General features: G+C 37.4%; 7 protein-coding genes and 1 pseudogene across 13 annotated transcripts in view; 3 read left to right on the forward strand and 5 right to left on the reverse strand.

Annotated features, from left to right (window-relative positions):
• LOC116146868 (histidine kinase CKI1) overlaps positions 1-2,267 on the forward strand; it is a 4,291-nt gene extending 2,024 nt beyond the window's left edge. The window contains exons 5-7 of the mRNA XM_031432315.1: positions 1-513; positions 627-1,847; positions 2,049-2,267. The exon at positions 1-513 is cut by the window's left edge and continues 53 nt beyond it. Coding sequence (XP_031288175.1) covers positions 1-513; positions 627-1,847; positions 2,049-2,267 — 1,953 coding nt within the window. The remainder of the gene's footprint in view (positions 514-626; positions 1,848-2,048) is intronic.
• Positions 2,268-4,314: 2,047 nt separating this feature from the next.
• On the reverse strand, positions 4,315-5,803 carry LOC116146879 (annotated as a pseudogene).
• A 50,255-nt stretch (positions 5,804-56,058) lies between these two features.
• LOC116146869 (myosin-17-like) lies at positions 56,059-72,535 on the forward strand. Its single transcript, XM_031432316.1, is given in 52 exon segments — positions 56,059-56,193; positions 56,548-56,691; positions 56,825-56,970; positions 57,043-57,199; positions 57,328-57,386; positions 57,481-57,578; positions 57,581-57,639; positions 57,762-57,911; positions 57,993-58,129; positions 58,229-58,375; positions 58,589-58,690; positions 58,767-58,824; positions 58,911-59,012; positions 59,156-59,193; positions 59,416-59,542; positions 59,640-59,810; positions 60,441-60,572; positions 60,699-60,808; positions 61,016-61,076; positions 61,937-62,114; positions 62,388-62,593; positions 62,717-62,836; positions 62,953-63,051; positions 63,164-63,385; positions 64,074-64,213; positions 64,408-64,525; positions 64,607-64,657; positions 64,765-64,845; positions 65,001-65,171; positions 65,312-65,467; positions 65,568-65,774; positions 66,743-66,880; positions 66,971-67,041; positions 67,148-67,247; positions 67,327-67,383; positions 67,483-67,539; positions 67,649-67,729; positions 67,882-68,036; positions 68,242-68,359; positions 68,441-68,491; positions 68,599-68,679; positions 68,835-69,005; positions 69,146-69,301; positions 69,401-69,607; positions 70,576-70,713; positions 70,804-70,874; positions 70,981-71,080; positions 71,160-71,216; positions 71,316-71,372; positions 71,482-71,562; positions 71,715-71,797; positions 71,900-72,535. Coding segments are annotated over 51 exon segments (5,835 nt in total). The 5' UTR covers positions 56,059-56,193; positions 56,548-56,613; the 3' UTR covers positions 72,024-72,535.
• A 1,737-nt stretch (positions 72,536-74,272) lies between these two features.
• Positions 74,273-78,085, reverse strand: LOC116146773 (uncharacterized membrane protein C776.05). Its single transcript, XM_031432214.1, has 8 exons — positions 77,632-78,085; positions 77,419-77,538; positions 77,276-77,333; positions 77,079-77,179; positions 76,126-76,221; positions 75,925-76,018; positions 74,995-75,232; positions 74,273-74,863 (listed from the first exon to the last, which is right to left on the reverse strand). Exons 1-8 carry the CDS (start codon positions 77,719-77,721, stop codon positions 74,434-74,436), a joined length of 1,227 nt encoding a protein of 408 aa, XP_031288074.1. The 5' UTR covers positions 77,722-78,085; the 3' UTR covers positions 74,273-74,433.
• A 7,245-nt stretch (positions 78,086-85,330) lies between these two features.
• LOC116146741 (protein PLASTID MOVEMENT IMPAIRED 1-RELATED 1) lies at positions 85,331-89,827 on the forward strand. 3 transcript variants are annotated; one of them, XM_031432170.1, is made up of 3 exons: positions 85,331-85,409; positions 85,769-88,079; positions 88,202-89,360. In XM_031432170.1, exons 2-3 carry the CDS (start codon positions 85,795-85,797, stop codon positions 89,358-89,360), a joined length of 3,444 nt encoding a protein of 1,147 aa, XP_031288030.1. In that variant the 5' UTR covers positions 85,331-85,409; positions 85,769-85,794. The 3 variants fall into 3 exon arrangements, with proteins under 3 accessions (XP_031288030.1, XP_031288029.1, XP_031288031.1); XM_031432169.1 differs by having other exon boundaries at positions 85,347-85,621; XM_031432171.1 differs by lacking the exon at positions 85,331-85,409 and having other exon boundaries at positions 85,795-88,079; positions 88,202-89,827.
• A 426-nt stretch (positions 89,828-90,253) lies between these two features.
• LOC116146747 (phenylalanine ammonia-lyase-like) lies at positions 90,254-92,611 on the reverse strand. Its single transcript, XM_031432177.1, has one exon. It carries the CDS (start codon positions 92,509-92,511, stop codon positions 90,364-90,366), a length of 2,148 nt encoding a protein of 715 aa, XP_031288037.1. The 5' UTR covers positions 92,512-92,611; the 3' UTR covers positions 90,254-90,363.
• Positions 92,612-94,805: 2,194 nt separating this feature from the next.
• On the reverse strand, positions 94,806-99,643 carry LOC116146748 (PHD finger protein ALFIN-LIKE 4-like). Of its 5 annotated transcripts, none has more exons than XM_031432182.1 (6): positions 99,466-99,643; positions 98,904-99,004; positions 98,732-98,764; positions 97,537-97,765; positions 96,577-96,712; positions 94,806-95,378 (listed from the first exon to the last, which is right to left on the reverse strand). In XM_031432182.1, the coding sequence occupies exons 2-6, from the start codon at positions 98,998-99,000 to the stop codon at positions 95,109-95,111; spliced, it is 765 nt and encodes a 254-aa protein (XP_031288042.1). In that variant the 5' UTR covers positions 99,001-99,004; positions 99,466-99,643; the 3' UTR covers positions 94,806-95,108. The 5 variants fall into 5 exon arrangements, with proteins under 5 accessions (XP_031288042.1, XP_031288039.1, XP_031288041.1 ...); XM_031432179.1 differs by having other exon boundaries at positions 98,904-99,015; positions 99,466-99,575; XM_031432181.1 differs by lacking the exon at positions 99,466-99,643 and adding an exon at positions 99,247-99,262 and having other exon boundaries at positions 98,904-99,015.
• Positions 99,644-101,725: 2,082 nt separating this feature from the next.
• LOC116146834 (alpha/beta hydrolase domain-containing protein WAV2) lies at positions 101,726-106,515 on the reverse strand. The gene is made up of 8 exons (XM_031432289.1): positions 106,208-106,515; positions 105,335-105,370; positions 105,113-105,191; positions 104,938-104,992; positions 104,729-104,845; positions 103,268-103,432; positions 102,668-102,911; positions 101,726-102,112 (listed from the first exon to the last, which is right to left on the reverse strand). Exons 1-8 carry the CDS (start codon positions 106,443-106,445, stop codon positions 102,096-102,098), a joined length of 951 nt encoding a protein of 316 aa, XP_031288149.1. The 5' UTR covers positions 106,446-106,515; the 3' UTR covers positions 101,726-102,095.
• Between the last annotated feature and the right edge of the window lie 485 nt (positions 106,516-107,000).

The raw sequence follows: 107,000 nt of genomic DNA on the forward strand, positions 1-107,000 counted from the left end.
CTCGTCGATGAAGATTTTAATCTGAGCGAGTTTCTTGAGGATGTAGTGGACTTGTATCATCCTGTTGGCATGAAAAAAGGGGTCGATGTGATTTTAGATCCTTATGACGGCTCGGTGATCAAGTTTGCTTATGTTAAAGGAGATAGGGGAAAGCTCAAGCAAGTATTAAGCAATTTACTTAGCAATGCTGTTAAATTTACTTCTGAGGGGCATATATCAGTTCGAGCTTGGGTTCGGAAGCCTAGTTTAGAAACTTCAATGCTAGCTTCTAATCGGAATGGCTTGTTACAACGCTTATCCAGATTGTTTTACAAGAGCAATGAAGCAAACGATGACTTACAAGTTGTGAATGCAGCGCGTAACAATCCAAATGCTATGGAATTTGTTTTTGAAGTGAGTGATACAGGTAAAGGAATTCCCAAAGACAAGCAAAAGTTGGTGTTTGAGAATTATGTACAAGTCAAAGATGGACAAGGAGGCACTGGCTTAGGACTTGGAATTGTTCAATCTCTGGTACGTTCATAGTTTTGCATAACTTCATTCTTTTAAACTCAACTTTAGTTTAATCCAACATTAATTTCCTACTGAAATAACGCCTTAGTTACGATACATTTAATTTCCAACAGGTTCGTCTGATGGGTGGAGATATAGGAATTGTGGATAAAGCGCCTGGAGAACGTGGAACTTGCTTCAGGTTCAATGTTTTCCTGAGCGTAAGTGATCAGACTTCCTCCGGTGATAATATCAAAGGAGATACTGAGCTGAGAGATGACTTCGCCTCAAGTAGCACACAATACCATCAGCATCAACATCATATGGGGTTGACCATTTCTGCTCCTACTCCTGGCTTGACCATTCGCACCCCAAGTCCCAGACTGACTATTCTTAGCTCTAGTCCCAAGCTTGGGGGATCCCAAGTTGTTCTGTTGATCTCAAATGAGGAACGCCTAAGAATTTCACAAACATTCATGGAAAGTCTTGGGATAAATGTTTCGGTTGTGAATCAATGGGAGCGTCTTCAATCTTTGCTCAAGAAGATGAAATCAAAGCTCAACCATTCCCCTCATGGCTCATTTCGAAAATCAGATATTAGTTTCAGGAGTGATATTTCTAGCTCCAGCTCAAAAGATGTACCCCTAAGTGCCATGGAAGGAACCGATCATAAGCTACCTGCATACAAAAGAAGAGGTGCAGCCTTCGTACTTCTTGTGATTGATGCTAATTCTGGACCATTCGAAGAACTTTACAACGCTGTGACTGAATTTAGAAGAGGCCTTCAATGTTATTGCAAGGTCGTTTGGCTGGGTAAACCAACTTCACGTAGCAGTCATTTCGATGAAGGGGAGATGCTTGATCCAAACGACGAAATAATAACAAAACCTTTTCATGGGTCTCGTTTGTGTAAGATAATAAAGTTTCTACCAGAATTTGGGGGTACCTTATCACAAGGAAATTCGGCTAGATCAATGAGAAAAAGCAGATTTCAAGTTGGGGAGACTTCTAGAGATCCCAGTCAGTCATATGCAAAGAGCTCTTATGTAAGGTCAAAAATAGAGACACCAGAAGAGGGGATCTCAAACAGTGAAAAATCGAAGGATAGAAACCTACCTACACAGACAGAAATAGAAGAAGAATATGGTGAAGCAAGTGATGGGAAACCCTTGAGTGGGAAGAGAATCTTGGTCGCTGATGACAGTCCACTATTACGCAGACTCGCCGTGCAAAGTCTTGAGAATCTTGGTGCAACTGTTGAATCATGTGAAAATGGCGAAGAAGCTCTACAAAAAGTCCTTGTTGGTCTAGCTCCTGACATTCTTCCTTACTATTTTATATTAATGGACTGCGAGGTGAAGATTATGTTTCCACTTATACTCTCTCTTCAAAATAAAATGCATATTTGATATTCATAGTAGCTTACAGTTAGATATCATAAATCCGAAACACAAATATTCAAGTACATATGCAGATGATTACTTTGCAGCATTTCTGGATAAAAACACTGGAACCATTGTCCTTTAAAGTTGAGTTAGAATTTTTGTGTTTTGCAGATGCCAAAAATGGATGGCAAAGAAGCAACGAAACAGATTCGCAAGGAAGAGAAGCGATATGGAGTTCATATACCAATCATTGCATTAACTGCTCATGGTTCAGGAGATGTAGCGGATGAAACAATTCTGGCTGGAATGGACGTTCATTTAGTCAAGCCATTGAATAAGGAACATCTCATGGAAGCCATCAGATACATCCACAACAAAGGATATGTTTGAGCATATGCTGTATCTCCTATGCAGCATTGTTGTTTTGTTTATTAAAATGTGAAATAGATAGCTGGGTAGAAATGTAAGCGATAGCAAAAATTCAGACCTGTTTTCAGTTCGTGGTAGATGCAGAACTGTAGCCAAAAACATTGAGCTAAGTCATGAAGTTGATTCAAGTCAAACCAAAAAGAGGATTTAGCATCACCTTGTATTTTGGCAACTTTGTGCATTCTTTTCATTGTTCTTAAGAGAGATTGGTCCTGTTTTAACAAGATCTATGATTAAAAAAAAAAAATCTGTTTTACAAACGCATCCAAGGAGAATAAAGCTAAAAATCAGTAAGCATCAGCCTAATAGAATTTTGCAAGTATTTAAACAGGAAGTGCAATACGAAAAGCTAGTACGACAGTATTAGCTACAGAAAGTTTTACAGACATTAATAAAGACTTTCCCATAGAAATTTTGGGGTTTAAACCCAGAATAAGAGAAGTATTAAGTTAACTTTGTTTTCTTTGACTTGACATGAGGTTTCTCAGGGACATCAGCATCATCTTCAGAAGAGATTTCAACTAATTCATCAGGAACATCATTTGGGACATTGTGTTTGGTGATGAAGTCTTTCAATATGTTCATGCTTTCCTCTTTCATTGAAGCTAACTGCTCTGAAAGAGTACCCTTGTTAGCCGCATTCACTGAATATATTTCAGACCCAAGGCGAAGTGTAGCCCCAACCCGAGGCTTAGAAGGAATCGCATCGTGTAATTGAGCCTCCATCTACTGCAACATTACCAGTTTAACAACAGGAGGAAAATGACAATTTAAATTAAGAACCAGACAACAAAATTAAAAGAGGATAATAATGAGAAGCTCGAATGTATTATTATGTTAATCAGTGCATTAGGTACATAAGATCGACAATATACCAAATAACCCATTTAATTTGAATGCATAAATATAGCTTCCAAAGAGCCAAAAATTAAATATGCAAAAATCTTATTACTGGGCACGCAGAGGAAACTTGCAAAAACTGTATAAATACAGATTAATTAGGAAATCCGAAATAGCATGTATATGTATATGAATTCTATTATTTTATATTTCTCAGTTGATAGACAATTTCATTGCCGGCCCTCTCAACCAAGAGAAATGCTTTAATTTTAAGCTCTCTTCTTTAATTTTCAGTAAAAAAGAAAAGCCAAGGGGTAGGAGAACTTACCTCCTCGTCGCTGGGAAGTGGGAAGAAGGGCGGCGGAGCGGATTGGAATGGCAGGCTTTTCGTTTCTCAAACCGATACTTATGAAAATCTCTTTCGTGGTCACGTGTTTTTTAAATTAACAAATACTACCCATCACTATATTTGCAAATTGCTTTATTTTCACTGTTGTATTCTAATTGTTAATTGATGGCGTATTCAGTCAAAGTCTCATATATTCCCCAACCGAAGAGTCGTAATTTTTTTTTAGATTTTTAATGATTAATTCATTATTGTTGCACGTTCATAGACAGTAAACTTTTGCGAATAGTGAATATCCATCCAATTTCATCATACATCTAAATGAAGATCTAACGATCACCATTGTCAATTAAATAACAAGAGAAGACTAATTAAGTATATAAACCCTGTTTTACTTAGAGCGCCATACTGAGTAAGATAATTGCAGATAATAGACAAGGATTTCTCAGAAAAATAGTAAAACACAGTACGTCAGCGTCACGGCTACGATCGCTTATGAACAGGTTTGTGAACATTAATCAATATGAATAGAATTGATTCGCGCTCGTCAAGCTTAGTTTTTGATTTCATTCATCATGTGCTTAATTAGCTGACATGAAAACCCAGTCCGAGTATACAGACATAATATTCGATTAGAAGATCCTGTACAAAAAGGATAAAGTCACATCTTCTGAAGATTTTCTGAAACCAATGGGGAGCTATAAACCTTTCTAAAGTTACTATATGGAAAATAAATGTCAAACCATGAAGAGGTATCCGATGATTAACAGCCCCTTCCACATGACTAATTCTCATCATAATTGATTTGTTGCACAGGTCCAAACTCAATCACAACTGCCGCAAGAAATTAAGAACAAAACAAACCTATACTCGAAGGACTACTTGCTATACGACACAAAATTGGGTATTCTTCAGATACGTATGAAATCTTTATGACTCTGCATCAAGAGAAGTGTATGCCAGCCTTGTTGAATAATGAAAGTAGATATAAAAACTCCTGTTGTGTGAGCTTAGATGCTCTCTTCTCTTCGAATTGTCCCTCCTTCAACACACCCAAAACCTTATCTTTGAACTCAGAAACCTCACTTTCTGCATCGCCTTCATCATCACCATTCTCCACTCCATTTCATCATCACTTCCCCTCCATCTCCATACTTTGATCCTCATTAGAATTTCCCAATTTCGATATATCCATTCCATATCAATATTCTCTATGGAAGTACTCTGTGAGCACCCTAGTGCCTGTAGGGTCTTGTAGTTTTTCTCAAGCAGAGAAAGGGCATTTTTCAGCCTGAAAATTGAGCCAAGGGTTTTATTCTTTCGTATGAAACACATCCTTATAAATCCATCCCACTCCTTCGGATTCATTTGGCGGGGTTTTTCTAGGCTCAATTTGAACTACTGAAGAATCAACCTTAGGTGGTGGACGGAAATTACTCTTTCCGACTTTGAGGAGGTGAGACTCGAGCATAGAGTTTTTATTCACAGAAAACGACAGTAGAGCTTGTCGCCAGGCTGAGCACACCAGTCTCATTGCAAATTCTTTCTGAAACTAATGACGGCACATCTGAAGGCAGGTTGGTAAATAGCAACTTGAACGTGAGGGAGAGGAGATATGGTAAGGAATGTTTGCCACACTATGTCAAAATAGGGAAGATCAGTCTTCAGCACATCACCTAACGACCTGAGAACGTTATGGGCAGAACAAAGAAATGAATTTTAGTTAAGCTTAAACACACAGACAGTATTGAGATCACCTTCTCTTTCGATAATTACAAAGCACATAAGCATAATTAAACAAAAAAACTTATGACTTCTACACCTAAAAAACAGATCAAGGAAACATATTAGCAAGGTTGAATGAAGATACTGAAACAAAAGAAAGCTTCTTTTAACATCTACCTTAAAGAAAAAAAACAATGCAAGTAGAAAATATAGAGAATCTTAATGGCTTTTAATTCAATTTTAATTTCTTCAGGAACCTTGGCAATAATTAGTAACAATTTTGAAAATAAAACTTGGTCTAAATAGGTGCCCTGAAAGCGACGTTGGAGCTCAAGAACCATGCAGGATCGAGCTCGACGGCGATGACCATTTTGTCAGCTTCTAGGAGCTTCTTGGTGAGGTTTCCAGTACCGGGACTAATCTCAAGATTACATCGGTGCTCTTGATGCCCGCTTTTTGGACTATGGTGTCAACCATAAGGGTTCTTGAGGATGTGCGGCCTTTTGATTTGTGAATGATATGCCTCCTTGATAAGGGCGCTTGTGCGCTTGGCTCTCTCTTTTCTTCTCAATTTCCCTCCTGCCATTGCCCGCCGATCATCCATTTCCGATTTAAGCTTAAACGGTTTATGTTTTTTTTTTTTTTTTTTGGAGAAATTTTAGCTGCCCGGTCCCCCCAGTATGTATTTAGAAAATGGCCTTGAAACTGTTCATCAAATTTTTTATAATTTAGAGAGATAACGTGGCATAGTTAGTTAATTAAACACGTAAAAGGGTTAAATAAAGATTAAAACATATGTGGGCCGAATCAGAAATAATGAAAGTTTCCAAAATTTGAAATTTCGCAAAACAAGCCCCACTAACTATTCCACCTCCTATATCGAATTCATCAGTTGAAAACGCGATTTCTTGAACGAAAGGGGACGCGATTTTTTCCGATCGAACACCAATTGATTTGCCCCTAAATCAATTTTCTTGAACCCTAAACCGAATACAGTCGCGATTTTCGGCGATATAGTCGCGTTTTCGATCCATTGTTGAACCCTAAAATCGATTTCCTTAACCGTAAACGAAAACTGTGCCATTTCCGGTGATACAGTCCAGATTTCGCTCGAAACTGCAAACTTTGACAACAAATTCAATCCAAAACCATGAGTGACACTGACAATGAGGAGGAAGCCCAACGCCACTTCGAATCCTAGATTTCGGTGGCGCACGTTCAATGGCTGCTCCGGTGGATCATCTGACCATTGAAGGTGGTCCACACGTAGAGGAACCGGCGCGCACAAACAGAGGGAGAACCACAAAGGGGTCTGAAGACGAGGAGTCAGGCGAGAATTCAGGCCGAAGGAGGATTCCGGAGAGAATTCAGGCCAGGAGTGGATTCCGGCGAGAATTCAGCCAGAGAGTCCGCCGGAGGATCCGGCGACGAGGAAAGGCCGCGACGATAGGTACGTAGTTTGGAATGTTGCTTGTAATTTCGCTTAAGCGACATTTGTTTAAGCGATTATTCTGTTTTACTCGTGTCGCAGCAATGATCGCTTAAGCGATTATTCTGTTTTACTTGTGATCGCAGCAATGACGCTTAAGCGTCTGAGATCTGGGCAGATGATCTGCCCAGACCAAAGATCGCTTAAGAGATCATGAGTGTTTACTCTTGGTCTGCTAAGCGTCTTAGGTCTGGGCAGAATCACAGATTAAGAGATTCTCAGTTAACTTTAGTCGCTTAAGGCATTTAAAATCGCTTAAGCGATCTTGCATGAGACAGTAAAGATCTCTAAGCGATCCGAGATCGCTTAAGCGACTACGTGGTTTTGGTTTTTTTTGTTGATACATTGTATTTAAATCGATTGTGCAGATTGGTGCGACCGTAACTGTAGGAGTACGAGTTGGAGCCTATAAGTGAGAAGGTACCCTACATCCCTGCAAGGGTGACGGTGAGGTCGAGCTGGGAGGTTTTTGACAGAATAAGGGCCATTTTAGCTAGAATGAGGCACAGTGAAAGAGATTTTGGTGGCACTTTTTCGGTCAGTTTTTAAGAATCGGAAAAAAGTGGAAAAAGTCATTTGGGGGCAGGGATGCATTACATGTTGATGCACTCAGTAAAATGCAACAAAAAAATGAAATGTGTTCGTGTGGAGGGAAAGCCACTACGGTTTGGTATGATGGAGTATGCGTTGTGTGACGGCTTAGGATGCGGGAAAGTGCCAACTAAGGCGGAGGCAGACGCAGTAAGGACGAGTGCGGGAGCCATAAACTTTGTAAAAAGGTTTTGAAAGGGCAAAGTCTATTACAGGAAAAGTTTTAGGAAGAGGCTAATACGTTCGGTTTTATGTGCAGAGAAGAAAAGTGTACTTGATATTGTTTTTACATTCTATCTTATTGGCTGGTGCACTCAACAAAAGCTGTTGAGAAGATTGGTTGCTGTTTGTAAGCGACTTGGAGTTCTTTAATTCTTATCCGTGGGGACGGATATCTTTTGAGCGAACCATCAAGCCTGAAAAAACCAGACATGGCGTTAAAGCATGCCGAATGGGGCGGAAGGCTAAACCAAGCACGTATAATTTGTTTGGCTTCCCATGGGCAATGCAGATAAATATTAATAGCTCTATGTTATATTTTTTATAATATGTGTGTTTGAATAATGACATGGACTGTTTTTTACAATGTAGGCTTGGATTGTACGAGGCCATCCCGTCTTCGCTAAGGCGGGGGGGAGGAGCAACAATGTGAATGTGCCGCAATTTCCTAGGATGTTGTGCGTGGCATGTCGAGAGCTGTAACCATTGGGATTATGGCCATTAGAGATTGAGTTTCAAGCACTCTGGGGTAAGATTGAAGGATTAGCTTTTGAATATGCAGTTGCTTTTTTATTTTGCTTCAATCTGATCGATTTTTATTTCTTATTGCAGGGAGTCATCCGTCCCTTTTTGACCGCTATTGGGATGAAGCGAAGAGGATTATGTCAATCTTTCAGAGCAATGGAGGATGAAGGGATGAACAGATGACCGCCTGATCGGGACCTAAAAGGGGTCACGCATGTGATGGCATTGCAGGGCCATGTGCTTGACAATGTCGTTGATGCTGAGGATAATGAAGCTCGGGGGCCGAGGATGAGGAGGAGAAGAGGAGGAAGATGTTCGTAGGCCTCAGCAAACTGGTACAACAAGTACCGCTTTGCCGAGACATCGCGTAGGGAGAATGAGGTTGTTACCTCATAAACGGCTTGTTTGAGAGTTTTACAACGCCGTTTATACAAAGCTTGAGAAGATGGAAGAAACATGAAAAGGGTGGAGAAAGTGGATAGGTGGGAGGAAGTAGGTACAATGGAGGGCGAAGTTGGACATGAGAGGAAGTGGTGGAGAATTAAAGGCGGTTGAAGTGCAAACTGGCTTGAAAAGAGAAGCCGAAAGAGTAAGTTTGTGAAATCGCCTTACATGGTAGTGACACAGGTAAAGAAAAGAAAATGAAGAAACAAATGGAACAACCAGAAATGGAGGAGGTTGAGAGGTGGTTGTGGAAGTGGGGCGGTGATAATGAGGAGGGGGAGTTGGGAGGCGAAGGAGCGGGGATGTAAAAATGGAGGAAGGGGGAGGAGTGGGAAGGAAATTGGACCAAATGTCGATTTGTATAGCCAATAGAGGAAAGGAAAAAACTCTTTTATGCCTATTACAATGGATCGGGAATTGATGGCCATAAAGTGTAAGACAGGGATATCCCCGGGAATGGTTTCAGAAGTTTGACGATGGGGACGTGGCTTGAGGACTCGGTGAGTTATTTTCACTTAATTTTCCTTATTTTTGCCTGTGTTTTCCATACTATCTTGTTTTTTATTTGATGTAGCACATCGATGAGATATTGGCACTGATGAGGCTACGACAGACTAGTGTGGTGATCTGTTGTATCCCGACTGTGCTATCACCGATGTTGGCGTTGGGGCAAACGCTTGTTTCGGCATATCGGTCTTTAATTAAAATGCCGTTGTTAGTGGTGGCAAAAGCGACAGCGAAAACGATTGGCCGCACAACAGTCGATTGCATCCCTGATGATTTTCGTTTGATGATAGGATTATGCAGTACGTAAGGGGGATCGGCCCAAATATGGCCACGGTTGGGCCTTTGTTAAAAGTTGTACTGCATCATCCTCGTCAAACAGATGCACTGGATAAAAGTCGTGCGCATCTAGAGGAGGGTGTCTGAAGATCCTTGACTGCAACCCAACCATTTGTCAAGACAACAGTTGGAGTCGAGTTGGAGCCACTGTCCAGGTTGTTCCCGCGGCTGCTGCGTGACAGCGGGATTTTTGGGCAGTTGGGTGATCAGGTACTAACCGAAAGTGGCGAATTCGACGCTCTACCTGCCCAATAATAGTCGGTAAATTTTGTTTAAACTAACTTACATATACAATTGTTCTATAAGTTTATTAAATGCAATGTCTTCTTCCATTGTAGCGCTGAATGTGGGGCATTGCCCTGAAATTTATTCAGTTCGACATGACCAACAACTCGATGGACAGCTTGAATGACGAAACATGAGAGACTGTCGGGAGCGCTGGGCTGTCGACTGCTTCCATGGGCAGATGGTCCTTTTGAGTGACCAGAACCCAATCAAAGGGTATGAAAGTTGGACGCTGAATTGTGTAGTTTTATGTGATGTTGATGTTCATACTTGGGTTTTTGAGTGAGTTTATGTGATACCTGTATAATTATCAATAAGGTGTGATATACATGTTCTTTTTCAATGGTGTTTTGATGTGTACTTTGTGTCAGAACTGCTTATTTAATTTGTTCTCATTGGCTTGGCTATTTTCTATTCATGCCTTTCTCATATTATGGTGTTTTACACTGCAGGTCACTAAGATATGGTCAATCTCCACAAAATCAACCGAGGCACCATATTAGCCCCCTTGTAGATATCATCTTGAATTGTTGATGCTAGTGCAGGCCAGAAAGCATCGGGAAGAAGGATGTCGTGGGCATCTTTTCAAGCATGGACTGCCCTGATACCATTTACTGTGGATTCTAACCTCTTGGCATCAAAAACTAAATTAAGGCATGTGTATGAAATTGTAAATAATTTACTATGTATGGTGGATCATTGTAAAGAATTGGATCTGATATTTGGGATATATTTTGTTTGTCCATATAATCATTCATGCGTTTCAATTTACTATGTATGGTGTCCATATAAGATTTTTTGTTTGTCCACATATCTCTCTAAAACGACCAAGAGTTTTTCAGAAACGATCGCTTAAGCGATCTTAAATCGCTTAAGTGACCAAGGTCTGGGCAGAGGTCATTTTAGAAAGAATCGCTTAAGCGATACGAAGGTCCTTAAACATCATAGTCTGGGCAGATGTCATTCTGCCTCGAAAAGATCGCTTAAGCGATCATAAATCGCTTAACGATCATGTGTCTTGTAGTAATCGCTTAAGCGATACGAAAGGTCGCTTAAGCGATCATAGTCTGGGCAGATGTCATCTTGCCTCGGAAAAGATCGCTTAAGCGATCATAAATCGCTTAAGCGATCATGTTCTTTAAGTAATAATCGCTTAAACAATACGAAAGGTCGCTTAAGCGATCATAGTCTGGGCAGATGTCATTCTGCCTCGGAAAGATCGCTTAAGCGATTCGTTCAGAGCACCTGTTCTGTTATTACATTTATATAAACTATAGTTCCTTTACACGTCAGTATGAAACCAATAGGGTTTACGATTCCATTCAGAGCAACTGTTCCGTTATTACTTTAATAAAACATATAGTTCCTTTACACGTCAGTTATGAACCTATAGGGTTTACGATTCGTTCAGAGTACCTGTTCCGTTATTACATTTATATAAACATATAGTTCCTTTACACGTCAGTAATAACCTATAGGGTTTACGATTCGTTCAGAGCACCTGTTCCGTTATTACATTTATATAAACATATAGTTCCTTTACACCGCATATGAAACCTATAGGGTTTACGATTCGTTCAGAGCACCTGTTCTGTTATTACATTTATATAAAATATATAGTTCCTTAACACGTCAGTATGAAACCTATAGGTTTACGATTCGTTCAGAGCAACTGTTTCTTTATTACATTTAATAAAACATATAGTTCCTTTACACGTCAGTATGAACCTATAGGGTTTACGATTCGTTCAGAGCAACTGTTCCGTTATTACATTTATAAAACTATAGGTTTTCGATTCGTTCAGTATATTTTTATATTTGTTTGCTTAATATTAGGAAATATTAATATTTTTAATTAATTTTCGACCCATTAAGTGAATTAATTTCATTATACCAAGAAAAAGTTTAAAATTAACAAAACAACCCCCACCCACCCAACTTCCCAGATTCGGCTACAGCCGACAGTAACGAACAACCGGAAATGGCCGGTAATGGCCAGTTGTGACCTTTTCCGGCCATATCCATCGTCGATGTGGCCGGAAAAGGCCACATCTTCCCGTCATGGACTTTCAATGAAATGTCCGACTTTGACGGTCAACGACGGCCATATATTTGGCTGTCACAGACGGCAAGCTCTGGAATTTTCATTCGTCTACGGCCAGTTCTGGCGGATCGTGGGCCTTTTCCGGCCACATCCGTGTTGATCTGGCCTGAAAAGGCCATATAGGCCCTATCGGCCAGATCCACCACTATGCATCGAAACGCCCTTTCCCATCAGATTCCGGTTCCGGTGGCAAGATCTGTCACCGTGGGTAGGTGGGGTTGTATTGTTAAATTTTAAAACCATTTGCAGAAGAATCGTTTAAGCGATACATGGATCGCTTAAACGATCATGTGATTGGCAGAAGCAAATCTGCCCAGGTCCATGATCGCTTAAGCGTCATATGATATCGCTTAAGCGAATATTGCCTTTTTCCCATGTCGATTAGCGATCGTGGATCGCTTAAGCGATCATGGCACCTGGGCAGAATCAATCAGTCCAAGTGCACAATCGCTTAACGATCTCTGTATCGCTTAACATCCTTCTGCGAAAACACTTTGTCGCTTAAGCGATACACTTTCGTGTGCTTAAGCGATCGTGCATATATACATTTGCATCTTTTCTCCTGAATTTTGACAAACTAAAATTACCAACACGTATTAATTCCATACTTTTTCCTCAATTTGACAGCCTAATTCCAAACTAAAATCACCACCAAATATTTAGACCATGTAATAGAATACACAATAAAGGATAATTTATTAAAGGTAACAATAAAATTTAAAACATCAATAATTTCATCCTTCTTCAATCGACCCTAATTACTTCTGGCAACTGCTTCTCTTGTGACCAGGTTGCTTGCAAATTGAGCACTATTCATCTTCCAGGGAACCTCAAAGGCTGATGGAATACGCTTAACCCTTTTTCTCCCCTTTGGTGTCTTCTTCAATGGCGGTTGGAGGATAATGTCAGCCACCTCTGCGGCACTACCCATACTCTTCTGGAGGCACCGGATATATCGTTTTGCTGTATGCTGCTGTAGTGATCTGTCATATAGAAAGGGGAGCAAAGTTCCATGTAAATTCTTGAACCAAAATCCGGCTTCCGTTGGTGTTTCAGTGCTGCTAGTGCATGAGGACAAGGTAAATGTTAATGTCAAGCACTTTACAGCTGCAAGTTTTTGTAACAAGGTTAACTAGGGCATCCGGACCATAGCCGCGCACAGTAAACTCTTGAGCATTAAGAGGATAGGCAAACAGTGCATTTGACAGTTCCATATATTCTCGCAATATTTTTTCAGCTAACGAACAAGGGTTGTAGTAAAATTATCTGACTCCATACAACGCTCATGGAACCACCGCGATAGTGTCCTTTGGATTGTATCAAAAAGTGCAACTATTGGAAACTCTCTTTCTATTAACAACTTCGAATTTATGGACTCAGCTATGTTCGTGGTCATGATATCAAACCTTCTTCTAGGAAAGTAAGCTCTACTCCATCTCTCGACCCAACATCTTGTCAAGATACTTAGCAACTCTAACATCCTTGATTCGGATTTGCGGAGTGCTCCTCGAACTCATCACCCGATAGCTTTTGCTGCCATGTAGTATGTCTGAAGGAGGCCAGCACACTTAAACTTTTGTTTTATGTTCTCACCAAGGGTGCCTCTATAGAATCCGTGTGTGCTTGACGGTAAATAGTGGCAATCCCCTTCTTATAAGTTGTGCCTATCGGATTTATGCACAACTCGTCACTGTCAGGCACTATCGACGTAACTGCTGAAAAAACCAAGTCCACGACTCGTCATTCTCAGAGTCAACCACACACATGCAACAGGATATGTGTGATTCTCTCTGTCCTGTGCAGTGGCCACCAACAATGTACCTCTCCTTTCCCGTCGAAAGCAACCATCAACAGCCACACCTTTCCTGTTTACAAAACCCCTTATACACAGCACCATAAGCAATAAAAATATTTAAACATCATATTCCTGTCCCACTTCAAGCCGTCTTGCTACCTTGGTTTGTCACTCAAGCATATAACGGTACGCTTCTAATCCTGCGTACCCGTGCTCCGGCGTGCCCCTCACAAAATCTTGTACTTGTTGTCTACCTTTCCAGCATTTCAGTAACTAACAGCACATCCCACTCTGTGCGCACAAGTCTCTGAATGTCTTTAGGAGATGGACCTTTCACTTCGACGAACCGACTTTTGACAAATTGTCCAATAACATCAGCGGACGCTTGTCGATGCTCACCGAAATATGTCCCAAACCACATGTGCTCAGGTATATGTCTAAGAAAAACTTTTCCGACTCCGCCAACCTTCTACAATAACCCCGCCACTTGCACTTTCGGTCACGACATGCAACCGTCACAGCCAATGAATTTGACTTTTTGGTGATGAACTCAAAATTCCTTTCACAGCAACAAGTTTTAGCTTCCTCCCACCACTTCCTCTTTGTTGTCAAATAAATCCCTATGCGCAAGTCCGATCCATCCGTAAAGACATGAGCTGATCCACTACTACCTCCAATTGCCCCCTTTGAACCTGCATAAACGACCATAGTGTTCTCTTCCTCACAATCTATGCCTTCTGCATAATCTGTATTTAAAGGAATCTCTACTCTGTGGGAACATCTACGGGGTCCTCCTCCTCACATTTTCATTCTGCCCCCTATCACCAACCTCTTCTATAGTGTCCTCCTCACCACCCCAATTCACCGTCTACTCTTGATTTTTCAGCTAACAAATCAATGGCCTCGTAGTTCAAATTACACCAGGCAATCTCCCGCCTACATCCTCGTTACCCCTTCCTAGAACCAACTTCCAACGGTTTTTCTACAAAGAACCCTTAAATCGGCCTCGAACTACTATCGGCCATGTCAATCATAAATAGTTCACACTTTCATCCGACTTTAATACACAGAGGTACCTTATAATTTTCAGGAGCTCTGCTTAAAACATACTTCACAACTATTCACTCACGCGAGCAACTCAAATTCCTCTTCTAATATTTTCATCAAAACTAACCTCTGTGCTCACAACATTGGTATAACTTCTTTGCTCTTTCCCAATCCACCCACCTACTTTCTTCCTCCACCCACTCACCCAAAATATTCAACACCCAAAACAACTTTTCCCTGTATATTAGCCAACTACCTGTGGCAAGAAAAACAATATTCTTAAATGCTGTACTAAGGTTCAAATAGTTTAAAAAGAATCTGCACATTCGCATATTTGGTCGGATGTATCGCTTGAACGATCATGGTTATTTATACTGGATCGCTTAAGCGATCTGCTCCCATACAACAGACTTTAACCAGATCGCTTAAGCGATCTTATGCCACATACCTGATCGCTTAAGCGATCTTCGCTGCATTACCAACCTACCAGATCGCTTAAGCGATCCATCGTGCCCAGAACACATTTTCAGTCATCTCCACTTACAATCGATCCATCATACCCAATAAATACCCAGAACAAATTTTCAACAATTTCACTCATTTCAACCTACATTACATCAAACACAACCCAACAACCTAAACAACTAAATCAAAATCATAACCCAAACCTCCATTATTAAATCTTTGTAAATCTAAATATAAAATGTAAAAAGGAGATACACATACTTAGGCAAAATGTCGGAGGAGGAGAGGGGATCTTTGCCGGAGAAGATGTTAATGGTGGAGGAAGAAGAAAGTTTTAATGGCGGAGGAACAAGAAGATATAGAGGTATGAGGAAGAAGAAGATTACAAAAGGAGGAAAAGAAGAAGATGCAGAGGAAGAAGAAATGTTGACGAAGCCAAGAAGAAGAGAAAGATGCAGGAGAGATGCTTTAATGGCGAGGAAGAAAGGTTTTTTGGTTTATTTGCAACAATTTCGGGTTTGTGGAAATATAGATATTTTGAAAAGATTCATTAATCCTAATTAAGCACTAATTACCCTTAATCATAATATGGCTATTAGTTAACATTTCAAACTTGATAGCCTTTTATTAAATGTAAACTTCAAATGTCTTTTTAATAAACTCCCCCTTTTTTTTTTAGTAAACCTGTTCCCACCCAAGATTAGTGACATACCCATTTTCCACCTCTTTTCATTATTTCAGATTCAACCCTAAATAAACAGACAATTATTTAATATGGCAATAAAAGGGTAAATGGTCATTGAACCCAACAACCGTCCCACCCCACTTTTCTTCTTCTTCTTCTTCTATTTTCCTCCTCTCTTTCTCTTTCCTCTTCCTCCAACCACGGCTCCTCTTCTTATTTTAAAGGTTTCAAATTTTAAAAATCCAGTAGTACTTCATTTTTAATATAAAATTGGAGAGACAAATTGGTAATTTAATTTAGCTATATAGTTGAGGGCATATCAGTAATTTCATATTTAAAAGTGGATATATTGGTAATTGAATTGTTGACATATATAAATAATAAAAATTTATTAAGTTAAACAGTAAAGGGTATTTTTGTCTTTACAGTTAAAATAGTAACGGATTTTTCTAACGGAACATAACGGTGGGGAAAGTGTCATTTTGAAATTTGACGGTGGAAAGTGTTGTTTTGCCAAACCTTGGGTGGGAAAAAGTCGTTCCCCCTATTGTAATGATATAGAGGTAAAATATTCAAAAATGCTATATCACGAAAGAGGTACCGAACATTTGCATCGAAATATGTGGCAACTGACTCGGACGTTGCCACATAGGACGATAGAACACTTTTGTAAATGGATGACTGTCCAACGGTTTGTCGACAGCCGTCCATACTTCTTAGACGACCGTTCATATTCTTAACACCGTTCATGGTGGAATGGACGAGGGTCCATAAAAAGTATTTAAAAAAAAAAAAACAATGGACTCCCATCCAAATCCTAGGATTTGCGTCCCGTTAATATGGACAACTGTCGAAATGATATGGACGTCTCCAAAAAAGCACACTAGATGGACGGTTGTCCATCGACCGTGGACGGTCGTCCATCTTAGAGGGACGGTCGTCCGCATGAGATGGGACTGGTGGGCGTCCATCGTTTATGAAATTTAAAAAAAAAAATTAAAATATAATGCACACAATATGGACACCAGTCCATCTAGTATGGATGACCGTTCCTTGTATATGGACGGTCGTCAGCATTACATGGACTGGCATCCATACTTTGTTAAAAAACAATTTTTGTTATAAAAATCAATAGCTTGTCTAATACACTTTACAAATAAGCGCCAAAATTTTATGTGAAATAATAAGGGGAAAAAAAACTTTCATTTTTATTTGTTTTTCTTCTCTTCTCCTTCTCCTTTTCCTTCGTATGTGTTATTTGTTTTTTTCTCTTCTCATTCGTCTGCGTGTTGTGTTCTCCTTACTTCGACGCCGGTTTCTTCCTCACCAGCCAAGCAGTAGCAGCAAGACCTCTTTTTATAGAGATAACCGAGAAACGAAAATAAGGATATCAAACATTTTAAAGCTCCGAAATTTTTGTTAAGGTAAAGAATTTTTGAATTATTTTATATATTCATTTAGTTTCATATTCTATTTTGGATTGAATATATGTTACAATACAAAATAATTGATAGATAATATTTGTTGGCGACTGTTGTGAATTAGATTCGTGAATGCGAAAACTAGTATTAGTTGTGCATGAAATTACGGAATATGGAAGAGTCCAGTTTGCCTCGTTTCAATGATGTTGAGGTAAATTGTGTTCAAAACTTTTTTAAATATGCTGTATTGTATTGTTTATTATGATGTGTTGTATTAGTACATTCTAATTTTGTTTATTATAAAACCATTGAAATAGGAAAATGAATATGATGAATTAGAAGATACGGAATTTGCAAAGGAAGAAGTGGAGCCTCATATTGGAATGGTGTTTGATTCAGTTGATAGTTTAGTGAAGTATTACAAAAGGTATGGGAATAAAATGGGTTTTGAAGCAATGATACGTACGTCAAAGAAAAGAGATGACAGGGAGATGAGATACGTGATAGTGGCGTGTTCTTGTTCTGGGAATGAGAGAAGTAAATACAAAAATACCTTGAAAAAACAACCTGTTGCAAAAATAGATTGTAAGAGTCGGATTAGTGCAGCTTTGAATGGTGAATACAAATGGAAAATTAAATCAGTTGTGCTTGAACATAACCATGATCTTACAAGTCCAACGAAAAGAAGATATTTCAAGGTAAACCGAATGATACAACCTTTTGTGAAAAGGAGGCTTGAAGTTAATGATCAGGCTGGGATTAGATTGTGTAAAAATTTTCAGTCATGTTTAGTTGAGGTAGGAGGTGTAGAGAATTTGATGTTTCTACAAAAAGATTGTAGGAACTACATTAAAAAAGTTAGAAGGCTAAGACTTGGAGTTGGAGATGCTTCGGCAGTACTAGATTATTTTATGAAAATGCAAAAGGATAATTCAAATTTCTAGTACATGATTGAAGTAGATGAAGAGTCGATTAAAGAATGTGCTATAGGTTGATGCTAGATGTAGGGCCGCATATAAAGATTTCGGTGACGTTGTGACCTTCGACACAACGTATCTGACGAATAAGTATGATATGCCATTTGCTTCTTTTGTGGGGGTTGATCATCATGGATATTCGACATTGTTAGGTTGTGGGCTAATTTCACATGAGGACCCATAGACATTTGTATGACTATTTCGTTCTTGGCTTGATTGCATGGATTTTGCTCCTAATGTAATTATCATTGATCAAGATAAGGTCATACAAAATGCAATTGAGATTGTTTTCCCCGATACAAGACATAAGTGGTGTTTGTGGTATATAATGAAGAAACTACCTGAGAAGTTAAGAGGGTATAAGGAATATGAAACTATAAAGTTTACGTTAAAAAATATTGTGTATGATTCGTTGACACGTGAAGAGTTCAAAGAACGGTGGAACAAATTCATTGATGTGTATAACCTTCACAAGAATGAATGGTTATGTGGATTGTATAAAGAAAGAGTACGTTGGGTATGTGTACTACCCAACGTAATGAAAGAACGCATGCATTTTTCGATGGATATGTAAATTCCAAAACAACATTGAAACAATTTGTGGAATAATATGATAATGCATTGCGAGATAAAGTGGGAAAGGAAAGGGAGGTTGATTTTAGATCTTTCAAGTCTTGGATACCATGCATAACTAATTACCCTATTGAGAAACAATTTCAAAATGCATAGACAACTGCAAAATTTAAAGAGTTTCAAAAAGAGATTGTGGGGAAGATTTATTATGAATTATTTTTTCTGAAAAAGAGCGATTCGTATGAGGAGTATCAAGTTTTAGAAGATGTTTAGTTTGGAGATAGTAATAGGCATGTTCTCTTTCTAGTATACTTTGAAGAAAGTTCATGCGATATTCGTTGTAATTGTCATTTGTTTGAGTTCAGAGGGATTTTATGCAGAAATGTCATTATTGTGTTGATTCATAAAAGGGTTTCACATATTCCAGATAAATACATTCTATTGCGTTGGAGGAAAAAAATAAAAAGATGTCATACAAAAATCAACGTAAGTTATAATAGGTGGAGCACCAACGTTGAAGGACAAAGTTTTGAGAAGTTGTCTAATATAATGCTGACAGTAGCCGATATGACATCAAACAATAAGGAAGACTGTAACATGTTAATGGAATTGATGACTGGCATGAGAAATAAGTTGGAGTAGAAGGAAAGTGAGGGAGGGCTTGGTAGTAAAGAGGGGGACAACCCTCTCAAAGAGGGGAATAGTCTAATTATTAGTCCACGAGTAGTTCGTAGCAAAGGTCGTCCTTCATGCAAAAGAAAGCAATCGAAGGTTGACGAAATTGTACGTAGGGCTAAAAATAAAAAAATTGCAAAAACAAAGAATTGGTATGAGTTATACACCTATTCTTACATGATATTTGTTTTTTAAACATTATTTACTTATTTGAAGTTTATAATAATATTTACTCGATTATTAATGTGTTATGTTACTTTATAGGGAAAGAATCATCAACACAGCGAGACAATATTGTTGAAAGTGTACTGGGAACTTAAGTATTGTCAAATGATGTTGTTGCTACTCAGGTATGTGTTATGTATATTGTATAATTGTAAAAACCTTAAGTTTTCTATAACATGTGTTAAATTGTGCTTATTAAACATTGACAGTTGTCCACTGGTCCGGTTCAGAATCTCGCAAGAAATAGTAATTTATGTATTGGGCAGGAGGATGTAAATGATGAACATATTTCGTTGAGAGAAATTTGATATCGTTAACCGATTGAAGCATATACATTTGTATTCGATAGAAATTATTCGCGTTGTGGTTAATTTCTGATGAATGCAGTTGAGTTGTATGTTGATTCAATTATTTTGTTTTTATTATTTTTGTTGTTGGTTGGGTAAGAGTTGGTTGTTGGTTGCAGGGTTCTGAATTCATAATAATAACGTAAATGTATCTTATTCTTATTCTAAATGTTTTCAGTATATATTATCGTCACATTTCAGTATATATTATTCTACATTTCATTTGAGATTTTAATTTTGATATGTCTTTTGGTATGTCTAGTATTACATATACATGAGCATTCAAATATGTATTGAACAATAATTAATGATATGATACTGTGACAAATATAATCTTCATACATAACATTCATACTGAGAATTAACATTCATATGATATTGCAGAAGTTTAGCTAATTAAGAACATCTTGTGAAATCAAACTTTATTAATTAACATATTTGCATACATACAGTTTAGTATTTGAACTACACATAGTGACAATTAACATTTATAGTGCGTTCCCTAAGGATGTTGAGAAGGTGGAGGTTGTTGAGAAGTTCTTCATCATAGTGTAGGAGGTGGAGGCTGACTGGAGGAGGAGGAGGTTGTTGACAATTTCTTCATCATGTTGGATATTTCTATCATGCGTTCCCCAAGGATGTCAACCGTTTCTTCTATTCTTGATGCGAACAAGTTGAAATCACTTTACAACTGATCACGTGTTTCTGCATTTTCCTCTCAATACGTGAAAAACTCTCCTCTTGAAACATTTCGATCTGCTCAAATCTACTTACTATTTCGTCTAAGGTATAAGAAGACACTTCTTCTACATTCTGAGAAGATCCAGGTTCAACACTCGTTCTTCTTCTTTTGCGCACATAGACTCTTCTTTGATTTTCCCCTTCTGGAACAAAGACACCTTCCTGAACTGTTGCCTCTTCCTCCATTTCATCCCTGATTAGAAACCATTCTCCTGACACATTCTTTTCAATCAAACCCATTTCACACAATGTGACATCCCCTAACAAATTATTTGCAGAAAATGTTATCTTATTGGCTTCATTTGAAGGGGTGATCTCTAAAGCCAACTTCTCACATATTAGCGTAACAAACATCCCCCAATAAATTTCTCCCTTTTCTACTTTAATCTCTCCCAACTTCTTAATCAATAACTTTGCTGAATTTACTTGCTTCCCTGTTATTGTTGTTTCCATCAATAATAAATCCTTGACTGTCACATTTCCATTTGTCTCTTTCCTGCCATTAAATGTGAAAGTCAGAAATCTGTGAAAAACTCTTATGGCAAGATTTTTTAACTTTGTAGATTTACACCTATGTGGATGATAAACCCTTATTCTAGAAACATCAATCTAAGCTTGTTTGGAATCCCACGTTCTGGATATGTTATCCAAACCTTCAAAATCAATCCCTATCCAAATTGCTAAGTCCTATGGCCTCACTACACAATTCTGATTCTTTAATCTAAAAAACATTGTATACGTTAGAAAATCATCAGTACCTATCTCCATAACTTTCAAACTACTAAAAAACCCATAAATCAAATGCTTATATCCGTCATATCTAATACTCACCAACTGGTCCCATTTCAAATTACGGATCCAACCATTAATCTCATCAGCTAAACCCAAACTTGTTATAAATCCTAAATCAAAACTTCTTCCAAGACAAATATCTCTTTTTGCCATCTCTTTGTATTGCCTTTTATGTTGCAAGTCTCAAAATTGGACTCCAGATGACGATGTACCTCCATGAGGAATGGTTGTGTTTTTTGCTCTTACCATTTTCTGCTTTCTTCTAAAACCAGCAACTTCCTGGAAAAAAAACATATCCATATGTAACTCTGTAGATATTAAAAAAAGACAAGTATAATGAAAAATCATGTTTGAAATTTATATTTGTTTGCTTCCTCAGAGTCTACAATTTCAAGTGTTTGTGCTATGTCTTTGAATATAATGACAACAGACACAAACAACTTGCTGTTAAAGTCCAATTACCAAGGAGGTAGTGTTTGTCAAGGAAGGAATGACAGATTGAGGCACATTGGTAAGTTGATGAAAAGAGTTATGATGCTGTTGTGAAATCCTAGGATAAGGTGTGGTCTGAGCAGAGTTATGACGCTGCTGTGAAACTCCAGGATAGGGTGTGGTATGAGCAGGTTCATTTGGCTAAGCTTGAAATGAATTTCGAGCCTCCCTCGTAATTGGACTTTAATAGCAATAATGATGCCTTTCTAGATAAAAAACAATAACACACTATGTTTGTCCACATACATCAGTTTTAATGGCAACGGAGCATCTTCAAATGACATCTAACATGTCAAGTAATCATCGCCATAACCAAACTTACACCCTTCGTCAAACTCATACTCAAACTCAAGTCAAAGTTTCCTTTTTAATGACATCAGAACCAACTAAATTAACTTAAACTATGCAGGTACTAACACTTTCTTAAGGTAAAAACATGAATTTCCATGTACAAAAATTACCACTGTATAGTTACCTGCAGCACAACAACCCACAATAAGCCCCCACAAATGTGAGCTTAGCAACAAAGAACACAATTCTCAAATTCCTAACTCTGCCAAACTCAACTTATTGCAATCATCACCAACTCTGCCAAACATAAATCTGCCTACTACTTTGAACCAACATGCATCAACAAAATTTAAACAAAACATGCATCAACAAAATTTAAATCAATTTGCCTACAACATGCATCAACAAAATTTAAACCAAACATAAATCTACCTACTACTTTGAAGCATGATTTCCCAAATAATTTTTCAACACATCCATTACGGCCCCGAAATCTGCCTTCACTTGCATAGGTGGATTATCAAACATGCAAGCCATATCCTTGATCTCCTTTGAATGATACTCAACCTTACTTTGGGTAAACTTCAACCCATGAGTTGTACTAACCACCACCGTCCGATTAGTGGGGCTGATAACTCCACTATTCCTAAGCTTAACCAAAGCTATCAAAGCCACTCCAGTATTGGGACATATAAACATCCCAGTGGAATCAACTTAAGCCATTGCATCCATCAACCCCTCTTCAGTGGCTTCCTCAACAATCCCATTACAATTTTTCAATGCATAAACCGCTCCATCTATGGACACTGGATCACCTATCTGAATAACTTATGCAAATGTGATATTAGCCTTCACAAATTTAAAAAGTAACTGGCTCCCTTAACTTCTACTACCAATTTTCAGCAAAGTAACATAAAAACCATTAAGGAACAAACAATTACATATTTTGTAAATCTAGTTCAATATGCTATTCAGTGTAAAGTGTCCTGTTTGTCTGAGTTTAGAGGGATTTTATGCAGAAATGCCATTTTGTGTTGATTCATAAAAGGGTTTCACATTCCAGATAAGTACATTCTATGGTGTTGAGGAAAAATAAAAAGATGTCATACAAAATCAAGGTAAGTTTAATAGGTGGAGCACCACGTTGAAGGACAAAGTTTTGAGAAGTTGTCTAATATAATGCTGACAGTAGCCGATATGACATCAAACAATGAGAAGATTGTAACATGTTAATGGAATTGATGACTGGCATGAGAAATAAGTTGGAGCAGAAGGAAAGTGAGGGAGGGCTGGTAGTAAAGAGGAGACACCCTCCCAAAGAGGGGAATAGTCTAATTATTAGTCCACGGTAGTTCGCAGCAAAGGTCGTCCTTCATCAAAAGAAAGCAATCGAAGGTTGACGAAATTGTACATAGGGCTAAAAATAAAAAATTGCAAACAAAGATTGGTATGAGTTATACACCTATTCTACATGATATTTGTTTTTTAAACATTATTTACTTATTTGAAGTTTAATAATATTTACTGATTATTAATGTGTTATGTTACTTATAGGGAAAGAATCATCACACAGCGAGACAATTGTTGAAAGTGTACGGAACTAAGTATTGTCAAATGATGTTGTTGCTACTCAGGTATGTGTTATGTATTGTATAATTGTAAAAACCTTAAGTTTTCTATAACATGTGCATTTGTGGTTATTAAACATTGACAGTTGTCCACTGGTCCGGTTCAAAATCTCGCAAGAAATAGTAATTTATGTATTGGGCAGGAGGATGTAAATGATGAACATTTCGTGAGAGAAATTTGATATCGTTAACCGGTTGAAGCATATACATTTGTATTCGTAAAATTATTCTGTGTTTGGGTTAATTTCTGAGAATGCATTGAGTTGTATGTGATTCAATTATTTTGTTTTTATTATTTTGTTGTTGGTTGGGTAAGAGTTGGTTGTTGGTGTAGGGTTCTGAATTCATAATAATAACGTAAATGTATCTTATTCTATTCTAAATGTTTTCAGTTATATTATCGTCACATTTCAGTATAATATTATTCTATATTCATTTGAGATTTTAATTTTGATATGTCTTTTGTATGTCTAGTATTACATAACATGATCATTCAAATATTATTGAACAATAATTAATGTATGATACTGTGACAAATATCTTCTACAAAACATTCATACTGAGAATTAACATTCATATGATATTGAAGAGTTGCACTAATTGAGAACATCTTTGAAATCAAACTTTATTAATTAACATATTTGCATACATACATTTAGTTTTGAACTACACATAGAAAATTACATTCATAGTGCGTTTCCCAAGGATGTTGAGAAGGTGGAGGTTGTTGAGAAGTTCTTCATCATAGTGTAGGAGGGAGGCTGACTAGAGGAGGAGGGGTTGTTGACAATTTCTTCATCATGTTGGATATTTCTATCATGCGTTCCCCAGGATGTCAACCGTTTTTCTATTCTTGATGCGAAACGAGTTGAAATCACTTTCAACTGATCATGTGTTCCGCATTTTCTCTCAATACTGAAAAACTCTCCTCTTGAAACCTTTCGATCCACTCAATCTGCTTACTCTTATGGACGGTCGTCCAAAAAGCACACTAGATGGACGGTTGTCCATCTACCGTGGACGGTCGTCCGCATGATATGGACTAGCGTCCATCGTTTGTGAAATTTAAAAAAAAAAAATTAAAATATAATGCACACAATATGGACGCCTGTCCATCTAGTGTGGATGACTGTTCCTTGTATATGGACGATCGTCAGCATTACATGGACTGGCGTCCATATTTTGTTAAAAAACATTTGTTGTCATAAAAATCAATAGCTTGTCTAATACACTTTACAAATAAGCGCCAAAATTTTATGTGAAATAATAAGGGGAGAAAAAACTTTCATTTTTATTTGTTTTTCTTCTCTTCTCCTTCTCCTTCGTCTGCGTTATTTGTTTTTCTTCTCTTCTCATTCGTCTACGTGTTGTGTTCTCCTTACTTCGACGCCGGTTTCTTCCTCACCAGCCAAGCAGTAGCAGCAAGACCTCTTTTTATAGAGATAACCGAGAAACGAAAATAAGGATATCAAACATTTTAAAGCTCCGAAATTTTTGTTAAGGTAAAGAATTTTTGAATTATTTTATATATTCATTTAGTTTCATATTCTATTTTGGATTGAGAATATGTTACAATACAAAATAATTGATAGATAATATTTGTTGGCTACTGTTGTGAACTAGATTCATGAATGCGAAAACTAGTATTAGTTGTGCATGAAATTACGGAATATGGAAGAGTCAAGTTTGCCTCGTTTCAATGATGTTGAGGTAAATTGTGTTCAAAACTTTTTAAAATATGCTGTCTTGTATTGTTTATTATGATGTGTTGTATTAGTACATTCTAATTTTGTTTATTATAAAACCATTGAATTAGGAAAATGAATATGATGAATTAGAAGATACGAGATGTGTAGAGGAAGAAGTGGAGCCTCATATTGGAATGGTGTTTGATTCAGTTGATAGTTTGGTGAAGTATTACAGAAGGTATGGGAATAAAATGGGTTTTGAAGCAATGATACGTACGTCAAAGAAACGAGATGACGGGGAGATGAGATACGTGATAGTGGCGTGTTCTTGTTCTGGGAAGGAGACAAGTAAATGCAAAAATGCTTTGAAAAAACAACCTGTTGCAAAAATAGATTGTAAGAGTCGGATTAGTGCAGCTTTGAATGGTGAATACAAATGGAAAATTAAATCAGTTGTACTTGAACATAACCATGATCTTACAAGTCCGACGAAAAGAAGATATTTCAAGGTAAACCGAACGATACAACATTTTGTGAAAATGAGGCTTGAAGTTAATGATCACGCTGGGATTAGATCGTGTAAACATTTTTAGTCATGTTCAGTTGAGGTAGGAGGTGTAGAGAATTTGATGTTTCTACAAAAAGATTTTAGGAACTACATTGAAAAAGTTAGAAGGCTAAGACTTGGAGTTGGAGATGTTTCGGCAGTACTAGAGTATTTTATGAAAATGCAAAAGGAGAATTCAAATTTCTAGTACATGATTGATGTAGATGAAGAGTCGATTAAAGAATGTGCAATGGGTTGATGATTGATGTAGATGAAGAGTCGATTAAAGAATGTGCTATGGGTTGATGCTAGATGTAGGGCTGTATATAAAGATTTCGGTGACGTTGTGACCTTCGACACAACGTATCTGACGAACAAGTATGATATGCCATTTGCTGCTTTTGTGGGGGTTGATCATCATGGATATTCGACATTGTTAGGTTGTGGGCTAATTTCACATGAGGACACATAGACATTTGTATGACTATTTCGTTCTTGGCTTGATTGCATGGATTTTGCTCCTAATGGAATTATCACTGATCAAGATAAGGTCATACAAAATGCAATTGAGATTATTTTCCCCGATACAAGACATATGTGGTGTTTGTGGCATATAATGAAGAAACTGCCTGAGAAGTTAAGAGGGTATAAGGAATATGAAACTATAAAGTTTACGTTAAAAAATATTGTGTATGATTCGTTGACACGTGAAGAGTTCGAAGAATGGTGGAACAAATTCATTGATATGTATAACCTTCACGAGAATGAATGGTTATGTGGATTGTATAAAGAAAGAGTACGTTGGGTGCTTGCATTTCTTAAAAATACTTTTTGGGTAGGTATGTCTACTACCCAACGTAGTGAAAGAATGCACGCATTTTTCTATGGATATGTAAATTCCAAAACAATATTGAAACAATTTGTGGAACAATATGATAATGCATTGTGAGATAAAGTGGGAAAGGAAAGGGAGTCTGATTTTAGATCTTTCAAGTCTTGGATACCATGCATAACTAATTACCCTATTGAGAAACAATTTCAAAATGCATACACAACTGCAAAATTTAAAGAGTTTCAAAAAGAGATTGCGGGGAAGATTTATTGTGAATTATCTTTTCTGAAAAAGTCCAATTCGTATGAGGAGTATCAAGTTTTAGAAGATGTTTAGTTTGGAGATAGTAATAGGCATGTTCCCTTTCTAGTATACTTTGAAGAAAGTTCATATGATATTCATTGTAATTGTCATTTGTCTGAGTTTAGAGGGATTTTATGCAGACATGCCATTATTGTGTTGATTCATAAAAAGGGTTTCACACATTCCAGATAAGTACATTCTATGGTGTTGGAGGAAAAACATAAAAAGATGTCATACGAAAATCAAGGTAAGTTATAATAGGTGGAGCACCAACGTTGAAGGACAAAGTTTTGAGAAGTTGTCTAATATAATGCTGACAGTAGCCGATATGACATCAAACAATGAGGAAGATTGTAACATGTTAATGGAATTGATGACTGGCATGAGAAATAAGTTGGAGCAGAAGGAAAGTGAGGGAGGGCTTGGTAGTAAAGAGGGAGACAACCCTCCCAAAGAGGGGAATAGTCTAATTATTAGTCCACGGGTAGTTCGCAGCAAAGGTCGTCCTTCATACAAAAGAAAGCAATCGAAGGTTGACGAAATTGTACATAGGGCTAAAAATAAAAAATTGCGAAAACAAAGAATTGGTATGAGTTATACACTTATTCTTACATGATATTTGTTTTTTAAACATTATTTACTTATTTGAAGTTTATAATAATATTTACTTGATTATTAATGTGTTATGTTACTTTATAGGGAAAGAATCATCAGCAGAGCGAGACAACATTGTTGAAAGTGTACCGGGAACTCAAGTATTGTCAAATGATATTATTGCTACTCAAGTATGTGCTATGTATGTTGTATAATTGTAAAAACCTTAAGTTTTCTATAACATGTGCTAAATTGTGGTTATTAAACATTGACAGTTGTCCACTGGTCAGGTTCAAAATCTAGAAAAAAATAGTAATTTATGTATTGGGCAGGAGGATGTAAATGATGAACATGTTTCGTTGAGAGAAATTTGATATCGTTAACCGGTTGAAGCATATACATTTGTATTCGGTAGAAATTATTCGTGTTGTGGTTAATTTCTGACGAATGCAATTGAGTTGTATGCTGATTCAATTATTTTGTTTTTATTATTTTTGTTGTTGGTTGGGTAAGAGTTGGTTGTTGGTTGTAGGGTTCTGAATTCATAATAATAACGTAAATGTATCTTATTCTTATTCTAAATGTTTTCAGTATATATTATCGTCACATTTCAGTAAATATTATTCTATATTTCATTTGAGATTTTAATTTTGATATGTCTTTTGGTATGTCTAGTATTACATATACATGATCATTCAGATATGTATTGAACAATAATTAATGATATGATACTGTGACAAATATAATCTTCGTACAAAACATTCATACTGAGAATTAACATTCATATGATATTGAAGAAGTTCAGCTAATTGAGAACATCTTCTGAAATCAAACTTTATTAATTAACATATTTGCATACATACAATTTAGTATTTGAACTACACATAATGAAAATTAACATTCATAGTGCGTTCCCCAAGGATGTTGAGAAGGTGGAGGTTGTTGAGAAGTTCTTCATCATAGTGTAGGAGGAGGAGGCTGACTAGAGGAGGAGGAGGTTGTTGACAATTTCTTCATCATGTTGGATATTTCTATCATGCGTTCCCCAAGGATGTCAACCGTTTTTTCTATTCTTGATGCGAACGAGTTGAAATCACTTTGCAACTGATCATGTGTTCCTGCATTTTTCTCTCAATACATGAAAAACTCTCCTCTTGAAACCTTTCGATCCACTCAAATCTGCTTACTATTTCGTCTAAGGTATGAGAAGACATTTCTTCTACATTCTGAGAAGATCCAAGTCCAATACTCGTTCTTCTTCTTTTGTGCACATGGACTCGTCTTTGATTTTCCCCTTCTAGAACAGGGACACCTTCCTAAACCGTTGTCTTTTCCTCCATTTCATCCCTAATTAGAAACCATTCTTCTGACACATTCTTTTTAATCAAACCCATTTTACACAATGTGACATCCCCTAACAAATTATTTGCAGAAAATGTTATCTTATTGGCTTCATTTGAAAGAGTGATCTCTAAACCTAACTTTTCACATATTAGCGTAACAAGCATCCCCCAATAAATTTCTCCTTTTTCTGCTTTAATCTCTCCCAACTTCTTAATCAATAACTTTGCTAAATTTACTTGCTTCCCTGTTATTGCTGTTTCCATCAACAATAAATCATTGACTATCACATTTCCATTTGTCTTTTTCCTGCCATTAAATGTGAAAGTCGGAAATCTGTGAAAAACTCTTATGGCAAGATTTTTTAACTTTGTAGATTTACACCTATGTGGATGATAAACCCCTATTCCAGAAACATCCATCCAAACTTGTTTGGAATCCCACGTTCTGGATACGTGATCCAAACCTTCAAAATCAATCCCTATCCAAATTGCTAAGTCCTATGGCCTCACTACACAATTCTGATTTTTTAATCTAAAAAACATTGTATATGTCAGAAAATCATCAGTACCTGTCTCCACAACTTTCAAACTACTAAAAAACTCATAAATCAAATGCTTATATCCGTCATATCTAATACTTACCAACTGGTCCCATTTCAAATTACGGATCCAACCATTAATCTCATCACCTAAATCCAAACTTGTTATAAATCCTAAATCCAAACTTCTTCCAAGACAAATATCTCTTTTTGCCATCTCTTTGTATTGCTTTTTATGTTGCACGTCTCGAAATTGGACTCCAGATGACGATGTGCCTCCATGAGGAATGGTTGTGTTTTTTGCTCTTACCATTTTCTGCTTTCTTCTAAAACCAGCAACTTCCTGGAAAAAAACATATCCATATGTAATTCTGCAGATATTAAAAAAAGACAAGTATAATGAAAAATCATGTTTGAAGTTTATATTTGTTTGCTTCCTCAGAGTCTACAATTTCAAGTGTTTGTGCTGTATCTTTCACTATAAGGACAACAGACACAAACAACTTGCTGTTAAAGTCCAATTACCAAGGAGGTAGTGTTTGTCAAGGAAGGAATGGCAGATTGAGGCACATTGGTAAGCTGATGAAAAGAGTTATGATGCTATTGTGAAACCCCAGGATAAGGTGTGGTCTGAGCAGAGTTATGATGCTGCTGTGAAACTCCAGGATAAGGTGTGGTCTGAGCAGGTTCATTTGGCTGAGCTTGAAATGACTTTCGAGCCTCCCTGGTAATTGGACTTTAACAGCAATAATGATGCCTTTCTAGATAAAAACAATAAACTAAGTAATAGTGCCCAACACACTATGTTTGTCCACATACATCAGTTTTAATGGCAACGGAGCATCTTCAAATGACATCTAACATGTCAAGTAATCATCGCCATAACCAAACTTACACCCTTCGTCAAACTCATACTCAAACTCAAGTCAAAGTTTCCTTTTTAGTGACATCAGAACCAACTAAATTAACTTAAACTATGCAGGTACTAACACTTTCTTATGGTAAAAAAATGAATTTCCATGTACAAAAATTAACACTGTATAGTTACCTGCAGCACAACAACCCACAATAAGCCCCCGCAAATGTGAGCTTAGCAACAAAGAACACAATTCTCAAATTCCTAACTTTGCCAAACTCAACTTATTGCAATCATCACCAACTCTGCCAAACATAAATCTGCCAACTACTTTGAACCAACATGTTTCAACAAAATTTAAACAAAACATGCATCAACAAAATTTAAACCAATTTGCCTACAACATGCATCAACAAAATTTAAACCAAACATAAATCTACCTACTACTTTGAAGCATGATTTCCCAAATAATTTTTCAACACATCCATTACGGCCCCGAAATCTGCCTTCACTTGCATAGGTGGATTATCAAACATGCAAGCCATATCCTTGATCTCCTTTGAATGATACTCAACCTTACTTTGGGTAAACTTCAACCCATGAGTTGTACTAACCACCACCGTCCGATTAGTGGGGCTGATAACTCCACTATTCCTAAGCTTAACCAAAGCTATCAAAGCCACTCCAGTATTGGGACATATAAACATCCCAGTGGAATCAACTTAAGCCATTGCATCCATCAACCCCTCTTCAGTGGCTTCCTCAACAATCCCATTACAATTTTTCAATGCATAAACCGCTCCATCTATGGACACTGGATCACCTATCTGAATAACTTATGCAAATGTGATATTAGCCTTCACAAATTTAAAAAGTAACTGGCTCCCTTAACTTCTACTACCAATTTTCAGCAAAGTAACATAAAAACCATTAAGGAACAAACAATTACATATTTTGTAAATCTCTAAATTGCGCACAACAAATGAAAGTTATCACAGTTTTCAACTTTGTTCAATAAAAAAAAAAAAAAAAAAATACTCACAACCGGAGTCCAGACGATGACAATGAAGAAGTGAATAACGGCAGCAGATAATGTGGCTTCAAAGGCGGCAGATATGGTGTTTCTGCTGTTCGACATTTCTTATGCAAGTTTTCAAATCCCTAAATGTCTTCAAAAAAAATGTTTAGATTTTTTTTGAAATTTTTAACATAATATGGATGCCAGTCCATCTCAAGTGGACGGCACACTAGANAAATGAAAGTTATCACAGTTTTCAACTTTGTTTAATAAAAAAACAAAAAAAATACTCACAGCCGGAGTCCAGACGATGACAATGAAGAAGTGAATAATGGCGGCAGATAATGTGGCTTCAACGGCGACAGATATGGTGTTTCTGCTGTTCGACATTTCTTATGCAAGTTTTCAAATCCCTAAATGTCTTCAAAAAAAATGTTTAGATTTTTTTTTGAAATTTTTAACATAATATGGATGCCAGTCCATCTCACGTGGACGGCACACCAGATGGACTAGCGTCCATCTAATTTTTTGTTTTTATTTTTTTTTTAAAAAAACAATTGTATTGCTTATGGACGCCAGTCCATCTATTGTGGACGGCGGTCCCTTTTATTTTTTATAAAAAATATTTTAACACTAAATGGATGCCAGTCCATCTATTGTGGATGACTATCCCTTTTATAAGGACGGTCGTCCACACTAGATAGACTGAAGTCCATCTAATGTTTTGTTTTTTATTTTTATTTTTTTTAAAATAAAATTTAACACTAAATGGACGCTAGTCCATCTAGTGTGCTTATTTGGACGGTCGTCCATATAATTTGGCCATTTATATTAAAGGGACGTCCATCCCTAGTATTTGGACAGTGGTCCATTGATTTTTAGTTTATTTTTAAATATTTGTTATGGACCGTTGTCCATTCCTGAATGAATGGCCGACCACGAAGTATGGACGGCCGTCCATTTACGAAAGTCTTCTATCGTGGCGATGTCCGAGTCAGGGGTCACGTATTTCGGTGCAAATTTTCGGTACCCATTTCCAGTGTTTGTAGCATCGCTGAAAGTATATACTATGTTAATAATCAATTAATAAAGTATGCCAAATCTAAAGTATAGACATTGATAAAAGAGATAGATATAGTTTCAAATAACTAGTACATATATCCATGAGACACACTACATTAGACTAATCGAATGGATATTAATGTTTTCTTTAATCATTTAAATGAACAAGTCGTATATACTTTAACTAAAGAAGAAACCATTGCTGCAATAGGTAAGAAGATGAAGGAGATAATCCTAATAATGATAGTCTAAAAATACAAAAAATTTCATGCCAAGAAGTTCTAAACATGTTTGAGAACCTAAAAGTATTTTGGCTTTAATAAGAAGGTGTCCATATTGGCGAGTTATTACATACTCACAAGTTCAAAGATATGGTAACAACTGTAAAGCACAAATTATTATCCAAAACAATTTTAAATAAATATTTTAGTTCATCTCAAACCTTTAATGTAACATAATATATATATATTTGCAATATACTGATAATTATTACTATATGGAGGCAACTTTCTTAAAATGGGAATCAGAAAAATTATAACTTATTACAATGCGGAGTTTATTCTTATTTATAACTATCCAAAGTTGAGACTAAAATTTGTTATAACTAGATAAAAGTTATTCCTATATAGAGGTTATGTGTGTGTGTGTGTGTGTCTATATATATATATATATATCCAATGCATTGGCTATTGTTATTTCGTACTCCCTTTTTCTTTTTGTATGATTTTGCTTACTATACCCGCTACTATAGCATTATAAACTGTATTATTACTTTTGGTCTTGTTGGGATAAATTTAACCTCTTCCCTTGTTACCACCTACGTATATTGGATATTTGAAGAAGTGAGTATCTTTGTTGGGAAAGAATAGGAAAAATGATTTTACTATATTTCTGCACAAATAGTGGCCCTATCACAAGAATATTTATTTCTGCACAAATAGTGGCCCTATCACAAGAATATTTATTTCTGCACAGGCAGTGGCCCTATCACAAGAATATTTTTTTTGGTCGGACAATAGTTCTGAAAAGACAGATGACCTATCTTTTCTTTTATCTCANATCATCGGAAGGTTTAACCAGTCCGGGCTGAGGGCCTTACTGGGCTATACTCCCTGTCGATCAGATTGTCGGGGAAGTATAGTTTTACTTTTACTTCCTCTCCTTTAATCCTCTTTGTAGTTTGTAATACACTCCCAAGAAGTTTTTCTTATTAAAACAATTAAGAAATAGGAAGAGAGTGAAATACACATCAACATATTACAAACTATTTTTTTTTTTTTTTTTAGAGAAATAAGAATCTTAGATATAATTAAAAGGTACATTTTATTGATGAAAGACTTGTCATATTTATTCTTGTCTTTAAATAATAATAAATTATTTAAAAAACTATTGTGGCTACATTTTGCCCTGTTTGTGATAAATATGAGATGCAGTGATTGGTTTTAAAAAAAAATTGACCCTTCAAGTTTAGTAAAATCAATTTGGCCCCCAAATTCTAAAAAGTGACGTTTTCTTCCTAAATATTCAACATAGTAATTCACTAATTCACCCAAAGCCAAGTGGCCAACAAACGTCACATAAAAAGCTAAAAGATGGAAGGCGAAATTGTTAAATCACATTTGAAGGTCAAAGATACCTCACCCTCACCATCATTTATGGCTTCCGTTTGGGGTTGAATTTGCGGTGATAAATGGGTTATATGTAATTTTGTTTGTTTGCTTATTTTGCCATATAAAGGAGGGTTGAGTGATTTCATCTAGTTTTGGGTCGAATCAGGGCATTTTAGTCTTTTACATTGTTTCGTTTAATTTTAGTAATTAATGGAAGGTGCAATTGTCATTATTTTGAAATGTTTTGGTAAAAAAAGGTCGCTTTTTAAAACATGAGCACCAAGTTATACCACATCAAACTTGTAGGATAAATATGTTACTAACTCAATACTATTTTGACAAAGGTATTTACCTATGCCGGCCTAACAATTTTCTTTTGACAATGTTACAAATTCAAGATTTAAATCATTAGCATTAAAATTACAAATGAATAAAATCATATATAAATAATGGTTTTCATTATCAAATTAAAAATAAATTAAATAATATTAATATGATTTTCTAACTCATGTATGCGTTTTTTTTTTTTATATTCTTTGTAGGTTTAACTAATGAAGTTGTCCCATATGTGAATTATGATGGTGGTTGTACGTTTATAATAATTGAAATTGTGGTCAGATTAATGGTAATAGTTATAAAAGACAATAACATCATGCTATGTGTGGTTTTTCCGTCAAGCTCGGGCCAAGTCGAGGATATAACTCGATCCAGAATGAGCTTGACAACTACGATTGATTGACCCAACATAAGCTCGTCGAGCTATAGCTCGACCCAACATAAGCTAATCGTGAACAATTCAAGAAATCATTCAATCAATCCCCAAATTACTTCAGATCCTAGATATTGCGGGAATGACTAGATCAACGGTGATCACTGCGCAATTACAACGCCCAATTGCGAGAATATTGGAATTATGATTCAAATTAGTTGTAATCTCCTGAATTGCGTTGCTTCTTTTGTACAGACTTGTATATAAACCCCCCTCAGACAATAAGGAGGGGGTCACAAATTTCATATAAGAATTGCATTGTAAGCTCTCACAGCAAATACAAAAATACAGTGGACATAGGTTGTTAACTTGGCCGAACCACTTTAAAAATCTCTTTGTCTTTAGTTCATTTCATTCATATTCATCACTGATTATCACTAATCACGCACACATTGGTTCCGATCTTGGCAAAGTTGATTGGATCTCGCTGGTTGATGCAAAATTCTGTACAAACATTTTGGCGCTAGAAGGAGGGCCCCCGCCAAAATATCAAAGATTCCGGCAAACGTTCACCGCGATTTACTTGTTCCAGGGCCAAAATGGTGTACACCAGATCGAAAACTACCACCTAGGTTGCAAACGAACCGAACAGTTCGCAAACAACTCGATGTTCGTTCGATAATTGTTCGCGAACAGTTCGATGTTCGTTCGATAATATGTTCGATCGAGTTCGAACATGGGTTGTTCGTTCGATTATGATCGCGAACATTATACGTTCGATTGATCTATCCGTTCGCGAACAATCTTTTCGATTGTTCGTTCGTTTATGTTAGAAAAACATGGTATGCATTATTGTAATTTATATATATTTTTTTTCATTTTTATATTATGTTTGGTTTTGTTTGGATGAATTTTTTTTAATTTTTTTAATAGTAATCAATAATAAAATATTATGATTTTTTTGTTTTTCTTATATATATGATATGTTTGGATTTTTTTTTTTCAAATGTCATCAATAATTAAATATATAAGTATATAGCATTTTAATTAAAAAGTAATAAATTATTATGATACATAGCATGACAAATTTAATAACATAATAGATTGTATAATCAAGTGATATATAATATAGTAAATCCAATAACATAATAACTTCATACTTTTCCAAATGTAATCAATAGTTAAATATTATAAGATAACATTTCAATTAATAGATAATAAATATAGTATGGTAAATTGATGAACATAACATATTGTATAATCAAGTGATGTATAGCATAACAAATTTAATAATATAATAGCTTAGTTAAATATAGTATGGTAAATTGATGAACATAACATATTGTATAATCAAGTAATGTAGAGCATAACAAATTTAATAATATAATATAGCTTAGTTAAATATAGTATGATAAATTGATGAACATAACATATTGTATAATTAAGTGATATATAGCATGACAAATTTAATAATATAATAGCTTAATTAAATATAATATGACAAATTTATGAACATAACATATTGTGTAATCAAGTGATATATAGCATGACAAATTTAATAAAATAATAGCTTAATTAAATCTAAATTAATCACACATTTGTATTGATCATTTATTACAATAAACCCTCATACCACTATGAATTTATAGGTGTTGAAACAAAATATATATGTAAACATTTAAAATATTTATGATAATTTATGTAATGATAATAAATATATGATAACTTATAATTTTGGTAATTTCATAACATATTTAACCTATGATTAATATATGTATGATAATAATTTTGTATATACACAATTACACATTATATATATATATATATATATATATATATATAACAAATTAATCACACATATGTATTGATCATATATTACAATAGATCCTCATTTCACTATGAATTTATGGGTGTTGATACAAATATATATGAAAACATTTAAAATATTTATGATAATTTATGTAATGATAATAAATATATGATAACCTATAATTTTGGTAATTTTATAACATATTTAACATATTTAACTTATGATTAATATATGTGTGATAATGATTTTGTATATACACAATTACACATAATATATATATAACAAATTAATCACACATATGTATTGATCATATATTACAATAGACCCTCATTCCACTATGAATTTATGGATGGTGATACAAAATATATATGTAAACATTTAAAATATTTATGATAATTTATGTAATGATAATAAATATACGATAACCTATAATTTTGGTAATTTCATAACATATTAAACATATTTAATCTATGATAATAATTTTGTACAATTACACATTTTATACACACACACACACACACATATATATATAAACCCAATTTCACATTTTCCCTTACCACGCCCAGCCCAACTTTTAAAACAAAAATCCAAAGTCCAAACCTGATTCCACATTTTCCCTTACCCGGCCCAAAATCCAAATCCGTATTTACGAGTTCGTCGAACGATCACGAACTGGTCGTTTGTTAATCGAACGAACACGAACAATCATCCTGTGTTTGTTTGAGTTCGAACACGAAATCGAATACTCTTTCTTGCCTATCGAACGGGTTTCAAACGGGGCTGTTCGTTCGTGTTCGGTTCGATTGCAGGCCTACAGTACCAACAGAAATCATGAGAATGTGGAAGCCACCCACCAAGAGGTGCAACAAGAGAACGCTAGACGCTGATTGTAGACGTAAAAATCTACCTGTACGGAAGGGGGGTCTGATCCCATGAGGTTGAGGCCACTAGCGATCTGTTGCACCTGCACACGTAGAGAAACAAATACGTGAAGCGAACGGAAAACACCGAGGTGGTGTTTGCAGTAGGCACTCCGATGCTCAAGTCAGCAAGACTGAAAGAGGGTAATTTAGTGAGGGCTAGGGAGTAGAAAGGTTACCAGAAGTCTAGTCGGGGACTGTGACTACAGCAGTGATGTGTAGCTCTCAAGTAGGAGCTTCGGGTGAGAAGGTGTAATGTAATGTGTCTTGTGAGAGGGTTGACCTCTTTATATATAGTGAACGTTTGGTCTCCCAATCCTGGTGGGAGTAGGAGTCATAGTGTGACTCTGATACAAACCTTAGAGGAGTTAGGGTGCTGGTGAGCTGTCTTACCAGTGTTCGGATAGGAAGGTGATCCTGAATAGGAAAGTAACTTCGAGTAGGAAAGTGATCTGAACAGGAAGGTGACCTCGAATAGGAGATTGATCAGGAACAGGAAAGTGATCTGTGGGGGCCGTGGGCTCTGAACTTGCGTACAGGTCCAGGAAGTGAGCTGGGATTGGGAGGCCCGTGCCCAGATGGTTTGGGCCTGCTATACCTCGTATCGAATGGGCCTAATCCAGCTTGGGCCGCACCGGGATTGGGCTTGATCTCTTCCTCACTGTTAGTCATGTTTTCCTATTTGGGCCAAGGACGATTTTTGGCCCTAACAGTTTGCCCCACACTCTCTAAGTTAAGAATTTCTTAAGTCAGAGAGTAGGAAGTGATCAAGGTGTGCTTGGTCTTCCTTCCTAGACGACCGACTGTCGGTGTAGCTAAACAGTTTGATGTAGGTGATTCGTAGTCGAAGTTCGCTGGGTACCCAAGCCGATCCGGAATATGCAGTCACCTCAAGAGGGTATGCCCGATCAGTGTAAAGGGCCGAAGGGACAGATAGTGATGCTTCTGGGGCTCATGTGCTCGTTCGGTATGTCCAGTCGATTGGAGATGTGAGATATCATTCTATAGCCGGGGTGTTCGCTCGGCATGCCGGGTCGAATGAGGTAAGGACTAAATTAAACTGGAGATTCACTCGGTCGGAGTACTCGAGTGATCGAGTGGATGAAATGTACGAGCTTTGACCAGGGGTTGTCCACTCGTTTGCTACAGAAGAACGAATGGGCGAGGCCTCCTGCCTTGTTCATCTGGAGGGGGCTCAAGCTGAGCCGTTCCAAGTTGATCGACCAGTCGGCAGGATCTCCTGGACCTGCGAAGAATGGGGGGCATGTTGGATCCATTTCGGAAGACATACGCTGAGTCGGTCGGGAGGATAGGACGGCTGAATCGTAGCTTTCGTATTGTGCTACGGTTTCCTAAGTGCCCTGGATCGCTGCCACGTGTACAGTGGCGATCAGCCCGTCATTTTTAAGGCGAAAAAACGAAGAGACGCCTTGACCATTGACCAATTGCAAGCTGCCACGTGTTCGCTTCTGTCAGATTTTTCTTATAAAAACTGAGGAACGAACTGTTCGTCTTCCATTTGCTTTTTTCCTCTATTTTTCTGCAAACTTGTTTTTCTTTCCTTTTCCTTCCTTCTTTTTCGTTCTAGTTTCTTGAGCGACGGTGGTTTCTCTTTCTGCAGTCTTTCGAGGTAAATATCCTTTTCTTTGGGCTGATTTTCTGGTTTGTTTTGGTTGTTTGCTGAATTTTTGGAAGATAGGATGAAGTTTTTGAAGTTTTGAGTAGGTTTCGATTAGGTTTTGAAGTGTTTAGAATACGGATTCTTAGAATAGGCGCAGATTTGGATTTTCGATAGATTTCCGACGAGTAGCTAAAATTTTTGGTGTTTTTCAGGTTTTTTGGATGGCACAAAGGAAACACCGGGTTACGTAGCACTTTGGCTCAGTCGGTCTACCTGACCGAATCGAGTGACGTGCTGAAAGTTGTACTATAAGTGGCCTAGGTCGATTGTCCGTCCCATCCGACCGAGTAAGGAGGATATCGTGTGAGTGGTTAAGTTGAACAGGGGCTCGATCGGTCTGACTGACCGAATAGTGCAATAGCTTGAGGGTTTAATAGGATGGGTAGGTCGTTCGGTCCATCCGACCGGGTGGTGAGTTGATTGTGGGAAGGGTTGACTTGAACGAGGGATCGGTAATCCAGGCTGAGTAGGTGGTTCAGTAAGTGCTTGGATTGGCGATTCGGTGACCAAGGACGAGTTGATTCAAGGGTGAGCTTGAAGATAGGTCGGTTGCTTGGGGCGAGCGAGAAAAACCTTTGTTGAATCTGGGACATGATCGGTCAGTAGCGAAGGTCGATCAGAGTTTGGGTTGAAGGTTGACAAGTAGCTACTGGGTAGGTCGACCGGTGCTAAAGATGGAATCGAGGCTGGGTGAGTTATTCTGGTCAGTTGTTCAGGGCGAGTGGTTGCTTGACACTTAGGTTTTTGGGAGTTTGGAAGCTAGAGTCGAGTTGGTCTGTCGGGTTAGGCGATCAGGTTAACATGTCAGAGTCAGAGTCAGAGTCAGCTAGCTCGAGCGGGGTTATGGCCGATGCTGGGGATGAGTACGAACGTGCCCCCCACCATAATGATGATGCCCGAGGGGGGCGTTCCGATGGGTGTACTGACCGGTGTTAGTGTAGCTACTCGAAGGACGAGTGCTACCGGTCTGAGTGGTTCGGGCAGGCATGGGGGAAGTAGGAAAGACTTTGAAGGGGCTGATAGTCCGTCTCCATCTAGTAGTAGCTCTGAGGAAGAGCCGAGCCAACAGGGCAGTGGGATCTTGACCAAGGATTATCCGCCCGTGCTTAAGGACAGCGATGTGTGGCGCATCCGGACTTTGTATCACATTTCGAGTTCGATTGAGATCCGGGCGCCACGGTCGTATGAGCGGGTTGACTGGAAGGCACAAGGCTGGGTTAGTGTTTACGAGAAGTGGTTTCACGATGGGTTGAGGTTGCCTGTTCCTCGCCTCGTCTGGGAGGTGTTGAACCACTTCATGATTGCCCCGTCTCAGCTCATGCAGAACAGTTGGAGGTTGCTTATGGCTCTGGAGGACCTCTGTATCCGGAACCAGGTGATGTTTGGGCTGCACGAGTTATTGTACTCGTACTTTCTGAAAGAGAATGACAAAGAGAATGGCAGATATCTGATTAATTTGAGGCATGATCGGTCTCACCTGGTAACTGACCTACGGTCCAGCGACAAGAACTGGAAGGATCGATAATTCTTTATGAAGGGTCAGGTTGTCTTTGGAGAGAGAGGACATGGCGACATCCCGAGCAGTTAGCGAGCTACTGGTGAGAACTTTGTTATTTTTTGTATTTTGATTATTAATCTTGATTGTGTTTTTTGCTTGCAGAGCTCTTGAGTACAATCGGGTTGGGCAGAGCGGAGACGGCTTGGACGCGGTGACCCAAAGGGTGCTAGCCATTCTGAAGGCACAGAGGGACTAGTGGGTAGTATTGGCAGAGTCCAACCTCAGGACCAGCCATATTTGGGCCGGGGTAGAGGCGATTCAGCGAGGTATTCTTTTTCTTTCGTTGAAGCAGACTTGGGATGTGCTTCTCGCTCGGTACTGCAATCATATCATTTTTGGTGAGTCAAGGCTGAACCCACTAACCGTTGGAGAGTTTGCGCTTGCAGAGACACTGATGAAGAAGTTGACCATCCCCAGCGCGAGCGAGTCCATTGCCCGACGTCGAGAGAAGATGAGGAGAGAATCCTTGGCCAGGGAGGATAGGAGAGTGGAGGATAGGAGAGTGGAGGACGTGTTGGCGACGCTGCCGAGTCAGCAGCCCGCAGCCGGAGCTGGGTTATCTCAGACCATGGTTATGGATGAGGAGGCCGAGACGATTACATTCAAGATTCCGGCTACCTTGTCGACCTACTCTGACGCGACTTCCATGAGCAAGCTGGCCGACTCATTCTTGTTCCTGGCGGACGAGGCGCGTTTGAACCAGATGGGCGCAATTGCTGCAGCTAATTGGGGGGTAGCCCGCGCCTTTCAGGTATGACAGTAGTTTCATTTTGTTTTGTTCCTGAATTTCGTACTGATGGCAATATTTTGTTGTGCAGGTATTCACAAGCAGTCTTCATCTGAGGAAGTCTGTGGTGGCACAGGAGAAACAGATACAAGATGTGTCCAAGGCGAACACCAGCTTGCGCCAAAGAGAGGCGGCCGCCCAGAAGGCCAAGCAAGAGAGTCAGCAGCGTATGAGGGATAGCGAGCAACGTCTGAGGGATTCCGAGCATGAGCTGGAGATATTGAGGGGTGAGTTGGCCGAGAAGACCGCAGAGGTCGAGTCTTTCAAGAAGCAGTGGCTTTCCATTATAGATGACGCTATTATCAAGGCCCGGGGAAAACTCATGCTTGAATTCAAAGAAGGGAAGACCTCTCACTAGGATCCGGATGAAGACATCCAGCTCATGCGGGAGTTGTTGGAAAAGGGAGACGGTCATCCGGGGGGTAGGTCGAGGAGCAGAGGCCTGACCTTGTTGGTCTGCCAAGGCCGTCGGGTGCCGGGGATGCAAGCGACCAGGCTGTAGGGACGGGTGCTAGCGGTGCAGACAGGGCAGCCGAGTCGAAGATGGAGGAGACGACTCGTACTAAGGATACTTAGCTTAGCTTTCTTTTGTTTATGTATTTTGGGGCCTGCGATGCCCTTTTCCTTGGCGTGTGTGCCTTTTTTTTTGTACTCTGAACTGAACCGTTTGAGGCTATATGTATTATACTTGGTTGTTCTAACTTTTGATCCTTTCTTCATGGATGAGTGAGTTGTTGATTGCTTCTCTACTTGTTGATGCTCTATGTAGTGTTTGTGGCTTTGGTGCGGCCTAGTGACTAAGGCATGTAGGCCTTTTGTTGGGCTCTGTTGGTTATATTTCTTGATCGAAGGTATAAGAACCTTTTGCTCGGTCTGGTCGACTGAGTATGTGGCTTCGTGGATTGAGCGGGGTCGACCCGACTGTGTGGATTTTTAGATCAGGTAGGACCGATCCGAAGGTGTAACTTCGCGGATCAAGGTCGATCCGAGCGTGTGATTTCGTGAATCAAGCAGGGTCGATCCGAAGGTGTAAGTTCATAGATCGGTAGGACCAATCTGGAAGTGTTATTCTGCGGATCAAGCAAGGTCGATCCGAAAGTGTGATTTCGTGAATCAGGTAGGGCCGATACGAAGTTGTTATCGTGAATCGAGCAAGGTCGATTAAAAGGTGTTATCGTGAATCGCGCAGGGTCGATTCGAAAGTGATTCCATGAACCGAGAAGGGCCAATTCGAAGGTGTTATCATGAACCGAGTAGGGTCGATTCGAAGGTGTTATCGTGAATCGAGCAGGGTCGATTCAAAAGTGATTTCGTGAACCGAGCAGGGTCGATTCGAAGGTGTTTGTTGTGAATCGAGCAGGGTCGATTTGAAGGTGTAACGAACAATTGATCGAACAAAGTCAATCTGAAGATGGAAAATTTTTCTGAACAATACTTCATTAATACTTGGCCATGAGGCCGACTGTCTATGAGGAGGTGGATAGGCCCACTCATCCTTTTTAAATGAAAACAGAAAAAATAAACAAGTTCACCTAGAAGTAGTAACGTTTGAGGTGAACGGCATTCCAGCTGTTGCTGATGTCTTTGCCCTCGGGGGTCTGGAGTTTGGAAGCGCCCTTCCCTGCTTCTTTGGTAATCTTGTAGGGACCTTCCCAGGTGGGGCCGAGTTTGCCAGAGTTGATCTCCTTGGTGTTTTGGAAGACCTTGCGGAGGACCCAGTCGCCTATCTTAAAAGTTCAGATCCTCACGTTGCGATTATAGTGTCGAGCGGCCTGTTGCTGATAGACTGGTTGCGGATGCTCGCCCATTCACGTAGCTCATCGATGGTGTTCAAGTTCTGGCAAAGGTTCTAGTTGTTTGTTTCCTCGTCCGACCATTGGAGCCTGGTGGACGGGACTGATACTTCAGCTGGAATAACTGCTTCGGAACTGTATGTGAGGGAGAATGGGGTATTGCCCGTTGACGAGCGAGCCGTGGTTCGATATGACCAAAGGACTCCGAGTAGCTCATCTGCCCATGCACCCTTCGCTTTCTGTAATCGCTTCTTTAAGGTCTGAATGATGGTCTTGTTAGACGACTCGGCCTGACCGTTAGACTGGGTGTCGGGGAGTTGAGAAGCTCAGTTTTATTCCCTACATGTCACAGAAATCCCTAAAGCCTGAACTGATGAACTGGGATCCATTGTCAGTGACGATTTCCTTCGGTATCCCAAACCTGTAGAAGACATTCTTCCAGATGAAAGCTTTAACCTTTCGGTCTCTGACTTGTGCGAAGGCTTCGGCTTCAATCCACTTGGTAAAGTAGTCTGTCACAGCTAACATGAAGACTCGTTGCCCAGGTACGGTCGGTAGTTTTCCTATTATGTCCATTCCCCACTTCATAAAGGGTCAGGGTGTGAGGATGGAATGGAGTCGCTCTGTTGGGAAGTGTGAGACATGAGTAAACCTCTGATAGCTGTTGCACTTCTTCACATAAGCTACCAAATCGGTGCGTATGGTCGGCAAGTAATACCCAACAGTGATCACTCGGTGTGCAAGGCTGCGTCCCTCAGCATGGTTTCCACATTCGCCTTCATGTAGTTCGGCGAGGACACGTTGGGCCTCTTCTAGGCTTGTACACTTGAGATAAGGACCCGAGAATGATTTTCTAAGGAGTTGGCTCTCATGTATGGTGAATCTGGTAGCTCTTGCTTTCAGTCGGCGTGCTTCGTTCTTGTCAGCTGGGAGTTCATCGTGCTCCAAGTATCTCACTATCAGAGTCATCCAGCAGTCGGCTAGTTCAACACCCATGGCTTCCTCGGGCGGCTTGTTTAGTGGTTGCTCCTTCTAGTTGGCTGGCCACCGCATGAATAATAGAGGGATGGATGACTGAGAAGAACATTAGAGCGTTGAGCCAAGGTTGGCAAGGGCATCAACGTGAGAGTTCTTCGCTCTGGGGCCTTGGACGATAGAGAACTCCTCGAATTGGGCATGCAGCTCTTTGACCATGTTCAAGTACGATGTCATCTTCGAGTCGCCTGCTTAATACGTGCCTTGCAGTTGATTGACTACGAGTTGGGAATCGGACTTTACGTCTAGTCTCTTTGCTCCAATTTCTTTGGCTAAGGAAAGTCCAGCGATGAGGGCCTCATATTCAGCTTCGTTGTTCATGCACTTGAACTCGCATCGTATTGTTTGCTGGATGATGTCTCCCTCTGGTGCAATCAGTACTAAACCGAGTCCGCTTCCATTCACGTTACTCGATCCATCCACTAAGAGAGTCCATTTGGAGGGTGGTCCGCCGTTCATGCATAACAACTCTTTTTCTGCATGGTTGGTGGTACTTGGGGTGAAGTCAGCAATGAAGTCTGCTAGTGTTTGGGACTTGACGGCGGTGTGAGGCTGGTATGATATGTCGAACTCACTAAGCTCTACTGTCCATTGCATGAGTTGGCCTGATAGCTCTGGTTTGTGCAGTATCTTCTTAAGTGGGAAGGAGGTGAGTACAACTATGGAGTGGCAATGAAAGTACGGCCTGAGCTTCTTGGATGCATGGATGAGGGCGAGAGCCAGTTTCTCCAACTGACTGTACCGTGTTTTGGTGTCGAGGAGTGACTTGCTGACATAATAGACCAGTAGCTGCTTCGTCTCTTCTTCCCGAACTAGCACTGCTGAGATTGCTATCTCTAAGACCGCCAGATAAGAGTAAAGCTTCTCTCCGTCCACAGGCTTGGAAAGGAGCGAAGGGGAGGTCAGATATCTTTTCAGCTGTTGCAGGGCTTCCTCGCAGGAGGTGGTCCACTCGAACTTCTTGGATTTCTTGAGGGCATGAAAGAAGAGATGACACTTGTCGATAGATCTAGAGATGAAGCGGCTCAAGGCGGCTACTTGTCCGGCTAGGCGCTGGACGTCTTTGATACAAGCTGGAGATGGTATACTGAGGATTGCTTTGATCTGGTCGGGGTTGGCTTCTATCCCTCGCTAAGTCACCATGTATCCCAAGAACTTACCTGACGAGACACCGAATGAGCATTTGGCTGGGTTCAACTTCATATTATACTTTCTGAGGACAGCGAACGCCTGGCTGAGGTGGTCAAGGTGTTGTTCGGCCATCAAGGATTTGACGAGCATGTCGTTGATGTAAACTTTCATGGTGTCCCCGAGGTGCTCGGCAAACATCTTGTTGACTAGCCATTGGTAAGTGGCCCCAGCGTTCTTGAGATCGAATGTCATCACCTTGTAGCAATAGGTTCCCCTCTCTGTGATGAAGGCTGTCTTCTCTTGGTCGTCCGGGTGCATCAAGATCTGGTTATACCCTGAGAAGGTGTCCATGAAACTAAGGAGCTCGTGGCCTGCGGTCGTATCAACCATCATGTCAATATGTGGGAGCGGGAAGGAGTCTTTGGGGCAGGCTTTGTTCAAGTCCATGAAGTCGATACAGACTCTCCACTTTCCGTTCTTCTTCTTTACGACCACGAAGTTTGCCAGCCATTCAGGGTAGTGGACCTCTCTGATCATACCATTGCTTAGGAGCTTTTCTATCTCTTCATTGATGATCCGATTACGCTCTGGTGCAAATTTCCTTCTCCTCTGCTTCACTGGTGGGTGATCCAGATCTACCTTGAGTTGGTGGACCATTGCCTCTAGACTGACTCCGGTCATGTCGGCGTAGGACCAGGCGAAACAGTCTTGGTTCTGCCTGAGAAATTCTATCAGCTTTTCTCTTGTCTTGGGCTTGAGGCGAGAACCTATGTGGGTCTTTCTCTCGGGGTCGTCCGGATGTATCTGTACTTCATCCAACTCCTCCATAGAGGTTGGATGGGACTGTAATTGCTATGAAGTGTTACCTTTACCCTTGAAGGCATTCTTGTAGCAGTCTCTGGAAGCTTTAGAGTCGCCCTTGATCTCTCGTACTCCCCACTTGGTAGGAAACCTAATCGTCTGATAAAAAGTTGATGAGACTGCTCGCATGTCATGGATCTAGGGTCGGCCCAAGATGACGTTGTACGGTGAAGGGCAGTCGATCACTAGGAAGACGATCTGTTTGTTCACTCTGCTAGCGTAAATAGGGAGGATGATCTCTCTGATGGTGTACTTCTACTCTGAACTGAAACCAACCAGTAATGTCGGCCGCCTGTTGATGTTTGCTTCTTCTAGATCCATAGCCTTCACTACTTCAAGGAATAGGATGTTTGCTGATGAGCCTTCATCTATGAATACCCTCTTCACTAGGATGTTGGCGATCTGCAAGGAGACGACTAGAGCATCGTGATGAGAAGCAGCCAAGGTGACCGGCTCGTCATCTTCAAACTGAATTACCTGATGGGTATGGGACCTTGAAACCGGATGGATGGACTAGACTTCATGGTGGCGGTTGGCTCTGGCATATCGCTTGGCTGACGAGTAACTGACCCTACTGATCTCTGATCCCCCGGAGATGAGCGAACAGAGTCCTTTCGGTGTGGGTTCCCGCGGGGGTGGTGATGTTTCTTTAAAGCTTCGCTGGCTAATGATGTTCTTCCCCTTATCTGTCAGCAGATCTCGGAGATGTCCCCTCTTCAAAAGTGCAGCGACCTATAGCCGCAAGGCGATGCAGTCTATGGTATTGTGCCCATGGTCACCGTGAAACTCGCACCACTTGGTTGTATCTCTCCTTGCCTCGGGGATGAGCTTTCCTGGCCACTTAACGGTGGATCCCATTCCTTTCATTATTACGGCGACCTGGATCGGTTCGACGTTGAGGTTGTACTCTGGTATTTTGTACCGGTTTGATCTGAACTATTTGTTGTCCATTCTCGTTGGCTGGGAATCATACGGCTTCCTGACTCTGCTCGTATTATGCGCTGGGGGTTGGTAGCGGTGTTCCACCGATCTGTACTTTGGCTTCTTGTCATTCCGTCTCGGGTCATATCTGGCGTGAGTTGCTCAGTTTATCTTATCTTCCTCCCATCTTATCTAGATCACTGCTCGGGCCAGAGTGTCTTCCATCGTGGTGCAACTCAGCTTTGTAAGTTCTCCGTCGGGGAGGAGGCCCTTCCTAAAGGTGTCCATAGCTGTCTCAAGGTTGCATGAAGGGATGGAGATCTTTTCTTTGTTGAACCTGCTGACATACTCTCTCAATGGCTCTCCCTTTCTTTGGTATACTCTGTATAGGTCGGCCGACAACTTCTCGAGCTTCTTGCTGCTAGTGAACTGCTCTACAAAGGTGTCGGTGAGTTGGGCGAATGAGTCGATGGATCCGTTCGGGAGATTCGTGTACCATTGGAGTGCTGGACCAAACAAGCTTGAACCAAAACTCTTGCACATGCAGGCTTCCCTTAGCAGTCGGGGTATTGAGATGGTGAACATCCACTGCTTGTACGAGGCTATGTGATCACCTGGGTCGGTCGTGCCGTCGTAGGGTTTCATGCTAGGGATATTAAACTTCTGGGGCATGTCGGCTAGGGCGATCTCCTCCACAAATGGTGAATCCACGTAACAGTGAGGCCTGCTCTTCTTGGTCGGGACCGGCATTCTCGAGATGCGCCTCATCACTGCCTCTACATCAGCCAATCTCTTTGCCAGTACCTGTTCCATAGGGGAGGGGGATACCATTAGGTCATCCTATGTGGCTGGATCAGCCATCACATTCGTCCTTAGCATATTTCGTTGGCTCATGCTGCGCGATGTAGTCTGGTGGATCATTCCTTCGTGTATACCCTGGTAGCCTGGTTCTCCGTTCATTCCCTCCGGTCAGATGACTCCCATGGTAACTGATTTGGTGTTTCGCCCTACATGGATAGTTAGGGGAGTTGATTGATAGTCATTCAGTCCGTCAGGATGGGTGGGCTTGATTGCTGCGGTCTGGTTAGGTTGGCCGTTCAACCCGTAAGGGTAAGCCGAGCCGAATGGCGTTTGTGTGGGGATGGTTGACTAGAGGTAAGGCTGGATGGTAAGAAGGGACTGGTCTTACGGGTGCGGGCTTTCTGTCACTAGGGCACCTTGATCTCAAGACTGAGATGGATCGGTTGAATGGGGTTCTATTGACATATCCTTTTCCCCATGAGTCAGGACCGAATCGTCGATCGCCGACGAACTTAATAGACGTGGCCTTTTACCAAAGGCTAAGGGTCTGTGTTCTGGGGTTTGGAGAGGCTGCATGGATGGAATTGGGGCGTGGAAACGATTGAGAGGTACCTGGCTAGGAAAAAACTCCAGATCTTAAAACTGACTCACCTTCTCTTTTAGAGACTGATTCTAGGCCCTGATGGAGGTGTTTTCGATCTGGATTGCATTGTTCTCGGCTTCCAGTGCGGCCACCTTGTCTGAATTCTGTTGTATGAGAGCGGTCAGAACCTCCGGTCTGGCCTCAAGGTCGGAGTTAGCGCTGTCCGAATTGTCAGCCATGGAATGTTCCTCTACGTAGCAAGGTTCGTCAAGCCGAATGATTGCTAGAGGCCCCACGATAAACGTCAAACTGTAGACGTAAAAATCTACCTGTACAGAAGGGGGGTCTGATCCCGTGAGGTTGAGGCCACTAGCGATCCACTGCACCTGCACATGTAGAGAAACAAATGCGTGAAGCGAACGGAAAACACCGGAGTGGTGTTTGTCGTAGGCACTCCGATGCTCAAGTCAGCAAGGCTGAAAGAGGCTAATTTAGTGAGGGCTAGGGAGTAGAAAGGTTACCGGAAGTCTAGTCGAGGACTGTGACTATGGCAGTGATGTGTAGCTCTCAAGTAGGAGCTTCGGGTGAGAAGGTGTAATGTAATGTGTCTTGTGAGTGGGCTGGCCTCTGTTTATATAGTGAACGTCTGGTCTCCCAATCCTGGTAGGAGTAGGAGTCCTAGTGTGACTTTGATACAAACCCTAGAGAAGTTAGGGCGGTGGTGAGCTATCTTACCAGTGTTCGGATAAGAAGGTGATCCCGAATAGGAAAGTAACTTCGAGTAGGAAAGTTATCTGAACAGGAAGGTGACCTCGAATAGGAGATTGATTAGGAACAAGAAAGTGATCTGTGGGGGCCGTGGGCTCTGAACTTGCGTACAGGTCCAGGAAGTGAGCTGGGATTGGGAGGCCCGTGCCCAGATGGTTTGGGCCGGCTATACCTCGTATCGAATGGGCCTAATCCGGCATAGGTCGCACCGGGATTGGCCTGGTCTCTTCCTCACTGTTAGTCCTGTTTTCCTATTTGGGCCAAGGATGATTTTTGGCCCTAACACTGACCACCTGTGCTGCCAACTCAGCACACCGCAAACAACCAAGGGCAGGGACGTTAGCCCTCGAGAACAGTTAGCTGATGGAGATGATCAGGACAATGGTTGCACAGGTAGTGCAACAGAACGTGGCTAAGCTGAGGAACCAGCAACTAGTTGCTTAGAACCATGACCAGCCGCGTTTCGCCAACGTAATCCCAACAGGTATGAATTTTGCAGGTGGACAGTCTGTTTCGCCACCGCTAAGGGGCGATCAACACCTCTAACCTCGTAGGCAGCACTCCACGCACGAGCGTGAGTCCTGCAGGCAAACAAACCCCAAGAGGCAGCCGAGGAAGCAACCGCTAAGGGAAATCGAAGGCGACAAACACCACCAAGAAGCTCGACAGTATCCCTAACGTCAGCGTGCCGATTTTAACCCATGCCCAAGGCAAGATCGATCTTTACAGGCTTACGAAGCGAGTCATGTGCATCAATCTGGCAATGACCGACGCTCCGGTTATGAACAACGTCGCGAGCAACGTACTGATGAGCATGATAGTACATATCAACCCAACCATCATGACTCGACCTCACGTATCAACGCGCACGCCGGAGGAGCTTCATAAGCAATAGACTTGCAGACTCATTTGCTTGAGGTAAGACTTAATAGAGCTAGCCAGGGCAACCAAAATGAAGACCTAAATCGCATGTAGAGGATGTTTGATGATCTAAGAACTCGCCAGAACAACCTGGCGAAAGACGTAATAAGTTCCCCCTTTATGAAGGAAGTTCGTTAGGCCCCGCTCCCACAAGGGTTTAGGGCACCGAAAAGCAAGTTCGATTGGAGAGGGGAACCCAGAGACCACCTCAACAACTTCAATGACCTAATGGAACTACATCAGGTCAGTGACTTAGTGAAATGCCGGTGCTTTGTAGTCACATTAGTCAGAGATGCCAAGAGGTGGTACAAAAGGCTCAAGGCGAACTCCATCAACTCCTGGCAACAATTCTCCTTGCTGTATTTACAGCAATTTCAGGCGAGGAGGCAGTTTGCAATGCCGCTTAGCTACTTGAGCAACATTTGTCAAGAGCGAGACAAATCACTGACCTCGTATTTAACAAGGTTCTAGAACGAGCAGGCAAAAGTCGCTGACGGCCCCGAAGAATCCATTCGAACTTTGCTGATCGCAAGGATCAAACATAACACAGAGCTGTGGAAAAAGCTCTAGAGTGAAGATCATGTGAGCTTGGCCAAATTCTACCAGATGGTCACGAAATACCAGTGAGTAGAGAGCTCGCTGGCAGCACTAGCCAGAAGTTCAATGCGGGGGGCCCCAGACAAGAGATAAGATTGCCGTTCAGATAAGCATAGGGGTCAAGATCGCAACGATAGGGATCATAACAAGTCCTAGAAGAAACAGAGGATATATAACCGTGGTGACATGCAACCTTTCCCATGGTATGTAGAATACACCCCCCCTCACTCAAGACATCGCCCACATCTACGAAGTGTCTTGAGAGGCGAAAAGACTGTTCGCTCCAAAAAGGATGAAGGGGGCTCCAGGTAGAAGAGATCTACAGAAAAATTGTTGGTACCACAGAGATGTCAGGCACAACATGAATGATTGCCGAGCCCTAAAAGATGCCATTGAAGACCTGATAAGAAGAGGCCACCTGAAAGAATTTGTTAAGGAAAAACCGGCTTGCGAAAACCTTGGTGAGCAAAGTAGTCAAGCCCCAGGACAGGTTCAGGTTCCAGCTTAACAGGCTCAACCAAATCCCAAAGAAGTCTTCGTGAACATGATCTACTGAGGGCTCGACATAGCGGGGAGCTCAAGACAGGCTCGCGAGTAGTATGCTAGGGAAACAAGGACGAACTCAGTTGCCCGAATAATAAGCTACGAAAGAAAGCCACCTAAGCAGCCCAAACAGGAAAGCGAGGTAGTAGGGTACACAGTTGATGAGTGCGAAACATCCTCATGTCATAATCATGACGCTATTGTAATCGTGGCTAGGATCGACAATGCAAGAGTGTTAAGGGTCATGGTCAACAACAGGAGCGCGACAAACATCATATTTTTGGGAGCTTTCCAAGGAATGAGATTCACAAAAAATGAACCTGCGAGCGTTCCCCTCGTCGCTCTATGGATTCACCAGGGACAACCTGGTTCCCAAAGGTACTATCAACCTTCTCGTAACTCTGGGGGCAGAATCAAAGGTCAGAACAGTGATGGCCAAATTCTTAGTGGTGGACTGCTCGACCACATACAATGTCATCCTTGAAAGGCCAATCCTAGATGATTTAAGCGCAGTCACATCAGTGCGCTGCCAAGCGATGAGATTTTCGACTTCCGGGGGAGTCGTGATGATCAGGAGTTGCACCAAAGAATCTTGAGAATGCTATAATCGGGCTATAAACACCGCACAAAAATGGCCGCACCCAAAGACAATGATCATCGCAAAATCCAAGCCGAACCCCGTGCCGCTAGAGGATACTATAGATCCTTGTATCCACAAAGAAGAGCCTGCAGTGGGATCGACCGAAATTTTGTGTTACAATCATTTGACTCTCATTTAAATGGACGAGTCTAATTATATGGTCATAGGAAAAGTGAAATTAATTTAAGTTAATATAAATCTTTGATTTAGGAAGATGAATCATACGTAGGGGTGAAAATTGAGTCAAGCCGCTCACGAGCTACTCGAACTCGACTCGATGTTGGCTCAAACTCGACTCGGCATTAGTCGAGTTCGAGTAATTAATCGAGTCGAGTTCGATCACAGTAGAACTCGACTCAATATGTTCGCGAGTATTTCTAAGCTTAATAATTAAGTTGATAGTTTTTAAAACTCGATTTCCAATTTTAAAGTTCGAACGTCATTTCTTAGGCTCGATCAAACTCAAACTCGGTACTATAACAATCAAGTCGAGTTCGATTTACCAGATACTAAACTCAATTTCATCCCTAATCATACGTGAATTATGATGATGGTTGTACAGTGATAATAAAAAAAATTATGGTCACATTGATGATAATAGTAATGAAAGACAATAATGTTGTATCATAATAATACAGGTAAATAATAATTGTTATATATCAGATAAAGATGGTAACAATTTCGTTGTCAAATATAAACATCACTCAAAAGAATAAAACAAAAAACAAAAAAATTAAAAAAAAAAATAAAATTTAAAAAAGAAAATAAATTTTAAAAAAAAAAAAAAATAAAAAATAAAAAAAAAAATTAAAAAAATTTATTAAAAAAATCAAAAAAAAAAATTAAAAAAAAAAAATAAAAAATTAAAAAAAGAATAAAATAACCAAATAAAAAATAAAAAAAAAAAAATAAAAAAAAAAAATTATAAAATTGAATTGTAAATCAATCTTTATTATTAAATTTTAGCCATGTATGAAATCAAATCTCTAATAAATTAATAAATCTTTAGAAATTAGATATTGAGTTGCGTGTATCTAGTCAAAGGATTAATGGCTGCAGTATTTCCACCAATTTATAATTTAGTTTTCTATGCTTTTTCTCTAATTAATTGCTCAAAGAACAGCAAAAAGTGCAACCCCAAAAATCCGACCTATGTATTAATGACACTTGTCAATCTCCTGTTGTTCGTCCTTGGTGACGGAAGAAATTAGAATACGGTCGGTGGCTTGGCGGCCGCCGGCCAGGGATGATTTGGTCATTCAAGGTCTGCGCCTACCCTTGCCCACATGCGCGGAGCCTCTCACATTCCCGTCTGTCGTCGATGTTACAACATTTCCATGTTAAACTTTCTTAAATACATTCAATCCCACTCAATCCAAACCGTCGTTGATAGCATCATGGACATGTGTCATATTCCAAAATGGTAATCAAGTCTTTAAATGAATCATGATTCTTATTAACTCTGATGTTGACATGGGAGCACGGACTGATGCAGTGAAATAGATGTAAGTGGCTGTACGGTAACATCTCTATCCGCAAATACTTTGGCTAAAATATTTACGGGCCAGCAAATGGTGGGCGGATTTCAGATTGTGTTGTCATGAAAGAATTTAATATTTTTTTGGTCGGAAAGTATGTTACATCCTAAGTAATATACAGTTCCATATTTACCCCTACGTGAAACTCAATTTGTATTGAATACGGTTCCTTTCATTGTGCGATGGTAGGGTGTTATTGTGAAAAACATTTTAAAAGAATTTTTTAATTTGTTTTATTTTTATTTTCAATGATAAAAGAATTTGACAATATCTTTTAAAGATAAAAAGAGATTCAAATATCTTTTAGAAAAAGAAAAATATTTTTATAAAAAATGATCTTTAAACAAACGCTATATAATTTCTCAATTATTCATTGATTAGGTTTTTTTATTTATATAAAAAAAAAATTAAACACCTATCATTGGTTTTTAATTTAATTATAATTGATTACATGATCTGATGATTTTGAACAAAAAGATTAACACAATTTAATCACAATTCATTACATGTTGATCAATATAAAATTAACTTAATTAAGTTGCTTTTGAAATGGGTAAAGTAGTTTTAATACGCACTTAATGACATGAACTTTGATTAAAGAGAATACATACTCATTTATTTTCTTTAATAATTCTATATATATATATAACAATTGTCTAATTCCGTAAATAACAGAAAAACTCTGTCGAAATGCAAAACAAAAAACACGAAATGACATAATTTGTCCCTTAAATCTCTGTCTGATGTCGGTTTTAGTGCAAAAGCGCACTGTTTGTGGCAACCACGAATGTCCAACCAGTCCTCTCTCTTCTTTGGACCCCAGCTGACCAGTAAGAACTTAGAGAGAGAAAGCTTGTACGTTATTTTTGTATATATAAACTTCACATCTCATTTTTTAGAGAGAGAAGATCAAAACCAGAAACTGAAAAGCTTTTTCCAAATTGCAAATCCTCAAACTCATTAACTCTTTGTTTTCTTCTCAGTATCGTTTTCTTGTCAGCTTAAGTACTTTATCCCGCTTTTTCTTCTCATTATTTTGGTCTGGAAATTGCCGTTGGAACTCCTAAAGCTACCGGTCTTGGTCTCGCCGATCTGACTCACTGAGTTCGTCTTTTCGGAACTCCGTCATTTCGTCGATGAGTTAGAGAAGAAGATCGATACAACGCAATTGTCATGGTAATTTTGAACAAAGTTGTTAGTTATTGTGTTTGATTGATTTGTTTAGTTTGATCAGTTTGTAATTGATGTTTGTATTGTAAAGTTGTTTTTGAGTTGGAGAATGATATTGAACTTTGACGATCATTAAGGTATTCTATTGTTGATGGTTTAGTAATTGAATTTTGAATATAGAGGATCGCATAAATGAAAGCTTGTAAAGATTTTGTCATTGTGGATATCAGCTATTAAGAATATAATTAAATGTTTAACAGATGATAAAACTAAAACACTCGGAACGATTTTTCATTGGTGTTTATTGTGGAGTGCCATGTTCTTGCGAATTTAATTTTTGTTCCATGATATTGTTCATTGATGGTGAGAGTATTTCCCGTTAATTTATATTTTATAGCTGTAGATGTCGACATTAGGGGAGTGGGGGATCTGTTTTACTGTAATTTTGGCTAGTTGACTCGAAAGTCAATGGTTGAGACGCGGGCAGAGGATGTAATGGTAATGTCTGCTCAAGTGTAGCTAGACTCCTCCATCACTGTTGCTGGCTATTCATTTTTCAGTATAAATCTTTATAGGTCAGAAGTATAGTTAATTGCTACAACTTACCGTCTTGAATTACATTAGATGCAAGGCATTTTACTAAACTGGTTATGAGTAATGATTTGTGTTCTCATCAACAAGCTCCAGCTATAGATCATTGTTATTGTATTATTCCTATAGAATATCTCCAACAGTTCGTTTTCTGCTGAAGTATTGTTAAGTTATTTTATCATACCCTTGGTTTTAATTTTCATATCTTCATGATATTTTTGAGATATCTAAATATTATACTTAAATTGTGTCAATCATAGTAAATTTCACCCCACTATGCATTCGGGGTGTAGTATTTTTATCACATTTTGATTGAATTTTTGATGCCGTTCTTGATGCTTTCATTGACTGCTTTTTGTGCATACATTTTGTTGAATAATTGTTAATTATTATAGTATTCTTAAGCTACTTTCATTGACGATTATGCATTAATCTTTTTGCAGGCTGCACCAGTTAACATTATTGTGGGCTCTCATGTATGGGTTGAAGATCCGGTGGAGGCATGGATTGATGGAGAGGTTTTTAAAATCAATGGTGAAGAAGTTCATGTTCAAGCAACAAATGGAAAAACAGTAAGTTGACCCTAGCTTAACTTTTTCTGTATGTTTTTGTTTCTTATGTACTTATGAAACGCATCAGCATGTTAGTATATACGTTAGTAGCAAAGGGTGAAAAAGTACGTGCCTTTGTCTGCATGTGTATAAATTTACCGGCTTTAGCGTAGATTATATTAACCAAATTCTAATGCAGGCAATTTTTAGTACTCAGTAACTTTGGAAATTATCTATTTTAAAGTTTGTCTCTGAAGCTTTATTAGTCATTCCAAAGGAAACGTTGATGTTTACACTAAATATAGTTTTGACTTCCTATCTTAATCATCTTATCATAATAATTCTATGTCCCTCTGACTGGAAAAATCATGGCAGGTTGTCGCAGATATCTCAAAAGTATTTCCAAAAGATACTGAAGCATCACCTGGAGGTGTAGATGACATGACAAAGCTATCGTATTTGCATGAACCAGGGGTTCTGCATAACTTGGCTACGAGATATGAACTTAACGAGATCTATGTAAGATTGATTTTCAGTTTTCCGTTTCATGATCTAACATGGTCAAACCCAGTTTGATTCAAGAAAATTGCAGATATAACTGAAGTGTTATTTTTATTTTTTCGGCTGAAGTACTATTTGATATTTTTCTCAGACTTACACTGGCAATATCCTGATTGCCATAAACCCATTTCAAAGATTGCCACATTTGTATGATACTCACATGATGGAACAATATAAAGGAGCCCAATTCGGAGAGCTTAGTCCTCATGTTTTTGCTGTAGCCGATGTTGCATATAGGTAAATTTCCATCTCCATTTGACATCACAGTTTTCCAGTCATACTTTCTCTAATTGTTCCCTATATTAATAGGGCAATGATTAATGAGGGAAGGAGCAACTCGATTTTGGTTAGTGGAGAAAGTGGTGCCGGTAAGACCGAGACAACAAAGATGCTCATGAGATATCTTGCTTACCTGGGTGGCCGATCTGGAGTAGAGGGACGAACAGTTGAACAACAAGTTCTGGAAGTAAGTTGAAGATATCTTTCTTCTTAGCTTTTTATATATTTTCTGCAACATTTGTTCTATAGCTTCCTAACATTACAAGGTTGGGAATATTTTGTCTAAGTCGATGCTCTTGGTTATTGATCTAACAGTCAAATCCAGTTCTTGAAGCTTTTGGCAATGCCAAAACTGTTAGGAACAACAACTCAAGGTGAGTGTGTGATAACTGAAGGTTTGTTATTTTAAGGTGTCCGTTCTGTTATTTTTTGCTTATCTCAGTATTCTTTTTGTTACCTTGGTTGTAGTCGATTTGGTAAATTTGTTGAGCTTCAATTTGACAAAAATGGGAGGATATCTGGGGCAGCTGTACGGACTTACTTACTTGAAAGGTCTCGTGTCTGCCAAGTTCAGATCCTGAAAGAAACTATCATTGCTTTTACCTTCTCTGTGCAGCGCCACCTGAGGTATTGATGGTGTACCAATATGTGCTCTTCTTGTTTATATGCCAATCCTCATGCAAATTTAGGACTGCCTGTGCTTGTTAGTTATAATTTATAATTGATTATTGTCTCTCTAAATTTTGCAGGTTAGAGAAAAGTATAAGTTGGATCACCCTAAAACATTCCATTACTTGAATCAATCCAACTGTTACAAGCTGGATGGAGTGGATGATACCGAGGAATATCTTGCAACTAGAAGGGCTATGGATGTAGTTGGAATCAGTGAGGAAGAACAGGTTTGTACTTCTGTTGAATTTCGGGAAATAGTGTTCTTGCCACTATATTCAAATTTTTTGATGAGGAATAATTCTTTTCAGGAGGGAATTTTTAGGGTTGTAGCTGCAATTCTGCATCTTGGAAATATTGACTTTGCAAAGGGAGAGGAGGTTGACTCTTCTGTCATCAAGGATGAAAAATCTAGGTTCCATCTTAATACGACAGCTGAACTGCTAAGGTATGATCAATATGTTCTTAATATGCAGGATGGATCTTCTGATCTCATGTTCTTTTGTTTTTTAGTTATATGCCTGTTTTACTTTATGTGGTACCATAGGTGTGATGCCAAGAGCTTGGAGGATGCACTGATAAAACGTGTAATGGTAACACCGGAAGAGGTTATCACAAGAACCCTTGATCGTGGTTCTGCCGCGGGTAGCAGGGATGCCTTAGCTAAAACCATTTATTCTCGCTTGTTTGATTGGTATGGGAACTTCCTTAGCTCTGGGCACTTGTTTGTGTCTTGTGTCCACTTTTAGATTTTTATCAGAAATGGATTAATCATAAATACTTATCAAGAGGAGTAGAACTGTTATTTAATCCAATTAATTTGTACCTTATATCATGTTTCTTAAGTATTTGATGTTGTTAACAAGGTGTTTTTTGTTTTTAACTTTTTATGTATATGTATTGATAGGCTTGTAGATAAGATTAACTCTTCGATTGGGCAAGATCCAAACTCAAAATCATTAATTGGAGTTCTTGATATTTACGGGTTTGAAAGTTTCAAGTTTAATAGGTAAGAAAATTGACTTTAAATTTTACTCTCTTATAAAATATTTGCCATTGCAGCTAACAGATTTCTGTATTAATAGTTTTGAGCAGTTCTGTATCAATTTTACCAATGAAAAACTACAGCAACATTTCAATCAGGTTTAGTGCCTTTTGACATAGTTCTTGCCGTGTATTCTGGATACTATTTCTAGCCTTTCTTAATTTGGATGTATGGTAATTTGCAGCACGTCTTTAAGATGGAACAAGAAGAATATACAAAAGAAGAAATCAATTGGAGCTACATAGAATTTGTTGATAACCAAGATGTGTTGGATCTGATTGAGAAGGTGAGTTTTTTCTGCTTGCTGAGCTGTTTGAAATTTGTATCATTTATATATTATCTGATGGATAATATGTGCTTGAAAAACGATTTTCTCAAACTCTTATGCATCATTTCAGATAATCATGAATTACTGTTCTACTTTTGCAGAAACCTGGAGGGATTATAGCACTTCTAGATGAAGCCTGGTATGCAGCTGTTGTTTGACTCAGCTTGATATATCATTCCTTTCTAAGTTTTATGTAGTCTGAGTACCTATAGATTTTTTTTTTTTTTTTAAAAAAAGTGTGTGGGTGTAAGAGATATATTCTGCTTAATAATGAATATACGAAACCTTACACTGCTGGTTATTCTTCTGTAATTCAATTTATTTATTTTTGTTTCCTTATGTGTTTATTTGCTTCACACAGTATGTTTCCTAAATCTACACATGAAACATTTGCTCAGAAGTTGTACCAGACATTCAAAAACAACAAGCGGTTTATTAAACCTAAGCTATCTCGTACTAGTTTCACCATATCTCACTATGCGGGGGAGGTAAATATGTATACCTCTATTATATTTTATTTTGTTTTTAATTTTTTTTCTCTATGTAGTGGAGCATTTGCTAATTTGTTTGCTAATAATTTTTCAGGTTACTTATCTGGCTGATTTATTCCTTGACAAAAATAAAGATTATGTAGTGGCAGAACATCAGGTTCTGTTGACAGCCTCAAAGTGCCCTTTTGCAGCAGGTCTATTTCCTCCACTTCCAGAGGAGTCATCTAAATCATCCAAATTTTCTTCCATTGGGTCACGCTTTAAGGTATGTATTGTTTATTTGTTTCCTAAGTTTCTTTTGCTGGAAGAAATGCAATTTCTTCTTTTGCTGAAGGGTTGAGATACAAATAGTTGCTCCAATTTCCTCTGTAGATTTATGGTGAACGGTATCATTAATGTGACTATAAATCTTGAACAATGATATTGTCAAAAATGGACTTGTTTTCCCGGCATTATTCATTTTTGCTGGAGTAAAGTGACTTAGCTCACATGGTTCATTTTCAAATTGTTGAGCCAGATAAATCAAATTAATTTTTGATTCTCTATAATACTTATAGATAATGCAGTACACTCTTCGTGCATAGGCAGTTACAAGTTTAGTTGATTAACTAATATTCAGCAATTGGCTCTTCAGGCATAGGCAATTACAAAATTTAGTTGATTTACTAATATTCAGCAATTGGCTCTTCTTGCCTAGGCAATTACAATTTTAGTTGATTAACTAATATGGAGCCATTGACTCTTCTTGTTTTGGCAATTATGAGTTTAGTTGATTAACTAATATGCGCCTTTGGCATTATTCAATCAAGACTTCTGGAGGTTTTTTGTTTTAAACTTAGTTCTGTTTTGATAACTTTTTTGTTCTAACATGTGAGATGTGTTTGCAAAACTGCAGCTACAACTTCAATCTTTGATGGAAACCTTGAATTCAACAGAACCTCACTATATCAGATGTGTGAAGCCTAACAATGTCCTCAAGCCTACAATTTTTGAGAATGCCAACATAATTCAGCAATTACGATGTGGAGTGAGTACAGTGTCCCTGCAGTGTATTAAATATTTGTCGCTTTATAATTTGTCAGACTACAAAACTTGACTTTCATACTTATGGTTCCAGAAGTTTTATTAAGTTTTCTGTCTTTTCTTTATTTAGGGTGTCCTTGAGGCAATTAGGATCAGTTGTGCTGGTTATCCTACAAGACGAACATTTTATGAGTTTCTACACCGTTTTGGTGTTCTTGCTCCAGAAGTTCTAGAAGGAAAGTAAGTTGTACCTTCTTTTCTTTTCTAGTTGTTAGAACTTCAGGATTAAGATAGATTTATATTTTCAGTTGCTTAGCTGCTTAGCATATAAATAACGTGACATTGCTTGTGCATTCTTCTTTCTGCTTCCCTCCTACATTTTTTTTTTTTTTTTATGTATTCTGTTATTGTTATTTTATGAAAAATTGCTCAATTTTCCCTGTACAGCTATGATGAGAAGGTCGCGTGCCAAAAGATTCTGGACAAAATGGGATTGCAAGGTTATCAGGTAACATAAATATCTCTTTGTTACTTGTCATACTGATCATGCAAATAGGAATTTACTATTTTGTTGAAGAAGGGTGGTGGTGTTGGTGTTTGATAAGGTAAGGCCTGTGCTATTTTAATAAGAATCTCATTCCTGTTATGGTTGCGCCATGGGAGGCTGTGGTGAGATAAATGTGGAAAGGTGTAAAGGCTAAAATGCGTCTGGTTGAGTTAAGTTTTCTTGTTAACCTGAGTGACTGTATGCTGATTTGTTCATTTAACTGATACTTGTGGCTGATTTGCTGTGCTACACTTCAATGGTGGTGCCAAACACGAACAGCAGGCATTCTTGAATGGCAGCAATCATTTGTAACTGATTTCCCTACTTAATAGCTTCTCGAGTTTAAAGTAATACTGAGGTTTTTCAAGTTAGGTTGTTGAAGGAAAGTCTTTTCTTTGGTCTGTGCAAAATTTGGATTAAATGCAAAAGCATAAACTTTATACTTGTGGCAGAGTGTTCCAAGGTGGGATGACTCGGTCTCAAGCTCTTCCTGAATCTATGAATGACTGCTATTGTCTTCTCCAGTGATGGAACTCTAGCCCCCTCTGAAAAAGGGCTGGTTGGGATGGGAATCCTGACTGAATTTTATCTGCTTTCAGTAACGCTACTTGCTTTGGAGCTTGACTGGAATTTTTAACTTTGATGTTAATTAGTTGTCTAGTCTTCAGAAATTGTGGAACTTGTAGCTAAAAGTTTCTGATAATTTATATATTTATTTTTTAGAATAAACTTCCTTATGAAAACGGTGATTATCTAATGCAGTTAACTGTTCAGGTCTATGATTTCTAATGACACACTGTTTAATATGATTGTCCTTCCAGATAGGCAAGGCAAAAGTGTTCCTAAGAGCTGGTCAGATGGCGGAGCTGGATGCAAGAAGAGCTGAGGTTTTGGGGAATGCGGCTCGAACCATCCAAAGGCAGATTCGTACTTACATTGCGAGGAAGGAGTTTATTGAGATTCGCAAAGCTGCTATTGTGTTGCAATCGCATTGGCGGGGTATTCTCTCATCTATTAAACTGTCTGTGTTTAATTTTTTATTTGAGTTGTATTATCAAAAGCTCATCTTTGTTTAGAAAAAAGCCATACCATTATTAGTGAAATAATAAATTGTAAGACTTCTGATGCTTTTAACATTAAATAATAAAAAGAACATAAATATATTAATGTTTGTGTAAACTACATCTGTTCCTTTATGGATGAATTGTCTTTTAGCTCATTAAAATTCGGATACAGATAATAACCCCTTCTTTTATTTCCAACCGTGGTTAGGCATATTGGCTTGCCAACTGTATGAGCAGTTGCGAAGGGAGGCTGCAGCCATGAAGATTCAGAAGAATTTCCGCAAATACACTGCCAGGAAATCTTACTTAACAGTAAGGTTGTCTGCAATCACATTGCAGACAGGATTAAGAGCAATGGTTGCTCGCAATGAATTTAGATTCAGAAAGCAAACAAAGGCTGCAATTATCATCGAGGTTCATCTTCTGAGTATTGTCTTTTAGTTTAGAAAAAGAAGTCATTTAACCTTTGTATGGACTTGCAAATTGGTTGCTTTGACTAACTGGAGAAAACTAATGATGTTTGTTGGTCACTTTCAGGCTTATCTGCGTCGCCACTTAGCATATTCTTATTATAAGAGTCTTAAGAAGGCTGCATTGGTTTCCCAATGTGGTTGGAGGCAAAGGGTTGCTCGTAGAGAGCTTAGAAAGCTCAAAATGGTTGGATCACATTTCTTGTCCTTGATTGATCTTGTTTTTGTGAAAATTTGTAATGCATCTTGCATTATGTAATCAGAATATGTTCAGGAGCTAACCATTTGTTTTAACTCATTTAGGCTGCAAGAGAAACAGGGGCCCTTAAAGAAGCAAAAGACAAACTAGAAAAGCGTGTGGAAGAACTTACATGGCGATTGCAGTTTGAGAAACAATTGAGGGTAATTACATAATTATTTTGTGAAATGCATTAAAGTCTAGTTGATCTATGACGGACACCATTACAGTATTACTTTTACATAATTTTTTATTTAGTTTTCATTTGTATTACAGACTAATTTAGAAGAGGAAAAAGCCCAAGAAATTGTTAAGTTACAGGATGCTTTGCATGCAATGCAACTACAAGTAGAAGAAGCAAATTCCAGGGTTCTGAAAGAACGAGAGGCTGCTCGAAAAGCTATTGAAGAGGCACCTCCTGTTATTAAGGAAACTCCTGTTATGATTCAAGACACAGAAAAGATCGAGTCATTAACGGCTGAGGTAGAGAGTTTGAAGGTATGCACTCAAACTTGGATGACCATGATAAAATCATATGCTCATGTGTATATTCTCCATTCATGATTTCAATCAATAGAAATAATGTTTTTTTTCTGCTACAACAACTAAACCTCATAGATGCTTCATTGAGTGGTTATGTTTCCATGCTGCGGCAGCAACTACAACTTTCATTCCACAAATTGGCACTATTAAATGTTGCATGTATATGGGAACACATGGAGTGCATAACAACTTTCAAAAACCAGAGTTATTTTTGCAGAAGTGTCTTTTTTAAATTAATTAATGTTTATTACTTTGTCTGCCTAGAATTCCATGCCAAAATATGACCATGCATCTTTTGGTGGTTTCTTTGTCTTCATGCATCCTATTTCAGAACATCTTGACTTTTGTAAATAGCATGCCTTGTGATATATTTGATCCCTGACTCTTAATGTGTGGTGGCTTTCTTATACACTTGTGTTTTGACTGTATTTTGGTTTATCGAGCTAATTAGCGTATCCATTATTTTATTTGGGTAGAATCTTTAAAAGAAATGTTGATAACAGCATTTTTTCGCTTATCATTCCTTAGTTTACTGGATATTAAATATAGGAGGTTTGGTGCATTTATTACTTATTCTTGATAGGAGGCCAAGACATTGAATTTGTGGAGTTAATTGCTTTTATGAACATTCATAATTTTGCAGGCTTTGCTTCTATCAGAAAGACAGGCAGCTGAAGAGGCCAGGAAGGCTTCCGCTGATGCTGAGGTCAGAAATGGGGAACTGGTTAAAAAACTTGTAGATGCAGAGCGAAAAGTGGATCACCTTCAAGAATCTGTCCAGAGGTTTGTAAATGCTTTATAAGATGAATGTTTGGATAGTATCATGTGATTTGAGCATATACACCATTCACTTATTGTTTAGCACCGTCCATTTGCTTCTATCGTGCTTAGAAGACAAGTGTGCTTCCCTCTCTCTTCTCTACATCATGTAGGCTTTTGAGTCATTGAAATTCACACTTGTGTGTTCATATATTCAGGCACGAAGAGAAACTTTCCAATTCAGAATCTGAGATTCAAGTGCTTCGTCAGCAGGCACTGACTATGTCACCAACAGGAAAATCTTTGTCTGCACGGTCCAAGACAATGATTATTCAGGTATAAATGCGATAAGGTTACTGCTGATCTTGCACTATATAATATACTAACTTATATAAATACACACTTATGAATTTGCAGAGGACTCCTGAGAATGGAAATGTTCAAAATGGAGAATTGAAAGTTGTGCCGGTAGGGGGACATTATTGTTTCTGAACATTCAATAAATTTATTATCAAATATTTTAGGAATCGAATTTGTTGTTACTTGTATTGCTTATTGTTTGCAACGTGTATTAGGAGATGACCGTTGCCTTGTCCCATTCACGCGAGCCTGAATCAGAGGAAAAGCCTCAAAAATCTCTAAATGAAAAGCAGCAGGTAAGTGGCCTATGACATGCATTTAAGAATATTCACTGATGATGCATTTGAAAAATTCTTATTTGACATTCCTTTCAGAGTGTCTATTTCTCATCATCTGACCATTCATATTCTAGTTCTAATTTTTTCTTGTAATCCTACTTTTTATGGATCAGGAAAACCAGGACTTGCTGATCAAGTGTGTGTCACAGAACCTGGGATTCTCTGGGGGCAAACCAGTAGCTGCTTGTGTCATATACAAATGTCTTCTTCACTGGAGGTCATTTGAAGTTGAAAGGACTACCGTTTTTGACCGTATCATTCAAACTATAGCTTCAGCCATAGAGGTAAGTCTTTTTTGTGGTCTCTAAATCCTCTTCTATTCAGTTATATTTTTTAGACTCCATATTCTGCTGTATTTGGTGTCAGCACAAGTGCTGGCATTACTATATATATAACTAATAATAGCATATCTACCTTATTGAAGGTCCAGGATAATAATGATGTCTTAGCATATTGGCTGTCTAATTCATCAACGTTATTGCTACTGCTCCAACACACTCTCAAAGCTACTGGTGCTGCTAGCTTGACTCCACAACGGCGAAGAACAACATCAGCTTCTCTTTTTGGGAGAATGTCTCAAGTAAGAGGAAACTTTTTTCCCTATACAAAGCACCTTTCCTGGTTTTTTTTTTACATTTGCCCCAATTTTCCTATACTCTTCTCATTTGTGTCAATTATAGGGGTTACGGGCATCTCCTCAAAGTGCTGGACTCTCATTTCTTAATGGTCGAGGACTTAGTAGATTGGATGACTTACGACAGGTTGAGGCCAAGTATCCTGCACTACTGTTTAAGCAGCAGCTCACTGCCTTCCTCGAAAAAATATATGGAATGATGAGGGACAATCTAAAGAAAGAGATCTCCCCACTACTAGGGTTATGTATTCAGGTCTGACTGAAGCTGACTCCCCCTTCTTTTTTTTCTTTTTCTTGAAAGGATAAAAATAGTGCATTGTATGTGTTGTTTCACCAATTGCAGAAAACCTATTCCCTTAGAGAGAAAAAAGAAATAATGCCTCTTAATTGTTGAATGATCACCAAGGAATTATAATTAACGCTTGTCTAGGATGTCCAAAACTGGACTTCTTTGTTGAAGCACCAAAACAGCAGAAAAAAATAGAAAATGAGGTATAATTTGAACGACATAAAACTAAACTGATATACAAAAGTTATAAAATAGGAGTAAATTTAGACTTAGTGAGTCAGTGCTATGCCACATGTTTTACCATGTGCAGAATTTATTTCTTTAGTGAAAGAAGAAAGAAAGAAGACCTTTAATTTGTTGAATCAGTAACAGCTTGTTTAGGACAACCCAAAACTGGACTTCTTTTTAGAAGCTGCAAATGCAGCAGAATGAGCACGATGCATAAACTTAAAAGAAGTAGAATAGACTTGTTATAGAAGATCCAAAAATAGCAATAAAATTAAACCTGTTGAGTCAGTACCAAGGAATTTAATGACAGCTTGTTTAGGATAAAGCAAAGCTAGACATTTGTGGGATCAGACAGCAAAGAAAGTAGACAATGAGGTATAATGAAGAAACCTCAAAACAGTTTTTTGTAGAACTCCAAACATGGCAGTAAAATAAGAAAATGAGGTAACAACAAAAACTAATTGGTTTATCGCTTCCTTGAAGCACCATACTGTTGATAAAGAAGAACAAAAACCAGCCTTTTTCTTTTTTCCTGGGTAGGAAACCTGAAGAACTCTCACGAGTTCCACTGAATACTTTAAAAAATTTTGATACCAGTGAATTTGTTAATTTTGTGTTCATTCTGCTCTGATCATGGCTTGAATATAATTGAAGGGGATAACAAGAAAAACCCTTTCATCGTTTTTAATATTTTATAAATGCAGGCACCCAGGACTTCACGGGCAAGTTTAGTTAAAGGACGTTCACAAGCTAATGCAGTTGCCCAGCAAGCTTTAATTGCTCATTGGCAAAGCATAGTCAAAAGCTTGAATAATTATTTGAAGATTATGAAAGCGAACTATGTGAGTACCTAGTTTCACAGAAATATTTCACATTTTGTAATCTTTTACCTATCAAAATAAAATCATTTGTGTTTCATTTTGGCTTTACAGGTACCTCCTTTCTTAGTCCGTAAGGTGTTCACTCAAATATTCTCATTCATAAATGTTCAGCTATTCAACAGGTTTGTTCTCTATCTCTCTCACTCTGTATCTGTGTCTCTACTTTTTTATTTTGAGGTACTTACTAATTTAAACACTTCCACGGCATCTATTCATGCATATCTGCAGTCTTCTTCTGAGGCGTGAGTGTTGCTCATTCAGTAATGGGGAGTACGTAAAAGCAGGTTTGGCTGAATTAGAACAGTGGTGTTATGTGGCCACTGAAGAAGTAAGCACCATGATCATGTGTGGCCTTTAGTTTCCTCCATCATTTTTAATGCCTGACCCTGAAGTTTTCTTGTGGACAGTATGCGGGTTCTGCGTGGGATGAGTTGAAGCATATTAGGCAGGCTGTAGGGTTCCTAGTAAGATTCATTTGCATAGCTTCACTCGTTCAATTGAAGCAGATTATTATGATTTTAATTTGCTGACTTTATTCTTCTTTCATTTTCTTTACAACTCAGGTCATACATCAAAAGCCCAAAAAGACTCTGAATGAAATAACAAAAGAACTTTGCCCCGTTAGTGCCTCTACTCCTTTGAGCTACTCAAGATATCTTCTTAGATTTATCCTTTTTCCAATTTTTATGTTTTACATTATTTTTATATTTATATTTGTTTTTTCTTCAGGTTCTCAGCATACAACAGTTGTACAGGATCAGTACAATGTACTGGGATGACAAATATGGCACACACAGTGTGTCTTCAGAGGTAAGTAACTGAAGTCAGTTCTGACAATTGACGATTGTTTGGCCTATGACTTTGAAATAGTGTTAGAACTTCTTTCGCATTCACATTTTCATATGTGGTTCCTGCTTTACATGTATGAGGTAATTTGGTTAATGAAGCTCTTCGTGATACAGGTTATTTCAAGTATGAGAGTCCTAATGACCGAGGGACAGGCAGCTGAAGAGGCCAGGAAGGCTTCCGCTGATGCTGAGGTCAGAAATGTGGAACTGGTTAAGAAACTTGAAGATGCAGAGCGAAAAGTGGATCACCTTCAAGAATCTGTCCAGAGGTTTGTAAATGCTTTATCAGATGAATGTTTGGATAGTATCATATGATTTGAGCATATACACTGTTCACTTATTGTTTAGCACCGTCCATTTGCTTCTATCGTGCTTAGAAGACAAGTGTGCTACCCTCTCTCTTCTCTACATCATGTAGGCTTTTGGTGTGCTTTTGAGTCATTGAAATTCACACTTGTGTATTCATATATTCAGGCACGAAGAGAAACTTTCCAATTCAGAATCTGAGATTCAAGTACTTCGTCAGCAGGCACTGACTATGTCACCAACAGGAAAATCTTTGTCTGCACGGTCCAAGACAATGATTATTCAGGTATAAATGCGATAAGGTTACTGCTGATCTTGCACTATATAATATACTAACTTATATAAATACTCACTTATGAATTTGCAGAGGACTCCTGAGAATGGAAATGTTCAAAATGGAGAATTGAAAGTTGTGCCGGTAGGGGGACATTATTGTTTCTGAGCATTCAATAAATTTATTATCAAATATTTTAGGAATGGAATTTGTTGTTACTTGTATTGCTTATTGTTTGCAACGTGTATTAGGAGATGACTGTTGCCTTGTCCCATTCACGCGAGCCTGAATCAGAGGAAAAGCCTCAAAAATCTCTAAATGAAAAGCAGCAGGTAAGTGGCCTATGACATGCATTTAAGAATATTCACTGATGATGCATTTGAAAAATTCTTATTTGACATTCCTTTCAGAGTGTCTATTTCTCATCATCTGACCATTCATATTCTAGTTCTAATTTTTTCTTGTAATCCTACTTTTTATGGATCAGGAAAACCAGGACTTGCTGATCAAGTGTGTGTCACAGAACCTGGGATTCTCTGGGGGCAAACCAGTAGCTGCTTGTGTCATATACAAATGTCTTCTTCACTGGAGGTCATTTGAAGTTGAAAGGACTACCGTTTTTGACCGTATCATTCAAACTATAGCTTCAGCCATAGAGGTAAGTCTTTTTTGTGGTCTCTAAATCCTCTTCTATTCAGTTATATTTTTTTGACTCCATATTCTGCTGTATTTGGTGTCAGCACAAGTGCTGGCATTACTATATATATAACTAATAATAGCATATCTACCTTATTGAAGGTCCAGGATAATAATGATGTCTTAGCATATTGGCTGTCTAATTCATCAACGTTATTGCTACTGCTCCAACACACTCTCAAAGCTACTGGTGCTGCTAGCTTGACTCCACAACGGCGAAGAACAACATCAGCTTCTCTTTTTGGGAGAATGTCTCAAGTAAGAGGAAACTTTTTTCCCTATACAAAGCACCTTTCTGGTTTTTTTTTAACATTTGCCCCAATTTTCCTATACTCTTCTCACTTGTGTCAATTATAGGGGTTACGGGCATCTCCTCAAAGTGCTGGACTCTCATTTCTTAATGGTCGAGGACTTAGTAGATTGGATGACTTACGACAGGTTGAGGCCAAGTATCCTGCACTACTGTTTAAGCAGCAGCTCACTGCCTTCCTTGAAAAAATATATGGAATGATGAGGGACAATCTAAAGAAAGAGATCTCCCCACTACTAGGGTTATGTATTCAGGTCTGACTGAAGCTGACTCCCCCTTCCTTTTTTTCTTTTTCTTGAAAGGATAAAAATAGTGCATTGTATGTGTTGTTTCACCAATTGCAGAAAACCTATTCCCTTAGAGAGAAAAAAGAAATAATGCCTCTTAATTGTTGAATGATCACCAAGGAATTATAATTAACGCTTGTCTAGGATGTCCAAAACTGGACTTCTTTGTTGAAGCACCAAAACAGCAGAAAAAAATAGAAAATGAGGTATAATTTGAACGACATAAAACTAAACTGATATACAAAAGTTATAAAATAGGAGTAAATTTAGACTTAGTGAGTCAGTGCTATGCCACATGTTTTACCATGTGCAGAATTTATTTCTTTAGTGAAAGAAGAAAGAAAGAAGACCTTTAATTTGTTGAATCAGTAACAGCTTGTTTAGGACAACCCAAAACTGGACTTCTTTTTAGAAGCTGCAAATGCAGCAGAATGAGCACGATGCATAAACTTAAAAGAAGTAGAATAGACTTGTTATAGAAGATCCAAAAATAGCAATAAAATTAAACCTGTTGAGTCAGTACCAAGGAATTTAATGACAGCTTGTTTAGGATAAAGCAAAGCTAGACATTTGTGGGATCAGACAGCAAAGAAAGTAGACAATGAGGTATAATGAAGAAACCTCAAAACAGTTTTTTGTAGAACTCCAAACATGGCAGTAAAATAAGAAAATGAGGTAACAACAAAAACTAATTGGTTTATCGCTTCCTTGAAGCACCATACTGTTGATAAAGAAGAACAAAAACCAGCCTTTTTCTTTTTTCCTGGGTAGGAAACCTGAAGAACTCTCACGAGTTCCACTGAATACTTTAAAAAATTTTGATACCAGTGAATTTGTTAATTTTGTGTTCATTCTGCTCTGATCATGGCTTGAATATAATTGAAGGGGATAACAAGAAAAACCCTTTCATCGTTTTTAATATTTTATAAATGCAGGCACCCAGGACTTCACGGGCAAGTTTAGTTAAAGGACGTTCACAAGCTAATGCAGTTGCCCAGCAAGCTTTAATTGCTCATTGGCAAAGCATAGTCAAAAGCTTGAATAATTATTTGAAGATTATGAAAGCGAACTATGTGAGTACCTAGTTTCACAGAAATATTTCACATTTTGTAATCTTTTACCTATCAAAATAAAATCATTTGTGTTTCATTTTGGCTTTACAGGTACCTCCTTTCTTAGTCCGTAAGGTGTTCACTCAAATATTCTCATTCATAAATGTTCAGCTATTCAACAGGTTTGTTCTCTATCTCTCTCACTCTGTATCTGTGTCTCTACTTTTTTATTTTGAGGTACTTACTAATTTAAACACTTCCACGGCATCTATTCATGCATATCTGCAGTCTTCTTCTGAGGCGTGAGTGTTGCTCATTCAGTAATGGGGAGTACGTAAAAGCAGGTTTGGCTGAATTAGAACAGTGGTGTTATGTGGCCACTGAAGAAGTAAGCACCATGATCATGTGTGGCCTTTAGTTTCCTCCATCATTTTTAATGCCTGACCCTGAAGTTTTCTTGTGGACAGTATGCGGGTTCTGCGTGGGATGAGTTGAAGCATATTAGGCAGGCTGTAGGGTTCCTAGTAAGATTCATTTGCATAGCTTCACTCGTTCAATTGAAGCAGATTATTATGATTTTAATTTGCTGACTTTATTCTTCTTTCATTTTCTTTACAACTCAGGTCATACATCAAAAGCCCAAAAAGACTCTGAATGAAATAACAAAAGAACTTTGCCCCGTTAGTGCCTCTACTCCTTTGAGCTACTCAAGATATCTTCTTAGATTTATCCTTTTTCCAATTTTTATGTTTTACATTATTTTTATATTTATATTTGTTTTTTCTTCAGGTTCTCAGCATACAACAGTTGTACAGGATCAGTACAATGTACTGGGATGACAAATATGGCACACACAGTGTGTCTTCAGAGGTAAGTAACTGAAGTCAGTTCTGACAATTGACGATTGTTTGGCCTATGACTTTGAAATAGTGTTAGAACTTCTTTCGCATTCACATTTTCATATGTGATTCCTGCTTTACATGTATGAGGTAATTTGGTTAATGAAGCTCTTCGTGATACAGGTTATTTCAAGTATGAGAGTCCTAATGACCGAGGACTCAAACAATGCTGTAAGCAGTTCTTTCCTATTAGATGATGACTCGAGGTAATAATACCTTCCTAACATAGCTGTTCTTGTTACAATTTTGACTTTGTTCAGCAATACAATATGTTGTTGATTTTGCTTACAATTTAAATCTCAATGCAGCATCCCCTTTACGGTTGATGACATTTCCAAGTCCTTGCAACAAGTGGACATAGCTGAAGTTGAACCTCCAGCATCAATTCGTGAAAACTCAGGTTTTGGGTTCTTACTTCCACGGTCAGAGTGAAATTTACTGGCATGAACTAAAATATTTGAATCTGTCTTTGTCTTTGTCTTTGTGGTGTCCCGGGCGCACTACACATCTGTGCATAAAACCTCATTGTCTGTCACTGTTCATGTGTATAATGTATTCTCCATGGATTCATACCTGTGTTGAAGCCTGGGCCAGTTCATTCTTTCCCTCACGTTTCTTCAACAAGAGGGTTATTTTTCTTTGAAGCCATATCACTCGGTGTGATAATGTGCAGTTATAGAAACAGGCGTGGTGTCTGGCAATTTCAGACACGCCTGGAACAGTTTTTTATTTTTTTCTTATATTCTCTTCATTTATTCATTCATTTTGGCAGTCGAGCTATTTTGTTGTTTGTGGGCTTTCTAACGGTCTAGAGTGGTTTTTTTTTTTTTGGGTGTAAGTGACAGTAGCTGTATTTTATAGGCTATTGTTTGCTATATGAAGAAGTGATTTGTTTTTGTATGTTGTAGTTGTTTATGTTCTTCTAATAACGAATTCAGGTTCGTCAATTCTTGAAATCAGAAGGAAGAGTTGCCCTGTGCTGTTTGCTTCTTTTTCTTCCTTCTCTCTCACCTCACCCAATTCATCATGTTAGATAAACTCAACAGTTTTACGTTGAAGTCTAATGAATTAGTGTTGATATCTATCACTTCATTTACGGCAATAACTTTGAGATTTTTTTTTTTTTATATATCATCTAGAGTTAATTTTTTTATTTCATTTGCATTTGCGGTAGAAAGATGATTAGGTTAAGGTAGACACCTTAATAAGTCAACTTCCATGAGGCCTATTAACTAAAAGTTCTTTTAACATTTTATTTGTTAACTAAAAAAATAAAAAATGAAACATAATTTGTTAATTGTTTTTGGGTATATTTATAAACATGGATCAAAATTAAAATATTTGGAAAGTAACAATATAAAATCTTAAAAATTAAAATATATCTTTTAAAATATTTTTATATTGTGAAAAAAAAAAAAAAAAAAGGATCATATTTACACGTCCTACCATCATTTTTTTGTGTTAAAGTTAACAGAGGGAAGGGCAAAATAACCCTTTTATGTTAAATATAGAATTAAATTAAATATTTCAAAATAATAAAAAATATTTATAAAAAAACTAAAAAAATAAAATATATTTAAGATTTAATATTTTCACTTTACAAAATATTTTAATTTTTGATTCCGTATTTATCAAGTTGCAAAATAAAAAACATTTGAGAATTGTTTCAATTTTTGTTTTTTAAATTTAGTTTACAAATAAAAGGTTAAAATAATTAAAAAAAAAAATTATGCATATTTTTAAAGAAACAATTTTTTTAATTAATAGTTATTATGGTCAAATCTTGAAATATCTATGTGCATATATGTAATTATAAAAGGTGGAGACATCGTCAAGGGTATTTGACTATTTGGTGGGGGCAATTCATGTTTTTATGTTTTAGGGATTGTAAAGGAACTTTTCATTCAGTGGAATCCTAACAGAAGTTAATGGAGCGGGGTGTCTGTATTAACCTAATTATCTCTTCTACAAGTCTCTGAAAAATTGAAACCTAGGGAAGGTTTGTTGTGTAATTAACTCTATTATCTAAAAAATCATTTCATTATATTGGTATAGTATTATTATATACGGAGAGTAGATAAACATGCTTTATTATAATAATAGTTAAACTTTATACAATAGCCTGCACGTATCAAATATCCAAATCATTGGTTATGATAGAATTTTTGCTTGACAAATTGATCAATTCTGATGGTTTACAAAGAGAGTATTGCGATATCTACAAATTAAGGATAATATTATACTTACAAATTATAAACTTTATCTCATAATCTAACATGATAACTCACAATTAATTAGTTTACAAATAAGTCGTATTTGCTCGCCACTCATCCAATTATAAACTATCACGTTAAGATTATGAAAAAATATTCATTCTAAACCAATGTTGTAATAGATTGGTTGTTTCGCCTTTCAAGGAACTGAATTTCCTTATCTGAGTTCAGTGTGTAAGAGAAGTGGGTTCAGCCGTCGGATAATATTAATTTAAAATTTGTTATAGAACCACCAAAACAGAAAACATTAAATCATTTCTTAAAAAACATCAGATATCAGATTATGAACATAATTCTACAAAATCTAAGTTTGTTGTAGGCATACAACAAACGAATATACAAATTCATATGTTCCAGATCAGGTCAGGACCCAACTAAACAGAACAATTATTATAGTTTCTTTCTCAATTGCAGTTGTAGCAGCTCATCTCTTGAAACCTTCTCCACTGTCCCCCATTCCACCCTAAAAACAAAAGCAAAAAGCAAAAAGAACCAAAAAAACACAGAAAACCTGCAAGTATCAAAATCTATTAGGACTATCAAAGACTATTAGTGCATATCAGTTGTAACTAAGTCTGTATAAAATTTTCGGTTTGCATTGTTTTTTCCATCTCTGCAGAATCATCAGCTTTCATGGTATTTTCCATCTCTGTAGAATCATCAGCTTCCATAGTAGTTTCCGTCGCAATTGGGGATTGATCAAGCTGATCAGATTGTAACGGTTGCATCTCTGTTTTTTTCTTCTCCTTCAGAATCACCTGCCTTGGCATCACTTCTAGCAAAAAACTTCCTCCATTCCATACAGATGCAGAAACCTTGAGAATCTGGAAAACTACATGCAATCTATATGACAAGAAGATGGGGACAGTGAGTGCCATGGTTGCCACGGTAAATATAGCTTGAAAAGCAATGTACATGAACATGCGATTCTGATCCCCAAGCAAACCACTTAAACGCCACCAGACATTGTTTGCTTTCCGTGCCTTTTTGGACAGTTCCCTACCAAACCAAGAAGTAACTATTAGAATGACATAAAAATTAATCAAACAAGTTTAAACAAAAAATTCCTTGTAACACAAGCTATAACCATATGAGTTGATAAATCAGAGAGTTCAAAAAGAATCGGGAACCTGTATGAGGTCATGACTTCAGGATCTCGTAAAAGCCTCTGTCGACGGAGGACATTAACAATGAGAAAATAAAGAACTTGCCAGAGGGTGTAAGCAGCTAAGGGAACCCAAAACAGCCAAGTGAAAAGGTAGGATTTATCTTCCACATAAGGCCATGACACTCTTTGAGATGCTCCTTCCGGACGCATGGCAGCAAAGGTTTCTGGATTCCACCATCGAATGGTGAAAAACACTAACCCTGAAAAGGAAGATATTGCATTAGAAATGTGAAAATTCATCGCCAAAATTATAAATCAGAACACAAACTTAGCCTCCCTTCTAGGCAGATTCAGTCTGCTGTTGAGTGCACAAATAAATAAACCTAGAATCAGGTTCTTCCTACTTAATAAGGTTTTAAAACAGAAAACTCCAAGTCAAATTATAAATTTGCAATTCAATAATGACAGATTCGGTTGCATTTTGTTTTGTTACTTGATTGAGAATTGCCTATCATAGGCTCATAGCACCTTTCGTTGAAGGAAATCAGAACCTGAGATAAACCAAGCCTAACATTGAACTTTTAACTAAAGTATAATGGTAAATTTGCTTTAAATAAAAGAATTGATAGAATAAAAATGGACATATAGGACACAAATTCTGATTTATGAATAAATAAAAGGCAAAAGGCAAAAGGCATTATTGAGTCAAAACTTGTTAAATTGGATGGCAATCATGGCCTCAGACTTGCCACAGTTATTGTTCTTTGTATCCAGTGCATACTAGGAATATAATACATGCACAGTTTGTTTTTCAGAAGTAGACTTAAAAATGTTAGCCTTACGCCCTGCTTATTCATTTTCACCCAAAAAAAAAAAATAAATAAAGAAGGTTACACATTTAAAATGTGCGCTTTAAAAAGAGTGATACAGAAGCAAAGAAAGTCCAACTCACCAGGCAAAAGATGTATTAGGACACTCACACTTTTGTCAACAGAATTGAAAACCAAGCTACAACGCCAAACAATCAATGCCCATGCTAAAGGCCCCTGCAGCAGCATCCAGAGGGTGCAAAAAGGAAACAAAGCAAAACATTCGTCATTTCAAAAGCTTTTCATTTCTTGGATAGAACTGTGACACGAGAATTTTAGTTTACCTCAGCAAATGAGAAGCAAACCATGAAAAACTTTTCATTTCTTGGGTAGAGAAGAAGATTAACCAAGAAGATTGTATTGGCATAATAGCAAAAATCCTGGCATAAAAAAAAAAAGAAAAAAAAAATTATCTCAATCTTCTCATTGTTCATCTATACATGACATAGTGAAAACTTCAATAAATAAACAAGTAAATGTTTTAAAAATCTCATAAAAAGAAATATCCATCCCCAGTCCTGGAATCAAATTTGGAAATAAAAAATGCTGCACCAGAGTCCATGCCTTCATTTTACATATCAGAAATAGCATGTCGACGTTGTTCTATATCAATATGGATTGAACATCTTGCTGTATTAAGATATTGGCCACTGCAAAATCTTTGGCTTACCTAATTCTGAATATACTCCCTTCATATTATTCTATCTTATTCTCCGAAAGAACAGTTTTCTTTCTCAAGGTGAGATATCATTAGAAAGGAATCCATGATGTTAAAAGTTAAAACTCAACTTAGCTCTTCTTCCAACTCTCAGCCATTTTAAATCCACTACAAGAGTTGTATCAATGATCAAATATTCTACTAGAAAGAGTAGTATCAATGATCAAATATTCTACTAGAAAGAGTTGTATCAATGATAACATCTTCTAAAACAAACTACAACTAGACACTAAAATTCTCTCAACCAACTTTACCCCAATCTATTTAGGTCTACTCATCTTTGCAAAACCGTTCAAACTTGAATAATGCCACTCCTCTTTCCTACTAATATCAACAGTAAACATTGAACAAGGCTAAACCACATCAACCAGCTCTAAAATATTCAAATTCCCAATAGTATCTACCCAAAAGAAACAAGAAACAGACAAGATACTAAAAATAATTTATGCTTTTAAGTAATTAAATTCGTAGCAAGCATAAAATAAACAACAATACAGCAACGCAGAGGTAGAGATTTACCAGAAGGTAGTAGTGCCATTTCTTATACCGATAATAAATCCACCGAAGAGGAACAAAGGTGACATAGAAGAAACAATATACATAAGGAATATCTTGGGGCCCTGCCAATCCATTAATTAACCCAAAAAAAAATAAAAAAAATCAGTAAAGCTACCAAGACTTTCAATTTTTGTAATGTATTAAAATATATTACTCACTTGCTCCGAGCAGGAAACAAAAACCCCCGAACCCAAGAACTCCCAGAAGATGTGTCACCTACAAAATTACAAACAAACGAAATTGAAAGTTCAAATTCAATGATCCAAGTAACATCAATCCAATCAAAAACAGAGTTAAAAACCTTATTAATAAATCTTTCATGTTCCTCTGCTTGTTTAGCGATCTTAACGGCCTGTTTAGACAAAATCTCCTTCGTCTGAACTGCCCTTTTCGACATCATCTCCTTTGTTTGAACAACTTTCTACAAAGAGACAAAAAAAAAAAAAACACCAGATCCATAAAAATTAATCAATAAACACAAAAAACAAACCAAAAACTCAAGATTGAACAATACCTGAGATCGATCCTTGAACCTCTGCTTCACCATTCCAAATGAATCCTCGTTCTCGTTCATCTCCTCCCAAAGCTCTTCGTTGTTGGCCATTTTTATATTTCTCCTCCGCTATGCAAAGAGTATAAGTATAATCTATATAGAAGGAAGGAGAAAGAGAAATAAGATGAATCTAAATGATAGAGAAAGGTGGTGGTTGATGTGCGTGCGTATAACCTTCTGCTTCCACAGTTTAACCAAATTTTTGGTCAATAATTAAACATTTCCGATTGTAATCGGCGGTTATCTGAATTTTTTTAGAATTGCTTTTGGGTATCAGTATTACGCATATCACCTGCCGCGTCTGTGGTTATCAAGAATGAGGACTACTTTATTTGAGTCGGCGATTATCCTACTTTGATAAGCTGAAACCGAAAACATTATTCGTTTGAATTTTTTATTAATAAAAATATATTCACTGTGACAGTTGGAAGAGCCAATATTAGACAAAGATCTGCCTTTTGTATTATCGTATATTTAATTGTTAATTAAACACTAATCAAAATCATTTGCTTCATCCACATTCTTAACCACAACTTTATCCCCCTTTCAGATCTTTGCCATTTAATTATTAAATCACGCTTATCAATCCTAACCGTCCAATTAATCAAATTGATAAGGTCAATCATGTCATTGACGATGTCACCGACTGTATTTGAAAGGACAATTGTCAGAACAGGAGTGGTAGAGTTGTTGAAAATTGGATACACATGTCAGTCTCTAGAAGTTCTGAGGAGGTCCGTCATGGCTGAGCTGTCACTCTTTGTTTCCCTAAGTAGTCACGTGTTGCCACGTAAGAAGATAACGTGTGGACCGTTCCCTCTGTATCTTTTTCTGAAAAGGAAAATGAAGTTGCCAAATCATTGTGTTGATTTTTTTCCACGTGGCATGATTTAATAGAACTTGATTTCAACCGATAAAATCGGCACCGTAGGGAGCTATCCCTACTTAGGTTTCCCGCGCCTGAAGGAGCAATAGTATGATGCATTTATAAACTTCACAGGAAAGCACATTTTCCTATCACTGAAACTCTCCATTCATCATTATTCAAAATCAAAACCAATAACTTTACCTATTCCTTTTTTTTTTTTTTTTCTGGAAGCAGTTTAAATGATTAATAACATTACACTTACAAATTCTTACATTTCATTAAATAAAATCTTTATAATGTGACGGGGTATTACTCAATAAATGACGTATCAATTAATAAGTTAATTTTGTATATTCATTCTATCATTTATATTTTGTTATATATATGGAAACTTCTTAAGAATTAAACTAATTTGAGCTTTTTCTTGGTTCCTACGGTATTGTATTATTACTGTCAGGATTTGGTAATCTAAAGCCTAAACTCTGCCCTCTAGAATGTAACCCGAGGGCCGAGGGAACATATTTTATGTAGGCCCAACAAAAGAATAAAAAAAATGGGTCAGGCTTTTCCACGTTTTAAAACGCTTATATTAAATAATCAGATAAATTTGACGATCATTGCTTTAAGAGCAGCCCTGTGCATTAGCAGTGTGGGAAGAATGCTCCTAAATTTGTCATAGCCCCATCATACAATTTCATGGTTTAAAAGTGCTAACCTCAAATTTAAGATATTTCTATTGGAATTAAATTTTTAAGTCTTTATTTATACAAAATATTTTTTTTTTAAATTTATTCCATGATAACTCATTTTTTTCTCGACAATTTTCATTTTTTTTTCCCCTTAAATAGGGATGTCAAAAAATGTAGATTTATATTACCTAATCTACATGAAACCCTATCCAATTCAACCCAATTTTAAGAATGGATTATTTTTACGAATCAAGTTATGGGTTATCCAATCTATAAAAAGTTTAAATTCTATGAATTATATCTATTATTTTTTATTTTAATGGCTGTCATACAGTGACGGGCGGCTCCTTTTAAGAAGATACCTTTCTACCGAAATCTTCACATTCAACGGTTTCATAAATGATCCCCTTTTTCTTTTTGTTTGTTTGTTAAGAAAAGCATCTTTTAAACAAACGTGTTTAGACTTCAGTCGGAAGCTTTCAAGTTTGTTCTAGTAAAAGTTGGGGTCATTTTATATTTTATGGAAATTATGGCACCTGCCAAATAATATGACTGGCGCGTCAGTTTGAATATTGAGTGTGGGCCAATGTCGACGACCCCCAATATAATATTTAAAATTTTTAAAAAGGTCGAAATCCAATTTTTCAGCTTAGGTTTGGCGAAATCGACATTTTCTCACGTCTGTTTTTGAAACTATCAGCGTTCCATCCATTTTTCAAATCCAAGGTTAAAGTTAATGGTAAAAGGATCATTATTTTTGTAGGGAGAACGACTTACACATACCCAAGATTATCGTAAAGATAAGTTGGTATTTAAAGGTTTTAAACGACAATAGATACCTTTCGTCATGTTCTGTTAGTGATTTTTATTTATTAATAGTGAAAACACTAAAATGCCCTTGAATTTTAATTTGTTTTTTATAAATTTAAAAATTTCTAAAAAATCCTTTAAGTTTACAAATTTAACTAAATACCCTAATATATAAAATTTTTATAAAATAACAAAAACATCTCTGCCACCTGCAGTGCCAGATTCCGGCCCGGAATCTGGCCGAAAAGTTGCGTTACACACAAACCCATCGATCTGTGTCATAACGCGTCGATCTGGCCTTTTCTCGGCCAGATCCTGTGGCATCTGGCCGGAAAGGCCAGATCTACGCTAGATCTGGTCGTCGACGCCGCAAAACTCCATATGCGGCGTCGACGGCCAGATCAGCCACGGATCTGGCCGAAAAAGGCCAGATCTGGCTGCTGCTTCGTGACCAATATGGCCTTTTCCGGCCAAATCCATGGCGGATCTGGCCGGAAAAGGCAATCGACACGTTACGACATAGATCCGACGGGTTTTGTGTCGTAACGCAATTTTTCGGCCAGATTTCCGGCGATAGTGGCCGAAATCTGGCACTGCGGGTGATGGGGGTGTTTTTGTCATTTAACAAATTTTTTATATATGGGGGTGTTTAATTAAATTAGCAAACCTAGGGAGTTTTTTAGAAATTTTTAAATTTATAAAAAACTAAAATTGAAACTTTCAAGGGTATTTTAGTCTTTTCACTATTAATAAACAGAAATCACTAACAGAACATGACGAAAGGTATCTATTTATTGTTTCAAAATCTTTTGAGTACTAACTTATCGTTACGATAAATCTTGAGTATGTATAAGTCGTTCGACCTATTTTTGTATGATTGTGGGGTTGAAGATGAAAGATGGAGTTAGAGATAAAGGGGAATTGTGTAAAATCTGAATTGCTGTGGATATTAGAGGAGGTGATAATTCATAAGAGATGTAGATGGAAGATGAATTTGTACGGATTTAGAAATAATTGGGAGGTGATAATTGTGTAAAATCCTGGTTTGGAAGCAATTTTGTGGAGGGAAAAGTATTTCAGCATATTTTAAAAATAAATGTGATGGGATGACATTGACATTGACATCGACATCTAGGTTAGTGCTTGGAAGCATCTGGTGCAGCATCGCCTTTTGGAAGTCGTGAAACTTAGAGCTCTCCTCCACACGTGATTATCTAGGGAGGGAAGAGAATATCCTAAAGGAGGCGTTTGGTACAGAAATATTAGATTACTGAAAATATTAGATTACTAAAAAGATAGATTACTTTGAAAGATTTTTTGAAATCTTTAAAAAAATATGTTTGGTTAGTTAGTGGGTATGTTATATTAATATGTTTGGTTATGAAGAATAAATTGGTGGGTATGTTATTTAAATTACTAAATTGTCCTCCTTTTAAATATTAATATAAGATTATTTTTATTATTAATCTTTAAATAATTTCTTTTAACCCCCAATATTTCAGATTTAGCTAAAACACTCTCGCTTATATAAAACTTTAATTTATAACGAAATCACCCCCACCTCCTACCACCACCGCAAACCACTGTCGAAAATCTCCGAAAGTACCCGTGAGTACCTCACCGTGACGAAGAGGCTCCGATATGGCTGTTTTCGGCCATCAATTTGGCCGGAAACGGCCATATCGAAGCCTCCCGGAGTCTCCCACCAAATCTCGTTCTTTTTTGGGGACTCCAATGATTTTTCGGCGGCGGCCCATGGTGGTTGGCTCACTGTCGGTGGTGGTGGCAGTGGTGGTCTGTAAATTATTTTAAATATAAGGGCATTATTGTCCAAAATTTTAATTAAACAAGAGTAAAATTGAAATAGGATATTAATGTAAATTTGTTTTAAAGTAGGGGTATTATTGTCAAAAAAATTTATTAATAAAGGATAAAATGATAACCCTGGTAATCTCAGAATACCTAAGAAAATAGAGGTAATCAGATTACCTCCCATATTACCAATAGTAACCACTATTGGTATTTAAAGATTACCGGTATCTTATATTACTTGACAATCAAACATGGTAATCAAGTAATATAAAATAACATTATCCCAATAATCCCATATAACCCCCAACCAAACACCCCCAAAAGAATTTCAAATTTTCAGGTGAGAGGTAATACAATTATTCAGTTAAATTTATTATTTCAGAATAAGCAAATGTAAAACAAATAAATGAGTCCAATAATAAAGGAAAATATCTCGTTCAAGTTAAAACTAAAAATACACATTATTATGTAAGGATATCTCAACTTAATACAACTCACTACTCAACCCCCTTTTTTATTTAAAGAAATATCAATATTAAATAAAAGTGCTTCAGTTATTTTTGGCCATAAATTGAAATATAGATACAAGTATGAAGTGTGTTATAGTATAATTCTACATGTCACTTAATCTAATAATTATAAGTAATGTTACAGTCACTGAAGGTTATACACCGAATTCATGCATCGAATAATGTGATAAAATCCTGACCGTTGATTAATATTAAGTTAAAATTAATCAACGGTCAGGATTTTATCATATCATTTGGTGCATGAATTCGGTGTATAAACTTCGATAACTGTATCTTTTCTTAATAATTATAGGAGATCATATATATATATATATATATATATATATATATATATTATATATATATATAATAAGTAGTTTGGGCTTTGCCCTCGTTACATGCAAGCTGAGTATTTCTAGAGAACAAAATGGGACAGCTAAATGCGTAATAATTAACGACGCTATAAGAGAGACCCAAATCATATTTGACGTTATTAAATTGGGGCCACATCTCTTGTCATAATACATCATGTGCTATCAGTTTTTACATATTCAATTAATGCCCTATAGGTTGCTTCTATTCTCCTTTAACTATTTTTTGAATTATGGTAAACACTAATGCCATTAGATCTTGCCATATCGGACAAGCTATTAATCTGTGCGCCTTTTTTTTTTTTTTTTTTTTTTGGTTATTTTCAACATGCTATTGTGAAAATTAATTAATATTATAATACTTTTACTGGAAAAAACTCCGTAATAAAATAGATTAGTTAAAACAGAAAGAGAAAAGGATAAAAAGAAATCTTACTTAAATACTATTAAACTTGTATAAAAACACAATATTTTTTCTTTAAAAAAAAAACCTTGATCATTGCTAAATTTTATTAAACATGAATAATTTTATAGCCATAAACTAATGTAGAAGAGATAGATCATGAATAAATAAATTTTAGATTATTATTAGTTTTTTTTTTTTTTTTTAATCAAGACCATGTGGTTTCTCTCTTTACAACATATAACCACTATAGGAAATTACGGTCAAGCTATTCTAAATAAATTTGTGACAAAAATTTAAATTGTATGTTAATATAAGTCAATTGCTTATAAGTTATTGAGTTAACATCAACAATAACTTACCCTAGCTATTTTTGAATACATTGGATTACATTGACTTAAACTGCCAAGAATTTATATCACCAATTTTTGTCGAAATTTTGTATTATAATAACCTTGAATTAGTTGTTAAAGATGATAATTAAATATTGTTACATAGATATGAGCAGAAAAATGAAAAAAAACAAAACAAAACAAAAAAAGAATGTGGAGAGTATTGGTCATTGGGTTATAAATAAGTTAGAAATAAGGAAAGGAAATTTGGGAAACATAAAGGGCAACAAATTAAATACTATGTATAATATGAGGAGATTATCATAGTCTACCTCAAGGTCTTCAAATGTATCTTTCAATGATAATTTTCACATTTTTTACTAAATGGACCTTCAAAGTTTGGAAACCGTTTATGGATACCCTTTTGCATTATCAAATGAACCCTCAAAGTTTTAAAACGGTATCATAGATACCAGTGGCGAATCTAGGAATTTCACTTTATAGGAGCAAAAAATAAACAAAAAAAAAAAAAATTAAAACCAATCATAACCATGCTTTTTTTTTTTTTCATTATGATGAGCTTCAACAAAAAGTTATAAAATACAAATAAATATTTTCAAGAAACACAATTTTTGTAAACATAAAACAATTTTTCTACAATTGTCTTCGACGAGTTTTTATATTTTAAAAACATTTGATAATCATCTGATCGTCAATTGTATTAAATACATATTTCTCAATATAAGTGACCAAACAATCATTTATCCATTGATCTCTCATTCGATTGCGTAACCGACTTTTCACAAGATTTATTACAGAAAAAGCCCTTTCAATGGTCGCAGTCGCAACTAGTAAAACCAATGCAACTTTCACAAGCTTATACACCAACAGATACAAAATGTCTTTTTTAAACCGAACTAAATTCTTAACTAAATCATCAATTCCTTATAACTTAGCAAATTCATCACAAGAACGCATGTCAATAACACAGTCTCAGCCTGGTTCTCAAGTACCATCAACTCAAGTGCAGAAAAATTAAATGGATAAAATTGGCCAAACCTATTCTTCCCTCTCTTCTCTTTTTCCTTTTCCTTTCTTCCTTATGAGTTTTTCTCTCTTCTTCTTCATTTTGGGTGAACAGCCCAATTTATATACGTATAAAACAGCTTTTTTGAATTATGAAACTGCTCCAAAATTCTTTTATTCTCACCATGACCCTGCCACATCAGCTTTATTGTAAAAATACTCAGATTTCTCCCCTTAATTACATGCAAACCCAACAGTTCTTATTCCTTTCATTTTCACTCCTAATAAAACTTTTAAAAACCAACAGATCCCCTTGCATAAAAATAAAAATCACAAAAAAAATGAAATATATATATTAAGATTAAAAACGGGATTTTACAAAAACAAAATCCAAACTTACCGTAAGGGTCGTTCTGTTTTCAAAATCTCAAAATTCTGTAGAGGTAAAATTTAAATAAATATAAAATCTGAAATTTTTTAAAAATTGAGTGGGACTCGTTATTCATTGGATCCGCCACTGATAAATACCCCTTCTTTGCCCTAATCCCATCACATTGTTGTTACATTTACAAATCACATTTTTATAAGACCAAAGTTACCATTTTAACCTAACACCATCTTATAAGACCAAAGTTACGATTTTACTCATATATCACAGACGAAAACATAATGAAGTTAGAGAGAAGGGATATCAATGAGACTATGATACAATTTTGAAATTTTGAGGGTCTATTTAATAAAACGTGCAAAAATTGTCATCTAAAAATAAATTTAAAAACTTTAAGGGTATTTTAAATAATCTCCCATATGATATGTATAAAGAAACGATAATGTTAAGTAGTTGGTTTAAAACGGGAAGAGGGCAGCGGCATTTTAGAGACAGAAAGACACCATTGCCTTAGACACCGTAACTCTTTCTGTAAGAAACCTCTCTATCTCTCCCTCTCCCTTTCTCTCGCTCACTCTTCTGTATCTTTTCAGCTTCTACTTTCACTTATTTTTTTTTAATTCTTTCTTAAACCAATCAAAATGCTTTTTTCCCCCCCTTAAATTGGAAGAGGGACGATGTCTATGATTGATTAGTTTAGGGTTTTTTGTCAATAAATTTCGATTCTCTGCAAGCTCAATCAGGTATTTTTTTTTTTAAATTTTAAAATGGATTATATATATATATATTATCAATTGTATAAATTGTATTTACTTGGTGAATCGAAATGATATAGCTTTGTGAGAATCTTAATAAGTTATAGTAATGGATTCTATTTAATCTGATTGTAGTTTTAGTTTGTTTGGAAATAAAGACGATGTTGTCAAAGGCTGGAGCTCGGAAGAAGATAGGCGAGGGGACAAATAGTTTGAAGTTGTTAAATGAGATTGAAGCTATAAGCAAAGCTCTTTATTTAGAGAAAAATCCTGTAAAAAGCTCGAGTTCTATTACCAATAACCGGTCCAAATCAGCTGGGAAAGCCCCTTTGCTTGATGCCAAAGGGAAGTTAAAATACAATAATAAGGATCCATCTATCAAGGACAAGAAGTCCATTTGGAACTGGAAGCCATTAAAGGCCTTCTCTAGTGTTAAAAATCGTAGGTTTAATTGTTGTTTCTCTCTCCAAGTCCATTCTATTGAAGGTTTGCCTCAGAGTTTTAATGATGTTAGTCTTCTTGTGCACTGGAAGAGGCGGGATGAGGGTTTGGAGACCCGTCCAGCTAAGGTTCTTGATGGAAAGGTTGAGTTTGAAGAGAAATTGACACACACTTGCTCAGTTTATGGCAGTAGGAATGGACCTCATCATTCGGCAAAGTATGAGGCAAAGCATTTTTTGCTCTATGCTTCTGTGTTTGGAGCACCAGAACTAGATCTGGGGAAGCATCGGGTTGACCTCACAAGGTTGCTTCCTCTTACATTGGAAGAATTGGAGGATGAGAAGAGCTCTGGGAAGTGGACTACTAGTTTCAAGTTATCGGGGAAGGCTAAAGGTGCTACAATGAATGTTAGTTTTGGGTATATGGTTATTGGGGATAATGCAATTCCTAATGGAAGTAATAAGAGTGTCCATGAGCTGGCGAATGTGAAGCGGAATAACTTGGGTATGATAAAGCCGATTACTAAATTTGGTGTACATGATGTCAAGAGCACAATGCAGCAGAGTGGAAGCATTCCTGGTAGAGTTACTCAGCTATCTCGTTCCTCAACTCAATCCACGGAGGACATCAAAGATCTGCATGAAGTTTTGCCAACATCAAGGTCAGAGCTTGCCAGTTCAGTCCAGATGCTGTATAAAAAATTCGATGAAGAAAAGTTGGATTCATCAATTGATCATAGACCTGAACTTGATTCGGCTGCTGGTCATCTTGAGCCTATCAAACCGCACTCATATGTAATGTCTGTCTCTGGAAAAGAAAATGTTGATAATCAATGTGAAGACAACGAGTTCTCTGTAATTGAGCAAGGGATAGAATTTTTGTCAGAGGAACATGTAAAATCTCCGGAACTTACTGTGAAAACTGCTTTTAATTCTACCTTAAAAGGTCCTGAAGTTGGTGAAGTTGACACTTCTGCACCAGCTTTTAAAGAGGGAAAGCTTTCCCAGGATGGGAACAACGTCAGTGACATGGATGACGTTGTGGGTTCTTATTGCAGTTGCAAAGAGGATGATGTATACTCCAAAGAATCATTGATGAAAGACTTGGAGTCAGCTTTGATCAGTGTGTCTAATGTGGTGTTAGAAGCTGCAGATTCTCCTGAACGGCCAGAGAATCACATGGAAATTAATAATGATCATAATGTGATTGGGTTGGGGAGGTCACGTAGCTTGGATGATGTTACTGCATCTGTGGCAACTGAGTTCTTTGACAAGCTGGGGATTGAGTACAGTCCATTTGGCTTGAGTTCTGAGAGTGAGCCAGATTCTCCAAGAGAGCGCTTGCTAAGGCAATTTGAGAAGGATGCCCTAGCTGGTGGTTATTCTTTATTTGATTTTGGTATAGGTGATGAGGACCAAGCAGAATTTGTCTATGATGCTCCAACTGTATCTGAGAGTGGGATTTTGTCTGAGGATTTTGAACCTCTGTCTGTAGTTCAAGCTGCTGAGGAGGAGCATTGGATGTCAACTCAGGATTTAAATAGCAAAAGGAAGGCCGCGATGTTGGAAGATTTGGAGACAGAAGCCTTAATGCGTGAGTGGGGGCTGAATGAAAAGGCTTTTCAAAGTTCTCCAAATGAAAGCTCTAGTGGGTTTGGGAGTCCTATTGATTTGCCTTCGGAAGAGCCATTCCAATTGCCTCCGCTTGGAGAAGGAATGGGTCCATTTCTTCAGACAAAGAATGGAGGATTTTTGAGGTCTATGAATCCTTCACTGTTCAGCAATGCTAAAAGTGGCGGGAGCTTGATCATGCAGGTCTCTAGTCCTGTTGTGGTACCTGCGGATATGGGATCTGGTGTAATGGAGATACTGCAGCGACTGGCATCTGTTGGAATTGAAAAGCTCTCAATGCAGGCGAATAAATTAATGCCTTTGGAAGATATAACTGGGAAGACAATGCAGCAAGTGGCATGGGAAGCTGCACCAACTCTAGAGGGACTTGAGAGGTTTGTTAGCACTTCCTTGCAGAGTTAAAAAAAAATACGCTCTTTTTCTCAAAATTATTTTGGTAAATAAGCTTTTTTTCCTTTTTCTTATTTATAACATTTTTATTTGTTCCTTGGCACAGCCAGTACATATTGCATCACGAATCAGAGGTTCGGCAAGACTTTTCAGATGTGCAGAAGAGAGTGGATGGAAGATCATCCGGATCCAGGCCTAGTAAGCTTAGTTCAACTTCAGCAGGCAATGAAATTTGTTCGGAATATGTATCCTTAGAAGATCTTGCTCCTTTGGCTATGGATAAGATTGAAGCACTTTCAATGGAGGGGTTGAGAATACAATCTGGCATGTCAGATGAAGATGCACCTTCAAACATCAATGCACGATCTATTGGGGAAATTTCGGCCCTCCAGGGCAAGGGGGTCCACATGACTGGGTCACTTGGTTTGGAAGGAACTGGTGGATTGCAATTGTTGGATATAAAAGACAATTGTGAAGAAGTAGATGGATTAATGGGTCTTTCACTAACTCTTGATGAATGGATGAGGTTGGATTCTGGTGAAATTTATGATGAAGACCAAATCAGTGAGCGGACTTCAAAAATACTTGCTGCCCATCATGCTACTTCCCTGGACTTGATTCGTGGAGGGTCAAAGGGGGAGAGAAGGCGGGGGAAAGGATCTGGGAGGAAGTATGGTTTGTTGGGAAATAACTTCACAGTAGCACTGATGGTGCAACTTCGTGATCCTCTGAGAAATTATGAACCAGTTGGTGCACCAATGCTTTCTCTTATTCAGGTGGAAAGAGTTTTTGTACCACCAAAGCCAAAGATATATTGCAAGGTCCCGGAGGTGAGGAATAACAGTGAAGAGGATGATGAGTCTGAGTCAACGGGGAAGGAAGCAAAGAAGGAGACAAAAGAAGAAAAAGCTGCTGAAGAGGAAGGCATTCCGCAGTTTCGAATCACTGAAGTCCATGTTGCAGGTCTGAAGACAGAGCCTGAAAAGAAGAAGCTTTGGGGCACGAAAACCCAACAACAATCAGGGTCTCGCTGGTTGCTTGCCAATGGAATGGGAAAGAACAATAAGCATCCATTTATGAAGTCAAAGACTGTTTCAAAATCTTCAGCCCCTCCGACAGCCAAGGTGCAGCCTGGTGATACTTTGTGGAGCATTTCATCTCGTATTCATGGTACTGGGGCTAAATGGAAGGAATTGGCAGCACTCAATCCACATATACGGAATCCCAATGTTATTTTTCCAAATGAAACTATAAGGTTGCAGTGACGTGCACATGCATATGAGTGTCAGCTGGAACCTGCATGAAACAGGTTTAGCCATTTTCATGAAGATGGTTCCATGCCGATAGTGAAGTTGTTGAACTGAGTGATTATATTTTAAACGGTGAGGTCTTATAGTCTTACCATGAAATGGGAGTTGTTAAAGCAATGCACTCATTAGACAAGATGAGTTCAGCTTGTGGTGTTTTTCTTGTATTTACTCGAGGAAAATGATCAAGCAATAATTTGTCCATGCAATACAAGGTAAAATACGAATAGTTTCTGTGTATCTTCATTTCTGTTTTGTACATTTATATGTTTTGTAATTATGCCCACCACCTTTGTAACTTATGCTTTGTTAAGAATCATTTACTGTTTGCCTGCAAGAAGTCTGGAGTTGCAGAAAATTTCAAATTCCATAGCCCTTGCCCTTTTTCTTGTCCTTTTTGTTGCAAACGAAGGGAATTTTGTTTACCACAAGGTTCAAGCAGTGATTACAATAATTGAATATGATTTTAATCGTATGAGTTATACTGTATAAGTATATATATTTATATAAATCTCTATCCTATAATTTATACTTGGAGAAATATCTGATCAATTGCGTATGAAGGAAGCTTATTCATCAATTTCTTTCACAATCAGAGAGAAGTTTCAGTGAACAGACTGTTATTGACTATCAAATGGTAGTGACAACCTCCATCTCTATTTCCTGCTAATTATCATTTTATCTTTTCTCTGTCACGACTCTAATGTCAAGCCTTCCGGATATTCTCCTCTGTTGATTCCACATATAGTCAGTCAACAAACACATTAATCCACATCTTTGATGGACTAACTGCCCGGCAGACCAAAGTTCCAAGATCAGGATCAGATTATTATTATAATAACAATAAACAATGGCAATTGCAAGTGAATTTCGGAGTTTTTTATTGCAAGAAAATTAAAGTTGTAATGTAAAATGAACAGAAACAGAGACCCTATTATCTTATTCTTCTCTACAAATACATTTATAATTGCAGTGGGACTACATTGTTTGTCTTCCGATTGCTCAAGCAATTGATGAGAACATCTCCCAGTTTCCCTTCATTGATGGCTTCATAAACCTTCTCAATATCCTCTCCTGGACTCACCTTTTTGGCGCCACTGAGAATTTCAGTTCCCACTTCTTCTCTCACAAACCTATATATAGCATATGTCCTGCATTTCTTAATCCTGTTTGCTATTGAAACATCTCCATTACCAAACCTCTCCCTTGCTTTTGAAATCTCTTCTTCTAGTCTTGCTTTCAGTTCCTCCATGAATACCGGGATTCGCTTGAATATGGAATAGCCATTTTCATTAGCTTTAGAATCTGGAAGTGCTTTTGCAACGAGTACTTCTTGTACCTTTGGCAAAAAGGCATAATGAGGGTTGGTGGGATCGTCAAGATAGGAGAATACCGGTTGGTGTTCAACAACCTGCAAGAGTTCTTTCTCTGAAAAACGAGAGTCAAGTAGTGATCCATCTTCAGCTATGTAAAGGGTCCTCTTTATAACCTGGCTGACGGTTTGTTTCACAACTTGTCTCATGTTCTCTTCCAAATGCCTCAAATCAATTGCCTGGCAAAGAGCCACCATGAAAGTTGCAGACATAAGTTTTAGTATCTCAATAGCTTCTGCACTTTTTCTAGCTGAAATCAAACCAAGAGAGTTCACATCTTGGTTGTGTTGTTCAGCGCTTTGAACATGTGTTGTAACAGGATTTGCCAGGTACTGAAGCTCTGAACAATAAGCAGCCATGGCTATCTCCGCGCCTTTGAATCCATAGTCCAGGCTAGGATTAGGTCCACCACTCAAATTAGAAGGCAAACCATTGTTGTAGTAATCACAAACAAGTTCAGAGAACTGAGCAAACATGAGCTTTCCCATTGCTGCAATGGCAATCCTGAGATTGTCCATAGAAACACCAATAGGTGTACCTTGAAAATTCCCACCATGGAGAGCAAGATTCCGAGAAACATCAATCAAAGGGTTGTCATTCACGGAATTGATTTCCCTTTCAATTGAATGAGTTGCCATACGAATGACTTCAATCTGTGGACCAAGCCATTGTGGAGAGGTTCTCAGTGCATATCGGTCCTGTTTAGGCCTTGTAAGTGGATCTTTTTCGTTGCGAATTTTTGCTTCTTTCATGTAGTCACTTTCATCTAACAGGTGCTTCATTATAGCAGCTGATTCAATTTGACCAGGATGGTGCTTGAGCTCGTGAGTTAGAGGGTCCGTGAACTCTGGCTTGCCATGCATGACTTCACAGAACAAAGCAGAAAGAACTTCTGAAAGGAGAGCCAAAATGTTGGCATCAAAACAAACTGTTGCAGCCACAGCTGAACCAACGGCTGTTCCATTGACAAGAGCTAAACCTTCCTTTGCTTGCAGCTCAAAAGGAGCTGGAATTCCAGCTCTCTTCAACGCTTCAATGGCTGTTATCTCCTCACCTTCGGGAGTAACCACCTTGGAATTATGGCGACCTGTTATCAACCCAGCGATATAAGACAATGGCACAAGATCACCTGAAGCAGTAATAGTTCCTCTTAGAGGCAGTTTAGGGATCAAATTTTTGTTCATAAGCTTGGCCATTGCTTCAAGTATCTCCCAACGTATGCCCGAATAGCCCTGCATGAGAGTGTTTACACGGACAAGCATTCCCGCCTTTGCATAACTGGAAGGAAGATTTTCTTTACCAATTACTCCAGCATTCAGGAAACGAATAAGCTCCGTTTGAAGATCAGCAGTTTTGTTGGTGCGTCTATGTGAAGTGGCACCAAAACCAGTCGTAACACCATATGTATCAGTCCCGCGAGAGATGTTTTCAGCAACCCAATTGGCACTTTTCGCCACTCGGTCACGAGCAACAGTCTCATCAAGGTTAACTTTCACTTCATTTCTACGTGCAATGGCGGTAACCTCAGCAACAGTGAGAGTTGTGCCCTGGATATCAACAGTTTGAGCCTGGGAAAACTGTGACACCATTTGATGAACTTGGTCAAAATGGGAACATTGGAGGGCCTCAGCAGCCTTCTTCCAATGTAGTGGGGTTGAAACATCAGAATTTTCTGATAGACAAATGGGGTTGTTACTGTGTTTTTGAAGAGTTGGGGCAATCTCATTGGTGGCCATTGCCAGAATTTGACACTGAATTTAAGACGAGGGAAAAGTAGGAGAAATGTGTTTAGTTATAAAAAGCTATTGAAAGGTGTGAGATTGAGAAGGAAGCAGAGGTATGAATTTATAGTGGTGAGTGAAGAGACAGACAGAAGTGGGAAAGGGCTGCTGAAATTGGTCAAAAAAACTTAAGAAAAGAAAGTAGAGATTTGTGGACAGAGTTGCGAGGAAGGAGAGTGGAAATTTTGGGCATCTTTACTCATGGAAAATTTTGTTCCCACTTCTATTGAAATAGACCATTGACTTCGTAAAGCTCAATAGTATAATATCATACAAAACAACAATCAACATGCGATACATGGCTACGAGATACATTAATTCTGTTCCCAAGAAAGATCCCAACTTAAGCTAACCGACCATATACTTGTCTTTTTTTTTCTTTTTTTTTTGTGCCAAGTTTTTATCCTGTCGTTTGAGGGCGTGATTCGTGTGAATTTCATTTTTCTCATCTCATTAATAATACAACATGTGGCCATGCAAATTTCCCTCTCAATCCACAAGAGACTAATCACACATATACATATTTATCTACAATACGAAAACTTAAAAACTTTTCAACTCTTACAATAACCATATTTTTTTTTAAACAGATTTATTTTAACTTCAAGCTACAAACTGAAAAAGTTACGTTTAACCCTACATTTTTATAGGAGCAAGTTACGCATTTAGACCCACCTTTGTGTAGTTCAAGAGATAGGACGAGCGCTAGGGTGGATGGTTAAGGCGTAAAATCTCAGGTTCGAATTCCCTTGGCTTCCAAGAAAAGAAAAAGTTTCAGATTTGGGACCAAACCATGAATCAAAGACCAAACAAAATTTATAGGTTCGAAGTTGATAGACCACCAATTACTAATATGTATCTAAAGAAGTGGAGAAAGAACATTAGTAGGGAAAAGAACAATAAGAATTAGCTATAGGAATAATCCACGTGTCCTGGATTTAGAGATTATTAGTGGGGAATCAAGCGTGCATGTAAAGGAACCAATATTGTAAAAGGGGTTAGGTTGTTTTCAAAAGGGAATATTGTTAGCAGGCCACTAAGGCCTCGAATTACTTTTTCCTTTGAATGTTCTCGCATTTGTTACTATTTTGTCAAGATAATTTATTTCAATATACTACTTGTAATTTCCTAGTTGCTGAGTTTGCTTTTTCCTTTGAATGTTCTTGCATTTGTTACTCTTTTATCACGATAATTCATTTCAATATACTACTTGTAATTTCCTAGGCGCTGAGTGTTTGGTTCGTTTGAATTACTGAGCATATTGAAGTTCTTATCAGAAGTTTATTCACAAGTGACGATCTAGTGATGAATCCGTTGTAAATAAAAGTCAGCTGAAATCTAAAAGATCAATAAAAATGAAAAACACTACTTTAATTTCTACAAAAATCACTCCTAATATGTGAATAAGAGACATAGATAAGAAATCCTTACTGTAAAGTGGCTTAAATTGGTTGAAATAAGGTGGTATAAAAGTTTAATACATGTATTATCATTTATCATACTGTTATTGAGCAGTGCGTAGGTAGTTGAGGGATTAGGGGATTAGATATACGACCTCCAAAACTTCAATACTACTTAACGAAGTCTTGAAACATCAAACAAATTACGTTCATAGAAAGTCAATAAGAATACCAAATGGAGAACTATTTTCAGCCACATGACATTTGGGTCCACACTCCCACAAGAAAAACGTATACGGTAGTTATTACACCTCAAAATTGAATTCTATACTACCAAATAAAGAAGGAATTTCTACATTTTGAACACCATCACCATCACCAAAGGTCTAATGTTTTGTATATAGTGGGGCATGTCCCAAGTAGTCAAGTAAACCCTGTACATGACTGGTAAATCTTGTTCTCAGCTTTCTTTGCTCCCAGTCAAATAGAAGCAATAATGCATTGCATTGTCTATAAAGCAGTAGGGCCCTTTCCTCCACTGGATAAGGACACTTCCAAGTTTTAACAACTCCCGCCTTCTTTCACATTCATCCATAAGAGTCTACTGCTCCTGGAATCAGTGGCTAAATAATCTCCTCTCTCCAAACCAAATATGAATCAGACAATTGCCCTGTCAAGTGTGAGCCTCCACAACAAACAAGCCCATAAAAGAAAAAGAAAAGAACAGATTGCACTTAAGATTAGAATTTCATGGGAACTATAACTCTGTACCCTTTCAAGGACTTTAGAGTATTCCTATTACACCTTTATATAGGACAAGCAATGGAAATAACTGTTTGAAACAAAAAAAATCAAAGAAAAGGTTAATATAAGCAATCAAATTCAGGTGGAATTAGAGCTCTTCACCTTAAAGAAGGAAAAAGAATTCCTAGACAGTGGAAATACATATCCCAGTTCAACTCAAAACTAAATATAAGACACATTCAGATCCTGCAAACTGTTAACACTAACATATCCCAATGATAGTCTCCAAGACCAAAGTACTCAATACAATATGCTGGCCAACATGGCATAATACAGAAAATCTGACTAACTAAATAGTTAGCTGATTTGAGCGTGAGAAATTTACACAAGATGAACCCACCTCTTGTATCAAGGCCTAGCTCTCTTGTTGCTGCAGGAGGGACACTTGTACTGTTTGATGTGCTCAGCCCTGGCCGGAGTGATTTTCACACATTTTCCATGAAACCATTTCTCACATATGTCACAACAAATCCAGAACTCATCTGCCGCATAGTTCTCTCCGCATGCCCCACATAAGGTATCTCCATGCTCTTCCTCGTCCTCCTCATCCAATCCCCCCTCCTCCTCCTCCTCCTTTGGCTGTACAATCTTTGACAATTTGCCAGATTCAGAAGACCGCTGTAGTCGTGTTCATCAAAGAAATAACAATGCAACAAAGATATGAGAACATGATGACACATCAATGAAAGAGCACTTAATATACAGCTAAATATGCATTACTTACTAAACCCACTTAAGCTTGCTTTACTAGGTTAATTGTCTATACCCATGTTCCTTCATAGTTGAATATTAGATCTATTAACTGGCATAAAATTAGATCTGCAGATGACTATCCTAGCATCTAGGATAACTTATGAGACCTGAAGATCTAAAGTATACTGCTAGATCTTAGTATGGGAATGTGAGAAGATCTTGTGGATAACTATAAATCTGGCACCACAACAATGGAAAAGAAATGTCCATATAAACTACTTAACAATTATAACACAGCACCACATCTGTCAATAATACTAATATGTCCAATTGAACAGTAAAATTCTGTGAGGATCTTGGATGTCTTTCTTAAATAAAAAGGCAAAGCTGTATTTCTTTCACAAATGAAGTTATTTTGTAAATTTCTAGTGCAATCCAAGTTAAATGTATTTGTTTACAATGCATGAACCACCTTATTACATTCATCTCTCCTAAAACAAAAGGTATAATGACACTTTTGAATCAATGGGCGCTAAATGAACCCAGTCAAGCACAATTCTCAAATTAACCCTCAAAGGAAATCAGAATTGTCTGTTAGAAACCAATATAAGAGTAACAATAGCAGAAAAAGAAAGCCGTTTCCAACACTAATACCAAAAACAATTGGAACCTAAGAGGAAACAGGCAAAAGATGGGTTCCTAAACTTGGTCCCAGAAAGCATATTCATGTGATATATACACAATAGATAAAATAATAAAAAATGCATGCAACAAATAATTATCTTCATGATTATATCAAAACATTGCCATAAGATACACACTTTACCCAGTCTATCTAGAGGTATAGACCAGCCATTTTCCATTATTAATAATTGTGGCCAGCCCAAGACTCAAGCCCAGACTCATGCCCTTGTCGGTCTAAGATGTTCACAACAAAACCATGTAATGGCCGGTTGATCAGGTTATTCAACTATGGTCAAACATCTTAAATTCCTCTCAATCCAATAATCATTGGCCAAAAATGATAAAACCATGAAACATCAAAACTTGATACTATATAACAAATATTCCACATTTGTTTTACTTGAACTTAAAAGAGGGAGGAAAACTTTGCGTAATTTACCCCTTTTGAGCTTGACTTGGATTTGTTGCTGCTGTGATTTGAAACTGCTGACTTCTCCTTAGCCTGTTTCTTTGCACTTCCAGTCACAACCTCAAAAATTGTTGGAAGATCATTAATCATAGCAAAGAGACGTTTCCTGCAATAACAATTGCATCTTATCGCTAGATGACTGGACACTATAATACAAATCATTGACATTAAACTACCATATGTTGCCTTAATTCATAATAGCCAACAAATTAGCGCTTAACAAAATTTACACAAAATACAACAGATATGATGTGAAAATAAAGAACCCAACTATGCAACTCTTATCAGTGTGTCTTCTCAATATAACCAAAATGAAATGTTAAACGTAAGCAATTTGATACAGTTTACAAGTTTTCATCCATTGCTTGCAACTTAATTTGGGGAAAAAGAAAAAAACTGAAAAAAGATGAAGTATTAATTTCATAGGAGCTGAAGTCCAAAATCAAAGAGACAAACTACAAATATACTTTGATAAAAAAACCAATAGTTTTAAGCAAAGAGTACAAATTAATTAATACGATTTGACAGTCCAAAATTGAAAATTTTGTTGTGAAAAAAACTAATCACTGCCAGATAGTTTGGTTTCACTGATAGATTTCTACTTGTACTATACATTGTTACCACATAAAATATAAAATAATGACAAAAATTATACTTTCTACAAGCAATTAACTAAAAGACATTTTTCGCTATCAAACTTTTCTCATTTATTAAATTTAGACAAAGTAAATGAGTTCCACGGTTTGCACTTTAAATCCAAAAATAATAAAACTGTCTCTAACTTTCACAATTTTATTGAATTTAAACCATAACATATTAAAACAAAATCATTATGCATGAAGACATGGTTCTAATTTATATAAAATTTAAAAATGATTTGAGACCATAATATAGAAAAGGGTAGGGAAATAGAGATGTTTAGTTGTATACCTGTCAGCTTTGTCAAAACCAAATCTGGCACCAAAATAGAAAGCCACAGCAAGTAGCCATGCATCACTGTGAACAGCAACCAGAGACAACCAGTCCTTTTCCTGCATCCCATCTCTCGCAAAGTTAATACCTAATGCAGGCTCTGGAAGCTCAGGAGGCACTTCTTCAGCAGGTAAATTCACTTCCCATTGTTCATTTGGGTATCCATAAAGGCAAAGGTTCTCCTTCTCTGAAAGGTATAATATTGAGTCAGGTACAATGTTATCACTTATCAAAACACAAAGAGCAGGTATGGAACTCCTCCATGCAAATTGAAATCTCACTAACAATCTAACAACTTCCAGAAAAAAAAAAAATCCACACACAAAAAATGAAGAATTGCACATAAATAGACCTTGGCAGTTAGTGCCCCAAGATTTCTTAAGACTCGTAGAAACATGTAACTGACAGTAAATATAAACAATTATCAGCATGAACTTATTGGCATAACAATATTATCACCCTGATGATCAAGAATCAGCTTTTAATAAATGGACTATGTTCATAAAGCAATATGTTAAAACAATGTGGTCACGTATTTCACTGGGGAAAAAAAATATGAGAAGAAACATTACTAAAGAAACACATATAATACATCAATAAACATTTAAGCCTTTCAGTTCGTTTCTATTTCAATAGATAAAAGGATGTAAGTCCAGAAGATTACAAAGATGTACCAAAATGTGGACAAAATGCAACTGACCCACACAAGCAAACAATTTTAACTTTCATTAATTATCGTGTTTGGGCAATTTCGTGGTGTCAAAATGCTAAAACCCTTATGATTCTCATGTTTAAACATCTTAGTATTAGGTTTAAAAGACTGAAGCCAGATGGAATCCAATATGAACCTGTTTGACAAGTATAATTCTCATGTTATGAAATACAACTCTCAAAACTAAACAAAAACCTAGCAAAACACACAAACACACGCACACACGCAAAAAAAAAAAAAAATATGAATTTTTTTATTAAGCATGAGAAATGAATAAAGCGATAAGAAGAAGAAGAAACTTTAGTACAAACATAAAACAAGCAAGTAGTCACAACACATTGCAATTCTAACAGTTAAGATAACCACACACAGGTAAAAAGCAGTTAAACATATTTACGGAAAAGGAGGTTCATGAAAGGAGTTCAAAACAGAAACTCTAACCAGGATCGCACTGCTGATAAAATTCTTCAACATCTGAAACAGAAAATTCAATAAAAGTTGAGCATTAGAACGTGAAAAAAACAAGAAAAACCCTAAAAAGTAAAAACTCACTACGCTAAAATCGAAATTAAGAAAAAAAAAAAAAAAAAGGAAATAAGAAGACAAAACGAACCGGAGGTTAGAGCCTTAATCATGCCGGCCCTACGGCCCTTAAAATCTCTGAAGACCTCTTCCACTGTTCTCGGATTGTACTGTGCTCCTCCGTCCATCTCCCTACAGTTACACTTCAACACTCCAAAATTAGAGATAAATTAAATACGCAGATTGATGAACAAAAAGAGAGGTAGTGGATATTATCGGAAATTTAATAGTTGTTTAAAGGGTAGAACAGAAAACAGACATTTCAGTAGCAGCAGACAGAGACAGAGAGATTGGTTGGTGTTTTTTTTTTCAATTAATAAATTATTTTACAAAAATAAAAATTAAAACTTATAATAGAGTCAATTAGTTAGTACAGAAGCGAGAAGACATTTTATCTGACGTGGATGATAAAGACCCTTATATCCAGGTGGCGTCCATCCTTTGGTTTTGATTCTTAGCCAAGTAGAACCACCTGCAACGGATTTGAATCCGTCACTCAACTGGGTTTTAGATATTGGGAGGGTTCCGTAGTTTAGATCACAAAATGTAAAATTGATCACAATTACAAATCTGTGATAGGTCAGATCGGGTACCTTCCGTACACGTGTCTCAGTTTGTTTAACTTTTTGACGCAATGAATCTTTGAGCTGGGCTGGGATTTAGCTCCAGAGTTTTTTTTTTTTTTTTTTTTCACCGACAGAGGGAGCTCAAAGGGGCGCGCAGTGTATTAACCTGCGCACAGGAAGGCTGTTTGAGAATCTACATTGTCTCCGTTTTGGGACATCGATAATGTCAAGAACAACGGAGTACTACGTTGTTCACGATTTGTGCACTTTATATAGGCCTCAGAACTAGCAATACTTTTGGAATGACGAATATGCCACCAATAAGTACCCCGTCCTTGGGACCTTTGTCAAGGGCTTTCCTGTCAAGACAACAATTAGTCCGTTTTACAGTTATTTACTGAAAGAGTAAACGACATATTCCCACCTATGGTTTGACGAAATTACCGGTTAGTACCATTAGTTCCATTTATTTTAGATTCTCACCCTCAAAGTAACAGTGTTATGAATTTTTAGGGCTTAGAGAGTGCAATTACCATAATACCCTTAATCCTAAATTAATAAATTATGTTTTAACCCCTAAATTAGTAGAATTACAAAACTTACCATTTTATTTTCAAATTATATCAAAAACACCTTTAGTCACTATACACCCTCGCCGGAAACAGCCCGATCTGGGCTGTTTCTGACGACGTCGAACTCCCTGGTCACCTCCATCACCTTCCCCGTAGTCTGTCATCCAAAACCCCTTTGGTTCCCAACTCATTTGCCCCTCCAATTGCCGGCACTGTTAGGCTTAGGGTTTCGGTGTTCTTCACCAGATTCCGATCGATTCCGACAACGAAAATCCAATTGGACACCACCAATGCAACCACCGTCCCCAAATCTATAAAACCCCTTATGTCCCCAACAACCGTTTCGTCGTCATTCATCGGCCGAGAGTTCGTGTTCATTGGCCATTTTTCGTTGCCGTGGCCAAAGATCGACGAGTGATGAGGGGTTGTGAATGGTATGGTTTTGTAGAGGGGAGGATGGGGGTTCAAATAGTGATGACAAGGGTGATTTTGGGTGGAAGAATCACTGGAAAAGAGCGAAAAACATTGGGAACGACGACTGCTAATGTGCGTCGGAGGACTGTTAGAGGCGGTGGTCTGCTAACGTGCACCGCCCATGTAAAATGACCAATTTACCCCTTTACCGTTACATCAAACATTTTTCTGTCACTTTAAGGGTAGGAATCTGGAATAAATGAAACTAATGATACTAACTAGGAATTTCGTCAAACCTTGGGTGGGAATATGTCGTTTACTCTTACTGAAATGCACTTCAGAATTGAAGGCTTTATGTCTTGATGTGAGCCAACCCAACAAACAAATTTTCTTCTCTATCAAATTTATCATATCCTTCATTTTTATTTTTATTTTAACAATTTTATCCTTAATGAAAAATATTAAAAGTGACATAATAATTTCTAAATACACTCATATTCTATTTCATATTTTTCTTTTAATTTTTACTTTAATTCTTAATCATAAACTCTGACTCTAAATCATTATATTATTTTTTTATTTCAAATATTTCTATGTAATAAAAATATATCCCTAAACCTATAGAGAAAATAATCACACAATCGTGTGAATCAAAATCTGAAGAAGGAAAAACAAGTTTTGAATTTGAAATTGGGAAAAAAAGGTTATAAACAAAAAAAACATAATTAAGAAATTTAAGAACCCTAATTAAGTTTCAAAATGAGGAGAAGTGGTGTAAACAAAAACCCTAATTAAGTTGAAATTAAATAAAAGAGATGCAAACAAAAACCTTCATCAAACAAGATTATTTTTATATTAAATGAGGTTTAAAGAGACACCTTTTGAATATAGTAAAAGGCTAGATCAATTTGATAAAGGCTAAAAAGTAAAAATCACTTCTTAACAATTCAACATACAAAATAATGAAATATCAACTTTAATTAAGACAATTTCCTGCAATTTTTTTATTCAAGTCCAACTTTTTTTTTTTTTTTTTCTGAAAATTTATTGCAGAAATCCAACTTTTTTTTTTTGGCCAAAAATGGGAAATCAAATTTTGAGTAGATTCAATTTGATACCCTCGCAAATTATATGCGAAAAAGGAAAATTTAAAAAGATAACCACTGGTAATTCCATTATCTCAGTCTGACGGTAGTCACCTTCTTCAAAACAAATTGAATACTAAACAAAAGCTGGCTGTTCAAACAAGATGGACCTCAGTGCTTACTAATTAAATCACTTAAAAGAGTAAAATCAGCAAAACTTCAAAGACCAAAAATTTTAAGTATGTCCAGGAAACAGTTATCATATCGGATCCGGGTAATGATATAATCATATAAACAGTCTTGTCTACACATCAATACAACAAAACTATCTAGCATCTGCATTTTCAAAGACTTCTTATTTCATACAATGAATTGGTCAGAAGAGATTAAGTATTCAGTGTATATGTCAAAGTCATACAGTATACGAAAGAGCATTCACATCGTTCTGGCGTCTACTGGAGTTCGTTAAACCAACAACTCCTCATAGTGTGCTTTTAACAGCTGCAACTTCAAGAAAAGGGAGAAACAATTTGAGGTCCTGGTCTGAGCCAACTAATAAATCTCAAAAACTTTACATGCACAACAGTCACCTTCCCTCGAAACCTGAAAGCACCATGAAATAAACATCAAAAAGTGATTATGGGATGTCTGAATAATAAGTCTTGGCCCTTGTGGGCACTGTAAAAATTAAAGACATGTTTGGCACAAAGCAAAGTTATAAATTGCAGGCAGTGTCTTCATGATAGCAAATTGAACTACTGAAGTCGTTAGAAGTAAGAAAAGCAATAAACTGCAGGCAATTTAGGGTTTCGGTATAACTAAGCACTGGAGAAACATAGCTGACTTAAATTTGGTGAGGATAAGAAACCTTACCTCTCCAGGTTCAGAGGCAGAGAAAGCATTTTATAATGATGAAAAAGACTTCTTTCCAGAATTTAACATAACTAGATTCCCCTCAAATGGATCATCAACTTAAGGCCTTAACAGAACATATTTGGTGAGAAAAAAACAGTCTGAGGCCAAAAATAATTCAATGAATTTCCTTATTCCTTGTCCTTTTTCATATCATATCAGTAAAATTGTTACTTCACCCCCAATTTGGTGGTTGATGTGGTTTGCAACACTAAGACTAAAGATGATTCAGGGAAGAAAGAATACCTGTATAATTGCTTGATGCTTCAGTTTCTCTTTTCTCAGAAACATGTTGATCAAGGAACTGCTGTATCGTTCTCCAGTAGTGATCACCACCAGACAGCCAAGTGTCCATATGCATGCCACTAGGAAATTCCACAAACTTGCACTGATTATTACGAGCAGCTGCTTTAGCATACAGCATTTGCATATGAGATGGTGGAACCATCTCGTCTTGCAATCCAGAGAGAAAAAGAATCGGCTGCTTAATCTGTAGTGGATAAGTCCAATTTAGAAGTCATGAAGAACCTTTCGAAATCTTGTAAACAAAGTGAAGCAAAGATCAAGGAACAGCAGAAAAAGGTGAGAATCAACACCCTGCATTGTTTAAAATTTACTAGATGATGCAAACAAAATACTGAAAATGGGTTCATAACAACAGAAAGTAACACTGCATAACAGCGCAGGCCTTGATAAGTGTGAATTTCAGTATTTCACAGAGCTAATACATCTTATGCCCATGTAGATTAGGTTGATAAAATGTCCAACATTCATTAGGATGTTTTTGCATGATATAGTTCCATAGGGGGGGTGATGCAGAGCACGAGCTTGTACTAAATGCCTCACCTCGCCAACAACATCAATCGTACTCCATGGAGAACGTACAAGAAAATTAAGAAGTTTGGGACCTTTTGAACTACTGCCTCCAATAAACCACTTCAAGAAGGGCAGCAGAACTCCAGCCATGTCCAGAATAGATGTAAAAGTGTTTTCCAGTATCAATGCAGAAACCTGCAACACAAAGGAAAACAAAATAGTAATGAGCCCCAAGATAACCCCCATACAAAATATAAGACTTCAAACAACAAGATTTTGGGCAGGAGGATTGTTATGGAGGCACCTAACTAGCTGTGTATACATTTATTCAACAATTGCTTCTTTTTTAGTCTTAGTACACATTAATTGATTATATTGCTAAAAAGATATAGAATTTCTTGATTAAAAAAAAAAAATTCATAAGATTAAATACCACAAAGTATCACGAAGAAGTTTGGGACTTTGTGATGTAAATAAGACACAAGTTAACAGATAAATGAATAAGACTACTGAGATCTGACAGTCAGGGTAAGTGCTTGCTTGGAAATCAATTAAAAAAAAATACTTAAAAATAAAGCTGGCAAAAGAAATGCTATCACAAATAGCTGATATGGACACCAATGCATTACGCTATAATGATCAAGTCAGCCCAACAACTTTGTCCCAACAAAGTAACCCCACTAGGCCTTGCCACTTTATATAGGCCACAATTTTTTCTTTAGCCATGTATTACATACCTTTTCTATCTTATCCCTTCCTCAAACTGTATGCTTTCTAATCTTCTCCTAATGTATGAAGCACATAGACTTAAATCATGCAGCAAAGAAACTGTAAATATAAAAGCTTAGAATTTCTCTTCACTTCTTTAAGCTACTTCCACAAAACATTCAGTCTAGGAGTCACTGACTAGTCAATACCTCAGACATAACACCTACATCCTAATCAAGGAAACCCTAGCCTTTATGTTGAAAAGGCAGTCAAACTTGCAATGAATTACTATGATCAAATTGTAACAATATCTCCATAGTACAACCAGTACAGAATAATGAAGACTTCCCACAACAGATTATGCACCCATGCTGCTGCTTCAGCAGCCAAAGTAAAACCAAAACTTCAACATTATTTTCTTCTATTACTACTCAAGCCAACCCATACAAAAAGATCCGAAAATTCAAGTTTAAACCACCAGATGCAATGGTTCATCAAAAGTAGGGGAAGAAGGAAAAAATCGATACTAAAAGTTCCAACTTTGTTTAATAGTGTTTCAATCACAACTTATACAGAAACTCACTTGAATATGTCAATCAGTTGCCATATGAAATTGAATGCAAAAATCGGTATACAATAGTAGTACTAAAGAGGAAAAAAAAAAAGAATGAAAGAAAAAGAAAATTTGCTTGGACGCCAAAATTGGTAGACAAGTTTGGAATAGTAGTATCATTATCAGAAGAAATAAAAAAATAAAGGGAAGGGGAATGAATATGGTGATACCTTATCAGGATTGTTTTTACTAAGCACAGCACCAACTGCACCTCCAAGTGACCTTCCAAATACAACTATTCTAGATGTGTCAATGTCAGTTCTCTGAGAAAGATGATCCAATGCAGCCTATCAAAGAAAAATATACCAATGGGAACACTGCTAGAATTTAGAACAGTAGAATTCAAAAATCAAACATCTGAATTGATGGAAAAGCACACCTGAGCATCATTTATAATTCCCTGCTGAGAAGGATAGCCATCACTTGCTCCATAACTGTTTATATAAATGAAGCATTAGTGCCAATCCAGCTGGGTGAGCAGCACACAGACTATTTTAGATGCTAAAAACAAAGAAATCCATAGGATTATATTATTATGATAGATGAGTACAAACCCTCGATATGAAAGCATGAACACATTGCAATGCAATCTCTGTATCATTATGCGAACCATTTCAAGACGGTGAGCGATATCTACAGGTCACAGTTAAGTTCACCAACAAGAGAAACAAGATATAGAGACAATATATTGCAAATCAAGTCCATGGGATGCAAATTTAATTTAACAAATATCTAATTCAAAACTCTCCAAAGTATAGTGATAAATATAAGGATACTTCCTGCATTCTCTTGGAAAAACAAAATGGTTGGACCTGCAGAACCAAAAGCTATATATTTTCAGCCTTGAACAGTAGCAAAATTTAACTGTGTTGTATGAGATAACAAAATAAAATAATTTTTATATAAGAACGCTTATTAAAAAAGAACCAACAAGTGTGAGTAAATGCAGAGACAGTAATTTTTACCATACTAATGGTTTTTATTTTCCAGTGGCCTCACGAAAAATTCTTTCAATTTTTACTCTAATGTCCAACAAGATTAAAAAAACTCAAACCAATCAGCCAAACATGTATTTATTACCAAAAAAATCAATCATCATCCAAAGTCCAAATGCATTGTTCCTCATTCCAATACATATCAAAATTAACACCTGTAACATATCACTTTCACGATAAAAAAAAATGGTGACCACATAGAACGGTTAAACTTGAGCAAAAAATTCCCTAGCTAAAGCTTTACTGTTCCTATACTATTCTTCAGACTCAAAACCTAACCACATAAAGGTCAACAACAGCTACTAATCAACTTCCAACCTTTAACTCCAGCTAAAACAGAGCTCAAGTAAATAATTACACAATCTATACAGCAAATATTAAGCACCAAGAATGACAATCAGCAAAAATCACAGAAATCTTACCAACGACATTCTTTCACACGGAATTGAGCCTTAGTCGAATAATTCGGGAGTTTATCTTCTATGATTATAAAGCTCAAACCCAAAGTCCAAATTGCTAAACAAAAAGTAACCAAATCCAAAAAATTTCACCTCAAAACGAAACCCTAACTATTAATCATCAAATTAAAAAAAAAAAAATTGTACAAAAAAGAAAAAGCAAAAACGAATCGGGTTACAAAAATTGGGATCGGACCTCGGCAATCGGGAAAGAACTTGATGAACCAGGCATGGAGACGAATGCCATCGGAGGATCGAAGCCAGACGTCCTCGTAAATAAGTCGGAGTCGGGCGGGTGTAATCGGGTAGGATTTAGTGAGACCAGGAAGAACCGGGACGTAAACAAGCTTCTCTTGGAAAGCGACCAACAGTGCCATCCCGGCCATCACTATGCCTCCCATTCCGTACAACAATGCACTCACGTAGGAGACCATTGCTGTCGTTTTTAGGTTTCTGATTTTCTTTTTTTATCTCTTTTCTGTAGGTATGTAATTTAGTGTTGCCTGTACTCTGTAGTACTTTATATTTTCAACTGTTTTGAGTTCTTGAATCTTGACTTGGTTAAACCAAGTACCGGGAGCTCTAAACGATACGAGAAATGTCCACATTTTGTATGGGTCCGGGTAAGCCATTACCTTTTTTTTTTTTTAAATGATTGGTGCGATCGGATTAGCTTAAGCAAACCCAACTAATCCTCACCTAATCCTTACCAGAGCTATTGATCAAACAAGCATTCAAGTGTTATCTCTATTAATATTTGATAAAAGACTCAAACTTAAAAATTTTTTATTAATATATTTAAAAATTTCTATCAAACCACTCGATTATTCAGACATATAGCTTTATTACTTTATTTATTTTTTATTTTTTTATTTTAATATATAAAAAACTTTACAAAATTTCAGTTTTCCACCAAAATTCATGATAAACAGCATATAAATTACTTCATCTTATACAGAAGTGTTTGTCTGAACTTATGAAAATTAACT

The sequence above is a fragment of the Pistacia vera genome, unplaced genomic scaffold (genome assembly GCF_008641045.1).
Source record: "Pistacia vera cultivar Batoury unplaced genomic scaffold, PisVer_v2 Contig483, whole genome shotgun sequence".
NCBI lineage: Eukaryota > Viridiplantae > Streptophyta > Magnoliopsida > Sapindales > Anacardiaceae > Pistacia > Pistacia vera.

Coding starts and splice junctions, on each gene's coding strand:
- LOC116146773 (XM_031432214.1), bottom strand. CDS start 77,721: ATGGCCAACAACGAAGAGCTTTGGGAGGAGATGAACGAGAACGAGGAT. Junction 76,222..77,078: donor AATGGCACTACTACCTTCTG/GTAAATCTCTAC, acceptor TTTTTATGCCAG/GATTTTTGCTATTATGCCAA. Junction 76,019..76,125: donor TTTGCTTCTCATTTGCTGAG/GTAAACTAAAAT, acceptor ATGCTGCTGCAG/GGGCCTTTAGCATGGGCATT.
- LOC116146741 (XM_031432170.1), top strand. CDS start 85,795: ATGTTGTCAAAGGCTGGAGCTCGGAAGAAGATAGGCGAGGGGACAAAT. Junction 88,080..88,201: donor ACTCTAGAGGGACTTGAGAG/GTTTGTTAGCAC, acceptor TCCTTGGCACAG/CCAGTACATATTGCATCACG.
- LOC116146747 (XM_031432177.1), bottom strand. CDS start 92,511: ATGGCCACCAATGAGATTGCCCCAACTCTTCAAAAACACAGTAACAAC.
- LOC116146748 (XM_031432178.1), bottom strand. Junction 98,765..98,903: donor GATTAAGGCTCTAACCTCCG/GTTCGTTTTGTC, acceptor TTTCTGTTTCAG/ATGTTGAAGAATTTTATCAG. Junction 97,766..98,731: donor TTATCAGCAGTGCGATCCTG/GTTAGAGTTTCT, acceptor TATACCTTTCAG/AGAAGGAGAACCTTTGCCTT.
- LOC116146834 (XM_031432289.1), bottom strand. CDS start 106,445: ATGGTCTCCTACGTGAGTGCATTGTTGTACGGAATGGGAGGCATAGTG. Junction 105,192..105,334: donor TTTCCAAGAGAATGCAGGAA/GTATCCTTATAT, acceptor TGTGACCTGTAG/ATATCGCTCACCGTCTTGAA. Junction 102,912..103,267: donor CGATTGATGTTGTTGGCGAG/GTGAGGCATTTA, acceptor TATCCACTACAG/ATTAAGCAGCCGATTCTTTT.